The sequence below is a fragment of the Micromys minutus genome (assembly GCF_963924665.1).
Source record: "Micromys minutus genome assembly, chromosome: 1".
Taxonomy (NCBI): Eukaryota; Metazoa; Chordata; class Mammalia; order Rodentia; family Muridae; genus Micromys; species Micromys minutus.
Genome location: NC_137969.1, coordinates 248028082 through 248172260, shown reverse-complemented (window position 1 = coordinate 248172260; position 144179 = coordinate 248028082). Strand labels below are relative to the sequence as shown.

The 144179-nt window shown below is 45.4% G+C and overlaps 1 protein-coding gene across 4 annotated transcripts; it reads right to left on the bottom strand.

The window, feature by feature from the left end:
* Nucleotides 1–64767: 64767 nt before the first annotated feature.
* VRK1 (VRK serine/threonine kinase 1) lies at nt 64768–134665 on the bottom strand. Of its 4 annotated transcripts, none has more exons than XM_080941090.1 (15): nt 134581–134665; nt 122540–122677; nt 104604–104768; nt 95407–95462; nt 88320–88389; nt 87457–87544; nt 83565–83673; nt 83362–83454; nt 81540–81672; nt 80799–80919; nt 79937–79995; nt 77014–77192; nt 69356–69443; nt 66419–66478; nt 64768–65098 (listed from the first exon to the last, which is right to left on the bottom strand). In XM_080941090.1, exons 3-15 carry the CDS (start codon nt 104761–104763, stop codon nt 65067–65069), a joined length of 1248 nt encoding a protein of 415 aa, XP_080797216.1. In that variant the 5' UTR covers nt 104764–104768; nt 122540–122677; nt 134581–134665; the 3' UTR covers nt 64768–65066. The 4 variants fall into 4 exon arrangements, with proteins under 4 accessions (XP_080797216.1, XP_080797215.1, XP_080797214.1 ...); XM_080941089.1 differs by having other exon boundaries at nt 122548–122677; XM_080941088.1 differs by lacking the exon at nt 122540–122677 and having other exon boundaries at nt 134581–134651.
* Between the last annotated feature and the right edge of the window lie 9514 nt (nt 134666–144179).

Below are 144179 nucleotides of genomic sequence, written 5' to 3'. Positions count from 1 at the left end.
TGGAACCCTGTCAGCGGCCTCTACCTGAGAGACAGACTATTGCCACCCTCTGACTACCTCATGGAGCCATTTCCAAACTCCTCCAACGAAAGCAAAAACCAATCTAGTTCATGCTCTTCAGACAAAAGAAAAGCGAAGAAATCTCTTAACAGGAAGAAAGTGGGCACATTCATAGTCAGACCAAGAAAACGAACTTTCCATCTCAAAATTCATTTCTATAATTTTTTTTAATTTGGAGCCCACAAAGTAACAATTTTTAAAGACACTCCCTCACACAACTCATGACATCTGAAAAGACATCTACACCTGAGGTTTGAGGTTTGCCACACCTGATGGAGTTCGAACGTCCCCAACTCAAAGCCAGGGGTGACTTTGCTTTGACTCACTCTGTGTTTGCCACTGGATTTTATTTACCCCAATTTCTGGATGCCAGGGGCCACTCGGTTACACTGTAGTGTCCTTCAGTGACTTCAGCACTTCAAGAGGCACCTGAGGCCAGTTACTACACATAAAAGGATCACTGTTCCCAAAGAGCCACTCACTTTTTCCCGAGCTAAGGCCTTCAACCCTTCCACACCAGGGCCTTCATCTGCAGGTCCTGCTGTTTGGAAGAGTGAAACCGGAACAAGGTGACACCTACACACACACACACACACACACACACACACACACACATGTGACAACAGGAGGCTCGTGGCTTTCCCTCTGAGCTCCCTGCCCAGCGTTCAGGACATCCTCTGAAATCTTTCCACAGCCGTCCACACCCCTGACCCCTGTCACCTCCACAGCAGCCGATTAATGCTGAGACACAGTGCTATTCACAACCCAGTAAAGCAAACCTCAGAGTGGCCAGAGTCCAGTCCGCTGGGCCACTCAGGAGCGGCAACACACACAGCTGCCAGGACGCATGTTTTTGTGCAGAGCCTGCTAAGTGGACCGACATGGAGGGACTTGTAGCTTTCACTTACACACGGGCAGCCTGCAGACCACAGGTTGGGTATTCACCATACTCCACCTTTATCTGGTCCTCGGTTTACCCAGCTGTAAAATGTGCCTGCTGTCTGTACCTCCTAGGGTTGTTTGGACAAGAGGGATGAAATACGAGGTTGTTGAATGGCCCCAGTGGGGACGAGAAGTGACCATAGAGGACAAGGCTTAGTTAGCACTGGCATCGGAAGAGTTAACAGCAAAGGAGCCATCTGGGCTCTCTGTTCGAGCACTCCCTTCTCCTTGACACAGAGCATTTTCATCAGATAAGAAGTCCTGGGGCCTGAGTGTGGGTCACCAGGAACCACATAAACCTCAGAAGTGCTAGGCTAAGGACACACAGACAAATTCCCCAGAGTAGAAAGCGCCCATCGGAACCCCTAAACGTCCTAAACACATCATCACATGTGGAGAGCAATGTGGGTCATTAGCATCGACCCACCTTCCCCAGCCAGAGTGAGGTGCGCAGGAAGGGTGGGGCAGACTCAGTGCTAGTCACTGGAGATGGAGGAGGGTCCCCAAAAGCCAAGGTGTGTGTCAGCTTCGAAAGTCAGAAAAGCAAAAAAAAAAAAAAAAAAAAAAAAAAAAATTACTGTCACTTTAACCAAAGCACGTGGTTTCTATTGCCCCCTTCTACAACCTTTGGTTCAAAATATAATTATCTTGGTTTTTGAGGACAGGGCTTCATGTACCCCCGGCTGGTCTTGAACTCCCTAAGTGAGGTAGATGGCCTTGAATTCCTGATTCTTTTGCCTCAACCCCCACCTCCCAAGTGCAGGGTCGGGAGTTCGCACCAACATGTCCGGTTCAAAACTATGATCACTTATTTAGAGAAGGAAAGGAAAGGAAAGGAAAGGAAAGGAAAGGAAAGGAAAAAAAATAACTTCTCTTTTCACTTTCCACCACGCGCCAAGGCAGAAGGCATTATTGCTTCCTCTGTCTAAAGTCTGCTGAAATTGTAGTGAGTCTGACTTACTAAAAAAATAATAATAATAATAATAATAATAATAATAATACACAGTTCTGACACGGTGATCGCGGTCTCAGGGAGCCCCACGATGAATAAGCGCACAAGCGGGAAAAGCAAAGATCACAGTACAGTATGTTCTTTATAAAAAAGGACAAAACAGAGAACCTACGGAAACAGCCAGTGAGTGGCCTTTCTTATAACCGCGGGCACCTAAACCTTCCAGGTGGCGGAAAAAGCTGGAAAGCAGTTCTTTACAACAGGGCACGTGAAGTCGGGAGGTCAGGGGACCCTGTTTATTTATTTATTCATCCATATTTTTCATCTGCTCGGTGTGCACTGTGATGTGATATACATTCTACGACAGAGATTTCCTCTTTCCCCGAGAATTCTAGAATGAGTTTCCTTGCACTCCAAGTGAAAAGGACATCGGATCAGAACAGTGGGCAAGAGACAGAAGCAAGGTTCGAATGGCTACTTTGTTTCCTCCTCAGTCAAAAAATCTCTGCTTGCAGCTGGCCATTTGTCAGTTTTTAAAAGTTCCAATTTCCCATTGGTTGGTTTGGAGCAGAATACACAGTGAGGCACGTTGAGTAGAGTTTCTGGAAGGTTCTTTAAAGGAAACTGGCTTAGCTGGAGACTTTTCATGTGTGCTTTAAACCTTGCCTCTAATAGTAGAGATCTCAATGCTGGAGACACAGCAGCCACCTTGGCACCATGAGGAAGAATTACAAAACACATTTATCCCAGCATCCCTTAGCCCCTGAGCCAATGCTAGCAACCATGTCCTTCTACAATGCCTTATAATGGAAACAAGAAACCTTACTTGTTTAAACCACAGTGGTCTGGCCTCCGCTGCCTGGAACTCTCTCTCACCATTCTTACTTTTCTGGTTTGCCTCTCGGTGGAGAACAGCAGGCTTTCTAACCCTAATCCAGAATACCCACAAAGCAGAGATAGATGAGTCTCTACCAGGCTTCTGCACAGGCATGTTTCTTCTCAGCATGGGACTCGCCTCATTTCAGTCACGTGCCAGGAAAGAGGTTTCGTGTGTAAAGACCTGGATGGGAGGGTTGACTCCCACGTGTATAGTGTGAATGGGTTCCAAGGTCCCCAGCACATCCTCAAAACAACCGATGCATAGCGGGGTGGCCAGTGCAAGCTGAGCCCGTGGACATTCGCAGTGCCAGGCAGTCGGGTCACAAGTTCAAGGTCATCCTGATATCCTGCCTCAAACACAGCAGACTATGAACATCCTAACTTGGACCACACTCTCTCTGTGTCTGTTTTCCCACCATTCTTTCTACCTATATCCTAAAGTTCGTTTTTGTCTAAATTAAAGCGTTGGTCATTTCTTCTCATTTTGTTCCATCTTAGCAGATGCGATATAAGCATTTTTTTTTTAAAGCTCTGGCTACAACTTTCCAGGTTCAAACCCTGGCTCTGACACTTCGGACCTGAGTAAGCTTAAGAAGTTACTCAACCTCTCTGGGCTTGGTTTCCTCACTGTAACATGATGGTGACGATGCTACTTGGCTTACAACGCCATGGGTTAGCATTAGACGGCCTCACAAACCTAAGATCGGCCATACTATAAGGACAATGAGAACGGAGACAGCACAGTTAAGGTGACCCACAAGATACCGGGCCTCCAGTTCTGACCAAATGGCAGTAACAGCTGGGTCTATGGTAACAGCAAGAGGCTGCAAACATTCCCTCTACAAGGTGCTGACCCAGCTGTCACTTGAGATCAAGCCCCCAAGCCCCACACTCTACTCCTGTTGTGTGTGGTCTTGGGAGCACAAGGCATATAAGAGGCAGAAAGCTGGCTGGGGCGGGGCTCCTGGGAACAGCTTTCATGAGTCAGCACCCACACCAGCCTGAACACTTTGCTATCCCCTCTGGCATGAGTGTCATGAAAAGTCACACTGCTCAGGGATTTGCTGGCTTCGCTATCTGTGAGAACGCAAACAGCCTTCGGTGGTTTTTCTGCACAGGTTTTAGTTTCATATCATGAATGCACGGTACAGCTCAAAGGGTAAGAAAAACCTTATTCTGAAGCCAGAAACACGTAACCGAGGTCCAGGAACAGATTCAGGTTATGCTAAATACCGTGCTCCAATTAGAGATGGAGTTTTTATAGTGAAAGAACAAAGAACTCATCAATCAAAGTCCTCTTCAAATACGTGGGTAGTGGCGCCAGTCAGCCTGTCCCATCATAGCTGGGCAGTCCTTGCCTCAAATGCCATCTGATAACATTCTTGACTCTAGGGTTGGTGGAAGCTAAGGTCTGTTAATAGATTTCAAAGGTAAAAGCAAGTCCAAGGTAATCTGACTCTTGATCTGCAATATGTATATGTATATGTATGTGTATGTGTATGTGTATGTGTATATGTATATGTATACAATAATGAGTACACTGTCACTGTCTTCAGACACACCAGAAAAGAGCATCAGATCTCATTACAGATGGTTGTGAGCCACCATGTGGTTGCTGGGATTTGAACTCAGGACCTCTGGAAAAGCAGCCAGTGCTCTAAACCGCTGAGCCATCTCTCCAGCCCAATCTGGCACTTTCTCTCTGTGATCACACAGTCCTTATCGTCCATCCCACTTCTAGAACCTTTACCATGGATGAGGCTTTGTTTACCTCCAGGAGGCCTAGTTACCCATCAGCCCCCCTTCCCCCAAGTCATCTGCAGTTTTGCTTTCAAAGGTTTTGTTAACCTGGGCCAATGGTGTGTAAAGATACTAAATGGAAACTTTCAGAAACAAACAAGTTGTAAAGACTTTGGTTATTGTAGTTGTTCCGTTTTAATTGGGTGCTGAGGCTCCTGCTGTGACTGATTCTTAAGTTAAGCTGGATCACGGTCACGTGTTCATAGAAATGTGTACTAGGGTCCAGTATCCTCCTCCATCTCTGGCAGCCATGAGGATCATAGAGCAGACCCCATGGGAAGGGAATAATCACAACCCCAGGTCATCATCCGGCACAAAGCTGTCTGCATTTACAATGAACTGGGAAGCGCACGCTTAGACCTGACATCACGTCAGATAATACAGGTTTTCACAAGTACAGCTGCCCTTAACTGTTCCTGTCCCAAACCTCAATATGCAGTGCCTTGTCCACTAAGGTGCCCGAGCCATAAATCCATGATGTCATGCACCTGATTCCCCCTTCAGAATCTCCCAGCATGCCCTTCACTCCAAGGGCACTGACAGCATCATCCCGTGCCTGAGCCACAGCTGTAGCCTGGTCCCAGACAGAGTTCTCACTTGTTTCTAATGCAGTCTCTACCACTCAACTATAAAGCTTCAGTGGAAAACAAGCCATGGACGGTGCTCCCATTGGCTCCTTCCTGGCCTCCCGGCATCTTGATGGGGCTTCAGAGCTTCAGGCTACTACCACCCTCATCACCCCATATTAGATCAGGCTTCATGTATCCAAACTATTTCAGCCTCCCCGGCCAGCCTCAATCCGTCCCTGTGCCCCATCACCCTACCCCAGCTTGTCCTTCCTCATCTTCACCGTTACCCCCTCAGCTACACCCAGGAGGAGCCAGGATAAACACTCACAGCCCCTCACTGCTCAATCCAGACTGGCCACATGGTCCTGACTGCTTCTGTGACACCCCTGGGTCACATGTCTGAAAGTGGGATTTGGGGGACCCACAGGCAGAAGCCCAGGCTGCTGGGAAACTGAGTCTCAAAACAGGTCTTCCCTGGCAGTTCCATATATCTTCCAAACCATGAGCTGACAGACCTTCTCCCTCAGAGAGTGATAAGGAAGACATGGGAAGGTGAAAGCATTCTGCTCCGGGTGGGAGAGGCATGTGTTCTCGGAGAGTATTAGCTCAGCTCCTAACTACAGCTTTGGGGAAGACATTAAGTCACATCCCACCAAACTGCACAGCTGAAAACACCTTGACCTCCAGACTTGGCTCCCTTCTTAGTATTCGTGAGTCCTTTGGAACTGAGCCTGGCCACGTACAGACAGGAGCATCACATGGTCAGGCTAGCGGGAGCCATGGCTGCTGAAAGGTGGATCACAGTCGCTCACGAGTGGCCTCGGCTCACAGGGTCCTGGTACCGCTTGTGGGCTGTGTTATAGACAGCCCAAAGAGCGGAGGCCCCAGATCACTGGCATTCCAAGTCAGAAGCCCATTGTTCTAGGCTTATCAGGCAGAAGGGACCAGACTTGAGTGTTTTTCTTCATGTGAGGGCACTTCCCTCCAGAGGGACCAAGAGATGGTCTTATGTGTCCTATAAACACTACATTAAAGCCAGTTTAATCATACCTTCTCCTGTAACCTGGTTCTATCCAGCAGGAGGTCTCTGCTGCTTGCTAGTGTGACCCCCGATTCCCACACATTCACAAATCTATGAGCAGAGGTTTGCATTGTATTTCTGTGGGGCACTTCTATTTGGGGGCTGAGTTATGGGTGAGCAATTAAAAGCCCTGGTCACTCTTTCAGAGGACCCAGGTTCAGTTCCCAGAATGCACAGAGCAGCCTGTAACCCCAGTTCCAGGAGATCTGATGCCCTCTTCTGCCCTCTATGGTCACTGCGTGTGTGTTGGTACCCTTAGCATACATGCAAGCAAGCACTCATACACATAAAATAAAATTTAAAAATCTTCAGACCTCCTATTTGTGACATGGGATCCCAATTTGAAATTTATAATAGTGATATAATGATTTCTTTTTTAAAAAAGAGAAATTATATTTAAGTTACAGCCAACCCGTGAAGTCAGGAAGCTGCAAAACACAAACAGACACACTCAAATCAGCTGTGTTTTGTATACAAATGGTGGCTGCCTAAACAAGAAAACTATCAAACAATCTCATTTACAAAGGTATTAAAAAATATAAAGTGTGGGCCAAAGAAAGAGCTTTGTGAGCAAAGGGGCTTGCTGCAAAGCCTGACTACCTGAGTTCAATCCCCAGAACTCATAAAGTAGCAGAAAAAATAATTATTCCTGCAAGTTGTCTCTTGCCCTTTGACCTCCACAGTCACATCATGGCAGGTAAACCCGCAGGCATCACAAACACACGTGCACACATCCACACCATCATCACCACCACCACCGTCTTCAGCTATAGAATTTGAAATAATTAAAATGTAGATTGTGTGTTTTAATTCTATCTAATGATGTATGATAATCCTACATTAAAATACAAATTTTAAGTTAAAATCTTAATATTAAAAATAAGAAAGTAAAGTGAATCTAGCTAAAAGGAGATGAAGGATATACACGTTTAAAACAACAGTATCCTAACAAAAGCATCTGACACTTGCATAAATGAATCGAGAGCTCCCTGGGCTGTAGACTGGAAGGACTCCCATTGCTCAAATGTCCACACTGTCCACGGAAGATCCCAAGTTGCAAAGCTCCCGTCACAGAAATAGAAAAAAATCATTCTGAGATTCTAGAAGTCTAAGGGCCCCACCAACCACAGCCATTCCGAGAAAGAGAGCGAACTGAATGTCCTTCTCCTTCTCCCTTAACTAGTATTACAAGGTCAGGTGCATAGCTCAGTAGCAAAGTTCATGCCTGGCACACGTGGCCCTGGGGTGCCACCCTCAGTCCTGTAAAAAACCACATGGTACAGGCATGAAATCAGACCCCTTGCCCAGTGGAATGGACCACAAGACAAACCCAGGCGCATGCAGTCAACGGATTTTTGACAAGGGACCCCAAAACACCACGTCTTCGCAGAGAAGTTTCAAAACAGAGAAAAGACAATTTCTTGAAGAAATGTAGGGAACAGTTTCTTTCCTCTCCACTTGGGGCTGCCTGAGCCCCCCAAAAAGCAAAAAGCAAAAATAAATAAATAAATAAAGCTGCCCCAAACCCAGGCAGAGATTGCTTTATGCCAGAGTCAGAGCAAGTCTGCCCCGTGCTTTCATATCCTCTCCATTTTTTTTTTCTTTTTGCACCATTATAAGACGTTATCTGGGTGACAGCAGAACCATCTGGAAAGGCAGGAAGGCACACAGCCTGCTGCCTGGCTCCTCACGGCTCAGCAGGCCTGGCTTGCAGAAGGGACCATCAGTCCTCCCCAGCCACACTGGACCGTCCTCCTCAGTACCCTCTGGGGCTGGAGTCTGCCTTGACCTGGGCCTCTAGCCAAGTGCCTCATTCTCTTAGGCTTCTGGTATCTGTGTCTGGAGGAGACAGGCGTTTCAGACGGGGCTTTTATGATACTTGCAATGCCTTTTGAAATTAGAAGCAGGAAGAAATTGGATAATTAGTTGACCAGTAGGAGATACAGACTAAAACCATCTTCCCTTAGACATGTGAGTCTGCGTTTCCTTCTGCCACTATCAACACCACGTATCCCTGTTACCCACACTTCCGGTCACACTTCCGGTCTGAATCCTCTAGATGGCGGGGCAGACGGAGACGAGCCAGCCAAGGCCTGAATTCTAGGCCACCTTTGAAGTATGGAGACGGACCATCATTCTGCAAATGCAAATACAAGCATTTTTTTTCAAAGACAGCACACACGCACGCACACACACACACACACACCTTGTTTATAAACAACAAAGGAAAGAACATGAAATACCTGGAAATATATATATTTACATCCACCCCACCCCAACACACACACACCCAATCCAACCATCCTGGTGATTCTTTTTAATTGGGTTGGAAGGGGTTACTTCATTATGCAGCAAATTAGAAAATTCATAATTTATCATTGCACCCAGTCGAAATGCCACCCAACTGCGTCGCACCCCTGTGAAAACCCTCACATGGTAGCAAACTGTCAAGCCTGCTGCAGCCGACGGGCAAAATTAATATGCAAATGTATGCAAGAAATTAAAAAGCAGAATTACCCAGGCAAATGAGGTAGCTATACTTGAATTGTTAGAATTATGAATAATTACTGCGAATTTTCTGCTCCTAATATAACTTGTTTTTTGATAAACAAAGACTTAATTATCGAGATGCGCTGGAGAATTTCCGTGGCGCTCATTAATCTTGCAAAAAAAACAAGTCCCTGGTGCCCAAGCCGTAATGAAGAGCACGTGCCCTGAATCTTCAGAAAGATCACAGGCACCAGGGTGCCAGGGCTGGAGAAAAAAAATGACAGTGCCAATGTCCCCTCCTGTACCCTGGGGTGTCATAACGTCTTCCACTAACTATCAAAGGGACTTATTTATGCCAGCAGCTGAGCTATAAGCCCAATTTACGAGGCCTTGAGCAGTAGTGGGATGATATGTGGATGTGCCGTGGAAAATGCCATCTTGCAGTGGCGTTGGTCCCGAAGATACCAACGCCACGAGGACCCTGCGCTCCCTTGCTAATGGATGCCGCGTGACAGTCCAGAATCCGCAAGAGGGACCATCTTTTAGGACCGGTCTCCATTAATCTTGGTCGTGTGGTTTCACTCGTGCCCCTGCGAACGACATTAGCACAAATACCGTCTTAAAATTTTCCCAGTTAGACTGGCAACTCTGAGGCGCAAGACGGGCCCCACACAACCAGGGGCAGAAACCGGGCAGCCTTCGCTGGCTCCGATAATGTGTCCAGACCGATTGGCGGAGGGGAAAGTGGTCATGACTTCAGGTTGGGACCAGTAGACAGAGGGGAACCAGGCAGTGTCCTTGGGCAGCCGGAAGGAGCTGTTTGTACAGCCCCAGGAGCTGCAGCCTGGTTGGGAGCTGGACTCATTTACCAGCTCCATCGAGGGGCAGGCCCGCCAGGTCCTGCTGAGTGTGAGTTATTACTTAAAACCTGGCGTCTGAGCCGGAGTGACAGAGCGCCCATCGTCATTAGGCCGATTAGCGCCATGATAAACCCGCACAGATCATAAGGCAAAATTACAAACCATCACTTCTGGAGCCCTAGCGAACGAAGGCGCTCCGGGCTGCTGCTGTTTCCAGGCTCCTGACTTCTGAATTTAAGTCCCGGAGTCCCCTGACACCTTGACAGAGCCATTGCACAGTGTAGGCAAATTGTCACCTTTTTACACCCGGGCGCTTGTCATTTTAGTACTCAGAGCTGCCTTTCTCTCCCCCCACCCCTTTCTCTCTCTCCTCCTTTCCTCCCCCAGCACACACTGCTGAGGAGCCTAGCCTATCCAAAACCAGGCTCCTATATCACCCTTATCCTAATTACACAAAAGGAAAAAGGAAACCAGTCTGAGGAAGGACAGACCTCACCTCACTCATCCCCAGACTTTATATTTTATGCAGAACTCCAAGCTGGCTGTCACTCTCTCCCCTACTGCAAGGGTAGAGAGAAGAGGAAATACGCAGCCAGAGGCCTCTGCTTCTGCCTCTCAGGGGGTCGCAGAGCAGCCACACTCCTGTCCAGATGCATCAAAAAGACCCCAGGAGAGAGACCTACCTGCTCCCTGTTGATTCTTCCTTCGCAGGACATTCTCCCAACACAATGCCTAGCAGTGCCTGGCACAAAAGGGACACCAGGGAGGAAGGTCACCAGACAGACAGACCCACTTCCTTATCATATCTAACCCGTTCAGAGCTGTGTGGCTTTGAGCAACCGCTTAGCGTCTCTGGGTCCGTGGAGATTGGCGGTAGGGTCATATAGCAAGAAGGTCATCGCATGAGCTGGGATAGGACCAAACACTGGTGATCCGACCACTCAGAACACTGAGGGGGGAGGGGACTGAGGCCTGATGGGATCTGCTTTAGATGATCTGCCTATGATAGAGTGGGGAACAGGCTGGGAATCGGACTCGGCGACATACCACTCACGGGTACTCACTCCTAGGTAGGGGTTTTCCCCCAGCTGTTTATCTGGGCACCAGTGGGAGGCGGGGCACCAGTAGGGGCGGGGCACCAGTGGGGGCGGGGCCCCCAAGTAGCCAAGAGCAACCAAAAGAGTTGAGAGGAGCCAGAAAGTGGAAAGTTTTCCAGAAATGGTGACTTCGGGGAAACTGAGTCATGCTCCAATGGCCACGTGAGGATGCAAGGGTGGTGGTAATTGGGAGGGGAAAAAAAGCCCTGAGCCAGGAGAGTGTTTTCTGGGTTATTTTCTGTACATATTTAGTATTTATATGGGAATGTGCTCTCCTCTCGCCCCAGAACTCTTGCTGTGGCTTCGGAGAGGACAACAGACAGCATCATGGGGTGAACCAGAGGAAATGGGGGTGAACCTGACCTAGGACCAGCTCCTGGGAGCTGCAATGCCCAGAGGCTCCCATGGTGGCTCACAAGTCCGGCTCCTCCCTAGAGCTGAGGCTAACCATCATCTATCTGGCCAAGCTCCCTCCACATAGTCTGTCACCATCTACACAGCCACAGCTGCGGGTTCTATGCTGAACCGGCTCGGAATCTGAGAGAACTGAGGCACAGCGATTAGGCAACTCACCAGGACTCTCAAACGTAAGTGGCAAAGCTGGGATGTAAAGCGTGCTAGCTACCTTTCTTCGGCTGGGGTCAAGGAAGTTGGAACCTCCTAGATGCTCTCCCCGAGGAGAGGCCTTTGAGGAGCCGGGAACATGCGACAGGCTTAGTACTGGAGCCAGCCCTCCCCAAGTCCAGACGCTGGGAGCAACACCGCCTCAGCTTCTCCATCAAAGCTAAGGTGACACCTGTCTCAAGTCGCATGCCGGGCATTAGACTCGGGGACCAACAGTCTCGGGGGACTATGGAAGGTACTTGGGACAGTGCCCACTGAAGGATGAGCCCGAAGGTGAGCCATTACAGCAAGATGGAGTAATTCAGAAAAATCACTTGTAACTGGCATATATCCGCCACAGGAAGTAGCAAAGACAAGAAGGAGCTGAAAAAGAAAGGTTGCAGATCACCAGAACTCCCGCACCCACCAATCCCACTCACTGGCTAGTACCCAGCCAAATCTACAGGGTCACATGGTAACCACAGACAACCAAAGCCTGTCTGAATTAATGACCCCTCCCCCCACCTCTCTCTCACTCTTTCTCCCGCCCACCGCCCCCTCCCCCGTGTGTGTGTCTGTGTAAAGAAGCCAATTTTTCAAGTGTGAGTTCTTGCCTCTTGTCAAGCCAAGGTCCTCATCCTTTCTGAAGCCCTGCCGCCTGCCCAGCCTAGCTGGCGTCTGGTGACATTCCTGTTTCTGCTTCCCGTTTCTCTGATGGTATGCTGGGATTATAGCATGCCAACACATTAGGCTCTTTACATGGGTTTCAGAGCAAATGAATGGATTTAAATATTCACCAGGTTTGGGGCCTGAAGAGATGGCTCAGCAGTTAAGAGCACTGACTGCTCTTCCAGAGGACTCTGACCAGCATCCATGTATCAGCCATATAAATAATGCCGGCAGCTCCTGCTCCAGGGGATCCAGTGCCCTCTACTGGGCTCCATAGAGCACTGCAGTCACATGCATATACCCGCACCCAGACACACACACCACAACAAAAAATAAAATAAATCTTTAAATAAATAAATAGCCATTTAAAAAAACAAATTGTGTGAACAAAAGAATACAAAGTATCTATTTCATATGGATCACATGTCAAAAGAACCATGCTTTACATACATAACACCTGTGGCTAAAATCTACCTCTGATTCTGCGTTCTTTGATCTTACTGCTATACGGATGGTGGCACTCATGACTCCCTGTCCCGGGACACAGGGCTCTTCTACACTGCAAACCACTCATCACTACACTCGGCAGGGACCAGAGATATAGCTGGGCCACCAACTGGAAAAGTGACAGCCCAGCCTACGGTGGGACTTCTCCTATGGATCTCCTGAATCCAGTCAGAACACACGGCTAAAGAGGTCTTGAGTCCTCCAGATGGACTTAGACCATTGTCGGTCTGAACTCTTATGGCAAGACGACTCATTAACATTTATACGTAAGCCCACAGACAAACACTACGCTGTCCTTGATCAGAAGTGCATCTTTCGGCAATTAATATCAATGAATGACCCCAGAGCAGCTGTGACTACCTGCAAAGGACCTACAGGAAACCGGATCTACACGCACCCAAACGTGAACCCTTCCCTGCTGAACCGTTAACTCCTGCTGAATTTTTTTATACCCACTGAGGAGCCCACCAGGCTGTTCCAAACCCGGCTAAACTCTGTGGGTCTCAAAAACAGAAATGAAACAAAAAAGGTACAGTTGTGGGAAAGGGGCTTGTGGGGGGGAAGGTGGGGTTAGAGTAGTGGGTGGGGGTTGAGAGGAGTGGGGGTGGTTGGGAGGAGAGAGGGCTAGAGGGGTAGGAGGGGACTAAAGGGGAGGGTTTACAGAGGTGGGAGGGGCTGGGGAGAGGAGGAGGTTGCACGGGGAGTGGTTGAATGGGGAGACTGTAGTAGTCAAAATGTATTGTACACATGCATGTATGAAACCGTCAAACAGCAAACATGATTTTAAAAAATTCTAAAATACATATGTTTATTTCAACAAAATTCAAAAGATCTTAAAAATGTAAAAACAAAAACAAAACATCATAGATGTTGTCCTAAGGACTAACATATGACCTCCATGTTTGCACACCCACACTCACACTTGCCCCTGCACATGCACGCACGTGCACGCATGTGCATGCGCTCACACACACACACACACACACACACACATACACACACACAGAGAGACTTGCACGCGCGTGTGCAGAAACAGAACTCTCACACAGGTGTGTGCTCCAGTGTGCTGGGCATCAGTCTTCCTGTCTGCCTGTGTCCTCCCATCTTCCTCTGTACATAACAGAGTGACCCCTCACACCTTCCACAGCCATACTTCCTGCCCTGTCAGTCACCAGCTGCTCCCGTACAGCGCACACTCCTGCGTCTCTCTCCCCAGCCTCGGCCAGCTCTGTGCACCCGCTGGACGAGGTGTGCTCGGTGCGTTTAAGACCCACGTCCATAAAAGCGCCAGGCACAGAGAAGCGTCCATGTCAGGGAACGAGGTCCCTCAAGCCTAGCAGCTCGGGGTTCAGCAACGGATGAGCGCCCTGTCTTCGTGGTGCTGTATTTACAAAACTCCTTTAAAAGGATGCTGTGCCATTAATCATGAGTTCTTAAAAATCAGTCTTCTCTTATCTCCTCTAATCTAGCTAAATGGCCCTGGAAATACAACTCTCGGTTTGCTCGATAAATCCAAGCAGAAAATTACGATGTCCTCATTCAATTTTCAACTCATACATCGTGTTATGGATTTCCCCCCCCTCTCTGCTAGCGTTTCTCCAGTCCACTAAATATTCCAGACATACGAGAGTCTTCGTCTGATTCATTCTAATAACTTTTTCCATCAATATGACTTTTGAGATTGCGCGGCTATAGCAAATTAAATATTATTTATGACTTTAATTTGTGTCCTATTTGGGTTTTCCATTCTCGGGGCCAACTTGGCTATCATCATAATCATATTGTTTTGGACTACTCCTAAAATTAAAACCCACCACTCCCGGTTTCTCGACGCTTTATTGTGCTTGTCGCTCCTGCTTCGTGCCACACCGCCCGTGATTAATTCTGTTAGCCCAGTGCATATGGCCTCCCTGGCCACCGTCCATTACCCTCGTGGCGGCTGCCTGCAAATGAGCCCTTTATTGTCACTTTTTTCATTGATTCAATTACCAGATGTGCTTCTCCTTTCTCAGGACGTCTGCACTGGTCATATCAGACCCTGGCTGTGACCTTGGAGGTCGGTATGTCCTGGCCCCTGCCGCTTCCCTAGGTCACGTGTCTCTGTTCTCCAGGTTCCCGGTTCCTGAGGAATTCTGGATCACACTGAACGCTCTCCTAGACATTCCTATGTACCCTTCCTCCCATCGACAATGTTATTTCCTCACTGTTCCCCAGGACCACACCTGTTCATGCCTCAAATCTCCGCCTTCACTGGCGCATCTCATTTTCTGCATGGGCCTTGTGTTATCACCTTGGTTGCGGCAGAGCAAACCTGGTGTTTGATGCCGGGGGGCTCAAACAATCCTAACACTTCAGGTGGAGCGGGGAAGGGAGGAAGAGAAGGAAGGCAGGGGATTCCAGGGCCTCCTGTCAGCTGGATGCTCTTAGGGGACCCTCTCCATCCATCCTCTTCTGGAATGTCTAGGGTCCCACACAGCCGCTAGTTATAGAGAATGGCAAATCTCTACCCCACCACCCGGCAAGCTTTGACTATAGACGGCATCAAGAAGCTTAAGAGAACAGAAACTTCTTGCCCAAGGCCAGAGCGGGTTCAGTTTCATCAGAACTGGCAGCCTGCCCACACATTGCGGGGCACCCGGAGGAGCCGCAGAAGTGCTCCCACTCCTGAGCCCACGGGCGTGCCCATGCTCCGTCTCCATTGACTACCAGGAAGAGACCTCGTGAAATTCTCAGGTAGCAGGCACAGGTAGCAGACTGTTTGGGATAAAACCCAGAGACAGCCCACTACCATTGGAACTCACAGCCTACCCAGAGAGCTGAACACCCGGAAGCAATCTCCCTCCAGAGCCCACAGGCCCACAGACCCACAGGAGAGACAAGCTCCAGTCAGAGACTACAAGATCACCTAACATCGCTGATAACAAGATGGCAAGAGGCAAGCACAAGAACCTAAGAAACAGAAACCAAGACAACCTGGAAACATCAGAACACAGTTCTCCCACAACAGCAAATTGTGGATATCCCAACTCACCAAAAAAAAACAAGATTTAGACTTAAAATCATACTTCATGATGATGATGGAGATCCTTGAGAAGCACATAAATAACATCCTTAAAGAAGTAGAGGAAAGCCAAGAGAACACACGCAAAGAAGTTGAAGCCCTTAAAGAGGGAACACACACATAAACCCAAACAAACAAAAAACAAAACAAAAAAAACTACAAAAATCACTTACAGGGGTACAGGAAAGCACAATCAAACAGGTAAAGGAATTGAAAACAGAAATAGAAACAATAAGAAAATCACAAAAGGAGACAAACCTGAAGTTGAAACCTAAGAAAGACATCAAGAGTCATACACCCAAGCATCACCAACAGAATACAAGAGATGGAAGAGAGAATCTCAGGGGCAGAAGACACAATAGAAAACATTGACACAACAGTCAGAGAAAAATGCAAAAATGAAAAAAGCTTCTAACCCAAAACATTCAGAAAATCCAGGACACAATGAGAAGACCAAGCCTAAGGATAATAGGTGTAGATGAGAGCAAAGACTCCCAACTAAAAGGCCCAGTAAATACCTTCAACAAAATCATAGAAAAAAACTTTCCTAACCTAAAAAAAGAGATGACCACGAACATACAAGAAGCCTACAGAACCCCAAACAGATTGGACCAGAAAAGAAACTCCTCCAACACATAATAGTCAAAACACCAAATGTTCAAAACAAAGAAAGAATACTAAAAGCAGAAAGGGAAAATGGACAGGTAACATATAAAGGCAGATCAGAATTACACCAAACTTCTCAACAGAGATTATGAAAGCTAGAAAATCCTGGACTGACCATACAAACCCTAAGAGAACACAAATGCCAGCCCAGGTTACTATATCCAGCAAAACTCTCAAATACTGTAGATGGAGAAACCAAGATGTTCCAAGACAAAAGCAAATTTACACAATATCTGTCCACAAATTTAACTCTACAGAGAATAATAGATGGAAAACAACAGTACCAAGAGGAAAACTTCACCCTAGAAAAAGCAAGAAATTAATCTTCTTGCAGCAAACCCCAAATAAGAAAAGCACACAAGTATAATTCTACCTCTAACAACAAAAATAGCAGGAAACAGCAACCACTATTCCTATCAGACTAGATACATAAACAGGATCCAGCATTTTGTTACATATAGGAAACTCATCTCAGCAACAAAAATAGGCATTACCTCAGAGTAAAAGGTTGGGAAAAACTTTCCAAGCAAATGGTTCCAAGAAACAAGCTGGAGTAGCCATCCTAATATCAAATAAAATAGATTTTTCAACCAAAAGTCATCAAAGAAGATAAGGAAGGGCACTTTTTACTCATCAAAGGAAAAATCGATGAAGATGAACTCTCAATCCTGAACATCTATGCTCTAAATACAAGAGCACCCACATTCATAAAAGGAACTACTGAAGCTCAAAGCACATATATTGCACCCCACACAATAATAGTGGGACACTTCAACACCCCACTCTCATCAATGGACAGATCATGGAAGCAGAAACTGAACAGAGACACAGGGAAACTAATAGAAGTTATGAAGCAAATGAATGTAATAGACATCTATAGAATATTTCATCCTAAAACAAAAAGTATCTACCTTCTTCTCAGTACCTCATGGCACCTTCTCCAAAACTGACCATATACTCAGTCACAAAACAGAGCTCAACAGATATAAGAACATAGAAATAATCCCATGTATCCTATCAGATCACCATGACCTAAGGATGGTCTTTAGTAACAACAAAGATAAAACAAAACCAAACAAAGAAAGCCCACATGAACATGGAAGTCAAACAATGATCTGCTCAACGATAGCTTGGTCAAGGAAGAAATAAAGAAATCAAAGACTTTTTAGGTTTTAACAAAAATGAAGGCACAACATACCCAAACTTATGGGATGCAATGAAAGCAGTGCAAAGGAGAAAACTCATAACTCTGAACACCTCCAAAAAGAAACTGGGGAGAGCATACACTAACAGCTTAACAGCACAGCTAAAAGCTCTAGAACAAAAAGAAGCAGATACAACCAAGAGGAGTAAACAGCAGGAAATAATCAAACTCAGAGCTAAAATCAACCAAATAGAAACAAAAAGAACTATACAAAGAATCAACAAAATGAGAAGCTGGTTCTTTGAGAAAATCAACAAGATTGATAAACTTTTAGCCAGACTTACTAGAGGGCACAGAGACAGTATCCAAATTAACAAAATCAGAAGTGAAAGGGGAGACCTAACAACAGAAACTGAAAAAATTCAAGAAATCATCAGATCCTACTACAAAAGCCTATACTCAACAAAACTGGAAAATCTAGAGGAAATGGACAATTTTCTAGACAGATACCAGGGACCAAAGTTAAATCAGGATCAGATAGACCATCTAAACAGTCCCAAAACCCCTAAAGAAATAGAAGCAGTAATCAAAACCCTCCCAATCGAAAAATGCCCAGAATCACATGGGTTTAGTCAAGAATTCTATCACATCTTCATAGAAGACCGAGTACTAATACTTCCCAAATTATCCCACAAAATAGAAACAGAGGGAACACTACCCAACTCATTCTTCAAAGTCACAATTATGTTCATTCCTAAACTACACAAAGATCCTACAAAGAAAGAGAACTTTAGACCATATTCCCTCATGAACATTGATGCAAAAATACTTAATAAAATTCTTGCAAGCCGAATCCAAGAACACATCAAAACAATCATTCACCATAATCAAGTAGGCTTCATTCCAGGGATACAGGGAAGGTTCAATATATGAAAATCAATCAATATAATCTACTACATAAACAAACTCAAAGAAAAAAAACGCATGATCATTTCTTTAGATACTGAGAAAGTATATGACAAAATTCAACATCCCTTTATGTTAAAAGTCTTGGAAAGATCAGGAATTCAAGACCCATGCTTAAACATAGTAAAATCAACAAACCAGTAGCCAACATCAAGTTAATGGTGAGAAACTTGAAGCAATCTCATTAAAATCAGGGACTAAACAAGGCTGCCACTCTCTCCTTACCTATTTAATATAGTACTGGAACTACTAGCCAGAGCAATCAAACAGCAAAATAGTCAAAGGGATAAAAATTGGAAAGGAAGAAGTCAAAATATCACTACTTGCAGATGATATGATAGTATACTTAAGTGACCCCAAAAATTCCACCAGAGAACTCCTACAGTTGATAAACAACTTCAGCAAAGTGGCTGGATATAAAATTAACTCTAACAAATCAGTAGCCTTCCTGTACTCAAAGAATAAACAGGCTGAGAAAGAAATTAGAGAATCGACACCCTTCACAATAGTCGCAAAGAATATAAAATACCTTGGGGGTGACCCTAACCAAGGAAGTGAAGAATCTGTATGACAAAAATTCAAGTCCTTGAAGAAGAAAATTGAATATCTCAGAAGGTGGAAAGATCTCCCATGCTCATGGGTCAGAAGGATCAACATAGTAAAAATGGCCATCTTGCCTAAGGCAATCTACAGATTCAATGCAATCCCCATCAAAATTTTAACTCAATTCTTCATGGAGTTAGAAAGAGCAATTTGCATATTCATTTGGAATAATAAAAAAACCCAAGATAGCAAAAACCAATTCTCAATAATAAAAAAAACTTCTGGAGGAATCATCATTCCTGAGCTCAAATTGTATTACAGATCAATTGTAATAAAAACTGCATGGTATTGGTACAGAGACAGGCAGGTAGATCAATGGAATAGAATTGAAGACCCAAAAATGAACACACACACCTATAGTCACTTGATCTTTGACAAGGGGGCTAAAAACATTCAATGGAAAAAGGACAGCCTCTTCAACAAATGGTGCTAGTTCAATTGGCAGTCAGTATGCAGAAGAAGGCAAATAGATCCTTTCTTATCTCCTTGTACAAAGCTCAAGTCCAAGTGGATCAAAGATCTCCACATAAAACCAGGTACACTGAAACTAATAGAACAGAAAGTGAGAAAGAGCTTAGAACACATAGGCACAGGGGAGCTTTTCCTGAACAGAACACCAATGGCTTATGCTCCAAGATTAAGAATCAACAAATGTGGCCTCATAAAATTGAAAAGCTTCTGTAAGGCTAAGAACACTGACAAAAGGATAAAACAGCAGCCAACTGATTGGGAAAAGATCCTTACCAATTTTTCATCAGATAGAGGGCTAGTATTCAATATATACAAAGAATTCAAGAAGTTGGACTTTTGAAAAATCAAATAATCTTATTAAAAGTGGGGTACAGAGCTAAACAAAAAATTCTCAACTAAAAAATATCAAATGGCTAAGAAGCACCCAAAGAAATGCTCAACATCCTTAGTCATAAGGGAAATGTTAATCAAAACAGCTCTAAGATTCCACCTCACACCAGTCAGAATGGCTAAGATCAAAAACTCAGGTGACAGCAGATGCTGGTAAAGATGTGGAGAAAAAGGAACACTCCTCCACTGTTGGTGGGGTTGTAGGCTGGTACAACCACTCTGGAAATCAATCTGGCAGTTCCTCAGAAAACTGAACATAGTACTACCTGAGGAACCAGCTATGCCACTCCTAGGCATATACTCCAAAGATGCTCCAACATATAACAAGGACACATGCTCTCCCATGTTCATAGCAGCCAGAAGCTGGAAAGATCCCAGATGTCCTTCAACAGAGGAATGGATACAGTAATTGTGGTACATATACACAATGGAGTACTACTCAGCTATTAAAAATAATGACTTAGATAAAATTTCTAGGCAAATGGATGGAACTTGAAGCTATCATCCTGAGTGAGGTAACCCAGTCACAAAAGAACACTCATGGTATGTACTCACTGATAAGCAGATAGTAGCCCAAAAAGCTTGGAAAACCCAAGAAACAATTCACAGAACTTATGAAGCTCAAAGGGAAGGAAGGCCAGAAGGTGGATGCCTCAGTCCTTCTTAGAAGGGAGAACAAAGCACTCATGGGAGGAAATAAAGGGACAAATAGAAGAGCAGGGATTGGAGAAAAGATTATCCAGAGACTGCTTCACCTGGGGATCCACCCCATATGCAGCCACTAAACCCATGCACTATTGCTGATGCCAAGAAGTGCTTACTGGCAGGAACCCAATATGGATGCCTCCTCAGAGACTCTGCCAGAGCCATAGAGATACAGAGGAGGACCCCAATGAAGTAGCTATAGAAAGGACTGAAAGAGCTGAAAGGATCTGCAACCCCATGGGAAGAATAAAATTATCAACTAATGAAACCCACCACAGTCCCAGAGACTAAAATACCAACCAATGATTTCTCATGGAGAGACCCATGACTCCAGGTGCATATGCAGCAGAGGATAGCATTCCCTGGCATCAATGGGAGGAGAGGCCTTTGGTCCAGCGAAGGCTCATTTTCCCAGTGTAGAGGAATACCAGTGTGCTGAGGTAGGAGAGGGTGGTGGGGAGAGGGAGCACCTTCATGGAGGCAATGGGAGGGTGAGGGATTGGGGGAGGGGATAACACCTGAAATGTAAATACAGAGAATATCCAATAAAGAAACAGAAGTGCAAAAAATTAAATTAAAAAAGAAGGTTAAGAGAGAGATTTCCCCACCATGGAAAAGTTAAAGAAATTTCACACAGACAGGCATCAGGACCAGTAAGGTTACTTACAGTCTCTTCTTCCCACATTTGGTAGAAATGGCCAGAAACCCTGAGCATCTGGCTTGTTTGCCCCAGGGTTCAGCTTCTCTACATCTCTCTACATTAAGGAGCACCCATACTGGTGCTAGCTGGGGGCAGCAGAAAGAGCAAGGGCAGCAGGGCAGTGGGGACCAATCAGGGGGATGTGGGCAGACAGGCAGGTCCACGGCTAAAAACTACAGTGTTGGCTTAGAAAGATATGTGTCAGTCAGGGCAGGAATGGTAAGTAGCTATACACTGTGTACACAGACAATATTTACAGAAAAGGGACTCCATCTTGCCATCTGCAAAATGGAATGGCAATGTGACTGGTCTCTGTGGCTCCCCTATTTATCCCCCTACCCTCTCTCTCATGTATGTGTGTGTATGTGTGTGTATATGTGTATGTGTGTATGTCTGTGTATGTTTGTATGTATGTATGTGTCTGTATGTATGTATGTGTGTATGTGTGTGTATGTGTATGTATGTGTGTATGTGTGTATGTGTGTATGTGTGTATGTATCTGTGTGTATGTGGGTGTATGTGTGTGTGTGTTTATGTGTATGTATGTGTGTATGTATGTATGTGTGTATGTGTGTATATGTGTGTATGTGTATATCTATGTGTATGTGTGTATGTGTGTGTATGTGTGTGTATGTATATGTATGTATATATGTGTGTTTATGTGTATGTGTGTGTTTATGTGTGTGTATATGTGTGTGTCCATGCATACACACATACATGGGTGCTATAAAAGTCAGAGGTCAGCTGAAGGTGACTCCCTCAATCATTCTCCATCTATTTTTTTTTGAGGCAGGATTTCTCTCTGGTCCTTGACCTTTCTGGTTCAGTCAGACTGGCTGGCCTCTCTCTCCCTGGCACTGGGAAGACGGGCACACACTTTAGCACCCGACTTTTTCAGATGAGTGCTAGGGACTGAGATCAGATCCTAGTCTGGCACAGCAAGCACTTTACCAGCTGTGCCATCTGCCCAGCCCACTTTGATGGTTTGATCCCTCAATGTAACCGCGGTGCCACGGCCCAGGCCCTCCGACAGATGCTGATCCCCAAGGCCACATTCAAGTGTGCTGAGCACAGCTATTGGAATTCCGGCTTCGAAGTCTCAGCACCCGGATGCCAGCCTGCTGCTTCCTGAACTGGGAGAAGAGGGGAAATGAGGTGTGGACAGAACAGAAAAGAGTGGCCAGCTTCCTCTGATGCTGGCAGTGGGAGGATGGCACACTCGGAACTTGGTAACAGCCACAAGGCATCATGGGAATGCCACTCGAATAAGGTCAGCAGAGGAGACATTTGTTTATTTGTTTCTTTGCTCTATTTCTAATATAGCCCAGGCTAGGTTTGAAATGCACTATGTAGCACAGGCTGGCCTAAAACCCACTAATATGGACAAGTTTGTCTTAGAATTTGCAATGATCCTTCTGCCTCTGCCTCTGCCTCTGCCTCTGCCTCTGCCTCTGCCTCTGCCTCTGCCTCTGCCTCTGCCTCTGCCTCTGCCTCTGCCTCTGCCTCTGCCTCTGCCTCTGCCTCTGTCTCTGCCTCTGTCTCTGCCTCCTGAGTACTAGAGTTACAGGCATGTGCCAACCACCCCCAGCAAAGGAAAGTTACTTAGAAAGAAACAAATATCTTTTCTTTTCTAAGGATATTTTCTTTTTTTAAGCCCCTGTATATTTGTGAAACATATTCTGAGCAGGCAAGCAGACCCCAGACCTCCATACTTTGAACAAAAAACATGGGGGAGCAAGCTGTGGGTGCAGATGTGTGAGTGAGTCAGAACCATGACAAGTTCTCCAGGGGAAAGGAGAACCCTTGGGCCTCCCCACCTGCCTCAGAGCTCCCAAGGCTAAGGGACAGTAAAATGGGGGAAACCACAGCTCATGTGGCCCTCCTGGAGACCTAGATCATGCTGCAAACAAGCAAAACCAGAAAAGCAGACCACGGTCACAGAACCTCCTCAGAGTCCCCAGAGCAAGCATGGCCTGGCACACCTGGCTATCAAACATGAAAGTAGGGGACCCTCAAAGCCACACATGTCTGTCCTAGGCCCCTCTAAAGCACTTACACAATTCAAGATTCTATTTGTGTGCACTTTACAGATAGGTAAAAGAGACAGAAAGAAATGTCTTTCCTTGGGGCCTCGTCGGAGGCCAGGAAGACATGGTGTGAGCTTGAGTTTCCCTCAGGCTGACCCAAAGCCCCAAGATCCAGGGACAGTTTATTTGTGGGGTTTTTTTTTTCCATGTGCCAGAGATTTTCTGAAGCTGAGTCCTGGGAAGAGAGCCAACCTTAGGAGCTGATGATCTTTGCACTTAGCAGATAATTAGCTCACGTCATGCTCATGTTCTTTCCAACACTGTGTCCAGTGGTCTGTCTTCAGCTTCCTCGTGATGGTCTCATTTTCTACTAAAAGTATAACCCAGGTTGGGGGGACTTCTCACCCTAGCAAATCAGTTTTCTGGATCGTCTACAAGCCAGACCCTGCAGTCACGCAAGAGGTGACTCAAGGTACAAGAGCAAGATCCAAGGGTGTCCTGAAGGCCAGTGGAAATCTTTCACCCTGTGGCGTGCACCTTGGGCCTTGTTGCATCTTGGACATTGATCCAAGAGTCAGGGAGACATGAAAGCCTATCCCACATGCCACAGCCCTCTTTTGACACTAGTCCCTGTGTGGTTTTACAATGGCCATGTATGTAACTTGTCAGCAAAAACTGTGCGAGACAGTCAAATGCCCCAGTGCCCTCTTCCCTCATATGCCAGCATGACCACACCCCCGTGCATCAAATGCCTCCTTCTGCTAAGTCCCATCACAAGTTGGGAGATCAGAGCCTTGGCCTCCTAGAAAAGAAGGTGCTCTTTGGTGGGACAGAACAAGGCAGGGAGCCAAAGACTGGCCACACCCTCTTCCCATGCCTTCATCCACCAAGAATGTCAACCTGATTGTCCCATTGCGCAATACTGAGAGAACAATGTGATCAGTAAAAACTGGACCTCATAGACTTGTGACCTGTGGGTAATCCTCTCTGTGGGTACCAGGCGCTGCACAGTCCACAGGGAAATACCTGGCCCTGCTGTGTGGTCAGTGTGTCAGTTGACCCTAGAGGTCAACTCAAGGAAGGAAGGAAAACTTCATCATGGCAGGAAAGTCACGGAGGCAGGAGATAGAGGAGCTAGCAGTCAAGAAGTAGACATAAATGCTGAGGCTCTGCTTGAGGCCTCAGTCAATTGCATGGTGCTGCTCACAGGTAGGGTGGGTCTTCCCTTCCCAAGGCTTGTCTCCTAGGTGATTCTAGATCCCAGCAAGGTGACAGTCAAGATCAATCTTCACAGAGAGTAGCTGTATTACATGCATTCCCAACTTAAGCCATTTTCAGCTCACAACGGGCCTCCTTGAGCCCCGTGGCGAGTGTGGGAGCCTCTGAGTTGGTTCTGTGAGCTTTGTCCCGCCCCAGCCTCTTCTGACTAAAGACTAGCCCTTTTATGATTTATCCTGTACAAAGCCCTCAGATACCCTTGGGACCATGCACAGCCTGCTAGGGCACTGTCCGCTCACTTACCCCTGGATCATACAGATGACAGGTGGTTAGTGCTGTCCGCTGGCCAGACTCTGAGCAGCGGAGGGGAGGATGTCGAGAATGGCCCCTGTGCATTTGTCTAATAGTCGTGAGCCTGAGCTGAGAGATAGCCCAGCAGGTTGGCAGAAACTTGCCTTCGGAGTGTCCTGAACTCACTCACTAGGTATCTGGTCTTGAGATAAGACTGAGGGAACCCTCTTAGCTCTGCTATTTAATGGCTATCTAGAATCTTGAACACGGAGCTTAAACTCTCTGCCTCAGCTTCTTCATCCATAAAAACGACTTCTGCAAACATTTCACAATTTCACACAGAAAAACAAACATGGACAGGCAGTGAAGCTGGTCCCTTCGTGTGAACAGCATGTGATTTTACTCTGCAAACAAGCCTGCTCCTGTAGAATAAAGGGCTTAAGTAAAACAATCCCCCACTCTACGTCTCCCATCCGCTCAGTTCATTTCAGAGTGCCACTCAAAATCCTTTTTCGGCACAGCACTGTCCAAAGTCACTTTGTTCCCACAATTATTTTTTCCAAGTTGAAACATTTCCACCTAGAGGGAGAAAGGAGACACCTAAGGACAGGAAGTAAACATAAGAGGCTCAGGAAGTAAACGAAACTCACAAGGCCCTAAAAGCTCCTAAAAGTTACAAGATTCACAAGGTCTGCCACCCTACCGGGAGGGTTATGTAAACTGTAACAATTGCTCTGATCTACTGAGCTGTCTGCAAGGCCAGTTCCCAGATGCACCTTCATGAGTGTGACCCATGCTGGGGTGGATTTTTTAGCCATGCAGCAGCCTGGAGTCATCCATGCTCCTCTGCAAGCAACCCAGTTCTACGCAGATATGATTTCTGTGGACTGTCACAAGTGTCCTATCTGGAAGGAATAGTCTTGGATTGTGACTTGGTAGGGAAAGTCCCAGATCCCATTTCCAGTGCCTAATGAGAAATGCTGCAGCATGCAGAAGCCAGGAAGGCCATACGACAAGGACACCCCTCCAGGTGGACAAACAGAGTGATTTGTGCCAAGATTTGCTGCTCTTCCTAGAAGGCTCTGGCTCATCTGTTTTTACCACACCCAGGTAAATATTTGTTATTTTTTGCCCAGAAAGCTGAGGGTGACAATTAGGATACATAAGGATGTCCTCTCCGGCTGGCTGTGTCCCACACTCCCTGCTTGTTAAGGTGAGCCCCTTGGCTTTGCTAGCTGTGTCAGAGAACAATAAAGAGAAGGTGCGTGCAAGTGTCTGTGGCTCACTTCTTCCCCAGACAGCCAGTTCCTCCCCTCCACCTCACAGCAGGATTACTCCCTTCCCTGGGCAGGTGAGGTAAACGCTTATCCACTGCCTAATTGTTGAAAGGGATAATATGCTGGATTTCAAAATAATTAGGCTGCTGGTAATGAGGGTTTGATGGCTTCTGTGCAATTAGACGGATGGACACAAACACTTTGTTTTTAACCTCTGCCGGGGCTAATGACCTCAGGAGGGAATATGGCAACACTGCGTTATGAAAAGAGGGAAAAAAATATCCTGGGAACTGCAAAGAAAATAAATCACAGGGTGGGCTCCTTCCCGCGCTCTGCTGCTCTGGATACCCGGCCAGATGTTCTCTAGACATCAATAATGAAGAATCTCAGGCGCCAGAGGAGCCAGCTCACTCTGGGCTTGCATCGTCTCTGATGTATCTCATGGATGACAAGATGGAGTGTGGCGCTGGCCTCATTGGACCTCAGATGTCTAGCTGTAAAATGGGGGTGATGGTTTTACTTCATGGGGCTGCTGGGATTTTCCAGCACAAAGAACATGTAAAGTAACAGTGTGGTAGGGGCTAAGAAGGCAGTATGAATGAACCAATGCATATATATCATATAATATACATATTAACAGATATCAATATACATATTAATATATACATGAAAGAATGGGGAAGGGTACAGTAGCATATGCCTTTAATCCCAGCACTCAGAAGGCAGAGGCAGGGTCTCTGTGAGTTCAAGGCCAGCCTCGACTCCGTAGTGAGTTTCAGGTCAGCCAGGGCTACTCTGTGAGACCTCTTCTCAAAACCAATGTAGAAAGTCATTTTCAGTTAACAAAGGAGAACGTCAAGGCCCAGCAATGGTGGCTGTCCAGAAAGTCCCTCAGAATGGAAGAGAAAGTTACCACTACAGGGCCATAATCTGTTTTTTTTTTTTTTTTTTAATGGCCTCTCTTCCATAAGCCTCAGTTTCTCTGTGGTGTCTGGCAAAACACAGCTTCTTCTCCTCACCTGGTGGCATTTAGGAAACAAGGAGCGCAAGGTCAGACAGGAACCAGGAAGCAGAGGAGTGGACAAAGGGCAGGTGGTGTGGTGGCTGCCGGGAGTCCTCAAAACAGGTGCCAGAGCAGGCTGGCAAATGATGCGCTCAGGGTCTGCACAGGGGACAGCACGAGGGAGGAGTTTATCAGGCATTTGTCTTCTGAGTCATTGCTCTCTCAGAGCCCAGGGCTTGGGGCCAAAAGAGAAAGAATTGGCACCCAGCCCTTGCCATGAGTTGTCACAGTACTGACAGGCATTGTACGTGACATCTGAAACAGACAGGGGGCAGAGCGATCAACTCGGGGTGACTCAGGGCTGGCCCTTGAAGAGTGAATCTGTGTGGTTGGGGGGGGGGTGGAGACAAAGAGAGAAGAAGAAGGGGAAGTGGAAGGGGAGGAAGTAACTAACTCCCCTGGCAACCGTGATACCAATGAAGCTGGTTTTCTTTCTTCCAGTCCGTCATGGCTCTAACAGTTGTCTCTTAGTCTCACACACTTCTAATCACCTTGCCACCAACAGGGGGCTAAAACCTCCCAGGAAATGTGAGCCTGGACTCACCAGCCTAAGGAGGAGGCCATAAGAGGATGAGGGATGAAACCCATGGTGGGTTTAAGAGGTAGTGATAGGACTGGACAGCATGAAATCTGGGATCAAGGATCGCCTCACGTCATCAAGGACAACCAGGAAGGCCCAGTGCAGTGGTTCTCAACCTGTGGGCCATGACCCCTTGGGGAGGGATGTCTAATGACCCTCACAGAGCTCACCTAAAATCATCAAGAAACATGGATGTTTACCTTATGGGTCACTAGTAGCAACAAAAATAATTTTATGGTGTGGGGTCACCACAGCATTAGGGATTGAACTAAAAGGTCACAGTACTGGGAAGGTTGTAAACCTGTGGTTTGGTGTATTAGAAATCCTCCCAGGATTCTCTTGCTGCCTGAGCTGAAGCACAGACCGCAGGCAGTGGGCGGTCAGCACCACGGACAGAGGCTGGAGCGCTCCGCCCCTGGTCATTTGTGCGCTGGCTTCCTTCCCCGGGTTCGATTCATTTCCCTCTTAGGGCATTCCTCTTCGGTTAGCAAACCTGTTTTGCTGGGACCCATTCACATTTACAGGAGCACACTGGGAAAACCTTTCCGGGTACTATTTTGATCTTAATTGCAGAATCTCTAATTAGATGGAGGGGTAGCCCAACACCCTCTGTGAGTGCCGGGGGTAGAAGACAGAGCCCACCAAGATTGTGAGTGTGGGGCCAAGGGGAGAAGCGGGGCAGACGTTTAATTGATGATAAGGATCCAATGGCTCTCCCGGGGCCTGCTGACTCCCAGGCTGGCACACCCTGTAATCCCCCCATTATAAGATAAAAACCCACGGGGTCTTGCAATGGTAGGCTCTGGCTCTTTTCTGGCCTTGGGGAGCTGTATCCCCACAGGAAAGCTGGGGAGGCTTCGGAGAAACTCCGGAGTAAAGACTGTGCCTCAGGCAACTCCATAGAAGCACAGAAGCTTGAAAACCTAAGGTTGCTCTAAAGCATTGGGGGTTGAGGGGGCAAATGAAATAACCGATCCACGTGTGGCTCAAATGTTTTCCTCCACTGCAGCAAAGGCTGTGTGGGTTATCCTGAACTCCTGCCGTGAATACAGCTTTGTTCAAGGCATCAGAGTAGCAGCCAGCCAGGAGTTCCCACAAAGTCCGTCGTTAACAGGGCGGAGTTGGGAGAGGAACTTAGAAAGACTCGGCCAGTCTCCTGGTTGTGGTCCCATGGAGCCCGTTCCTACAGAGTGGATACTGCTCTCCTCTGACCCTCTGCCACTCTGCCAGCCACCTTGATGATGCTCAAGGCAGATGCTTGGATCACACTACCCATTTCTCCCCATCCCCCATATCTCCCTGGGCCAGGCAGCTAGGTCAGTAGCATCCCTCAGTGGGAGCCCATGATGCCCTTGTTGTATGTTTGTTTTAACTAGGGGTATACAGCTGCTTAGGTATCTTCCCCGCTACCATATTAGTCAGAGCACTGTCATGTGCTAGGCACAGCAATCATACACGGTCAACTGTGCTGTGTAACTGGAGACCTTTCCAAGCCACCCAGAGTCAGTGTTCTGACTGTATGGCGCAGCCAGGAGGCTAACACGTAAGGCCCAGGAGCTTCATTGGGGGAAATGAATTCGAAGATTGAAACTGTTTCAGAACTAGAAAGTTACTTCACAGACACAGACTGCTGTTTCCAAACTCAGCACCTCTGAACTCCCTCCCAGTGCTGCCTCTCCAAGGTGCAAGAACCAGAAGAGATGAACGCTTTGCTCCAGCTTCAGTGAGGGAAAACAGAATCCCACCCTCCAAAACTGTGGAGGGCTGAGGGCTAGAGGAGAAAGGGGTGTTTCAGATTCACAGACCAGGGGACACTTCACAGCCTGGAGGGGGTGAGAGAGGCAGAGGTCTGTCACCTAAGAAAGAATATGCAGGAAAGAGTGTTTGGGTTTGGCCCGACCGCCACACCAGGTCTCACTGGCCTCAGCCCAGTCTTTCTGGATCACCCAGGACTGATGTCTGTGACAGATCTCGGGATCCCAATTTGAATGCAGAAGCAGACCTCTAATGGACCCGCAAGTCCATAAAAGGGCGTGTGTAGGTGATGGGACATGGAACGAACGGTCTTTATGGCCTCTGCAAGATGAGATTTTTCTCAGAGGGAGCCACAGAACATTTGAGCGGTGCTGCTGTGGGTGTAGGGAAATAGGAAATTGGAGAGGGGAAAAGTGGGAGGTCAGAAGCTGGTAGCTACTGCAATAGTCCCGGCATAAAGTAGCAACCACAGGACCTTATGGCACAGAATTGGCAGAACTCAGCAATGATTGGATCAAGGGGGTAACTAGGGCAGCCAGAAACATCTTACTTAAGATGCCTTTGACTGTTTTTAATTTAAAAGATAAATATAAACGCACAGGATTATATTCCTTAGGACTTATCTGATTTGAAGAACCAGGCTCCTATCTCTCAGTGCCTAAAGACTCACAAAGACTCACAATGACTCCAGACGTTAATAATGTTAATAATGTTCTTTACAGAATCTGAACTTGGCCTTCAGCAGTGCGAGCATCAAAAAGTCAATATGAGTAAATTGGCAAGCTTGTCGATGAATGAAATTAATTTCCCTTTCTGCCGCATCACTAAACAACATTTCAGGACGCCATATTCACTGGTCAGTATCATGGCCACGTGACAGAGTTGAGATACAGAGAACTATGTTCTTCCAGTAAACACTCTCCTGGATGAACATTTGTTCCAGTGGCCATGCGGCCCCCAGGATCTTGTCTCTGAATTTGTCACAGTTGCAGCCGAGAGACCTTTGTCCTTTGAACGTGAGGAAAGAGATTTTAACACATCTCCCAGTTTTAACCTAGACCTGAGTTCTATCTAATAGAACAGATGGTCTGGCCCACAGCGAGACCTTAGGGGTCAGAGAGCCCTGCCTCCTTGCTTGAAAATCAGAAAGAGACTGAGGGAGAATGCCACATGGTGGGGGCCAGATTGGAACCTGAGGCTTTCTGAGGTAAATCCAGACAGGATCAGTGTGTCCTGCCAGGGATGGGATGAGAGAGAGAGGTAGCCATTGGACAGTGGGAATAAACAGTATACTCTTGGCATGTTGGTGTGGGTACACACACACATACACACTCACACATACACTCTTTCACACACTCATACATACTCTCTTACAACACTCTCATACACATTCTTACACAGTCATATACACACTCACTCCCCTTCACATATACTCTCTCTCACACACACAGTCATACACACTCACATACATGCATACACACTGTTATACACTCACACAGTCTCTCACAAAACACACACTCACATCTACTCCTGCCCACACATACTTTCACACACACACATACTCTCACACACACACATACTCTCACACATAGTCACACACACACACACACACACACACACACACACACACGTGTGCAAGCTCAGAGCACCCGTGACATGCAAGTGCTTAGCGGTCTTCATGTCTTCTTCTGAAGATGAACACAGATCTTCTCAGAACAGGCAGCTGACTTAGCCAACCATGCACATGAGAGTCAAAGTCAGAAATCAACCTGTAGCTCAGGAAGAGGTGCTTCTAACCTCACCAGGCACCCCAAACCCTCTGCTAGGTCTGCTCTAGCCACTCCCAGAGGACAGGAGCTAGAGGTGCACAGGGGGCTCCTGAGGTTGTAGGAGAATGAAGGTCAAGGGCATGAAGAACTCCTTCATCCCAAAAACCAGCTCCATACTCAGCCCCAGCTCCAACACCTACCTGACTATATCCAACCTCTCTTTTTCTTTTTCTTTCCTTGTCTACTGAAAAAAAAAAAAAAAAAAACTGCCTTCTGTTTTTTTCTTCAATGGCTAGAACTTTTTATTTTTTGCCCTCTGGTTGACAATGTAGAGGACAAAGTCTAATTTGCAAGGAAGTGTTTATGTGCCTGTGTGCGGGACCATGCAGGGGGAAGCAGGCAGCTGGATAACGGGGCCCCTGTGGGAGACAAGCCAGGCCCTTGTTTTTCTGCACCTTGGTCCTTTTGGGCCATGCCACTAATTGGAACTTGCAGTCCCATTAATGAGCATTCTCTCCAGAGATCCCTATGACCATTTTGCCTCTAAGTCCCTGCCTAATGGACTATTGAATGACAGAGAACCTCGTGGCTTTTGTCCCCATTGGACATTCGACAGTCCCCAATTAACCCAGGGCTTAAAATCAGGGCAGCACAGCAACCCCCAGACCAGCCCTGGGGAGAGGGCTGATGTCATTTCTCTCCATCCCAGGAAAAGGACAACATGGCTACCATCTGAGCAGTGGACACCAGGCTCCTTGGTGACCAAGAATCAATTTCCACCCTCAGGAAGCTGCAGCTCCATCTGAAGTCATTAGGAGTCTGACCCTGACCTCAGTGGGTTAGGCCCTTGGGACACACTCTTCCCTTTGGCTGCCTGAAAAAATGTTTGTTATAAAAGTCCAGTCCACAAAAAAAAATCAGCCCCTGAGGATCACCCAAAGGGATAGGCATCTCTTCCACCTAGATTACAACTACCAAAATTCAAAGCATGTGACACTCTAATTAAAGGCATATTAAAATCACAATCAGTGCCTGCTCACCACCCTTCAATGTCCCCCTGTTGCCTCTGGAGGAAAATACAAGCTTCTGAGGTGGAATTCGAGGACTTAGTCTGCATCTTGAGTCTTTCCTCATGTGTCTTCTCAAACGGCATCTCTGGAAATCCCATCACACCTTTATCTTTTCATACCTGAGCCTTGGTTCCCACTGAGTCCATCCCCTGATGTCTTCACTGGTCCTGTCTTTCCTCCAGGTCTCACTGCAGGCTCATCCCCTTGAGAAAAATGCCAGTTGAGCCCTTCCTCCCCTTGACTCACCTCTGCTCAGGATTGTCTCTCCGTTGCTGTCCCCACAAGAGCTCTACTGAACACATTCACTGATTGCTCACTCAAACCAAAGGCTCCAGTGTCTCTGACTAGATCTACACTCCCCAATTCAATTGGAGTGACATCTGAGGGTCTGTGAACCATTGTGAAAAAGGAGGGGGTTTTCAGGTATCGCCAGGCATCCTGCAAAGTGAGAAGAGGCCCCGTTGTTGACCAGTGGGACAGACCAGTGCTGGGGACACAGAGAGATGGCGCAGGAGAGAAGTGTGCCTTCTCCCTGGGTCTCAGGCTCCTTGCCGGTGAGACAGTGAGGCATGGTTTGCTGGCTGCTGAGACTGATCTGTCAATGGAGGAAGTAGCACACATTCCTTTGCTTCTCCTGCTGGCTTGTTCCCACCTTGACTACTGCCCACTTTGGGCCCGAGGCCTACCCAAGATCTGAGTCTATACCTTCGTGGTACACCACTAGAGGGTCACTCTCTGCCTCTAGGTCAACTGGTGTTTCTTTCTGGAAACCAGCAGGTCCCCCCTCCCCAACCCCCAACCCACCACCCCTGCTGCAACCCATTCTCAATTCCCAGCTCTTACCAGTTCCTCAGCATCTTTGTTTCCCATTATGGCTCCATCCCACAAACCCAATGAACTAGAACAGAAAGATCACCTCTTTCTCCAGTACCTGGCTTAGGGTCAACATTCACTCTATGGTGAGATGGACAGACTGATGGATGGACACATGGATGGATGGACAGATGAACATATGGATAGATGAATGACAGACAGATGTGAGGAGTTCAGTAAGTGCAAGAGGAGGAAAGAGGAAAGAAAGTCCTTTGCAGTGATGTGGCGGGCTGCTCCGGTACTGAACTTGAGAACTGGTTACCGAGTTTCTCCAAGTCCCCTCTTGTGGCTCCAGCCTCTGTAGATAGCTCTGCATCTCTCCCTGAGCTCCCCAGGGACAGAAGCACACACACACACACACACACACACACACACACACACACAAGTTCTGAGCAACTCACCCAATAGCAATCTGATCTTTCAAAATAGATTCTGGCCCCACAATCAGACCCCAAACCAGCAGGGTGACCCTGGCAGAATGATCTACAAATGTTTGCCCCAAACCATCCCTTCTCCCAAAACAAACGTAGAATCAGTGACCGCCCTATTCCCTCCATCCCTGGAAGAGCAGGTCTTGTAGGAGCTTTGTGTCCTGCACCTCAGGCTCATCTTTATGAAAGAAGCCGTGCTTGCTGGGAAGCACTGTACAAAGGGCCCCTTCCCACAGGCAGAAAAATGTAATCACGTCTTTAGTGAGGGAAAAAATGCAGTTCCTTAAAAACACAACCATCGCCTACATATGGTCTGTTTAAATGCATTTTATTAAGATTTATACCACTTAATGGTGGCTCAAAGAATGGCTACATAAACAATATAATTTTGATGTGGGAGGCCTGGAAATAAGTCCTCACTGGAGCCAGTAAAAACTCAGAACTTGAGCATGCTGGTGTGGTAGCATTCAATTAATGCCAGGCCTTATGGGTTTCAATCTGGCTGGAAATATATTTAAACAAATGAATAGATACAAATGTTGGCTCTTCGGCCAGCCAGAGCTTTAAAAAAAAAATCCATTTTCCATTCCATTTATAATAAGAACTAATTTGAATGTAATTTATCTAAAGCACGACATTCCCTAATTTTTACACGCAACCATTACTTACAGCTTAAGTAATAGTTATATCCGTGGATCTCAGTGCACTTAATTGAAAATAGATGCTATTAAAATGCAAGACTTAATCCGTCAAAAATAAAAAGCATTATCCTAAAGAATAATTGAATACTCAGGCTCAGACCAAGAGGGAAGACTAGAAAAGGGGATTTTTTTTTAAAAGAGGAAAAAAAAAATACCTCCCCTTTAAATACAGCACTTCTCTCTCTTTACGGGGTATTAGAATTATGTCAGAGTGAAATTAGCCACTCTCAACCCACTATTTCAATTCCGATTACCGTCGCCTCTCATCCGAATGTCAGACTTGGCACAGGAGTCAAATCCGTCTGCCGAGCAGTGACATGTCAAGGGTGACAGTGACAAATTGTCACTAAGTGGGGAATAACACATGACAGGGCGTGTGTCCGTAATGAGGCACATGCATGCCAGCCAGCCTCGGGACGCGCAAGGCTGAGGGGGGATGCTGGAAGCACTCCGGGTGCCGCGGGTTCTCATTAGGGCTCTGCGCCTCTCTGGATGGGGGGCTCCCGTCATTAAGATAAATAAATAAATAAATAATGTGTGCCTAAACGGACAGCGCAGAGACAAAGCCTGACTCTGCATTATTGTTCTGAGACAGAAATCCACACCTTCATGAACTTTGTTGGGGGGGGGGGTCTTATGAAGTAGGTGAAGCCCTTCTTGGAGACTTTCCCTCCAGCCACAGGATCGGTTTCTTCATGTCCCTCTTTTACACCACCAAGGTCAAGAGAATGGGAACGGTGGTGAGGAGAAGCGACCCCTGGTGCATTCACAGTATCCCTGAGAGCACTTTGAGAAATGTCTGTCTTATCTCGAGGATCTGCTTCACAGAGGCAAGGAAGGGGGGTTTCTAACTGTCCTCTGGTCTAAATAATTTTGTTTTCACCCCCAAGAAAAATGGAAATGGGGATGGGGTGGCAGGGAGCAAAGGTAGGTATGAGATGTCCATCACAAAAAACTAACTCAAGAGACCACGAGAATGGGAAAAATTAGGAACAGCTGCTGGGCCAGTCTCATTCCATTCTGTTATCTTTCATTCTCCACAGGAGCTTGCTGGGGTGTGGGACCTTCCCATAAAAAGCTTTTTATACCTCAGCTGTGCACATGTAGAAAGTTCTACTGGGTTTTATTGGATGGATGGAAGAATGAATGGATGGATAGATGGATGGATGGATGGATGGATGGATGGATGGTTGGATGCATGGGTGGGTGGGTAGATGGATGGATGGGTAGGTGGCTGGGTGGGTGGGTGGTTTGATGGGTGGATGAATGGAAGGGGGTAGAAACCAGATGGGTAGTTGAGTGGAGAAAGAAGAGTGGATGAATACAAAATGGATAGCTGGATTGTGGACAGTAGATAGGTAGATGAACAAAGGATAGAGAAGGAATAGGTGGATAAATAAATGAGGGTCGGGCAGGGGGTTGGGTGAGGGATGGGTGAGGGATGGGTGAGGGATGGGTGAGGGATGGGTGAGGGATGGATGAGAGATGGATGGGGGACAGGTGAGGAATGGATGGGGGATGGGTGAGAGATGGATGGGGGACAGGTGAGGGATGGATGGGAGATGGGTGAGGGATGGGTGAGGGATGGATGGGGGATGGGTGAGGGATGGATGGGAGATGGGTGAGGGATGGGTGAGGGATGGATGGGGGATGGGTGAGGGATGGATGGGGGATGAGTGAGGGATGGGTGAGGGATGGATGGGGAACAGGTGAGGGATGGATGGGGGATGGGTGAGAGATGGATGGGGGATGGATGGAGGATATCTAGATTAGGAATAGATAGGTGTGTGAATGGGAGGTAGGTAAGCACATAGGCATGGATGAACCGGTGGATGAGTGAGAAATAGAGAGGGGTAGATGAAGGATGGAGAGTTGGGTAGAAAGGACATGGGTTTGTGGGTTTGTGGGTGGGTAGATGGGTGAGGAATGGATTAGTTGATGAGTAATTGTGGGAAGATGGATGGATGGATGAATGGTAGACAGATGTATGTTTGGATGAATGGGCAAACTCAAGGATATGTCAGGAACGGACTCACAGTTATATCTAGGACAGATCCTTGGGAGAATCGACTATCATATCTAGAGCTATGTCAAGGTTAGGGGGTTGAAGTCAGACGTGTGTAGAAAGATGAGCTGGTTTCAGCATGGGTCATGAGTGGACAGATGAGGTAGAAGCTGGGTGACCAGAGGGAAGTCTATGACTTCCAGCATCTCTGCATAATGTCACCAGGTATGGACTAAAGAACAGAGGTGAAAAGGGGCGTGTAGTCATACAGGCAACAGAGCAAGCGGCGCCATTGGACAGCTGGCTGAGTCACCAAGGGAGAAACGACACTTTGTCTTAAGGCTACTTAGGTCAAGGCGGTGAAGCAGAAAGAATAAAGTAAAGGGGGCACCATGCTGACCGCGCAATGACGTTGAAGTCCTAGGAGGAATCTGCATTTGGGAGCACTAGGGAAGAATTAAAACCCGAAGGGTGGAAGTGGACTCTGGTCAGAGCAGAGCTGGAAGATCCAAGGGCCACACTTGCTCACCACACAGCCGTATTTCTCCAGTGCAAAGGGGACTCGTGGTTTGGGCATCAGATACCAGATCTGATGTATCTACATCTACATCTTCCCAGAATACTGTGCCCACCAGTAGAACACAGTTTTAGTCAAAAAACAAAACAAAAACAAACAAAACAAAACAAAACCAAAAAAAAAAAAAAAAAAACGAAGTCTCCGGTACATACCCCAGTGTGCTTATCTTAGCATAAAGCTTTGGGCTGTTGAGATTGCACCATGGGTGTGTTGGCTGGATTTGTGTGTCAACTTGACACAAGCTTGAGTTATCACAGAGAAAGGAGCCTCCCTTGAGGAAATGCTTCCATGAGATCCAGCTGCAAGGCGTTTTCTCAATTAGTGATCAAGGGTGGGAGGCCCATTGTAGGTGGTGCCATCCCTGGGCTGGTAGACCTTGTCTCTATAAGAAAGCAGGCTGAGCAAGCCAGGGGAAGCAAGCCAGTAAGCAGCATCCCTCCATGATCTCTGCATCTGTCCTGACTCCAGGTTTTTACCCTGTGTGAGTCCTGTCTTCACTTCCTTTGGTGATGAACATCATATGGAAGTGTAAGTTGAATAAACTCTTTCCTCCCCAACTTGCTTCTTGCTCATGATGTTTGTGCAGGAATAGAAACTCTGACTGAGACAATGGGTACCTGGCACCAAGCCTGATTCTATACGATAGAGGAAGAAAAAGTCTCTCTCTCTCTCTCTCTCTCTCATTCTCTATCTCACACACACACACACATACACACTCTCACACACACATACATACACACACACCCTCTTACACACACACACTCTCTCTCTCACACACACACACACTCTCTCACACAATTTCTCATACACTCTCTCTCACACACACACTCAGACATACACATACTCTCTCACACACATACACGTACTCTCACACTCTTTCACACACACACATATACATACACACTCAAACATACACACATACAAACTCTCACACAAACACACCCTCTCACACTCTCTCTCACACACAATCTCTCTCTCTCTCTCTCTCTTTCACACACACACAGACACACACACACACACACACACACACACGCTCACACTGAAAGCACACTCAAGCATTTCTCTTGGGTGTTAAAACATTGTCACCCCTGTGCCACCAGGAGCCTGAGAAGGTGGCAGTCCTGCAAGGAGCCTTTCTGAAGGTGCTCCTGCTCACACGACTGGTCATGGCCTTGGGTTCCAGCGAGATAAACAGGAAGTGGCTTTGGGAAATTGTGCAACTCCTCGGGGAAGTTTCCAGTATAACACGGGGCTTGAACAACTGCTGCCATCCTCAGAACGTTATCTTACAGAATGCTACCCCGGACCTCCCAGCCTGGGACCACACAGACCCAGCTGGAAAAGCACATCCATGTTCCAGCCCACTGTCCTGGGAACCCAGAGAGCAGTGACTGTTAATGGGAAGAAGCCACTTCCCTGCCGGCTGGCACTTCTGGCTCCCTGTAGGATGGCTTGGCAGAAGCAACTGCCCACCCCCTGTCCCCAAAGGCTTGCCCTCTGGTCCCAGGAAGTCAGGAGCTCCAGAATGGCTGGTCCAGCTTTGGCACAATGGTAGGTGTTCAAGGACATAAAAATCTCTATAAGTGTGCCAGCAAACTCCCTGAAATGGCTATGATGGGAGAGTGATCCCATGCCAAGCTCCATGCTGGCAAGGGTGAGTCTCCAGCAGAGAGGGAGGCACAGGAAGGCTCCGGTCCACCTAATTAATTTCAAGTGTTTGGGGAAATCAGAGAAAATTTGCTGAAGACAAATCCCAGGTCTCCAATTGGACCATGGCTCCCCTTGTTCATTCCCCCCTCAAGTCTAGTTCTCATGCAAATGTGTCCCCAGCCAACCCCTCTCCTCCTGTCATGGCCCTTTCCTGCCACCAGACTTCCGCAGAGGCAGTGGCTGCATCTCCCTGTCTGGGGGGAGGGCAGGGGGCACCTCAGATTTTACAATTCTGGCAACCTAGGCTTCCAGTCCATGCCCAGGCAACAAGTAAGACCTTCCTGCTTACAAATTTGAGTCTGTGACTTGTCTTTGGCTAATAGGGGTTTCCCACCTAGGGATCCCATATCAGGAACACAGGCAAACACTCACTACACTCTGCTCGAACTGTTCTTGACAGACTTCATGTCTTGGAACTAAAGGAGACACACCTCATGAAGCAGGCAAACTCTTAACGCCCCCACTCAACACCAGAGAGAGGCTTCCAGAACTGGATTAGGACAGAGAAAAAACACCCTGGAGGGGTGGGGGGTGGGGTTAACATCCGGGCCAAGACAGCAGCTTGGTTTACACGAGCCACACAGGAAAGAATCTAGCTGTATCCCAGAAACTGGAAAAAGTCAGACTGCTAACAAGAGAAGAATCTATAAAGAAGGGGCTTGCCCGTAGTCCAGGGACAAGCAATGTGTGATTCCCTTCAACACCGCAGGGGTCTCCGAGGATAGAGTGAAGGGGCACTCAGGCCTTTACATCTGCTCATCCTCAAACAGGGAAAGGGCAAACTGCCAGGTTCAGTGGGCCTCTGCACCCACCGGTTCCATGGAGTGAATTCACCTTACTGAGGATGGACAATACTGCTCAAAACCTGGTTTTCTTTCATCATCATCCCTTGTTGCACAAAACATCACAACCAAGAAGCAAGTTGGGGAGGAAAGGGTTTATTCAGCTTACACTTCCACATTGCTGTTCATCACCAGAGGAAGTCAGAACTGGAACCCAAGCAGGTCAGGAAGCAGGAGCTGATGCAGAGGCCATGGAGGGATGTCACTTACTGGCTTGCTTCCCCTGACTTGCTCAGTCTGCTTTCTTATAGAATCTAGGTCTACCAGCCCAGGGATGGCACCACCCACAGTGGGCTGGGCCCTTCCCCCTTGATCACTAGTTGAGAAAATGCCTTACAGCTAGATCTCATGGAGGCATTTCCTCAACCGAGGCTCCTTTCTCTGTGGTAACTCCAGCTTGTGTCAAGTTGACACAAAACCAGCCAGTACATCCCTTAGATGACACCACAGATATTTATTCAGCATTTACCTTGTAGTTCTAGAGGTCATTCTAGAGGTGACTTAGAAGGCAGACTAGGTGACGTGCAAGCGCCACATGCCCACCCTTTTACAAAGAGACTCAACATCTGTGGACTCAAATTCACCGACGTCCTGGGTCCAGTCCTCACTCACTGAACAGTGTGTGGCGGCTGTATGCCTCTTTTTTAAAAAAGATTAGTTATTTACTTAATGTGTGTGTTTTACCTGGGTATGTTTATGTGTACTGTGTGCATGCGGTTCCCATGGAGGCCAGAAGAGGGCACTGTATTCCCTGGAACTGGAGTTATGGAGTCACCATGTGGATGTTGGGAACAAACTCTGGGTCCTCTGAACAAGCAGTAAGCACTTACTTACCCACAAGCAATCACTCTAACCCATAGCTTTTCTTAAAAATATTTGTTATTGTGTATGTGGTGTGTGGGTGTATGCGAGCAGGTGTCCGTGGCGGGCAGAGACAAGGAATCCCTCCAGAGATAAAGTTCAAGGCAGTTGTGGGCCTTTATAATTAGTGCTGAAAACTAAACTCAGGTCCTCTGTAAGAGCAGTCAGTGCTCTTAACCACTGAGCCATCTCTCCACCCCCATCTTAGCCTCTTATATAGCAGCTGAGAGGGAAAACCAGTACACGTGGAAACATCGATGATCCACAAGGTGGAGATGGGAACTAGTCAGTGGGGGCAGACAGGAAAGAAGTCAATCAGGCTTTCTGAGGAAAGAACACCGATAAACCCACGAATACAAAAAGACATCATGAGAATAGTTGTGCCTGTGGTTTTGAGACACTGTAGAGGGCTCGGCAGGGCCTCTCACTGCACCAGGAACTGACTGTAGCTACTGAGAAATAGAGCGAAAATATAGTGCAATACATGAGGGGAAAAGTTGCCTTTCGAATGTCTACAAAGTCACCGGAATATAACTACAGACCATATTTGGGGTCCTGGTATTTACTTAGCGCAGCTGTTGGTCACTCTGTTTGGTTGCAAGTGCATGAACAGACTTAGGTACATTAGGAAGTCCAACATTTAGGGAGCTACAGGTTACAGAAGGTAGGGCTATCCTGGGGTGAAGCCACAGAGCTCTGGAGAGCTCAGAACAAGCCAGGGTCAGCATTCTGCCGGGATGCTAACAGATCGTGTGTCCCCCTGGGGTTCCGAAAGCTGTCTCCCTCACTGGGTTCTGTCCAGAGACACTCAACATGGCTGATAGCTGGTTCAGAGGAAGTGCCCTAGACCTTGTGTAGTGACTTGAATTGGGTCCAAGAAGAGGTATGCCCAAGATGGATCCCTGACAACTTGCTATAGAAACTCCTGGAAAGTGAGGAATCTGTAGGCACTGTTCTAGAGAAAATTGCTGCCTAAGGTCCTCCCAGATTACAACCGTGAGCCTCTGGGAAAATAGGCAGTGGAGGATTTGAGACAAGGAACCATGGAGAAGGCTGTGAAGTGAAGACAGAGCTAGAAACAGTTGCTACTGTAAGCAGAGGCTGGGTCCTGTCAGAATTCAGCATGCGGCTGCCCCAGCTGAAAGAACTTAAAATGAGTTCTGCCACCAGCATTGACCTTGAGCTAGCAGCCTCCTGGCGAGGGGTCAGGATCTTCCCCAGGACCAGAGGCTTATGTGAGGAACATAACACACACATGACCTTTAGTCAGGAAGAGCAAAGAGAGGCAGGAGAGAGACCTGCACTGGTGTCTGGTTCAGTTGCCCCTGCTTTGAGCTGTGTTGTGTGGGTTAAGGTCTGTTGTTCCCTCTTTCGGCAGCCAGAGCCCAGACCTTAGGGGCCATCGGTGCAGAGCTCTAGAGTTTGTCTGGTAGCCTGAGATGGGTACCACCAGTTACCCAGGTGGTGTCATTTCTTCCTTGTTGAGGGCCTGGGATGCAGTGGCTTCCAAGATTTGGAAGGATTGCCGATGCCATAGCTGGTTCCCAGGAGCAAATCCTCCACAGGGGAAAGGTGGGTTCACGGCTGTTCCCACTGCCGACTGGCAAACGTTTTATACTTATTTACAAGGCAGCACAATTATGTGTAATTATTCCATAATGCAAACACATTACGAATACTTACAGTGCCATTTTCCCCTCCTCCTAAGGAATCTGGCTGAACTCGGGGTTAAAGATGTTTTGTGTAATTGAAATTTGGAGCAGGTGTGAGAAGGAAGAGAGAGCCTTCCTAACGGAGGTTAAGGAAATTGCAATAAGCGTTCTTTTTTAAAACAGGGAAGGTGGTCCAAAAGAAATTTCTTCATGAACACAGCACAGATAAACCAGGAACTCCACAGGAGATACACCATAGCCCAACCCTATAGCAACACTACTTCCCAATTTAATAATTGTGTGTGTTTGTATGAGTGTGTGTGTGTGTGTGTGTGTGTGTGTGTGTGTGTGTGAGAGAGAGAGAGAGAGAGAGAGAGAGAGAGAGAGAGAGAGAGAGAAAGAGCAAGCACAGGTGTGTACCACAGCATATATGGAGGTCAGAGGACAAGTTAAGGACGTAGATTTTTCTGTTTCCACCATGTGTGTTCCACTGAGTTCCAGGCATGGGGCTTGGGTCTCCAACCCTGGAGACATCACCTTTGCCTGCTGAGTGAGTTTTCTTATTTGCATTACTCCCCTCCCCCACGCCATCCCTGGTGCCTTCCACTCCTGACATTTTTATTGTCCTGCTTCCTTGACTCAGAGACTCGGCTCATTTCATCAGCCTGGTCTCACACCCACAGCACACAGTACAGCGTTGGGCACACAGTAGGCGCTCGACAGTGTGCGCCAGCAGGATGGCTCAGTGGGTGGAAGCATTTACTATGCTCCGGGATCTGAGTTCAATCCCCCAAACCCACATTTAAAGAGTCAGATGTGATGGCTTGCCTCTGTGCTCCTGCTGGGAGATAGGAGGTGGGACACCAGAGAACCAGCATCAAGAAGCTGCAAGAGAGACCCTGCCTCAAAAAAAGAGACAGAAAACATGTGGAGAGCTATCCTCTGACCTAACAATGCCTGCTGAGTCATAGGTGCACCGTGTCACACATACATATTCCTGCTCAAATAAATAAATAATAAGACTTAAAAATAAGCTAGTATATAAACATTCAAGTTGTTCCCTGAGGGGAAGTGGGGAGACAAAAAAAAAAAATTCAGCATAAAGTGAGTGTTCACTGTGTTCATACAAGTCACATGATTTTGTGTAATCCTCAAATACACTCTCCGGATATGGAGTTTTATCCCCAATACACAGATGAAGAAAATGAGGCTCAGAACTGTATGTGGGCTGCCCAAGGTCACATGGGTTCCAGGACTAGACGTAAGTGCTTCACCCAGCCAGGACTCTGCCCAGTCACTCAGCAAACCATCTTCTGTATCTAACCGTAAGTACCCTCAAAGCATGACCGTGTTTCTGCATTCTGTCCCTGAAGTCATTAATCACACAGCTGATCAGTCCTGCTGTCACCGAGAAGCCATCAGACACATGTGGTGTGTGGAAGGAGGATCAAGTGGTCGAGGGAAGCTACTGTCAGGACCTCATTGTCCTGACATCTGGACAGAAACTCCAACCAAGTCTCCCAGCCTGAACTTGCCCTTGGCCCAATTCCATATCTAGTCACTGCAGATAGCCATCTGCCCTGAGCCCAGCCCTCCGAGGGCATCAGAGATCCAATCTCCCAGGTTTGACTTCTGCATCTGTCTTAGCCTGTTTTTACTTGAGAGACAATAACTCCCTGTCTTCTGCTGCCCTCACAGACAGATAGACAGTCACCAAGACCCCTGCTGCCACTCAGCGTGAAGACGGCAAGGACTGGATGCTGCCCTGACAGTCAAGGTGAAGCAGTCAGACCTTCATGGGCAGAATACCTCCTAGGGGGTTGGGACAGCTGACACCTAGCTTAGTAATCACCTGCAGGGGCAAAGAGAGAGGAAGAGGCCCCAGACTGTGGTCAGATCCTGGCTACATATTTCTTCCTTGAACCAGCTTCGGAGAATGCATCCAGAAGGTTCCACACAGAAGCTGAGAGGCCTTAGAAATGAAAGAGTAGGACCAAGACAATTCAGGGAGACAGTGGGGGAGGGGCAAATCCCTAGGCTTTCCTCCTGAGTTTCCTGCTGTTAAACACTTCTCAGTTACTACCGTTGTAAAACAAATATCTCTGAAATGCAACAGCATGGGGCCTAGGGAGGAACCTTAGTTGATGAAGTGTTTGCCTTACAAGCATGAGACCTGACTTTACTACCCAGAACACACATACAAAAGCTAGGCGTGTTAACTCATGTTCCCAATCCCAGTGCTGAGGAGGCAGACCCCAGGAGATTCCTGGGGCTGTCTGGCCAGCCAGTGTCAAAAGCAAGGTGGCTAGATCCTGAGAAAGGAATCTGGAGGCTAACTTCTGACTTCTACATACACCCACATACGCCGTGTGCCTCATAGGCTCATTTCACAAGCATTGTTTGCTAGGTCAGCCATCGCATGCTAGCATAGACTAAGGCTTGAATAATGAGCCAACTGGAGTTCTGATCCTGAAGACCAAAGCCTGCAGGGCTCTTTCTCCCAAGGCCAAGTTCCTTAGCTCACTGTCTCCCCGCCACCTTCTCAGGTGTTGTTTCTCCATTCCTGTGCTTCTTGGATGTCCTGTCTCCCAGGGACAGTCTCCAGACCCAGCCCACTCAATCCAGCCCCAGTGAGTCATCCTGCAGAAGACAGGAAAGTTCTGGAACTTTCCTGGGGGGAGGGCAGTGTTGGGAGGGAGGACACTTGCTTCACAGGCTTTGGTGATTTCTATAGAGAGAAAAGAAAGGACACAGATTCAGACACTTAGCAGTGGGCAGCCACCCAGATTGATAAAATTGCCCATCTGCAGGGACTCTGGTGCCCTGGAGTCAGCTACACAGGGACGGGGCAGCAAGCTGAGAGGCTGTCTCACGAGGTCCACCTGAAGTTGTTTCCTTTTCCTTTAACACCCCTTCCCATGCCCTCACCACCCCCCCCCACACACACAAACACAAACACACTTTGCCATGTGATAAAATGTAGCGCATTACTGTCCCCAGGAAGCAAGCTATGACATCAGTTTTTCACGTGGTTCCAGTTTGAACTCAACTTGTGGCCACAGCCGAGGACCATTCGGCTCGGAGTCCCTATTCTGAGGAATGTAGAAAGTGGAAGGTGATTCGATACCTGCTGCTTTTTGTTCCCAGTTCCATGTCTTACACCAACACGTGTCTTCTGTGACTCGTTCATATGACTTGAGCATACTGACCCCTTGACTTGGGAATAGAAAAACAAAACGAAGTTGAGTTGACTCTTTTTCCTTGGCCTGACCATGAAACTTGGGGGCGGGAGAGGGCTGTTCTTTCCCTCCCTTCATCTCTCGAGGAGACTACAAAGGCCTGAAGGCAGGGGAAGGTCTGTGAATGCCTCCCAGCTTCTGCAGATTTGGGCCTGAGAAAACTAACTCGGGACTCAGCCCCAGCAGCCCCGTGCTCTGGGCTCACGGGTGGCAGCTTGGTTCTCCATGCAGAGGCACCAGGAGGTGGGGGAACCTTTAAGGGCAGAGCCCAGTAGGAGGTGACTGGCCCTGGGGGCTGCTGTATCTAGAAGGGACTAAGGAAGGTCTCTTAAGGACCTGAGTTGGTTCTCGCAGACCCAGTGAGTAGTTGAAGATATTTTGTCTGCACCACCGCCCAGGTCTCTCTCTCTCTCTCTCTCTCTCTCTCTCTCTCTCTCTCTCTCACACACACACACACACACACACACACACACACACGATCACCTTTCCAGTGACTCCGCTGTGACATCATCCACAGTAGGTCCTTACACAAGTCCTTCGATGGGACCGCCCATTTTACTCTGTCAGCTTCCAAATGACAAAGAACGGACTGAATAAGTCTCGTTTCTTTGTAGGGAAGTTATCAGCCTTGTGTACGTCACTGTAGTAACAGAAAATGGATATATGCTCAGCTCTTAGCCCACTTTGTCAAGAGCGCAGCTGCCAGGCGTAAAGGGGGAGGCTCCAGGTGCCTTCATCACCCTCCATGCCCTGTGCCTCGAGGGCTCCCTCTTGCTTACCTACAATGAGCATGGCTTTGTCACCAGTGTGGGAGTCTGTAAGCTTCTGCCTTGCTGGGCTCCCCCATTTACTCAGAGTTTCATATCTCAAGGTTAGAGACTCGGAGATCAGCAGGGGCCGGACCAACCAGGACTCTAAGTGAAATAGCACTGACTTTGAGTTGAAAGCTGGTCCCCACATGGTGGGAGCCTTCTGTAAGCGCTTCTCTGTGATGAATGGCTTTGGAGGAATGAAGAATGCTGAGAGGCCAGAGAGAAGGCCTGGCAGTGCTGAGCTCTGTCATGTCTCTGTCACCCCAAGAACCTGGATTCACAAGCTGAGAAGCAGGTGGCAAACGGTGAGCTCTAGGGGACAGGACGCCGGAGGACAGGAACTGCAGAGTTGAAATGTCTACGGCCAGGTAATGGGTTAGTCGCTAAGTGCTTGTTGTGAAATTATGAGGAGCTGAGCTTAGTGCCAATAAAAGGGACTGTGTGTGACACTGTGTGTGACAGTGCATGCGTGTAACCCCAGAACTGGGAGGCAGAGACGGGGGATCCCTGGAGCTTGCTGGTCAACCTGACTGGTCAGTTCTAGGAGTGTGAGAAGCTCTATCTTAAGGAAAGAAATTGGAAGGTTCCTAATGACTGATATGCAAGTTCATTCTCCAGCTCTGACTCTGTGTCTCTCTGTCTCTACGTCTCTCTGTGTCTCTGTGTCTCTGTGTCTGTCTCTATCTGTCTCTGTCTGTCTCTGTCTCTCTCTCTGTCTCTCTCTCTGTCTCTGTCTCTCTCTCTCTGTCTCTCTCTCTCTCTCTTTCTCTCTCTCTCTCTTTCTCTGTTTATGCCAGCAAGAAACTCCCACTAATGGAAAAGAAAAAGAGGCCATACCTAATAGAAAAAGACAGACAGAAGAAAAGGACAACAGTACAAACCAACCAGAGCTCCCAGGGACTAAACAACCATCCGAAGAGTACACATGAATGGACCCATGGCTCCTGCCCCACATGTAGCAGAGGATGGTGGCCTTGTCAGGCATCAGTGGGAGGGGAGGCCCTTGGTCCTGCCAAGGCTTGGTGCCCCAGTGTAGGGGGATGTCAGGGCAGGGAGGTGAGTGGGTGGGAGAGCACCCTCATAGGAGCAGGGGGTGCGATAGGGGGGTTATGGAGGGGAAACCAGGAAAGGGGATAACATTTGAAATGTAAATAAAATATGTCCAATAAAGAAAACTTTTAAAAACATACAGTTATAGAAATGAAGATAGAAGAACCAGGAGCCATACAAAGATGCTCATATATGGTGTTAATCAGGAAAAAAAAATTATAAGAAGCAATGACAAGTGATAATGAGAAACCAAAGGGTCACTGTCACCTTTAACTGTCAATGTGATGCAACCCAGAACCACCTGAGAAGAGTGTCGTTGAGAGACTGTCCATGTTGGTTTGACTGTAGGCATGTCTGTAGGGGTTTGTCCTAATTAAGTTAATTGATGTAAGAAGATTCAGCCCACGGTGGGTGGCACCATTCTCTAGGCAGGGGCCCTGAGCTGTACGAGCAGAGACTGAACTGAAGACAAGTAAGTTAAGCCTGCTATATTCATTTCTCTCTAATCTTGACTGTGGATGTGTGTCATCATCCTTTGACATTCCTGCCTCAGCTTACCCACAATGATGCAATGCAACCTGGGATTGTAAGCCAAATAACTCCTTTCTCTCCTGAGCTGCTTTTTGTCAGTGTTTGATCACTGGGAGTGTTAATGAAATTAAAACAGAGAACTACTTGGTCAATGTAAACACTTTCAGCGGTGAGCCAAGCTCAAGTGGACTCATAAAGGAGTTCTCACACTGTCCCAGAAGGGACTATGTATACACCACCCCTAGACGCTATCCACACCACAGCTCATTCCTCCTGGATCTTATAATTTGCTAAGAGAAGAAAAGATACCTCCAATTAAGGGTCAAAAGCATCACGTCACCTTGAATTTCCATCTTCATCAAAAGGACTCTCTGTTCTTGGTTTAATCTTTAGATTTACTCTTCAACAGTAAAGGCAGATGCCATCACTAAACTGGACTCTGTCGCGGCTTTGCGGAGCCACCTCCGGACTCAGAGTCATGTCTTGGCCACTCAGTGTCACAGAGAGGCAGATGGTGTGGTGTTCCTTTGGAATGCACGGTTTATTGTTCACACAGCACATTTCAGGGAAAGGGAGGCAGCACATGAGCCTAAGACTAACAATCCATCTCTCATGGATGCCTCCGATAACTGGAGGCAGACTCCACTCACAGACAGTGGGCAGGGTTGGCACAAGCAGGTCCAACTGTCCAGTGCAGAGCAAACCACACATCCATGTCAGCACCGTGGGTATGGATGGTGAAGGGATAGATGTTGAGTCTACAGCAGTTTTCAGCCAAGCCACCAGAGTCAGAGCCAGGCCAGAGACAGGAGGTCCTGGTTGGGGATGCGTTCACCAGAAGGGTCCCTTGTTGCTAGCCTACATGGCTCCGGTGTGTTGAGGTATGTTAGAGACCAGTATCTGCTGAGCTGTCTGGAACCTGGGATTGGATGACCTCCAGAGTCCTTCCAAGGTTACCCACAATGTTTCTGTCAGGGATTTGGTCTCTGTTCCTCGTTGGTGGGCAGCTGACACCTAAGGGCTTTCTTGGTTATACCCAGGTACATGATGTCAGCACATTCTGATGTAAGGACATTGAGCAGGAGGGCCTCCATCTTTGTTTTTGTTTTTAATTCTGTGTTCTAAGTGTTCTCCTCCCAAGACCTCATGTCATCCCGGAACGCCACCTTGTCCCACACAGCAGCTGCAGCAACATCGTAAGGATGAATTGTGAAGAGTGTGGTGGAACCATCTCGCAATCCCAGCTCTGCCAGTACACACACACACACGCACACACACACACACACACACACATTGTACAGTCAACTCTGAAGAAAATGACAAAGCACTTTCCATTAAAAAATACTCATTTTCAATGGAGAAGAAGCACAAATTTGAAAACCAGACAAGTGACAGGGATGGAGAGCTCATTTATAAGCCAGCTTCTCCTCCCACGCATGCCCCCCCCCCCCGTCTTCGTGCATAAGGGAACCCCACACACCACCACTGCCACCCACCCACAGGCATCACCCAAGGAGGAAACTAGTTCTCAGAATTACATGCTGGGACCTATGGAGAGGAAATCCGCCGAGCCACCCGGGGCATCCGAGAGGAGCCCTGGCATTTCTGGGCTGGGAATCACAGATTGGGTTGCCTTGGTGAGGTCCTGGGTCCCTGCTCCCAAGGGCAACTGGGGCAGCAGGAGCAGGCGAACAGTCTGACACCGTCACTCACCAAGAAAAGTCACTTCCCCAAATACCACACGCTGCAGGTAAATGGGGAAAAGGTCAGAGTAGTGTAGGTGTGCCCGCTGTCAGCCACCTCGTACATAAGAATTGCCTAATTACCGGGAAGATACCGAAAGAAAACTCAGAGACTATTCCTCCGAGTGGCTCGCCCTCAAGGCTGCAGGTGGCAGAGCAATCTCAGAGCAAGCTAAACTCATCAGAACACAGGCTGCCCCCAGCCTTGCCCATGCTTACATACAAAGCAGGTGTAAGAACCAGTGGGAACATGTCATAAATATCTAACTCTTTTCGGTTATTTTGTACTTACTTGATGTGTCTAATCATGGTTAGTTTTTTCCCCCTTGTCCTTTTTTTTTTTTTTTTTTTTGATGAAGGCCTAAAAGTTATAAATTCTACCCATTAGGTTCAGAGGCATGTATCACATCCTCTTTGAATAAATTAAATTGTGTTGTCTTCTTGCTATTCAGCCAGATTTTTTAAAAAAAGATTTATTTATTTTATATATAGCTGTCAGTGTCTTCATACATACCAGAAAAGGGCATCAGATCCCATTACAGATGGTTGTGAGCCTCTATGTGGTTACTGGGAATTGAACTCAGGACCTCTGGAAGAGCAGTCAGTGCTCTTAACCACTGAGCCATCTCTCCAGCCCCCTTCAGACAGATTTTGAAATATGCTGGAATACTACTGTCTCCTCCATCCATAATTCAAAGATCAAATACATTTTTGAAACCATACAATTCTTTTTTAAATTGCTTCAGAATTCCTTTATCTAGTTTTGCTGTGTGCTAGGCATTGGGACGAAGTTGAGGGAAAAAAAATGCTTCCCAGTGTGTCCACAGACTTACTGAAAATTTGAACACATAGTTGCAAAAGGAGCTGTTTGCCTGAGTGAAGCAGGATAAGTCAAGAAGCTAGATTGATGGGATCAGGTAAGGCTTCCCCGAGGAAACAATGCTAGATTGATGGGATCAGGTAAGGCTTCCCAGAGGAAACAATGCTAGATTGATGGGATCAGGTAAGGCTTCCTAGAGGAAACAATGCTAGACTCTTGGGATCAGGTAAGGCTTCCCAGAGGAAACAATGCTAGATTGATGGGATCAGGTGAGGCTTCCCAGAAGAAACGACAATGGAATCAATGGAAGGTTTTGGGGTCATGGGAAGGGCCCCTGCAAAGCCAGTGGGGGGGGGGCAGGCAGGGCAGGACAGGGTAAGCAACTCTAGGAAAGAGCAGTTTGTTGGGGCACCTGGGAGCAGCAAACCCTCAAATTCTTGCTGGGTGTTCATGCCCTAAGGAAAGAGCTCTTTCAGTCAGCCTTCTTTCCTAGAACCTTCAGGAGATGATTGTGAGTGAGGTCACAAGTGTCCCCATCCTCTCTAGAAAACAGGCAATGGTTGGGGAACCGCAGCCAAGGTAAGAAATCTCTAAAGTGCTTGGGGAACTTAAACTCCTGAGGTAGTGGGGAAGCTCCTGGACAAAGGGAAGAGGGTCAGAGATCACAGGGAGATTTGACCATCTCACACACACACACACACACACACACACACACACACACACACACATACACACACACACACACACACACACACACACACAGGTTGTGCTGGTTTCTAGTTCAAGCAGCATCTTCAATTTGTCACCATAGAGCTTTGTCTCCGGGGTCCCAGACACAAACCTCACAGTCCCACAGGGGATGGAGAGTGCACAGAAAGAACAAATACCAAGTGGTGAAGTGGTGAAAATACCAAGCCGTAAGCTCTGGCTGGAAGCCTGTTTGTCCTTTACTCAGGCTTCTTGCCCTCATTGGTAACCCAGTGACCGCCAAGCATCGTTCAGGCGCCTGGAACCTAAGCCTGCCAGGGAGAGATGGAAGCAAGGTTTACATAAAGAACGGGTACTAGGGTGTGACTGTGAGGGGCCAGAGCTTCTGAGAACTACACAGAGGATGGAGACTGAGAAAGATGGCCTCCAGGTAGGAAGGACACAGAGGAACAGCACATTCCCCCTACTCTCAGGGACAAATCCAGGAATCTCGTCTGGCTCCAGTGTAGACACTGGAGACCTTCCTAACAGACCAGGGAAATCTGGGAGCCTATGTTTGTTGCCCATGGTAAGAACAGCCCAGGGCTTGTTGGAGTGGAGAGAAGATGTCTTGTCAGGACTCAGATGCTGTGAACCTCGCAGAAGCTCCGGCTGTCGGGTGGCCAGGCACCCACTGTAGAGTTGCTCTCTGAGATCTGTCCTCAGGGAAGAAAGCTGAATCAGTGTGGGAGTGCCTGAGCTGACTGGTATGGAGGTCATGGTGAAACACTCTGTCAGAGCAAGAGACAAACTCTCCAAACTAAAGCCCCATGTCCATCCTGAGGAATCGCTAAGCAGTGAAAGACCCTCCTCGGCAGTGACCTGACTGAAGATGCCTTCCCGAGTCAAAGACAGGGAGAATTCCCAGGGACCTAAGTTAAAAGCACAAGGTGATTGTTATGTGGGTACAGCTGCAAGCCAGCCAGTAACACCCACTGTGACCCTGGTCATCCCATCAGCTACTCATCCCATGTCACATGTCAGAGTGAGGGGCCTGGTCCAGATCTAGTAGGGATGAGCAGAAACATGGGTGACAGAGGGCCTAGGTTGCCCTTAATATCATGAGGAGAATGCCAAATTCCAAGTGCCCTAAAGATCTAGGAACTTTACAAGACAGGCCTGATTTGTAAGGGGAGGAGGGTCTCTTGGGCAGTAAAATCATAACCTCAGCACAAAAGGAGCTTCTACATTAGTGCTCAGCCTCAGAAAACCTCTGCAGATCTATGCCGGCCAGACAACAGCAGGCTCCTGATGAGCTAGCTGCTCTGGAAAAGGTGGGATCCACTGCTTACCTGGTGCCTCAGACTCAAACCAAATAACAGCCAGGACCATATTTTAAAAAAACACACACAAAAAAAAAAAAAAAAGCAAGCAAGCAAACAAACAAACAAAAACAAAACACAAACACAAACCCTCATCTCAAACCAGGAGGGAGATGAGCAAAAGTGACCTTCTGACCTTTGCAGAGCTTCCGAGGCACGTGCCCATGCCCCACCCCTTCACACAGATAAGGTAAAAACCAAACGGTCATACCTCTATCTTCTTCACTGACACCACAGACAAGAACTAGAGACACCCATGGCAGGGTGTCAGCCACCACGAGGCTATCAGGGTCGATGTTGGGTTTGGGCATCCCTCTTGCTCCTCAGAGTAGCCCTGGCCCCGTCTCTGTGTGACAGCCACAGCTGGGCTAACGGCTACCATGGAGTATGTGTTGCTCACTGGCAGGCAGGAAAGTGGATCTGAGACCAAGACCCATCTTCCCTGGAAACGGATGGAAACAGGCATGTAGCATTCTTCCATGTGCCTCACTGGCTCCCCGTCAGGGGTCTGGGCATATAAAGCTGCTTGCCACTGTGCTTTCCCAAGCTTGGTCTTACGGGATGTACAACCTTACACGCCATCCCCCTGTGCCAACCCCAGCCCCCTCCGTGCAGTAGCTAGCGGAGGCTCAGATACCACTAGACAGTTCACTCGCCGTGTGAGTGGCACTTCAGAGCCCTGGGAATTCGTAGCACTCTTGTTCAGGGCGCTATGAAGATTAAGTGAGATCTTGCTACATGGAGTGCTAGACAGAAGATGGAAGGGCGGTCACTTAAAAAGTTGAAGGGAAATCATTTGCATCCTAGAGTCTACACCAGCTAGAGCTCCCATAGGTAAAGACAGACCAAAGATTTTCAAACAACATATAAATAGATTGCTACGAACCTTTTAAAAGAGCCCTTTTAAGTACATGCTAGAGAAAAGCTGGAGATACAGTGGAGAGGATGACAGACTGACTGACTGGTTGGTGGATTGACTAAGATGGGAACAGAAGACTTGGCGTGTACAATGGGAGACAGGTCCAGAATTACTCCAAGAAAGAACAGCAGGTAGAGAGCTGGAGGAGCCCAGGGACTCCCCGACTTTAGATAGACCCAACATAAAGAACAAACGGCCGTAGGAGGGAGGTCTCCAGTTCAGGGGTGGGGGGAGTGCTGAAAGATGCTGGTGCTGTGACAGTGTGGAAGACAGACAGACAGCCAAACACACAGAGAGCTTATTCTACGGCACATTACTAGGGCAGCTTTTAGTTCCAGGAGAAAGGGGGAGGGGGATTATGGCAGGCATGGCAGACAAGTTTTAATTTTATGTTTAAAATGGGAAACAATGTCACAGTCCAGCAGGCAGTGGAAGCACCTAGTGGAAACAAGGTTGCCACAAAGAATCCACTCATCTGAAGACATGTAACTGCAGCGAGACCAGAGAGCTAAGAGCTCAGCTCTGACAAGAAAGTTCAACACCTAAGTTTACAGAACATCAGAAATAGGATCAGTAATGTGATCATCACAGGGACACATACATATACACACATACATATAGACATACATATAGACACACACACACACACACACACACACACACACACACACACACCTCCGTTTTTATTGTTTCATATTGAGATACTATCTCACCAGGTTGGCCTTGAACTCAGTCTTCCTGCCTCAGCCCCTAGAATTCTAGGACTGTGGCCATGAGCCGCCCCACTCAGCCTCAGTTATGCACATACACTATTTATACTTTATACTAACTGCGACCTGTGGAAGTTCGAGGTTTTAAATCCTATCTACAGCAATTAAGAAAGTGAAGTGGTTAAGTTTTTGTACTTAACAAAGTTAAGTACAATGTTGACTACTTATGCTTAGAAAATACAAATGAAAGAAACCAAAGAAATTGTAAATAAACAGAGAGACACATTATGGGGTCAGTGGTCATATATGGGCAGAGTCAGCCCCTCCTCAATGAGTCTGTAACTTTTGTGCCATGCCTACCACAATCCCCAGGGCTTTGTGGACATAATCAAGCTCATCCTGGAGCATGAAACGCAGGGGTTCTCAAGCAGCTATCACTAGCTTTAAAAAGGCAGAATGGGAGGAATGGTAAGGCATCCTGCTTAGGAAATATGTGTTGTACATGTGTGTGAGTGTGTGTGTACACATCAGCATCAAGGGTTATTCCTCAGGAGTCATCTATTTGTGTGTGCGTGTGTGTGTGTGTGTGTGTGTGTGTGTGTGTGTGTGTGTGTATGTTATAGGGGGTGGGGGACACCTCACGAGATCTGGAGCTCACCCATCAGGCTGGACTGGCTGTCCACCTGTCTACGAGCTACCTGTCCAGGGAGCCACCTGTCCACCTCCCCAGTGCTGGGATCACAATTGTACACCACCAGTCTGGCCTCGTACAGTTCTTGGGGATCAAATACAGGTCCTCACTGGGCTGCACCCCAGCCCTACATAGAATGATTGTTAGGAGATAGTCACAGAGGGAAAGATAGCATTCAAGGAACCAGAGAGATCCCAGAATGGGCTCACTGGGTCTAAATGATTTTTGACAAAGGTGCAGAGTCGGTGGCAGAAGGTTTTTTTGAAAACATTGCCCTGCAGTGACCTCCCATCTATAGGCAAAGAGTTGAACCCCTGCTAGGACACTGGGAAGTCTTCTCTGAGGAAATGCCTGGCCCCACTGTCCCAGAGAAAGGGAGGAGGGGCCATACTACAAATCTTCCCATCCTAACCAGGCACAAGACCCAAAACCAGAGTTTCCCTGACATCCTAGGATTGGCTGCCAGCACTCTCTTGTCCTTCTCTAGGGGTGGCTCATACACCTGCCAGGAACTATGCACCCCCCCTCAGTGCAGCTCAGAAGCAGAGGGATGCTGGTCCCCAAGGCTAGCTGGTGAGATGCACTTCTGAGAAATATCGAGCACCAGGTGCTATCAGCTGAGGTCTTTAGAATGACTGGCCTTTACCCCGTCTCACAGTAGCCCATCTCTTCCCACGGAGACCACACGCAGAAGCCATCTGCACTGCACAAGCCCTTCATGTCAAGCTCAGCTTCCTGGAGACTCCAGCCTGGATGAAATTCTTAAAACCACTAGTCAGACTAAAAAAAAAATAAAATAAAAAATGGCAGTTTCAAAAAACAACTCCTCACAGAAACTCCAAATGCCAGTCACCTGGCTGAGGGCTCATTCCTGCAATGCCACAGAGCACCCTCCCATAGAAAACCTCCTTTGGAGCACATTCAGGATTGGAGGGATGGCTCAATGGGTAAAGGCACTTGCCACCAAGGTCTAAGGACTCAAGGGACATCCCTACAGTCTTTATGTAGAAGGGAAAGGACTGACACTTTAGAGCACATACACACACACACACACACACACACACACACACACACACGCCATTTAAAACAAATAAAGTAACTACACAAAGACAAAAAACATTGATGTACTATAATTAAAATCTTCGGGGACGCCTGCAGATCATATTTCTTTAGTTAAATAAGAAAATAAAGAATTTCTGGAAATCGGGGATACAATAGATTTTTTTATTATTATTTATTTATTCTGAAGATCTGGAAGAGAACATTCAGAAAAATCTCCCTGGAAATGCAGCGGCTGAGAGGAAACAGTGAATGTTCTGGAACTTATTAAGAGAACAGAGGAAACGGAAAGGGGGAAACTGTCAAAAGATATCTCAACAAAACTTCCAGGGCACACCCAGGAAACAGGCCCACACCACCTCATTTTATGAAAATGAGGACAATTAGGGGAAGAAAGAGAGAAATGTCCCACGTGGGGCAGAGAGCGGAGCAAGCTCGAGTTTGCTAAACAACAGTAATGGAGCCAGCAAAGTTCTTAAGAAAAATTAATTCCTATCTATAATCCAAGATGAGTCAAACTATCAGTCAAAAGAAAGATGGAACAAAAGCGTCTTACATCAGGAAGACTTCAAAATAGTTTACCTCCCACACACCCATTCCTCAGCAACTGCTGATGAGCCATGTGCGTGACAGGTAAACCAAGGAAGAACACCGGCTCAGGAAACGTGATCCAACACTGGAGGCGTGGGGTATGGCCCAGGGTGGGACCTGTAGCAGGGACACTGTGACAACTGGAGCAGATAACCGGGGACTTGAGACTCCAGGAAGCCACTGCCCCAAAGCTACTCTGGTGAGGGGACTCACAGGTGAGGGCAGGCAACTTGGCAGTGGCCGCCACTGGGCTACTTAGCACGCGGTGGATCCCCAAACTTTCTCTCATGCACCTCAGGTATACTCAAGAGGAAGCATCTGATGGTGAGGGCTGTGATCTGCAGGGCCCACTGGGGGGCAGTGAACAGCTGGGGGGGGCCTCCAAGAACCCAGTCTTGTTTAAATAGGAGCCATCCCACCTGACCTGTCAGGAGAGTGTGGCTCACAGTTAGGTTTTCTCAAGACATGGTCTCACTAAGTACTACATACTAGAGCTCACTATGTAAAGCAGGCAAGCCTGGAACTCACAAAGATCCGACTGCCTATGCCTCCCACATACTGGGATTAAATGTGTGCATCGCCTGGACCAGCTGGGAAAAAAAAACAAAAAACAAAAAACTTACAATGTTGTTTTGATCCAGGGTACTTTTGAAATAAAAAGACTTTGCTTTGTGGCCGTGGCTCTACAGGGGCTTGAACCCAGGACCTTCTGTGTGTAAAGCCGACCAAAGGCGCTGCACGCACAACCTTCGGTGGCCTGACTTTCAAAGCCAGGTTCACTTTATTCAAGGCCGGTTCGTGTTTCCCACACATTCTCACTGCACTGGGTTCACACCATTGATCTGTGGGAACGAAACAGCCCCTTTTGCCTTTTCTGTCAGCATCTGGTTACAGGGGAAAGGTCGGCAGAGAGCCCGGCAGCGCAGGCAGTCCTGACAGGGAGACACCTCCTACCCTCAGGCAGCAGGGAGAGTGAGTTAGGTGGAAACAGAGAGAGAGAGAGAGAGAGAGAGAGAGAGAGAGAGAGAGAGAGAGAGAGAGAATGCACTGCTGTCTGCTAAGAGACTCATCGTCACAGAAGGTGGACTGGGTACCTGGACAACTTGGCTAACTTCAGGAGCAAATGCGGAGCTGTGAGTGCTCTGAGCAGACTTTCCTCTTTCGAAAGCGGTGCGACACAATCCGAGAAGAAACACCATGGCTTGCAATTGAGTTTTTCACTTGTCTGTTTCCGAGACAGAAAGCATGCCGATGGTGATATGGTGCCACTTGACGGGGGGATGAGTGCTGTGGACATTCAGCCTCGTCAAGGAGCAGAATGGATCTGCCTCCAGCTTCTCCTGAATCTGCGTTCCCTGGGTCACGGTGATTAAGAAATGTAAACGCGGCACCCCCAGTACATTTAATTTCTTGTGACAGTCGGTAGCACAGATTATGAAGATCTGTGAAACTGGGTGACTTTGAGAACAGAGAGCTGAAACAAGGTTACAGTTTGAAGGAAGGACTTGACACAGAAGCTACAATCTGGTAGAGCCAGCACTGGGGTGGGACTGCCTGGGCCAGCCTTCTGAATCTAACCAGGGCAACAATGGGTCTGTCAATTAGGCAGCGAGTGCTCTACGCCTATGTGCTGGCCCCACTACAGATTTGTTTTTCAGTGCCTGCCAGAATGTTTCACAAAGCGAACCCAGCAAGACTACAATCCTACCAGAAGGTGCCTCAGATGGTTTTGCTAATAATTCTGATCGGCCGAAAGGAGGGGGAAAAAAAGACATCATTTCAATTATTCAATTTTCAAAAACTGTCGATTTTAATTTGGAGGATTCCGTGTGTCTTTCTTCCTCCCTCCATCACCACCAACCAAACTAAATCCAAACCTGAAAAGAAGCCTCCTATAAGACAAAAAGGACAAGGCAGGGCCAATGCGGAGTATGTCCACACCCTAAACATTTTGTTGACCATCTTCTCCTGTGGGGAGGCTGAGGTCAGTGCGTGCAGAACTTTGTTGAAAAGGAACACATTCCTTTAGGCTGTGACGGATAGAAACTGTGAAGACACAAACACAAGCCACCATACATTGGCTTCGGTTTTAATAGCCTTTTAACCAACTTTGTTAATGGACTGAATGCAATTTAGATATGGGACTTGGCTAAAACACAGCTTCAATTGGCTATTAAAATTTAAGAGCCAACTAAGATAGCTAATTACAAAAAAAGGAGGGGGAGGGGAAAGCCCCCTCGATGATGCTAAGCAGAATTAGGAAGAGCAAATGACAGTCTGTCTAGTCTTATTCCCATAGGGAAAGAGACTCTTAACTGAGAAGCCAGCACGACAACTGTACAGCAAACCTAATTGCATTCCTGGTGCTGTGGCACACAAATCTGGCAGCTCACTGCATGCACAGGGAAGGCAGCCGCGGAGCTCTAGTCTGAAAGCAGCTGACCTCTTCCCATACAGGTTACAGCCCATTCCCCCCCCCCAAAAAAAGTTCCCTTGACTGGGGCACAATCCCGCAAAGCTCAGGTTGGATGAAACAGCGAATAGAAAACGAAACTCCCTCCAAAAGGCAGGATGCAAAAGGAAGGGTCCCCTCACCTCCACGGAAGCCATGTCCCTCTCATAGTCAGGTCTAAAGGAAAGCCGCAATAAACACCCCTAACTGAGGGGATGCTATTCTCCTCTGCTTCCTTACAGATCCCCTCGATCCGGCACCAGCTGAGCCCACCCAGCTCTCCGGTGAAGATTTACCGTGTGTGGTGGCCACTTTGAAAGGAGGTACTAGAGTCTTTAACATTCCCTAGTCAAGTGTCTCCCTGCTGGGACTGTAAATGTCAGTCCAGTTTTTTCACGGCTGTGCGCACAGATTAGAAACAGCGGGAGAGCCGGGTAGTCTGACTACAGTGCCAGGAAGGACACTTGTCTTGTGCCACAGCTCAAGTGATTCTTGGGATGCAGGACCCTGCTGTTTTCTAATATTTACACACAACTGGAGTCATCAAGAGCAGTAAGTGCAGCCCAAAGACTTCTTTTGTGTTCAGAACTTTACATTCAAATAGGGCTATCAACAATAACGCCAAAGAAAAGACACCCATCTTAAAGTTTCCCATTTCCCCTCAATTTTGCTACACGAATAGCCAACCGGGTATCACTGCGGCTGCTCACTTAGCCTGACCCCTCCCCCCACTCTGAGTACATCACACAGTCCACTGGGAACAGCGGGTGTTAGGATTCTTGACCTCAAATTGTGTTTCTGCAGACTGTAGCTTCTCTGACCTCCATAGGGACAGGGCCCTGGACGCCATTTTGATGTAATTTCAGCCATCCGATTTAAAACCAAACAAACAAAAAAATCATGTTGCATGGTATATTGAAGGCACATTGGGGGACTGCAGTGCCTGGATTACAAAGTCCTGGTTTGGGAGCTTTAGAGAAAGGAAGAGCCAGGGGTAGAAACCAAAACTATTCACATCTTAAATGACTCTTCAAATGATGTTGTATAAAGATTTAATTTTTATAAGCTTTTAACTATCTGCTAGGAATTGCTGTGTTTAATGCGTGTATGTGTGTGTGTTGGCAGGCACACAGGAGCCAGACCGGACATGTTACAACTACAATACCAACCACAGTAGGATATGCCCCTCTCCAGTTCAACGGAATCCATATTCTGTAAGTCACTGAATGAAGACGAAATGTCAGGATGTTTTGTGTTACATCCTTGGTAGGGAAGGAAGCTGTAAAATGCTCACAACACATGCAATTTTCTTTTTTAAGCTTTATTCTTGTTGGTATGCATGTGTGTATGAGTATACACGTGTGAGCGTGTGTGCCATGCTCACACATGCATAGGGGATCCCTATGTGTGTGTGTATGTGTGTGTGTGTACATGTACATGTGTATAAGTCAAAGTTCAGCTCTCCTGCCACGATGATCCGTCAGGCAGCCATGGACGGGTGCCTTTAACCTGCCAAACAATCTTGCTTGCCCAGCCTTGGGGATACTAAAGGTACAACTCGTTACACGTTAACTCAGTGTCTCCCGGCAGCTCTGCTACCTGACACACAGTCCTCAGGGGAGCACCGAGAAGGCAGCAGGCAGACAGAGCTCTCTGGAGCTGCTGCACGGCAGAGCTGGAGCACCGCCCTTCATAGGCTTCCCGGCAGCCTAAGAGAACCACTGTGATCTCCCAGGTGAGCTCTTCCTGCCAACAGACACCCCAGGCCTTTTCAGCCCTCACATTAGCAGCATCCAGGTGCTCTGACCCTTTAAGGACTACAAGTACACTGGTCCCGATGGGGAGGCCGTAAGGACACATGCAGGGCCTCTCAGACATGAAAACTGTGATGAGCCACCCTGGATTCTAAACGTCCACCAAGGTCAGAAAGTTGAAATGAGAAATTTTTCTCCTAAGTTCTTATTTTTTGTGTATGAATGTTTTACTGGCGCGTATGTCTTACAGTGTATCTTGAGTGTCAGGTACCAAAGGAGATCAGAAAAGGGCATCGGGTCCCTTGGAGTTGAAGCACAAAGACACTACAAAGCTAATGCTGCCAAAGGGCTTTCCTGTAAGCATCTGGTAGCTGTGCGGAGTAACGTGCATCTGTGACCACTGTGGGCTTCCCACAGATGAAGTGCTGGCCGGCCCCACTATACCAAGGCTGTACTTCCAGACACAGTCACAGCTCTTCTGTGCTCGCAGCAGTTTGCAGCTCCTGAGCATTCCTAAACTTAGTGTAGCTTGGGAAGCAATCATGTTTCTGTACTGGGCACATTCAGCTTTGTGATCAATCACTGGAATGAACTATCAAAGTCTTCCCTCACATGATGTATGTGTGGTGTGTGTGCACGCACATGTGTTACGGAATGACCTGTTACTATGTCAGGGATTTACTGCTGTGAACAGACACCATGACCAAGGCAAGTCTTGTAAAAACAACATTTAATCTGGGCTGGCTTACAGGTTCAGAGGTTCAGTCCATTATCATCAAGGCGGGAGCATGGCAGCATCCAGGCAGGCATGGTGCAGGAGGAGCTGAGAGTTCTACATCTTCATCTGAAGGCTGCTAGTGGAAGACTGACTTCCAGGCAGCTAGGGTGAGGGTCTTAAAGCCACAGTGACACACCTGCTCCATCAGGGTCGCACCTTCTAATCGTGCCTCTCCCTGGGTAGAGCATATGCAAGCCATCACATTTGTCATCCTTTAAAAACCATTATCCACACAGCCGCTGTCGTCACGTGCATGGTATAGACTAAGAATGACATAATCAAAGGTAGGAGCTGGATGTTTAAAACTATCATTTGGGGAAGGGATGTGCCAGGTAGGTGTGTGTAGGAGTCAGAGGACAACTCTGGGGAGTAAGTTCTCTGCGTGGGCTCTGGGGAATCAAAGACAGATCACCAGGCTAGAAGTACTTTTTACCCACTGAGCCACCTCACTAGTCCCAGAGTTTGACTTTTGCTGTGGCGACAGAATCACTTCTTTTCCCACTTTCATTTCTGTTCATGTAAGTTGGGCCATGAGTAAGAATCAGCACGATGGTGGCATTTACGTGGTTGTGACGATGGCATAAGTGTCTATCAGCGAAAGCAAACCAGTGACACACCTAGGATGAGAGCCAGATGTAAATGAAGCAGAGGGGGAAGCTACTGATTGGGTGTCCAGGAGTACCAGTCAGCCTTCCCTAATGCGCACACACACACACACACACACACACACACACACACACACACACACACCACAGCAAACTGCACTTCACCTGCAAATCCAGAAACTTTACAACAAAAAGTCACATTAAATATTCCTGTCTGGCTAGCAAATATTTTTTAAAAACCCTGGCAGAAATTATAATAGAAAGCAACAGACTAAAACCACTAAAATAAATCCTTTAAAAGAATTTTAAAGTAATTAGAGACAAATGGGAAACTATGGCAAATGTCTCTGGCCATTAATCTACAAGCAATACACCCAAACACATGGAATAGAAGACATGATGGGCAGTTGACAAATGCAGAATTGTTCAGCTAGCAGCAACAGCAAACTCACATGACCAAGAAAAACAATCTTGTCCTGGCTGAACATTGTTTATAATGTGAAACACTTGTAGCAATTTAAAAGTCCAATGTTAGGCAAACTTTTAAAAGGATCACAAATCTAGAAGATACACTACTTCTACACTGTACTTCATACAGATACACTGTTATTCCCAAATAGAACTGTGATATTAAAAACATTGTGGGCTTTAAAGAAGAGATCATGGAGTGGTATATGAAGTATTTAAAATAAAGTATTTTTCTGTATATTTTAAATCTTCGATGAGGGCTGTCTATTATTAAAAGACCCCAGTCACTGTAATACATGTTAAAAATAAAATACAATACTCTACAGTTTATGTGGCCAGGCACATGGAGACAAAGGGCCCACTGAGGCCTTGCTATGCAACTTGGGTCTGTATGGGCACAGCTAACTCAGCATTTCAAGGAAATGAGGCCGTGTTTACAGCTCTGGTTAATAGTGTTGTCTTAAGAAATCGCCATCGGAGAGCATGCGAGGCTGAGTTCCTGGTTACCGCTGCTGGATCCTGTGTTTGACAGAAGTGTGCATCCCCAAGGACCAGAACATATCAGGTCAGTAAGGACATGCGTGATGAGGTGTGACAGAAAGTGTGTTTTAAGAGTGCAGATCCCACACTGGCCTGTGGAGGGGAGAGACTGCCTTCCCGCCTACTCGGGAGCTGGCAAGATAAACTCATGGGACCGAAATGGACAGAAGACAGCAACAACTGTGGGTGCTGCTGTGGCTTGACGGGGAAGAGCCACACTCTGTAGGGACTGAAAGCACAGCAGAACGGGGGACCCAGCTGATGATCCATCGGCTACTTCTGGCTAGTAGTTTTTAATTTATGTAGCCCTGCCAATATAGTAACATTTGAGAAAATGTCAGCACTTGTTTAAAACAATATGTGAGGAAATATTTGTTTTCTTCATATTTAACCAACAGGTTGTGCTGTTTTGTGTTTTAAAAAAAAATTTTAAAGGCTACAGCATACAGACAGAAACATATCACACACATTTTATCCTATTTTAAGCATGAATGTGTTCAAAACAGAACTTGGGAGTTGATTTTAGGAGTTACTGACTTGGACCAACCGACACACACTCTGTACTAAAATCCGATATTCTGAAGGAACAGGAGTCTCTAAGCCCCCTCGCCTTAGGACCCACGGTGACTCTGAGAAACTAGCCTCTGGGGCTGTAGCTCAGCTTTGCATGTCAGGTGACAACTCAACAGTCCACAGAGCCAGTCACAGTTCAGTGCTTCTGTTTGTCCACACAACGGGTTCCTTAGTACTGTCAAGGTGACGACTTTAGGCCTGTCCTAGGCTGTGTGAGTTATATTCTGAACACACCATGGCTGCCCATGCGACCGGACACAATACACATTGTAAAAGCAGGCAAGTTGCTCACCCATGACAACATGTGTCCAACCCTGATGGCTCTAAGTGCAATTTTTGAAGAAGGTCTCTTGAAAGTGTTTATAAACATGCTACATTTTCTGAGCTTTATTCCCAATTTGGAAAATACTCTGTGTTTATGGTTTTCTAATCATAAAAATCTTGCATCTAGTATAGGGGGTTCACCCTGTAATCCTTGCAGCTAGTGTGGAGTGCACCCTGTAATCCCTGCAGCTGGTGTGGGGTGTGCCCTGTAATCCCTGCAGCTGGTGTGGGGTGTGCCCTGTAATCCCTGCAGCTGGTGTGGGGTGTGCCCTGTAATCCCTGCAGCTGGTGTGGGGTGTGCCCTGTAATCCCTGCAGCTGGTGTGGGGTGTGCCCTATAATCTCTGCAGCTGGTGTGGGGTGTGCCCTGTAATCCCTGCAGCTGGTGTGGGGTGTGCCCTGTAATCCCTGCAGCTGGTGTGGGGTGTGCCCTGTAATCCCTGCAGCTGGTGTGGGGTGTGCCCTGTAATCCCTGCAGCTGGTGTGGGGTGTGCCCTGTAATCCCTGCAGCTGGTGTGGGGTGTGCCCTGTAATCACTGCAGCTGGTGTGGGGTGTGCCCTGTAATCCCTGCAGCTGGTGTGGGGTGTGCCCTGTAATCCCTGCAGCTGGTGTGGGGTGTGCCCTGTAATCCCTGCAGCTGGTGTGGGGTGTGCCCTGTAATCCCTGCAGCTGGTGTGGGGTGTGTCCTATAATCAATCCCTGCAGCTGGTGTGGGGTGTGCCCTGTAATCCCTGCAGCTGGTGTGAGGTACACCCTGTAATCCCTGCAGCTGGTGTGGGGTGTAATCCCTGCAGCTGGTGTGAGGTACACCCTGTAATCCCTGCACCTGGTGTGGGGTGTAATCCCTGCAGCTGGTGTGGCAGGACCACTGGGTGGCTGGTGAATGCCCTCACGCCATTTACCCTCCACACTTACTCTTAGCTAATCTGACTTTAGAACACTGAGTTTGTCTCAGACAGGCTATACCTACTGTGCTCTTTCTTTGTGCACACAGTGGGTATTCAAATAAATGCTTGTATAAAAGAACAGAATCCATGTAGACCAAACTTTATTATCACTATAAATTGTATACTACATCAAGCAAAAGAGAGAAACCTTTATTTTAAGTTCTTCATTCCTTAAAAGCAAGGAGCCTGTTGAGTGCTCTGTCCAATCTGGGAAGCACACAGCAGCCAAAGCCAGCACACGCTCCCAAGCCCCAAACCATATGGGTTATGACAACTAAAGATTCGAGATTTCATAAATTATCTTTCAATAAAGTACACAAAATATTCATTTTAATAAAGTTTGTTTTCCCAAAAAAAAAAACTCCACTCAATTATTACTAACATCCCATAAGACTCACATGAAAATAAAACATAAAATGGAAAAGGAGAAAAAAGGCAAATGAATAGGCAGAGAAGATGGTTTCTGGCATCTCATTTACTTCTGGGCTTTCTTTCTGGTTCGTGAACCTTGAAGAGCAATCAGAGAAAGTCACGTAAGTCACCATTAACTTACAGTAGGACGGGATCAGAACTATACATCTCTTCGTGTCTGACCGACAGCTGTGGAGATGAACGTCTCCCAAGGGCCAAACTGAGCTGCACAGCCTAGGGACTGTCAGGTTACTTTCTAGTTTAATCCACCAGTAAAAACCCACCCCAGTATTTCTCCCCATACTTTGTATTACAAATTTGAAACACTAACTTCCATCATAACTTCCGAGCTTACACTTCCTGGGGAGCCTGCGGCTACACATGGCACAGAGCAAGAGGCCCTCCCTGCAGGCCCTCCCACTCCTAACTTAAGGTCCGGGGAACTGCTCCTATCCACCTCACAAGGGCTTCCTCTCCAAGCCAGACCACACTGCCCAGCCTGCCATCCTGTTTTTCCAAGCCTCAAGCTCTCTGGGCCAGAAACGACCAGAAGAAACGTTAAAACAAGGGCATCCTGGTAGTCAATAGTTAATCAACTTCTTTTTGGAAAAGAACAAAATTTTCTTTGAATCTGTGAAAAATATCTAATCCCACACAAGTAATTATGGTTTCTAAAGGTATTCTGATTATGGGCGTTTTCAGCTACTTAGCTGGGAAAATCTGTTTTAAAATTAAAAATTTTTCAGATGGTTTCTGTTCAATTGTTGCTCAGTTCAATCACAGCAAACCTTAGACTTGTATGAGCACCATGCCACCACTCACACAGGCTGTCACTGTGGCAGAGTAACAGTCTCCAATGGAACAGTAAAGCACCCCCCACCCACATGAGCATCTCAGGGGTTCAGCAGCTGCTTGGGTAGTGGGAAGGGGCCCTGGCCCAGGACACTGTGAGAGCCTAATGACACTACCTGGGCAGGAGTGGGCTGACTGGGTGAGGGAACAGATGAAGACAGGAAAGCAGAAGAGGGATGGAGTTGGGGGTCTGACAGGGTGTGAGGGGAAACTGAGAGGATGAGGGGTCAGTAAGATCAAAATACATTCTAAGTCAGAATGAGCACAACAAAACCACTGCTGTGTGTAAGTAGCCCATGCTAACAGAAATAAGCTAAGAGCTACTGAACCATGAGGAAATAAAAAGCTTTTGTGTTGAAAAACAACATGGTATATTTTGTGAGTTTCACATATAAAATGTTGGTTACATCTACAAGGAAAATCAGAAATGCCGCTGTTCTACGAGTGTTCTAACAGTCAGCTCAAGACCAACCACCAGAGAAGACAGCAGGCACTCTACTCAGTACGGTTGCTCTTACACTGTCCTGATGACACTTCACTCTTAGGCTAAAGATTGCTGCTTACCCCGGTGCTCTAGACTTAGCATTTCTTGCTGCAATTCCAAATGCTGCTGCCTCCTGGAACCTAAGGAAAATCAGAACCAACCGTTATCAGGAAGCTGATGGATTCTGCTATTCAAGTCTGTAATAATACAACAATGTTCATAACACAATACAGTTAGTAACAGAGCTAACTGTAAAACTACCATGTAAAAGCTGATACTTGAAAAATAACATAGGTGAGTGCGCGCAAGGTGAAAGTGGGAAGTATCTCAGCAGCTGTCCTAGAGACATGCGGTTCCTGACTCTAGCACTCCCCCAGAGGACATCCTCAGGACCCCAGCCTCAGTGCATCACAGCTTAGCTTACCTCCAGAAGAACAGTGGCACCATCCACCAGGGGACAGGAACAAAGCCACAAGTATTATGGCCACATCAATTAATCTTTAGTACAATGCTGGAATATTGGCACAGTTTTAAAATGCCAGAATACACATGGTTTTTAAGGCTTATCATTTTGTGAGGGGGAAAAATTACTTGCAGCAAATAACCAAATTTCCTCAATTGGTAAAAATTACGCCTTACATAAAGATAAAAGGCTTAGAGGCCTGCTCTCCCGGCACCGCCCCTCACCCCCTCTCACAGCCTGCACGTCACACACAGAAAGCTTTCAGAGTGCGCTCCCACACAACAGACCTCCAACTATTCAAAATGACTTTAGGTGTATCAAGAAAATTACACACGGCTTTAAAACGGCCTAAATAGATATTAAAGGAAAGTTGCTCCCATTTGCAAGGCACAGCGTTCTAAAAGATCACTCAGTGAGAACAGTCTCTTACCACACTGTAAACCATAAATTGTGTTTGAAAATAAAATTGTTAATGAAGAAACTGACATTTGTAAAGCTGCCATTAAGACAGCCATTCTTGAAACACATTTAAGACATAAAACCCTAAAGCCCCAAAGAACAAAATTTAAGGAATTTATTCCATTCCTCAAAATATTAAGAGAGTCAAGCCCAGCAATGTGCCTTCTCCATCCAGAGCCCTGACTGATAAATATAACGTTTGCATGACCCTTGGCCCGGTGAGTTGTTTACTTTGTTTGTTTTTTTCTCTACAAGCAATAACGTTTACCATCCACCTCAGATGATACTTCTCCCCATGAATACTCTGATGGTAAAATAACTACTCTAGTACTTCAGAGGGAAATGGCCTACAACAAGAAAACACAAAAATCATTAAGCAAATGCTAGGCATACTGGTGGGCCCCTTTAACCCCAGCTCTTGGGAGGCAGAGGCAAGTAGATCACTGTGAGTTTGAGGCCAGCCAGTTCTACATAGAGTTACAGAAAACAAAAAATTAAAGTAATTCTGAGTTTACATGAATGTAGAATCTAATTATTCTTCATTAACTTAAAAAGTTATAGTAGTCCAATGGTGGTGGCACATGCCTTTAATTTCAGCACTTGAGAGGCAGAGGCAGGTGGTCTCTATGAGTCTGGGGCTAGGCTGGTCTACAGAGCAAGTTCCAGGACAGATAAAAACACTGTATCTCGAAAAACTAAAAAAACAGGTTATGCAGCAAAGCAGTCTGAGAGGTCCTTATGGCAGGAGTCACAGCTCAGTGACATTTTCTTAGCAGCCTGCCAGCTAAAGTGACTACAATCCTACCCCAGATTGCCAGGACTAAGATGAGTTTTCATGATTAGAAGTAGTTTTAAGTCACACACTCTCAAAACAAAGACATTTGTGTTCATCAAGCAACATACAGGCTGCCGACACCCCACGGGCAGCTAAGAAAGCCTGCTGGTCTCCAGCACATCTGGGGCCTGCCTGGACCGACTCCTGGCTTAGCCTAACTAACACAACTTGAGACTTGCATGAGCTATGACACAGGATGCTTTAACGCTTAAGGGTGTGTTCAAAGTAAGAACAGAGCTGTCTTCATCAGTCTACTTAGTCCTTCCCCACTCACTGTCAGAGCTGCTGCAGCCCGCCTCTGGCTGAGACGTGCTTCCATGTATTGCTCCTTGGGACTCCTCACTTCCTAATAACAAAATGAACAAGACAGGGAAGGAGGCAGTAAAAAACAAACAGTAGCAGACGGGAGACAGCAGCGTTAGAATGAAAGGAACGACTGTAAAGCGTTGGCCTCTGGAATGAATGACATGCCCCTGGCATCCCAGGGTAAATGCAGATGAACCTAACCATGTTAGATCCATAATATAAGGGCAAAATGCTAATAAATCTGGATAAAGGTGGCTGTCTTCCAAAACTTGCTTTCCAACATGTACTAGGGCCAGTGTCAACACAAAGGCAAACTACAGTGCTGGCCTCTGTCACTAGGGCATTTATGCTACTGTGACCTTTTTGCCCAAAACGAGGCTATTCATCAGAAATTAAGAAATGCTCAAGGACCAAACAAATAATAAAACTAAGAAAGAGGGGGGGAAAAGTCTGTTGAAAAAGCACTCAGTCCAAGAGAGCACTGCTTGGGAATACCCAATACAGCAGACATGTCAGGCTCAGCTTGCACATGCCTTTGCTGACACCATCTGACTTTACAGGCGAGACCTTCAGCACCAGCCCCTAAGTAGAAGTGACTTCAGATCTTTGCTTCTGCATCCCTTGCTTTAAACTGTGAAGTTTCAAAGCTCAGCTGGGACAAGCTGCAGAAGCAGCTGTGGCATGAGTGCACAACCCCATCCACCCCTGCAGAGGTGGAAAGCTTCCAGCCTGAAAGGCAGTTCTGGTCTCTGCCCTCCAAATCCCTGTCCTGATGGCTGTGGAAGTGACAGAAAGCATGTGAGTAAGACACTCCTATATAGTAGTACGCAGTACGGTACCATCTCCAAGGTTATAATCACATTGAAATCCTATGACTCACGTGGCCAAGCCATCAGCCAGTGGGAGGAAGTACAACCTGGGGTATTCATGGACACAGCAAGGGTCTTCACTTACGAGTCTGTGCAGCCTCCTGCACCTGTGTATCTGAGCACTCCATGTCTTCCACAGTACACACTGTGCTTTCTGCTTCTGTCTTCCGCTTCTTACATAGGAAACAAGGTTCAAAAGACAAGAGAGAAAGAGAGGAATGTAATCTGATGCCCACAAAAGCAAATACACATAATTATACAAAATAATACACATAGACAAAACTATCTGAGTGTGGGAGTCTCAAAGTATCCAAAAGGACCCAAGGGAAGGAGCAGAAGCCTCTAGCTACAGTCAGCCTGAATGAGGTCTTTCTTCTGACAACTGAGTCTCACTGATCAACAGAACATGAAATGTTTACCAACCTGCTGTCACCTCCTCAGGCCAGTGACACTCACTCTTCTGCTTAACATGAGTAGAGGTAAAGTCAGAGGCTGTAAGCCTGAGAGACATACAACCTCATCTCACACGTGGAATCTAAATTCTGTTCATGAACCAGTGTTTCTTTAGAATGCTTCTTATCAAATATTTGAGTTCCATAAAGTCGCTGTGTGAGCGATCTCACGAGGACAAAGCTCTCCGGCTTGCTTGAAGCCGTTCGCATTTTCCACAGTCCTTCCACCTTCCGTGTTCTCGGCTGTGGTATCTGAAGGATGTGCTTGCACTGTCTGCCCCTCCTCACAAACACACAAGGCTACACTAATCCCATCTGTGCTGAGCCATTCGGTTAAATAACAGCTCTCTATAGGTGTATTTATAGAGGGATGCTGGCAATGAACATAAAACTTTGTATTTTCCATGTACCTTATCATATGGAGGTACAAATCTGACTGTGTAGTGCTCTGAATTCTAACTCAAAGCCTAAGTTCCCTGGCGGAACCCGGACCACTTAGGAAGATATTTGACACATCCAGACTCCACAGCATGACACAACAGGATGTCCTCACTTACACTGTCTAGCGATTAATATTACGTTCCACTTCATCTCAAAGTGTTCCTTGCTTCAGGCCATTTTGTGTACAGCTGCAGAAGATAATATTTGCTGACAGCACAGCTTTCTTTCCCTAATGGCAACCATGGGTTCCGCCCCTTATAACGAAGCCAACCTGTGCAAGCTACCATGTTTCAGTCTCGGTACTGAGAACCACTGTCGGTGCACGACACTCAATCCCACTGTTTGGAGGCATGGATAAGGTGGCAGCAGAAAGACTGGGATCAGAGAACCTACCACATACCTGTGGAAGGACTCCCACACACAGAGACATCCTGATTAAACCTTAAGGAACTTTCGATGGCATTCACTTAGGAGATTTGTGTAAGAAGGTACTGCTTCTCAAACACAGCCATGAGAATGGCTCTAACTTCACACTGCTGATGAGGGAAGGGGAGAATGCTTTACATCTTTCTTTCCAAAGTGTTGCTTCATGATTACCATCTAAACCCTGCTGGGCTGAACAGATTGGCTCGATAATTACATACAATAACTGCAGTGGGCAGGTAACCCTCAGCTGGCACGGGCAGCTCCCCTGTGAGAGCTTCCATATGCAAGTGCACTGACGGAGCACGTTAGGTACGTCTCTCCTGCCGGTTCACAGGCCTGATTAACAGCGGCCAAGACTCCAAGGTTAGCATGTCAGCAGACTTGTGATGCATTAGGCAGGGATAAACACAGACACTTTTTGTTCCTTCAGACCAAAATTAAGGAGGCATATTTCAGCACTCTGCTCTGTGTTCCAAACAGAACAGAAAGCAGGTTTTCCAGATTTTATAGGGTAGTTTTTAAATGCTTATTATAAAGGAAGCTAGCCAGTATTTCCTATCAAAGAGCCTAGCACATTCATTTTGTTTTGAAGCGTACTTAATAAAAATAAGCTTTCTTAATCTCCATACAGGTGAATTACAAGGAATGAAAATCAGACAGCATTCAGCCAAGGAAAGGAACACCTGTGTACTGGAGAAAGTGGTGGGTCACATTCATCCACCCACAGGCTCCTACCCAACTCTCCTAATGACACATGCAGTTTGGGTAGAAAGAGTCTGTGGTCTAAGCCTGTCTAGTTTCGCAGTGCATAAGTATATGGCACTTGGGTTCTACAGCAATACACAAATCCCAAACAGCAAGATGCATCTATCAAAATCCTTACGACTTTGGGTGCAGGTGTGGGTTCCCTTCGAAATAAAATACCTCTGAAATGGTTGTGCCAATCCCTGAATCTGTGACAGTCTATGCCAAGTCTCACGGGTACCTTTATTTGCATTTATAAATGAAACCAAGATACTGTACGACACACAAGGGCGACTTACAAAATATACATTCGACAGAGTTTGCTTTTAATTCAACACAGAAAAGGCCTTGGAAAATAGGCTTATTTCAAAGAACATTAGTAATATACTACACATTATATTTTTAAAGTGTTCAGATATGCTAGGTTAGAATTTAGTTAATTAGCTGCTTCTCACTTCCAATTTAGAAACAGGAAGAAAAATCAGCTGGATACATTTGGACTGATAATTTACTAATAGTCTAAACACTGACTGGAGACCAATAAAACTGCTTCAACAAAAAAGACAACAAAAATCTTCAGAGGCAAAACTAGAGACCAACTCCTTGCTCAAGTCAAACCTGAGATCATCGCAAGGAGCCCGAGTCTAAGAAACAGCAGCCAGACTACGGCCATCACCAACAAAGCAAGTGAGCTCTGTGTGCCCTGCCCCACTGCAGCCATCACACGTGTCATTTCAAAAACAAAACGCCTAAAATTCCTAGGCTTGGTGCTAAAGAAGCCAAACATCTCCAGGCACAAACACACATGTCAACTCGTCATAGCTGTCAGAGCCCAGTAAAGTCACCATGCAAATGCGCAGTTTACAGACAACTAAAAGTGGTGGTGGTTGGGGGGATAACACAGGGACAGCAGACATGGGGTGCCACAGAACCTGGAGACTGGCAGACACAGTTAAAATGCACTACATAAGAAAAGTGGAGAGAGACACAAGATAGCCAAGGAGCCTGTGCTTTGTTTGCTCCCTCTGACCTATGCTCATCCAGGGCTGGGACTTAGTCTTGCCCTTCCCTAACTGTACCAGAAAGCACTCTGATTCATTTGTGCACATCACAGAGCGGGCTTCATCTGCGCCATCCAGCGCTTATTCTGGAGCATGGCTGTCTCCCTTTGGCTCGGCCTCTCAAGGGCCCAGAGAAGGAGCTGTTAGAGGCCACCTGCTAGTTGTAAAAATCAACAGGTGAGCAAAAGCCCCTAGCCAGACCCTGTAGGCACACTAGGTACAGAAGTTTCCTAGTAAAGCAGCGATTTAAACCTGGAAGACTCCACTTGCATGTCTGAGGGCAACACGTGAAACTCTGCAGAGATGGCTTCAAGACTCTAGTCAGCAGGAGCAAACCTGACAGTTAAACTAAGATGCGTCTACAATCAGGGAACTCGGCTCTCGAAACTAATGTCTGCATTCTCTGCCTCGCTGGAGTGCACGAAATGCTTTCCTCTAGGACACTATCACTTAAACCACTAACATCTAAAACTTAATTGTTTTATGGACAGTTCAAGGGAAAAGGCAAAATCAGGCAGCTACTTACACCTTAATTATCTTTACTTTATGACTAAAATCACTAGGAGGTTTTTCTTTAAGTGCCAGGAGCTTCTCTGAGGAAAACTACATTACAGTTATAGAACAGTAGTGCAAGACCTGAGGCAACTCAGCTGGGCAACTCAGCTGGCCTTTTTTTGAGACTCCCTATCTACCTACCTACCTACACACACACACACACACACACACACACACACACAGACACATTCAGTATGGTTGGACGGATTTATGTGTGGGTACGTGTCTGGCCAACAAACATGAGGCGGACAGAGAATAAGCCCATGGAGCTGGTACTCTAGCTCCTCAGTTCCATGGATACTGGACTTGCAAGGCCAGGAGAAGGGACCCTTACTTTAGAGCTGTCAGCGTCGTTAAGTTGTAATGAAGTGTCTCACATGGCTACCACAATGTCCAAAGAAAGACAGATGGAAGGAGGCTCTGTAAGGTGCTCTGAATCAGCCACAGCCTGGAGCTGGAAGGGCTCCTTGCCAGCAGCAGCAAGTCCTCTGAACCCACAAGGAAGAAGAAAACCCTGAGGCGCCCACTGCAGATGTGATAACATCACACTTTAGATGTCCATCTCCCTGAAGATCAGTAAAACCACATCTTTCCCCTCCAGTCGGTAGTAGGATGGTTCCTTACAAAACACAAAAGCCACTTCAAAATTACTACTAAAACAAATTCCCTTGGCCCACTAAACCCTGACTCACTAAACACACAAACAGCAGACATGGAAGCCAGGAGTCCTCTGCTTTACCCACACCAATCAACAATTCAAAGGAAAATAAATAGAGCACAAGCTCATTGCTGTGATGTATATGCTTTAATATGATCATGGGGCCACATGTATATATTTCCTTCATGCCAATTATCATCTTGTCTTGTGCTGCAAATGAACGCTGAGCAAGCCAGGACCACTCAAGCCTATCCCACATGCATTCATCTGTGAGGTCTAACCCAGACTCCACTCTTATCTACCCAATACACTAAAACTGAACTCAGCTTCACGGCTGTGCCTCAGTTCTTAGGACGGTGGCGAGAGAATAAAATGAGAATGCCATTATTTTTCTAGAGGAAGAAAGCAGGAGAGTTCAGCAGTGACACAGCCCTCGCTCTCTGATGCCTGCAGTGTTAGCAACAGCGCTGAACATCCAGGTTTCCTTTTCATCCCTTGTGACAAGCTTCTAAACAAGAAAGAATGCATTATTATTTCCACAGACAGTTTGTTTTTAAATTCATCCTGTATTAAAGATGCAGAGACGTGCACGCTTAGCCTCCTAAAATTTGGCCATGATTAAAGACAACTTCATCACCTGACTCTGAGGACATCTGAGAAGACACCCTTGTGTGGCTTCCACAGATCAATTCTCTAAGAGCTAGGCACTGATACTGTACCAAATGGTCTCCTGTATCTTACAGCTGATGCACACATTCACAGAGATCAAAACAGGGTGTGTATGCTGTTTAGCTGAAGCTAAATTAGTGGTGATTAAGAAGAGACCAGCATCACTGAGGTGAAATCTTCTGGGAAGTGTTTTCTGAGAGCACAAAAAAGCTGTTTTCTGGAGATAGCCAAGATTGTACCTCTTGCTGAAGCAATATTTGGTAATGTGTAAGAGTCAGCCAGGTGGTACTGGTTCTGAAGACATGAAGGGGTCATGATGGACAGCTGAGGCTCGGCCCTGTGAGGAGCCAGGAAAGGCCATTGTGGTCTCAGTTGCAGTTGACGACCCAGGACTGAGGGGGTCATGCAAAGGAGTTGAAGCCTGGCACCATGAAGAGAGGCTACTGGTGAAGCCTGGTTGCAGTGGAAGACTCCGAGATATTGGAGATGCCAGTACCATGGCATGATCACCAAGAACAGCAATGGCAGTGGAGCAGATCGACCTGAGCCTAGAGTGCTACAGAGGACAGAGCTGGAGAAGTGAAGCCAGCCCTTTGGAGGAGCCCAGAAGATCATGTGTGGATCCCAGACACTGGAACAAGAAGCTGTAACACTGAAGCTGCCTTAGAGACCCCAAGATGTTTGAAACTCTAGAGCCGTGAGCCATCTGCTGAGGAAAGCTTCTAACAGGGAGTGGAACCAGCCCAGGAGAAAGAAGTTTGTTGCAGTCAACAAAGATAAAAAAGGAATTGAAGATCTGAAGACTGCTTTGACATCAGACATGGAGATGCAGAGTTTGGGGTTTTCTCAGCTGGTTTCCTGTCTTGTTTTGAGTATTACAGTTAAGTGATTAAATGAATCTCAGAAGACACCTTGAACTTTGGACTTTTAACACTGTTGAGACTGCTATAGACTATCAAAACTTTGGAAGTTGGACTAAATGTATTTTTTATTATGCTATGTGTAGGTATGGCCCCCAGGGAATAGAATGTGATGGTTTGTATGTGCTTGGCCCAGGAAGTCGCACTATTAGGTGTGGCCTTGTGTGTCACTGTGGGCATGGGCTTAAGACCCTCATCCTAGTATTCTGCTAGCAGCCTTCAGGTGAAGATGTGAACTCTCAGCTCCTCCTGCACCATGCCTGCCTGGACTCTGCCATGTTCCCACCTTGATGATAATGGACTGAACCTCTGAACCTGTAATCCAGTCCTTAAATGTTGTCCTTTATAAGACTTGCCTTGGTCATGGTGTCTGCTCACAGCAGTAAAACCCTAAATAAGGCAGACATGCAAAAAGAAAAGCTATGGTGTGTCAAAGAGAAGGAAAGGGAAGCTGGATTCCAGCTCTCCTGAGTCTCAGTGAAGATCCTAAGGGGAGATGAAGCGGAAGCTCCTGCAAGTTCCAGAGTGAGTGTCATGTCTTCAGACAGGGTCCACCAAGCACCAAGCATCTATGAAGTTTAAACTAACAAAACAACACACACCCTCTCATTCTGTGCTGAAAAGCAGAATGCAGGGGTAGAATGAAAAGCAAGTGGCCTCAAATGTAGGGGGGAGCCAGAAACTGGGTAACAAATAAAATTACCCAAACTGCAAGCTGAGGGACAGCTAAGCAGTGACTTTGGCCAAATTACTCTTTCAGTGAAACAACTAACACCATTTGTAGATTCAGAAAGTTTACCATTTATAGCTCTACTCAAAAAAAAAAAAAAAAAAAAAAAAAAGGAACTGAGCACATACTCTAAAAGATGAATCCGAGAGAAAGGACACAGAAACCATAAAACCAGGAAGAGAAATACAAGACTCAGGAACTCTAAGCCCTAAGAACACAGTACACACAAACAAGAGGACACCTGCACTCTTAACAACTTGAGAGGTGAGCTATGGGATGAAGACATTCCTCTTGTGGGAGGATGGATACAGACTAGTTAACTCTAAGTGTTCACATACAAACGAGTCAGAATCAGGCTGGGCACTTTGAAGAGATGGAAACTCACAGCTTCCTTTCATCTAAAACCTGAAGAAATAGGCTCAAAACAAGCACTTAGAAGCGTGTGCAACAATCACAAGTGGCCCCGTGGCCCCATGGCCCTGTCACAGCAGCTGCTGGAGCAGGACCCGGGAAGAATGGAGCCACACTCAGGAGGAAGGTATGATCCTGTTCACCCCTGGGCCTCACTACACTAGGAATACCTTTCTGAAAACCTTCCCCAGTAATCCCCAATCAGAAAGAGGGCTAACAGGCAGTGGTGGCACATACCTTTACTCCTAGCACTCAGGAAGCAGGGGCAGGTGGGTTTCTGAGTTTGAGGCCAGCCTGGTCTAGAGTTCCAGGATAGCCAGGGCTACAGAGAAACCCTGTCTCCACAAACCAAAAAGACAAAAAGAAAAAGAAAGTACTAGCCAGGTAGCAAGTGTGGGTAGAGTGGCGGGCTATAAATTTAACACACCTGTGAAAAAGAGACCCCCCTCTACAGTGGCGTCACTGTCCTGTCGACACCTGACCTGAGGTCACATTGCAGACACTAGCCTGCTCCTGGAAATACTGGCTGTCCCTAGTCCCCTACACTCTCTGCTCTGCCAGCAGTCTGCCCTTCCGCTAAATACACCTTAGCCACCAACCCGACACTCCCTTGCTGAGCTACTGTAAGGTGAAATCGGAGGAACCCAAAGCTGCGTCATTCAATACCCAGACCCACCTTTGAGGCTGGTTTTGTCTTCACACTTCCGTTCTCCACAGCACTAAAATCCAGTTTGCCATCGTCTTTACTTCCTATAGCTTTTAGTCCTTGCAGAAGGATGTCACGTAGGTTTTGATAGACAGGCTTTTCCGTGTAGTCCAGTAGTTTCACAGTCTCCATGTACTTAGCAATCTCACCTAAAACCAACACGATCATTTTACTACATTTAGTAAGGAACCGGCTACGTCCACCTCACTCCTAAGAAAACAAAGCCAAGGCAAAACCACAAGTGTGGAGCGAGTTAAAATAGAAACTGTGCCCTCACTCGGAGCTCAATGCAAAGTATGTCTGCAAGTCCAGGAATTTTCAGGTACGTAAAGTCAAACGACATATTTTGCGTTACAATGTAAAAGACATTTCTGCAACCCTAACAGATAATAAGAGAACATAAATTACACCTCCAATGCACAAAATGTATATATAAAAGGAATTCAGAACGTAGTATGCCTGTGCTGTAGTGACCCCAGAAGTTGGCAGTCTTGAAAGAGAACATGCTGTGAAGTGAGAAACAACCCAGAGAGCAGATTCAAGAACAGAGAGGTGGGGTGCCTCAGGGCATGGGGAGAAATGTCACTGACAGGACCAGCCCCACTCCCGAGCATCTCCCTTGACAGTGTCCACAGTCCTTCATCATCAGTTCCTAGACATGCAACCACCCACTCACCCCCCAACTCCTGCCACTGGGAGCCTCCCTGGTCTGTTACTAAAATGGCGGCCGTCCTCCCAGCCTGGGCCAGCATCTCATCAGTCGTCCTCCTATTCCACGTCCAACACAGCATGCTCTCGTCAGAGCAGGATCCACCAGACACACATGTAACCACTAGCTTAACTACTGAAGTGCCACCGTGCACCAGGCACTATTCTGAACAGTGGGGAGGGCAGGGGGCGGGAGTTGCCAAACATCCACTCTTTTAACCAGGTAAAATGGAATCTAAAACACACAAGACAATATGATCAAAACACACTACATTAAGTTATGAAGCATCCGAGAAGAAAAATTATTTTTTAAAAACACCTGGAACAAATATCAGTGTGCCTGACAAAGATAACAGAAAGTCCCCGTTTTAGAAGAGAGAGCAGGATCTACCTTTACCACCATCTACACAGAACAGAACAGCCAAGTGACCAGTACGGGATGGCAAGAAAGGTATCAAAGCGTCTTCAGGGGCAAACAGCACAACTGTACTTGCCTCAAGGTCTGTAACAAAATGGCCTTGGTAGGCAGACATGTAATCCTAGCTTTCGGGAAGCGGAGGCAGGAGGAACACAAGTTCAAGGCCAGCTAGGGCTACACAGAGAAACCAAGTATTGGCAGGGAAGGAGGGAGGGAAGAAGGAAGAGAGAGAAGAAGAGAAAGGAAAGAACAAAGCAAAATTCCTATAGAGTCTACAAAGCTGCCAAAGCTAATGTAATGGCTACAGCACAGTACAGAATACAAGGTAAAACACATAAAAACCTGCCCTGTTTATATACTGTTACAATCTAGAAATGTTCAAACCAGAACAGTTAACATAAAAAAGCATCAATTACCCAATGTGACTGTGCAAGATTTCTGTAGAGACCAAAATATAACCAGAATTTAAGGAGAGATGCAATGGAGGAATTGCCACAGTGGGCTGGAAGACTCAGTACCAAAGGCAGTGGCTCTCAAAAATCAAACACAAACCACTCCACGCTCAAAGCCCAGCACACTCAAGAGGGAGTGCGAGTGTGGAACTGACGTGATGACACTAAAGCGTCAACAGAAACGCAGTTAGGAACCAAGTCAGAGCTGGAGCAGGCGTGGCAGTAAGAGCACTGGCTGCTCCCCCAAGGATGTGGGTTCTCTAACACCCACACAGTGACTCACAACCATCTGAAACTCCTGTTCCAGGAGACTGCACGCCCTCTACTGGCTTCTGTAGGAACTAGGCACACATGTGGTGTACAGACATACATACAGGAGAAACACCCCTAGCCCTTTTACAAAGGAGACATGAGAAGATAAAGGACGTCTTGAGGAGAGGGCACTAGGTCAGCTGACTCTGAGCCTGTCTCACACGGTCCACTGGGAGTGTGTGGGAAGCTGTGCGGAGGACAAGGTCTAGACAAGCAGCAGAGTATGTGAGTAATGGCGAGCAGGAAAGCTAGCGGGCGCCACACAGACGCCAGCAGGATTCTGGGGTACTGGGTCCAGGATCGGGGCCAGGATGGATGGTGACAGAAAAGCACACTGCCATGAGCTTCCCACTCCGGCCCTCAGCAGTCCTGCCTCAACCAGAAACCACACACACTCATGTCTCTAGAGGGTGAGACCACAGGCATCTTTCTCCTATTTAAAGCTGTTGACTCTCCATCAAAGTAAAAGTCAATGGCCTCATGATGACCAAAAGGAGTGCAGTCCTCACTCCCTCTCGGACAGTCTTCCCAGTCTCCACACAGCCTTTATTACCTCCTTCCTTCAGCTGCTGTGGAGTCCCCTCAGCAAGGCTGTCCTTGGCCTTTCTGATCAACATTTACTGTCTCCTCTACTCCCTGTGCTTTCTCCACATTCCCAACTCCATTTCCTGTTTTCTTATTCTCCACAGGACTAACAGTATAATGTAGTAACAGAATCCCTGCTACATCCTTCCCCAACCTGAGGGAGGGGTCTGGCGCAGCCTGTACTGATGGCTCATAGTACAACCTCCATAAACACTGCCTAAATGAAGAGAGCAGGCTTCCCTCCTGAAAGCAAAGGGCAGCCGTATGAGGCTCTGAGCTTACTGTGCAGAGCTGCTTTTGTGAAGATGTACCTCTAACAACAGCCATGTCCTGAAGTGCCCAAACTCACACACAGGCTGAGCGATCTTTCCTCCTAGAAAATGAAGGCTGTACGAAGGTCTACAGAAGCCTCCCCTACCTGGCTTGTTCTTCTCAGGAAAGCATTTCTCCATCAAAGCTGAGACATTATCTCTATATCTGTAGAGGAAGAAAGGAATCCTTAGTTACAAGAGTGGTCCCCAAGAGCCTTCGATAACAGAACACATCTCAGCAGGTAGTGCGTCAAAGGGAAACAGTAGAGGTCAAATAGACCTGCTATCTAACCTGCACCTTCCAACTTAAATCATTGCCAGGTGTGCTGACTGGGCAGGAGGACTGCTCAACAACACACTGCCAATAAAATAAAATAAAGATAATCTAGATAATAAAACTCTAGAGACACTGTTTAGATATTCTGACAAAAGCCTGTGCCTCCCTCACTGTATGGCAGGCAGGAGCTGGCCCCGGGTCAAGGGAGCGGGAGAACTGGCCATGTCCCTCACTGGCTGCAACACTCAGGAGAGTGGGCCCTGCACCTCACCTGGGCAGCAGGGTAGAGGTGGCTCTGGCAGCATTTCAGATCCAGGGCTTTGAGTTGGCCCACCCCAAATCTATCCCACTGATGAACTGCTGGAGTCCATGAAAGAGCCAGTCCTACAGAGCAGCGGGATGCCCAAGAGGAGTCCCAGTGAGGATCCGGAATTGAGCAGCCAGGGGCCTCGTCAACATTTGCAGGCAAATGCATGTAGACAAAGGGGTGTACTGTGGCACACACTATGACACTCTACAACTTCCACAAGATTCTTTTCTCTATGGAGGGAGTCACAAGGGGGTCCCCAGGGGAAGGAAAGATAAGTAGGATTGGGGTACATAATTAAAATTCACAAAGAACCAAAATACTGCTTAAAAAAATATTTTGCCCCATCACCTCCCAATCAAAAGCAATGTAAGCTGTCCCTCACCTAATTTTGGAATCTCTAACGTAGTTAGGATCTTTCAAGTTATCCTCCCAAGGAAGACAGCCACTGAGCCACTGGATCATGCAATAACCAAGTATTTCCAAATCACCACGTCGTGATGGGGCTACAAACAGAACAGGAGATTAAGCTCAGTGAAACAACTTTCCAGAAAATTGTCAAGACAGAACAGTCCACTCAGGTCTAACTTGTGGCAGAAACATCTGCCTGCATATAATAAAAGCACTGAACAATGGGCTGTGTAAAACAAATCTGTATCTCTAACTAATAACTTACTTAAAATCCAAACTGATAACGATGAGCCTTAGGGTTTGAAAACGCTCCTACCGGTCTAGGAAGTAAAGTCTGAGACATCTCATGACCTGGGGCCACTCTTTGGGAGACGTGAAGACACTGACTAACACATTAGACACTGTCAGTATGTCCTCCACAGCAAAGGGCACGGAGACGGAGCTAAGACAACTTATAAGAACAAAAGCCACACAGAAACTGGACACTAGAAAACACAGCAGCACAGAGCTGAGCTGTGTGAATCCTAAGTGCAGTCCAGTACCCCTGAAGACCAGAGGCATTCACAAGGGTCCTCACTCAAGTACGAGAGCCAAACCTCGGCTCCTCAATAACGCTCTTCTGGTACTATCAGTCTGTGTTTACTTAGCATAAGTCTACAGAAATTCAGACAGAAACAACAGCACTGTGGAGGCACACAGGCCAATGTGCACGTACCCACGCCTTTGTGTGCGTCGATGCTGGTGAACTCCAGTGTGCCATCATGGCACCTTTTGGGATCTTCCTTGTACTCTTTATGAACTCCATCTGGGCAGTACCGATAAGCAAGTCCATAGTCAACCAAATACACCTATAAATTTCCAAGCACCAAATTAAAGATGAAAATTGATGCACATGAATTACTAGAAAGTACTGAAATAAAATACACTCCCTTGGAGGTAGATTCACCTACAAGGGCAAACAACAGCTCTCCAAAGAAGTCAAATCTAAGTTGAGCACTAAGCGAGTCCTGAGCCTCTCCCGTCTCTGCTTGCTGGGGATTACACCTGAAGCTTCACACACGCTAAGCAAGAGCTCTGCTGCTGAGCTGTACCTCAGTAGTTCTTACTGTCAAAATCTTATTTTGTCTGCAGTATTAGGGGTCTAACTCAGGACCTTCCTCTACCACTAAGCTATCCCCACCCTTTCGCCCAAGAATTTTTTACTTTTAATAAATGTTAAATGACCATAAAGCTACAGTGCTTGAATATTAGTTCACTGTGTATGCATTCTTAGGAAAGTATGTGCTAAAGTAATCAATCTTGTCTCCATGGGCAAGGCTTACAGGTGTGTAGTCTCTCTTACAGGGTCCAGAAGAAAACTATCATAAGATGTACATTTTTAAGACTCTTTCCACAAAGAACAGGGAATTAAATACTGTTAGCAAACACTACAACAGCTGTCTTGATTTTTGTAGAATAGTCAAATGCCAATTTACTTCATAAAATGATTCAAGGGCTGTAATAACGTTCAAAACTCTTAGATAAGGTCTTTACCTACATCTTGAACACTATCTATTAAAGTCTTCCAGATTAAAGCTAACTTAAGCAGAGTAATCCTGTGGGTATCACCTGTTTCTCTGACTAGCATACAACATTGGAACATGTGACTTCCATCTGACTGCCACACATCACACCCGATTCTGTCACAATGCATGCACACACGTGTTCAACAGGTCGGAGAGCTGCACTGGGCTGCTGTGTGGACAGAGCTGCTCACTTCAGTCAAGTGCAGACAACAGGAGCCAAGTTTTTAATAGTACTCTGCAAGCCCTTCCTACTCCAGCTAAACGGAGCTTTCCTGCTCAGCTTCTTGGCTGTGTTCAAGGAAACAGCTCAAATGAGATGGCTGGCACCTCCCCGGTGCTCCAGCACAGCCCCTTTCTCTTGGTGCGCTCCACAGATAGATCCCTTACACTCTCCATAGCTGGTAGAGCAAAAGCAAACACATTGAGGTAGAAAAGGAGGTGACCAAAAGAAGAAGGAAACGTTAGCAGAAGGTGGTTACAGAGCCAAGGGCAGAGAATATTGACAGATCACTACCCTGAGTCAAGCACTCAAAACTTCCTTCTTACACAAGATCAAGAGGCGACAGTAAGCAGCCTTTCTTGTCACTGCCAAAGACCAAATTCTCCAAGTAACAGACATTTATATTGGATGGATTTTCTGAACACAGGAAATAGTGAAGGTGACAAGGCAGACCGGCGGATCTAACTCACTGGCGCACTTTAGAGTTTAGGCTCCCACCCCAAACAGCTATTGGAAATGCACGCTTTATCAAGCACTTCTGAAGATTTCATAGCGCAAAACAGCCAACTTGATAAAGTGCCAGAAAACTGCAACAAAAATACAGAATGGCAACTGGATACAAGTGTCTGGAGAAACCTGTATTGTTAGTGTATCTACTTCAAAGCAGCAGAGCTTGTGGGGTTCAGCCCAGAGTACCCCACTTGCTCTCAAGCAGCACAATTTACGACAGTAAAGACTGAAGTTCTGAGGACCTGGTCAGGGTTCTTGTAACTCAGGAGAAGGTTGGAGGCTTTGATGTCCCCATGCACATACTCATGCTCATGGATGTACTCCAGGATATCCAGCTGCGGAGAACACACAGGGAGTTAGTGCAGTACCTAACACGGCCAGCAGAGGGCTGAGCTCCGGCGGAAACTAGCCCTTACAGTATTCACAAGGAACATAGCTCACATACAATTCTTAAGCTTAGCTGCAAGACAGTTTTCCGAGAAAACCTTTTGGCATTTGCTTCATATATTTTCTGAAGGTCACTCCCAAAGCGGTCCATTATCATAAACCTGTAACTGAAGACAAACAAGAAAAGTCAGTGAGGGAAATAACTAGGAGCATGTACTTGCAATGAATATTCCCTCTTCAGATTAAGTCAAGATAATGCTTAATAATGCAGTATTATAGATTATAAAACAAGGAAGAAAGGGGCGCAAACACACACCATGAGGAATCTCTCTCAACTACATAGAAATCTCAAGAATCCAGAATGTTGCGTCATCCTGCCCTGGACTCAGATAGTTTTACAGGAGACAACATTCACTTAAGACAGTGCCCACCCAGAACCCAACACTCATCTACGTTGGAACACATCCAGCTGGCTTCTCACAGTTAACTGCTGGTTTTAGACAAGAGCATCTTCTTGTGACTGTGCCTCCATTATTAAGACACATTTCAACAATTAATGTTCTGTTAAATCTAGGCTGTCAAAAGATAGCTTAAAAACTACATTCAGTAAAACTGTCCAAATGGTATTAAGCAATTACATATTAAACACTCAATGGTCAATTCTGCAAAAGGAATACCCTACAAAAATAAAATTTTTTTAATCTGCCATCACCCTACCATGTCACCTGGACCAGGTGACATTATTTTCTGAGGCCATACTTTTTGGAGAAGTGAACTGAGGAGGCCGGTTCTCATCCTAGGAATTCGAAGTCTAGGAGTGCACAGAGACTACCAGATACCTGTGAGGACACTGCTCAGCTCCTCTGGGCATCACCTATACCGCCAATAGTTGTCCAAATCCTAACCAGTCTGTGTAAATCATTGAAACACACAACAAGACAAAGCCTCCCATGGGATGCTCCTGCCACAGCAGAAAGACTCGTGACGACAGACTAGAGTGAGCTTCCAAGGAAGCGGCAGCCAGCTAAAATGAAAAGATAGTGTGGTAATAGAAAACATGGGGTCCTATTAATTTCTGAATCAGAAGAGAACTAGAAATTCTGTCTATGTATCTTTTAACAAATAAGTTGGAAATGTTTTAGCAGGTGAAGTTTATGTCAAAGTCATACTACCAAGTAAAAGCTAATTATACTCATTTGTGTTGAGATTCATGCTGCCCTGACTTGTATAGCCAGGTGTCTTCCCAACACTGGTTAAAGCAAGTTGTGCAAGGCTGAGAGAGAAGAGCAGGATGCACACATTTGCCTTTACGGACAAGTTGACCTGTGCCAATAGTCTGTGTCTCAGGGTTACTACTGCTGCAATGAAGCACCATGACCAAAACTCAAGCTGTGGAAGTAAGGGTTTATTCGACTTACACTTCTATATACTGTTCATCACTGAGGAAGTCAGGACAGCAACTCACACAGGACAGGAACCTGGGGGCAGGAGCTGAGACAGGCCATGGAGGGATGCTGCTTACTGGCTTGCTCTCATGGCTTCTTACTCAGACTGCTGCCTTACAGAACTCAGAACCAGTAACCCCGAGGTGGCATCACCCACAGTGGACTGGGCTCTCCCACATTATTCACTAAGAAAGTGCCTTATGGCCAGATCTTTTAGAGGTGTTCTCTCAGCCGAGGTCCCCTCATTTCAGATAACTCTGGCGTGTGTCACGCTGACAAAAAAACTAGCGAGCACAGTCTGGAAGAGGATAAACACACTGTTTGCTTCAACACAGGAGCTACTACTAACACAGATTACACAGATTTTTGTTTTTATGCACAGATCACCCTGACACTAACTCTAAATGGCCCCTAAAATTTCCTCACCATTTCTAAATAATAAACAATTTACATGCACAAACTGTTAGCACATGTTCCTGAGAAAGCTCGGGGCTAAGTAGTGAGTGAAAGCTACTTCTGAAAGTGTCTATCAGGCAAGAACTTCGATGCTTGCTTTCTAGGCACTTAGTTAAAAGCTTCAAGTAATAGGAAAATATCAATCAGTTCAAACAATTCCAAATGGAAACAGTGAGTAGTTTCATGGTTCTTATACTGCTCTAAACGTCCTATCCCTCCCGCCACTCAAACACAAGTTAAGGAAACTAAGGGCATTAGCAGAAGAAGCTCGGAGAAGGATCCTCTTTCTATGACTGTTTTTAGTGCTTCATCCTAACAGTCAACACTTCATCCACGACCAGTCTGAGTCCCGAGCTCCACTGAGGAAGGACTGGCCATCACTGGCCATCACCGAGACACAGCTGCACACTTGCTCAGCTCAGCTGCCCACTCTTACTATGCTAAAGCTCTGCCAGCAGCCCCTCTGAAGACAGCTATCCTTCTGCCCACTGCCTCTCTGGTCTCCTCACCTCACAGCACACTGCTCCAGGAAAACCACCTGTAACAAATGGCGTAGAATTCCAGGGAACCCCAGTCCCTGAAAGATGATTGGTTGTCCAATTAATAAAACTGGCAGACCTACACAATGGCTACCTGTCATGGTTTGTATATGCTTGGCCCAGAGAGTGGCACTATTAGACAGTGTGGCCTTGTTCAAGGAAGTGTGTCACTGTAGGGTTTCCAGCTTTGAGACCCTGCCCCTAGCTGCCTGAGAGTCTTCAATCTTCTGTTTGTCTTTGGTACAAGATGTGAACTCTCATCTCCTTCTGCACTGTACCTGCCTGGATGCTGCCATGCTCCCACCATGATGATCATGGACTGAACCTCGGAACCTGTGAGCCAGTCCCAATTAAATGTTGTCCTTATAAGAGTTGTCTTGGTCATGGTGTCTCTTAAACCCTAAGACACTGCCCCATTCTCAAGTCTTTGCTAACCCAGCACCAATCTGGCTTGAGCATTCCAATGGTATGGTCTTCCATTACCATTCAGTGTCTTTCACCAAGACTCTAGTGTGACCACTTGGATCTTGCCTGTAGCAAGTTTAAACGTAAGACCATAAAACTGTGACCATAAAAATGTATGAGGAAGTCACATAGGTTCCTTGGTGTAAAAGGAAACCTCACAAGACAATGGCACCAATTTCTGACGTTGTACAAGACAGGCAGAGATACACCCAGTCATACTCGTGAGGAGCAGGCGGAGGACTGAAAGGTCTGTGCCAGTCCAGGCTCTACAGTACCTTGATGCTAGGTTTGGAAAGCAAGACCCTAGATCAAAAATATAACAAAAAACAAACAAACAAACAAACAAACAAACAACAAAAACCAACAACAAAAGCCATAGTATCCAGCCTTTGATGACTGCTTAAGACAGGGAAATGACAGCCTTCTGTGACCCACTACAAACGCTATTCTAACTAGCAGACTAGCCTCCAGTTTCTAACGCAGCCTGGCCTTCAGTCTCCTACAAGCTTTGCTCCATGAAGTTTGCATCCACTCAGATACTTCACAGAGCAGGTTGCACAGAAGTATTCAGGGTTTTCCTAACTCTAACCCTAAGACATCAAAGAGGAAAAGTTACTAAGTAAGCATCTAGCTCTTCTCTCATGGTTCAAATTCTATCGCTACATGATTCCCACCTCTAACTACCAGACGAAAGCCCTCATAAAGAACAAGACCCTAGTTTCTTTCTATGGAAGATTAGGCATTCAATAGGAGACATAAATCGGAATCCAGAGGGCTCTTGCATAGAGAACAGGAGAGGCAGAGGGTACTCTGCTCCTGTCCATGGAGTTCTAGTCACCTGGTGCTGCTCCACAGAAGTCCACAGGTTAGACTGGCACCCCCATTTGACAGGCCCCCCACACTGTGGTGTACAGAGAAAAGCAGAGTTACAGTCTTACCCTTCCCCTCTGCTGCCCTGCAGTCCAGAAGCACACCTACAGATATTGTGGGTGTTCCTCCTTACTAAACCAACTCAACAGGAAATGCTCAAAATGGAGATTTTTACCTTTTTCCATTTTTATCATGTAGACCAGATCCCCAATACTTAGGAACACCAAGGTACTTCAATTTATGTGTACGGATCCATTTCTGAACTAGAAGTTAAGAGAGAGGCCTGTGATTTCAACTGCTGTATGTAGGTCATTTCAGAACAAGTTACTAAGAGCAGAACTTAACGCATATGTGCAACACAACCACCTCTACTCATAAAATAGGATAAAGGATACAGGATATCCCACACAAAGTATAATTTACAAGTTTACCAATCTGCAAAAATATACCCTGCTGTTACCTATCTTGAAACTGTCCGTCTACGAAACCATTTTTAAAAGCGCAAAGCAATAGCATTGCCTCTCAGTCAGCTCCTAATCATGGAGCATGCTTGCTTCCACAAGAATGACTTTTACCCAAAACTCTAGAAGTGTGAGGCTGTCTCCTTCAGTGTTTACATCTCTCTCCCCTTGCAAGGCTAGGAGCCGAGGCGGAGGTTCGGCTCCCGCTCCTTACTATGAGGAGTTGGGTCTCAGATGAACATAGGTGAGAGCAGCAGCCTAGGGCCAGCCCCAGAATCTATGCCTCAGAATCTATCAAAATGCTCAAAAGTCAGAGGCCTCACACTCACACTTGTGAACTAGGCCAAAGAGCATTGATTATTTCACATGCCAACAGGCCACAGAGCAAATACATCAATATATCAGAATGACACGTGCAAATACCATTGGAATGGTGTTTTGTATAAAGCAAATGAAAACAGACATAGGATGTGACACTTTAACCTCAGCTCTGTGAAATAAAGCCAGGAAAACCCGCTTATTTTAAAACACTCAAACCTTTAACAAAACAATTTTAAATGTGTTTATTGTTTCTTACTTTGCTCTGGTTTAGCAGCCCTCTGGTAGAACTTTAATTCAGTGAAAAGAGGTCCATTGTCACTGGGTTCCTTAGAATACAAGAGTTAATTAAAATTATTGAATTATTTACTCTAAGCTTTCAAAATGGCATAAATCTAATTTATTACATACACAATATAACTTTGTTACTTAAATTTATAAACTATTAAAAGATTAAGTTCAACTCCTTAGAAATACTTTACATGTTCTCACAATAATTTTTCTTTCTCTTAAGTTCAACTATCATAATTGATACCCTATAGAAAATCAGAAATACAGTTCAGTCTTTGCAGAAGTTTAAGGCAAATGTTTAAACTACTTTTCATCTTTATTTAGCAAGGCCAGTGACCATGCTAAGTGTATCACCACCAAGAGGCTACAAGGCACTTCAGAAATTCCATAAAATTCCAGCACCTGACTTAGCCATTTAATGGTAGAAACCCATCCCTCTCCCTTGCCCTACCATGGCTCTACCTAGTTCTTGGAAGCAGATGGCCATCTGCATTGCAGAACAAGACTGACCACAGTATGCCTTCTCCTTCTGACACTGAGTCCTCTTTCTCAGGCCAACAACCTTATGGCTTTTTTTTTTTTAAGTCAAAAAGAAACTGGAGCTAAATAACTGTTTTCCCCAACTTGACTAGACAATCCCTATTTCCCATTTCAAGGGATATTAACCATTTGAATTATTTGTAAAGAAGCAAACATTTACAAAAAAGATATTTTACACAAGAGATAACAGCCCTTAATGACTTTTGTGTTGTTTAACAAATATGGGGAAAAAACTCATATATCATCATTTTGTTGTCTTTTTAAATAGTGAATTTTGTGTGACTGATTGATATAAAAATAGTATTTACTTAATGTTTGATATTTTATACTGGTTTAAAAGCAGTGATAACCTCAAACACGAAAGCAAACATTTCAAAACTAATCTGAGCAAAATATTTGGGACAGAAGACCTGCATTGGCTGTAGTTAAGGTTCCAATTTCATCAGAACTGGCAAAGACCTGAACTATGGCGTGACAGTGTGTGTTCTCCACTTGAGAGACGTCTGCTCCAAATGCTGAAAATAACTTCTATCCACTTCTTCATTGAGGAAATCTCAACTGCTACACAAGTTCATTTTGGCCCTGAAGTGTCAATTAAAACCTTATCACAAAGACAGTTCCGTCAGCTTAGGTGTCTAGGAATTCAAATAGCATGCATCTCCAGATAACAAGCTTACAGGACTCTGCTCATCTGCAATCAAGCCGTACCTAGCCACAAGAAAACACTTAAGCCACAAATGGCCAACACTCAGATCAGAAAGAACCTGATCAGTTTGCCATACGTGTACAGCTCGGTCTCAAAAGAGTGGTGCTCAAGGGCTCAGCATGTCACCGAGCCCCACAGAATCACATCCGTACACACAGATGGGAATGCTGAGCCCCAGATCAATGTGCCACGCAAGAAACGCTGTCCCATCTGGGGCTCCTTTCCTAGCAGCAACAGATGCTAGAATGTAAGCAAATGCTTCAAGCCCATGACCAACCAAGTCACAGAATTAGTGTAAAAAAGAAGAAAGTGAAATTAAAAGGAACCTTGCACCTTGGTTAGCTTTCAGAATGACTCATTAATAAAACTCCAGCTCAAAAGCTGCTCTCCCAAGACTACTCCTGGCTTAGTACCAACAGTATAAGATTTTTGATTTATTCAGTTTCAGCCTACATCATATCAACTTTAATTTTCAAGTTCCCTTCAAGCAATAATTTATTAAACTTAAAATGTGAATCAACCATATAAATCAGGACACTCTAATGAAGGCTACTGAGCACTTTCAGACATTTTTCTGTCCAATAGGCTTCCATTATGACAGAGTAAAGGAGCTACTTCTTGGCGCTGTGCTCCAGCTGAAGCAAGCTATCTATGGAGAAAATACCTTAACTCGGAACTAAAATTGTATTAACATATTTCAAATCTAAAATACTTTGCCAACTCTATAATAGCCAAGATTTAGAAAAGAAATTGGGACTGACATTTTAACTAGAATATCACTAAACGTTTCCTTAAGACTTCTAAGTGTCAAAATGACGATGACAACAGGAAAAAAAATTAAAATGTGATATATTTCAATGGCACCATCCAAAAGCAACTGGCTGCCATTTAAAAATGAAGCTGTATAAAGTTTTTCCTTCTTACAAAAAAAAAAAAAGAAAGAAAGAAAAAGAAAATTAAGATAATCTGAATTGAAAATTAGAAACACTCATCACAACATCAGGCAAAGTCCTTCCCAGGAGGCTGTGAAATACAGACCCCATCAGCTGTTCCCCAGGAAAAGGGCCATCAAACACCAGCCCTTAGGTGCCATCAACTGGAAAACTATCTTCAGGCTTCCAATGCTACTCCCAGGAAGGTGAGAAGGACTCAGAGAACTAATTTCTCACTGACTCTTAGGTTTGATGGGGAGTCAGAAAAGTCTCTACTTGTATTGACCAAATTATTTATTTACTATTTCTTCCTGGCCTGTGTGTCTGTGCATGTGTGTGTGTGTGTGTGTGTGTGTGTGTGTGCGCGCGCATGCATATGTGTCTCTCTGTGAGTGTCTGTATGCGTGTGCTCCCATGCACGGCGTCTGAAAGCAGACGTAAGCTAGGGTCCTAGTGACACAGCAGTGCTGTCCCACAACTACGTTCATCAGTCAAGGATGAAGGCCTGGGCAGAACGGAGATCACTCCTGGGTGGGAAGGAGTGTGTAGGAGATGCTGAGACATTTAATTTGTATGTGTATGTTATGTTCATGCCACTTCCAAATGCACGAGCCATGTGTTTGCACGCTATGTAGAGCATGTCAGAAGTAACTGAGCTTTTCAGGTAGAGTCCGAGTGCAACCATTGGAAAGGACCTGAGAATGAAGCTACAGGTCTGCAGAGACGTGACTCACCTGCTTCTCAATCTGGATACACAGGAGTACCTGGCAGACTCATGAAAGCCACCCATGGCCAGGCCCTATGCAGTCTCAGGACAACAAACAAGGACCGGAAGCGCTGCCTGAGGTGTGATTATGGAACTTTACAGCAGCAACCAACTTAGCTGTGCTCCTCAAGTTCATTCTCACAACGCGTGAATGGCATGTGTATTTCTTCACAGCGCCACCTTAGAAAGGACTTTCAAATACTAAGTAAGCTTCGCATCTCGCTTCACGGTCTCTGGAGACACGAACCTTGGCTAGAGCTGCAGCAGCCACAGACCTGTCTAGCAGCCGGGAGTCTTTGCATTCATCTCCAGCATCACACGCATGCACACATATGCTCCTGCACACGCATGCGCACACACACACACATACACAGGCACATTTAACAATCTTCATGTGTATGTCTTAATGCAACGGTTCTGTTTTGAATTTGGAAAAGGTACAATAACCATTCTACGTGTTTGTGTTTGATGCCTCCTTCACCTTGAAAGAGCACGAAGAGGTCAGAAGGGAAATGACAACGTGGCCTATTTCTAATAGAGAAAAGTAAACGGCATCAAAAGAATAAAAGTGAATGAACAGAAAAGCAGAAAGAGGGAGAAGAAAATCATTATCTAAAAAGTATAACAAACAAAGTAAGCATGAAAGAATAACATAAGGACAAAAGGACCCAAAGACTTCAGTCACCAAGGGAGCAGCAGCAGCTCTGGCTGGGGTCCCTTTGAGGCCTGGGCACCTATTCTTCCAGGACCACAAACACAGAGAGTGACTGAAATATGAATCACGGGAGAGCAAGCACTCACCACCCTCCACAAAGAGAAGGACAAAGTCAATGGCAGACAGAGAGTACTAGACTAAGTCTGAACACAGACATCCTTCAAACCCAGGAATTCAATGTGCTCTGATAAAGTAACTGCAAACACCTACCCGACTCATTTCCCTAAGCTCGGTACGTGAAAGGGCGAAAGTGAATGCTTACAATGAGGCTCACAATTCTGAGACAAAGCATCAGTGACACGGAACAGAACAGACATGGTTTAGTGATTTCCCTCCAAGGCAGGGAAACAAGTACACCAGTTATGCCGGGCAGGGCACAGGGGTCCGAGGGCCTAGACTGGTTTGACCCACATGGTCATGAGTCAGGGGAGGCTTGCTTCTCACTGGAGTCCTTTGAGGATACTAAGGAACTGATGTCCACCCCCAGGTATCCTGTTTTCAAGTGCATAGAAAAAGGCATAGGAATCTCCCCACAATCTCTAGTTCCCAGCTAGAAAGATGGCTCAGTGGTTAAGAGCTAACTGCGCTTCCAGAGGTCCTAAGTTCAATTTCTAAGAACCACATGGTGGCTCACAACCATCTGTAATATGATCCAATGCCCTCTTCTGGTGTGTCTGACAGCAAGAGTGTACTCACATATGTAAAATAAATAAATCCTTTAAAAAAGAACAAAAAGAACTGTAGTTTCTCTGAACTGGTAGCAACCCCATCCCTGTGGTTTAGAAGGAATGTCAGAACACATGAGAAAGCTCCACACCAGAAGAACAAGAAACAAGGGAGCACAGGCACCGAGAAGGAAAGGCAGACGCTGACTAAGGTTTCCCACTGCAGACAGAAGCCCTAGTCTCACAAACTCCGCTGCAGCTCGAACCCTGCCTGCTGCACTCTGGAAGCTAAGATGGGAAGTGTTCACCCAGAGTTCTTCAGGTCCAGGGGAACCAAAGGGCTAGTGCGGCTGACAGCAAATCAAGTCAGACTGGAAGAGTCTAACACAGAAATACCTCTCGAAAAATTAAAGACTATGATGCTTTATGAATAAAAATACAAAAGTCACTGCAAAATATGAGCAAAGCAGCTCCAGAATGGCGTAAGAAGCCTACCTCAGCTTGCCTAAGTACAGTGTGCACTACAGGCTCAGTTCAGGACCAGAAGCCATATTAACTGAATAAACGGCAAAAAAAAAAGAAAAAAAGCTTATGAGTCAGCCCAAAAGATATATTAAACCAGTTAAAGATGAGCAGGTAAACTATAAGCTAGGAGGAAATAGTTACAACACGTATCTGAAAATAAGAGCTATCTAGAATAACTCTTCCTACTCAATTATAAAAAGCTACACAATCTAGTTATTAAAAATAACCTTCTTAAGTAGAAAAGAATCAAGAGACAGAAGAAGCGCTTATCACACAAAACCACACAAATGGCAGACACGCAAAAGGAAAAAGGGCTCAAGAGTGTTCATGCGGTAAATACAAACCAACAGCAGCCAGACACCACCACCTGCCTCTGTAGGGCCGGGAAGTGTGCACGCCCACTTCAAGCAAGCTCTGCATCAGGCAGAGCTGTCAGCCAACCACTGGCAGCACAAAGACCAGCATAGCCACTGTGAAAATATGTCTAGAACTTTTTTTAAAAGTTGAATGTGTATTCTTTCTATTGATAAGTAACTCAGCTTCCAAGAGATACAGAAACCCATCCCATAAGAACATCACTACAAGAGGCTATGTGGAAGGTTTGCTCCAAGTTGCCCAAACTGGCAGCAGCCCAGATTCCTATCAACACATCAGTTAAAGGCAATCAAAGAGCCAGGCAGATGGAACACACCTTTAATCCCAGCACTCAGGAGGCAGAGGCAGGAGGATCCCTGTGAGTTTGAGGCTGGCCTAGTCTACATAATGAGTTCCAGGACAGCCAGGGAGAAACAGAGATCCTGTCTAGAAAAACACAAGGGGAAAAAAAAAAAAAAAAAACAGAGTAAATGACTGATATCCTAAGGACACAGGTGACTCCTGTAAAATACCATACTAAACACACAGCATGTATCTGATAGTACCATAGATAATGCTCTAGACAGAGGAAATACCTAAGAAGGGTTGGGGCAGGGCTCAAACACAGGACACAAGAGCTCACTAGAGACTGCAGAATGTTCCACAGAGGGCATGAGTAAAGCACAAACACATGCCTGTGGCAAGTGCTCAAATACTAATTTATTAGCTATATAGTTTGCTGAGAAATTATACCTCTTAGTAAATATCTTTAAAATGTTCACTAAAGCAAAGGCTAGCAAGGGCTCAGTGGTTAGAGCACTGGCTGCTCTTCCAGAGGACCTGGATGGCTTCCCAGCACCACATGGCAGCTCACAACCATCTAACTCCGGCTTCAGGGGACCCAATGCCCTCTTCAGCCTCACTGGCACCATGCATGCACATGATGCACAGACACAGATGCAGGCAAAACACACAGAATGAACAACTTAGGAAAAAACTTATAAAAAATCTGGTCTAAGATACCTGGTTCCTAGGGATGGGGTATACTTCTATTTGAATACAATAAAGTGGACAAGGAGTTCTGAGGCACTCCTGACGCCCAGCTTGTATAACCTTTAAGCAGAAGAAAGGGCATAGGGCGCTCAACTCTCCAATGATGGCTCTGCTGGCTCTTCTGTTTAACAAGGTCCTCCTGGATCAGAAACGGGGCGGGCAGAGCTATAAACAATGTTCATCAAAACGATGAGTGATTGATGAGAAACACAATCAGTGACCAACAGGAAAACACCTCTTCGTTCTCCGGTTTGTAAGTGGCCTAACTACTAAGTGTCCGACGGGCTGCTTGCTGCCAAACTGAGTATCCAAAACCACAGCGTGAGTACTGCAAAAGAAAACTCCACCACTGCAGGGGGATCACAGCATCTTAAAATCAACAGGGAAGGGGGTAAAACTGACAGCAGACAAAGAAAACAAACAAACAAATGTCCTGTCCAGAACAAAATAAAGTCAGCTTAGCATGATGTTACAGGATGTAAATACAAAATACAGCCTCCTGAGGCAAACAACTCGGATAGCCCCACCCCTACAGACCCCTGTGGTCTCTCAGACACCCTCAAAACACACTGGGCCCCTCTAGTTCAGGGGAGCTGAAGACTCTGAATTCAAGTTACTTAAAACTGTAAAGCTACTATGTGTCTCATTAAATATTTATGAAAGATTACTAACAATGCAATACCTTATGTCAACTAAGTTAACTAGTATCATTAACTAAGTCTAGTCATCAAAAAAGATGCATAACAAAATAAATATCAATTACATTGAGAAAGAAAAAAAAAGAGCAATATTTTCTTACCACTTTCACAACACAGGGCGCATCACTGCCGACCGGTTTGGAAGAATTTGTGTCCGCTGTTTAAAGAGTGAGACATTTACATCAGAAGACGGAGTGCTGTCAGACAGGACAGGACAGACACCTAGGTCTACAGCCCTGAGACCTCTGAGGTATGAATCCCAGATTCCAAATGCCATCGCAGAGCATCATTATAACACTGCACCTAGTCTAAGACTTTTTTCAAATGTAGAGTGTATCTAGCAATTTTAGGTTCCTTCAGTTGAGTCAGACGTTACAGGAAGCTGTTACACAAAGTTAAGACTATCTCTTTCAGAAGCCCTCTGGTGTTTGGGATGCTGATACACTGTGACTCCTGGAAGATGGCACTGGTGGAATCCCCACTTCTAACCAGCTGTAAACCCCTGTTGGGAAGACCATCTGGAAGCAGAGGGGCGGACTCGTCACTCGTTAATACACAGCTACACTTGAGCCACTGCCATGCAGAACAGGAAGCTCATCAATAAGTGTCTTCATGTCATTTTTCTAAGAAATGAGAATTTGCAAGTAGACAGGAATAAAAAAAAAAATCTTTCCACTTCTGGCTATCATTTGAGCAGTAGATGCAGACATCTAGTAAAATATATAAGCATGGCTTTCGGCAGCAGCCATCTTCCAGTTAACTCGCCAACATGACAAACACAGAGGGAGAGAGGAGAGGCACTCGCTATATGTTCTCTAGGCCTTTTAGGAAACGTGGAGTTGTTCCTTTGGCTACATACATGCGAATCTACAAGAATGTGATATTGTAGACATCAAGGGAACGGGCACTGTTCAGAAAGGAATGCCCCAGAAGTGTTACCACGGAAAAACCGGAAGAGTCTACAATGTCACCCAGCATGCTGTGGGCATCACTGCAAACATGCAAAAGGGCAAGATTCTGGCCAAGAGAATTCAGTGTGCGATTGAGCACATCAAGCACTCGAAGAGCAGAGACAGTTTCCTGAGGCAGGTGAAGGAGAACGATCAGAAGAAAAGGAAGCCGAAGAAAAGGGCACCTGGTTCAGCTGAAGCGCCAGCCTGTGCCACCCAGAGAAGCACACATTGTGAGGACTAAGGGAAAAGAGCCTGAGCTGCTGGAGCCCGTTCCCTGTGAATTCATGGCCTGATGTACAAAGAGAAAAAAAGAACCCGGACTGAAAATAATATATACATAGTATAGCGTACTAGATAAAAGCCTCACTATGGTGTGATAGAAAACAGGGGGATTTAAACAGTGAGGGAGGTAGGCAGTGCTGCAATGATCTAAAGGAGCCTGGGGTGTCAAAACTATGGAGCAGTTTAGGCCATGGGAGTTCACAGGAACAGCATTCCACATAGACCAGCCCCCAATATGGGAGTGTTATATGAACTGCAAAGCCCGGAGACCAAGGCACACAGAGCAAATGGGATGCAGACAGTGCAGAGACCCGTTAGAAAAGGAGCAGAGAATGAACAAGACGGGCTTAACAGACAGGAAGGCTGGGGCTGCTGCTGCGACTGAGACATGGGGAGAGCCTCCAAGGTTTTGCCAGAAGAACTAGCATGGTCCAACTTTGATTGGTCTGCTTAGGAGGGTTGTGAACCAGCCAAGAGCAGAAGCAGGCAGCGCAGTAGGCAGAGTGTGGCCTGACAGCTGCATAGGCCCAAGGTAGTGGTAGCAGACTGTGGTCATAGACTCTAAGGGCAGCTAACAGGACCTTGATGGGCTAGCTGCAGACACTAAGGTGCTTCTAGGGTTTGGGCAGAAAACTGCACAAAAGCTACAAAGGAGAGATGCTTTGGGGTATTTTGCTAAACATCCAAGTTCAGATGTTATTACGGTTTTAATCTAAAATGTTCCCCAGATTTGTGATTTGAACACCTACTCTCATCTGGTGGTACTGTTTTGGGAGGCTGTGGACCTTGAACAAGTGGAGTCTAACTCAAGAAATTATTGGCTGAGGGTCTCTGACAGCTAGTCACAGCCCACCCTAGTTCTGACCTACACTCTGCATCCTGGTCTTACACTACGGACGGCCACACTGCATCCCTGTCACCACCTTGCTCCCCCATGTATGAGTGCAACTGTAGACTCAATGTCTAACTGTGAGCCAAAGTAAGTCCTCCCCTTAGGGTGGTTCTGCCATCGCAACACAAGGTGCTGATGCAGATCTAAGCCCATATCAGATACAAGTCTCAAGTTTGTGATTAGCAGAGAAATGCCAGCTATCAGGGTGAGGCTCCAGTTTAAAGGGATAGCACATGCGTGCTCCATGAAGGAGAGATCTAGGTTCAGTCCCCAGCACAGTTTAAATGGAAAAACCATTTATTTAGAGCCTCCCACTGAAAGAAATCTCCTTGGGAATGAACAAAGAGAAAAGTGCTAGGACTGATGCCAAAGGCACTGTCACCTTACAACAGAGGACAGGCCACAGGAGCCAAGGAAGAAAACCATACAAGAGCTGCAGCCAACGCACCTCAGACACAGGAGAAGCACCAGCTTCTAGAAACACTTACCAGCTCCCTGGGAACCCCTAGTGAGCAGCATTTAGGTACTGAATTAGTAATAAGGCAGTCTCGGAATCTTTAACAAATCATGAAAATGAAGATAGCGTCCCATTAATACTGCACCTCAAATGAGAAGAGGATAAAGAAACACAATGATTTATGCACAACACATGCACACACTACACCTTGTCAACAAGTACCTGCTTCTCCTAGAACTGAGAAAAGTACTGGAGTGTGGAAAGCATCATGAAATGTCAGGGATGACGGGGAATAAGCATGTGCATGCCCTGCCCTAACCTCAGTTTTAGCAAAGCAGCACTGTGCAAAATCAAATGAAGAGAGATCATCCATGTTCAGACAAGCACATTGGATCTCACACAGGGCAGCAGCAGTTACCAGTGCACACAGCAATGAAGGCACAATCTTCAAGCAAATCCTCCTCTCCAGACAGAAGACAAAGTCCTAACTCACAGGTTGTTCACTAGGTACTAAAAATTCTTATTAATCAACAGCACCTGCTAATGACAGAAATTAAATATCCAACACACACGCAAAGAAAGTTCCAGGTTTGCAAAGGGACACAAAAGCAAGGATACTGACAAAAGGAGCACATGGGAACACAGTGACCCTGAAAAGAATACCACCTGGGGGCATGGGAGCCCTGAAAAGAAGACCACATGGGAGCACGTGGCTGAAGCACATTTTGAGGACATTAAAAGGGTTAACAATAAGTTCCTGTTAATGAACTCCTATTTCCTGCAGCAAACACAGCACCTCCCTAAATCACAAGCTTAAAATATGTACCTGGCTGATGTAACTAACAAAATGGTATGGATGGAGACAAAGTGCCCCCATATAAGGCTGCAGCATACGCAGCCAATGGCACTATTAGAGATAGTTCTAGAAACTTGAGGAGGTAGGACATAGCTGGAGAAGATCACTGGGTGGTGAAAGCTATCACAGGCATCTTGCCCTGGGGCCTCCCTCTGCTTCCTGTGCACCAGAGGTGAAACTCTCCCGTCTCATGCCCTCTGCCTAAACACATGGGAGCCAAACAGCAGGGACTGACCCTCTGAAATCAGGAACCACAATGACCATGTGGTTCAATCTCAACACCCCACCTGGGGTATTTATCGTAACCATGTGAACATTTCGTGAACAGCTACTTTTCCGTAGTTTATGAAGACTTTCACCTTACATAAATACAGCCTATGTCACTAGAATGGCTCTATGTCCAAACAAAACCAGACAAGTAGCATGTCCGTCTCCAAAGGCCAGTACAGTCTCCATCAGGAGGCTTGTGCCCAGGACATGGTGAGACGCACTGTGTGTCAGCTGTGTTTCACAGACACAAGTGCAGAGCCTTCTATCATGGCTCTCAAATCCCAGAATGCCCCCCCCCCCCCACCGTTTGGAGAGCTTGTTCAAACCACTGGAGGCCTTCCCCATGGTCTCTGGATCACAGGTAGGGTGGAACACAAGAATAGCAATTCTGACAAGTTTCTAGATGCTGTGAACCTTCACTGTAATATTAGCATTCCACGTCAGATGCTGCTTAAAAGTTGTTATTTTATAGCAATTACTTGAAAGAAAAAAAGTTAAGTAGTTTCATATTATAAATGTTTGCAACTGTGGAGTTTTTTTTTTAATGTCTACACATTTCATTCTATGTAAACTACTATTAAATATAACATTTGAAACTTTCAGGGTTAGAGCAATGGCTAAATGGTTAGGGCATTGGCTGCTTTTCCAGGACCGGGACTGGATCCCTACGATCCACGCGGTGGTTCACAACCATAACTCCAGTCTCAGGGGATCCAACTCATTCTTCTGACCGGTACCAAAAATATAACTTCTTAAAGCTGTGCCAGGCAGAGTGGCATATTCAGCACTTGGGCTAATCAGTGTCTCACATGTACAGAGTGAGACCAGGTCTCAAAAAAGAGAAATGTAGTCATTCATTAAGAAATAACAAGTTAACTAACTTGTCAAGATTATTGATAAAAGTGTAGTCAAGACCTACCTCAGCTCTATGATGCCCTAAAAATCAAAATCTACAATAACAAAAATGAGAATAAGATAAAAACCACAGAATGCAGGCAGGGGCGCATGCTCAAGGCAAGCAGGTCCTGCAGTAAATGCACTCCCACTAGGATTCTTAGGGAAGTGGACAGTTGTACCTGCAACCAAGATATTTGCTTTTAATTTTGTTCTCTTTTGGCACAGGGTGTCACTATGTAGCCCTAATGGCCTGGAAATCATACACTGGCCTGGCTCAGCCAGTGCTTGAATGAAAAGCTTGAACCACCCCCTCCCCACCCAGCTTGGTAAACCTGCTATTGCCGTTCTTGTTCCTTTGTTCTTGGTCTTGCTGTTTGACTAGGGTTTCTTAGTGTAGCACTGGCTCTATAGACCTGGTTAGAGGTGTGGTCTTTTGCTATGTGTTATAATACTAAATACTGGCCCCCGAGGCCCAGTTGCCCCCAGGGACAAGAAAATCTGCACCCATACAAGTGACACTATGTAACCTTGCCCCTCTCTCAAGTTATCCCTGCCTGATTGGTGATAATAATGCCTACAGTCTATAGCAAAGCAGAAGAGAAATAGGCAGAGTTTGGGTGCCTGGGCTTGGGGTCTGAGGAAAGACCACAAGGTAGGGAGAAGACAGAAGATGGAGGAAGGAGAAGATGCCATGGGTAGGTGAGTCACAAAAACATGGTCATGAGGGCTGGCCAATTGGATTTAAAAGCAGCCCAGATGGAACATGGCAAGTTTTAAGTTGGAATTATTGATGGAAAATAGGTTCTAATAGCTATGAGTGTAGGTATCTGCCCAACTCTGGTGCATTAAAGGTTTATTATAAATATATAAAAGTTCTATATCTTTTATCTGAGAACTCAATGGTCTAAGGCAGGATAGAAACCCCCCGAAATGAGATTAAATACCTACTACAACATACACTCCTGCCTCTGCCTCCCAAATGCTGGGATTAGAAGTATGTATCACTGGTGGAATTTTTGGAGTCACTTAAGTACACTATCATGTCATCTGCAAACAATGATATTTGTACTTCTTCCTTTCTAAGTTGTATTTCTTTGGTTGCCTTTTTCTGTCTAATTGCTCCAGCCAGGACTTCCAGTACTATGTTGAATAGGTAGGGGGAGAGTGGGCAGCCTTGTCGAGTCCCTGATTTTAGTGGGATTGCTTCAAGCTTCTCACCGTTAAGTTTCATGTTGGCTGTTGGTTTGTTGTATATTGCTTTTATTATGTTTAGGTATGGGCCTTGAATTCCTGCTCTTTCCCAGACTTTTAACATGAAGGGGTGTTGAATTTTGTCAAATGCTTTCTTAGCATCTAGTGAAATAACCATGTGTTTTTTTTTCTTTGACTTTGTTTATATGGTGGATCACATTGATGGATTTCCATATATTAAACCATCCCTGCATCCCAGGGATAAAGCCTACTTGATCATGGTAAATGATCGTTTTAATGTGTTCTTGGATTCGGTTTGCAAGAATTTTGTTGAGTATTTTTGCATCAATGTTCATAAGGGAGATTGATCTGAAGTCCTCTTTCCTTGTAGGGTCTTTGTGTGGTTTAGGAATGAGGGTTATTGTGGCTTCGAAGAATGAGTTGGGTAGTATTCCATCTGACTGTGTTTTGTGGAATAGTTTGGAGAGTATTGGTATTAGGTCGTCAATAAATGTCTGGTAGAATTCTGCACTGAACCCATCTAGTCCTGGGCTTTTTTGGTTGGGAGGCTTTTGATGACTGCTTCTATTTCTTTAGGTATTATGGATTATTTAGATGGTTTACCTGGTCCTGGATTAACTTTAGTATCTGGTATCTGTCTAGGAATTCATCCATTTCCTCCAGATTTTCCATTTTTGTTGAGTATAGGCTTTTATAGTAGGATCTGATGACTTCTTGAATTTCCTCAGTTTCTGTTGTTATGTCTCCACTCTCATTTCTGATTTTGTTAATTTAGATACTCTCTCTTTGCCCTCTAGTTAGTCTGGCTAAGGGTTTATCAATCTTGTTAATTTTCTCAAAGAACTTTTACAGCTGATAAACAACTTCAGCAAAGGGGCTGGATATAAAATTTACTCAAGCAAATCAGTAGCCTTTCTCTACTCAAAGGACAAACATACTGAGAAAGAAATTAGAGGAAAGATACCCTTCACAATAGCCACAAACAATATGAAATACCTTTGTGTGACTCTAACTAAGCAAGTGAAGGACCTGTATGTCAAAAACTTCAAATCTCTGAAGAAGAAAATTGAAGAAGATCTCAGAAGATGGAAAGATCTCCCATGCTCATTGATTGGAAGGATCAACATTGTAAAAATGACCATCTTACCAAAAACAATCTACAGATTCAATGCAATCCCCATCAAAATTCCAACTGAATTCTTCAGAGTTGGAAAGAGCAATTTGCAAATTCATCTGGAATAACAAAAAACCTAGATTATCGAAATCCATCCTCAACAACAAGAAAACATCTGCAGGAATCACTATCCCTGACCTCAAGCTATATTATGAGGCAATTGTGTTGAAAACTGCATGGTACTGGTACAGAGATAGGCAGGTTGATCAATGGAACAGAATAGAAGATCCAGAAATGAATCCTCACATGTATGGTCACTTGATTTTTGACAAAGGAGCTAAAAACATTCAATGAAAAAAGGACAGCCTCTTCAACAAATGGTGTTGGCTCAACTGGAACTCAGCATGCAGAAGAATGAAAATAGATCCTTTGTTATCTCCTTGTACAAAGCTAAAGTGCAAGTGAATCAAAGATCTTCACATTAAACCAGATACACTGAAGCTATTAGAAGAGAAAGTGGGGAAAACCTTAGAATACATAGGCACAGGGGAAAATTTCCTGAACAGAATACCACTGGCTTGTGCTCTAAGACCAAGGATCAAGAAATGGACCTTAATGAGATTGCAAAGTTTCTGTAAGGCTAAAGACACTGTCAAGAAAACAAAATGGCAACCAACAGATTGGGAAAAGATCTTTACCAACCCCACATCTGACAGAGGTCTAATATCCGATATATACAAAGAACTCAAGAAGTTAGAAGCCAGAGTATCAAACATTCCTATTTAAAAATGGGGTACAGAGCTAAACAAAAAATTCTCAACTGAGGAATACTGAATGGCTGAGAAGCATCTAAGGAAGTGCTTGACATTCCTGGTCATCAGGGAAATACAAATCAAAACAACCCTGAGATTCCACCTCACACCAGTCAGAATGGCTAAGATCAAAAACTCAGAGGACAGCAGATGCTGATGAGGATGCGGAGAAAGAGGAACACTTCTCTACTGTTGGTGGGGTTGTAAGCTGGTACAACCACTCCCGAAATCAGTCTGGCGCTTCCTCAAAAAATTGGACATAGTACTACCTGAAGACCCAGTTATTCCACTTCTGGGCATTTACCCCAGAGATGCTCCAACATACAATAAGGACACATGCACCACAATGTTCATAGCAGCCCTATCTATAATAGCTAGAAGCTGGAAAGAACCCAGATGTCCTTCAGTAGATGAACGGATACAAAAACTGCGGTACATTTACACAATGGAGTACTACTCAGCTATCAGAAACAATGACTTTATGAAATTCCTAGGAAAATGGATGCATCTAGAGAATATCATCCCGAGTAAGGTAACCCAGTCACAAAAGAACAGACATAATATGCAGTCACTGAAAATTGGATAGTAGCCCCAAAGAGCTCTGAATACCCCAGAAACAAAAAGAAAAACAGAGGCCAAAAAGTGAAAGCCTCAGTCCTTCTTAGGAAAAAAAATAAGTGTATAGCACCCTCTCAGAGTGTGGTACACCTAGACTTTAAATCATTAATAATCCAAGAGCTAGGAATATAGCCTTGTGGCAATTTTTGGTATTCAAAGATCATTATGTTTAATCTATACACCCCAAGAAAACTCTGACTGTTTCCATGTTATATTCTGTTCTACATGTACTTTATGCTTATGGTAACTAGTGGGATTTCAATGCATGCTATCAAACCTCTAAAAGAATTAAGTACTGACAAAAAGATATTCTTATAGTGTTATGCCAAAAATGCTTTTAAAAATCTGTATATGTATCTCTCTTTTTTAAACAAAGTTGTAAGAAAAAAAAAAGATGTATGTCACTACTACCACCCAGCAGATAAACCAGTTTTAATGTTGATAATTAAATAAACTCATAGGAGATCAGGATTCTAACTTGGTTTCCAACTATCCCAAAATAAGCATGCTAACTAATGCAACTAACATAGGTCAAGCCCAACACGAAAAACAGACATTTTTAAAAACCCATAGCTGTAAAGATCTGTAAGATGAGCTAAACACAGAGTTGGAGTCAATTGTACCTGGCTGAGGTGGAGGAAAAAGGATGGATACAGATCTCTTTCAGTCTCAAAAGAGCTTGACTAGTCTGTGGAGCAATCTGAAGATTCTGAGGATACTGTGTTTATGAGTGACAGTATTTCGGCATTTTGTTCCTTTTGTATCTTAAGATGAGCCATCTTCTACTAATATGTCAAAGGTGACCTTATTTATGATCAACCACAAACATCTAAATTAAGATGGCTATCAACATATTGCAGTAGCTCAAATGAGAAACTATCTCACCAGAAGCATTTGAATCTTCCCATTGATGACTAGAACTCACAAGCACTCACCCAGATAGATGCAGCCAAAGCCACCTTGGCCAATAGGCAATCCTAGTTTCCATTCCTTTCTAGACATGTCGGTTACGATCTCTCCAGCGGCAAACTGCTCTGCAAGGCGCCTCTTTGCAGGCCCCTGTCTTCCAGCCTGAGCTGCTTTTACACGAGGCATTTTCACTGTAACATAAAACAAAGCAAGTTTCCTCACAATTATAACCTTAGAAGTGTTCAAAATATTCCCCTACAGAAGGCTTCTACCCCAGGTCTGTTCAAGACTAGAGAAGGATGTCTCCTAATTCTGACCTATAACAGCTAGCATCCTGTTTGGTTGTCACTAAGCTTGAAGAGGAGACCATAAATAAAATGATCTATGCAATTATGGAAATCACCTTAAGTACCACTGGCATATCATCTGTGACTAAAATACTATTTAGTAACAACAAGACAAGAACTCTTAGGTACAACTGAGGGAAGGAATGCAATTAGAACACACACCATTTAGCAATGCAGCAAAGAGACCCTTAGTACAGATGTGCTAAGGGAAGGCATGCAGTTAGAATGCACACCATCTATGCAACGGTAAATATTAAAAATGTAATAAGGCACCGTACCAGGCTAACGCTGGCTACTCTCTGAGCCAGCAGGGATCTCCCCACCGTGGTTAGCCACACAGCGACCACCCTCTAGCTCCCATGGTAGGTCTCTGCCACATCAGCACCTCACACCTGCGACTACTCAACTAGAATGAGGCTGAACACAGCAGTCCTGGCACTAACGTGATCCTTCTAAACTTCATCTGGCTCTGTCAGATCACAGCAATTCCTATTTGATTATTTCCTGATAGTTGTCAAATCAGTTTTAAATGACTTTTAAAATCGTCTTTCTGTAACTGAAGTGTCTGACAATTTTTTTCTAGAATTCTTTTCCCATGCAATAAAAATACCATATTGTAAGTGAAAACTCTGCCTCAGCATTTACTTCATATAGATTTCTTGTAAATAAAGTGGGGTTTTTTTTCATTCCAAATAAAACCATTGGCTTTTATTTTTAGTTCTACTCTTGAAGCCAGCTATTTGAAGCTTACTGGGATAATTAAGATCAGGAATGCCAGTCCTAAAACTACTTCTACAGAAGAGCATCACATGCCTGGTGAACTCTGAAGAGACACTGGATGTGATAAGGCCTCCATGAATCCAAAATCACTCAGAAGATGACTAGAGTGAAGCTCAGAACCTTAGAAAAGGTCCACAGGAATACTGGGAAGTGCTTCCTGTGTCCACAGCACCATGGAAGCAGATAGACAATGCTGGTCCATAGCATCCCCAAAACTTCAGATCAGTGTACACAGAGAAACTCCTCCAGCTCAAGAGAAAATGCTGGGCTGCAAAAGAGTGAGCTTCAAAAGGACATCACAGTACGTTAACTCCCGGGTTTCAAACACAACACAAACCTGAAAACAGAAGAGCAGCAAGCAACAACATACGGTTGTGAAGCCACGCCCACCACATCATCCCTTCAGAAAGATACCCCTCCAAAATTAAAAACAAAATTAAAGTGTCAGCTAGGTTTGGTTGTTGCTGATCAAGAACAACTGTGTCAAAGTGGAACAGCACACAGGAGAACAGTGATTGCTCACTAAGTCTTCCAACTAGCCAGTCAAGCAAGGTCAAAATTGCAAATGCAAAATTCCAGAAATAAACAATTCATTAAATGTAATAGTGTATGCCATTCTGGGTATGGATGTTTCTGGAGCCAAGTCCTGCCCAGCCATAGATGGCACTCACCCCTTTCTGATTCACTCACACTAAGCTGCCCTCCCATCAACCATAGAAACCATCTCAGCTTCCAAAGTGATGGTGATTCCTACAACAGTGCTTGCGTGGCAAGCATCAGTCCACCACCTCAGAGTGACACAGATGTCTGCGCTGTGGAAGCCACAGGCACCTCACATATAGTGATGGTTGTGTCCTTGGTCACTCCCATACTCTCACCTTACAAATTAAAGTAGGATCCTTACTGTACACACTGGCCGCAATGGATCAGGGCTCCAGCACCAGCCATGGTTTCTGGGATCCATAGTGATTTTGGAGCGGCTTGCCTGGGATAACGGAGGACTGCTGTAATTAGGTGACATCCTTAATCTGTGATTCCTTTGTTCCTTAAAAGTCATAAATGTGAAGTAAGAAATGAGAGGTCCCTTACGTATACTATCATAACATCTGCAAATAGTCATATTTTGACTTCTTCTTTTCCAACTGTATCCCTTTGACCTCTATTTGCTGTCTAATTGTTCTGGCTAGTATTTCCAGCACTATATTAAATAGGTAAGGAGAGAATGGGCAGTCTTGTCTAGTCCTTGATTTTAGTGGGATTCCTTCAAGTTTCTCACTATTTAGTTTGATGTTAGCTATTGGTTTGCTGTATATTGCTTTTACTATGTTTAAGAATGGACATTGAATTCCTGACTTTTCCAAGACTTTTAACATGAAGAGGTGTTAAATTTTGTCAAATGATTTCTCAGCATCTACAGGGATGATCCTGTGGTTTTTTTCCTTTGAATTTGTTTATATAGTGGATGACACTGATGGACTTTTTTATATTGAACCATCCTTGCATTCCTAGGATGAAGCCTACTTGATCATGGTGAATAATCATTTTGATGTGTTCTTGGATTCAGTTTGCAAGAATTTTACTGAGTATTTTTGCATCAATGTTCATGAAGAAAATTGGTCTAAAGTTCTCTTTCTTTGTGTGGTTTAGGAATGAGCATAATTGTGGCTTCAAAGAACAAGTTGGGTAGTATTCCCTCTGTTTCTATTTTGTGGGATAGTTTGGAGAGTATTGGTATTAGGTTTTCTATGAAGATCTGATAGACTTCTGCACGAAACCCATCAGGTCCTGGGCTTTTTTTTTTTTTTGGTTGAGAGGCTTTTGATGACTGCTTCTATTTCTTTAGGGGTTATATAACTGTTTAGATTGTTTATCTGATCCTGATTTAACTTTGGTACCTGTTATCTGTCTAGAAAATTGTTTATTTCCTCTAGGTTTTCCAGTTTTGTTGAGTATAGGCTTTTATAGTAGGATCTGATGACTTCTTGAATTTCCTCAGTTTCTGTTGTTAGGTATCCCCTTTCATTTTTAACTTTGTTAATTTGGATACTCTCTCTGTGCCCTCTAGTTAGACTGGTGATCTTGTTGATCTTACCAATCTTATTGATTTTCTCAAAGAACCAGGGCTTGGTTTTGTTGATTATCTGTATAGTTCTTTTTGTTTCTATTTGGTTGACTTCTACTCTGAGTTGAACTTTTACAGTTGATAAACAACTTCAGCAAAGTAGCTGGATATAAAATTAACTCAAACAAATCAGTAGAAAAAGAAATGAAAGAATTGACATCCTTCACAATAGTCACAAAGAATATAAAATACCTTGGGGTGACCCTAACCAAGCAAGTGAATAATCTGTATGACAAGAACTTCAAGTCTCTGAAGAAGGAAATTGAAGATCACAGAAGGTGGAAAGATCTCCCACACTCATGGATTGGAAGGATCAACATTGTAAAAATGGCCATCTTGCCTAAGGCAATCTACAGATTCAATGCAATCCCCATCAAAATTCTAACTCAATTCTTCATGGAGTTAGAAAGAGCAATTTGCAAATTAATTTGGAATAATAAAAAACACAGGATAGCAAAAACCATTCTCAACAATAAAAAAATCTTCCAGTGGAATCACCACCCCTGACCTCAAGCTGTATTACAGATAAACTGTGATTTAAAAAAAAAAAAAAAAAAAAAAAAAATGCATGGTATTGGTACAGAGACAGGCAGGTAGATCAATGGAATAGAATCGAAGACCCAGAAATGAACACACAAACCTATGGTCATTTGATCTTTGACAAAGGGGCTAAAAACATTCAATGGAAAAAGGACAGCCTCTTCAACAAATGATGCTGGTTAAACTGGCAGTCAGTATGCAAAAGAATGCAAATCGATCATTTCTTATCTCCTTGTACAAAGCTCCAGTCCAAGTGGATCAAAGATCTCCACATAAAACCAGGTACACTGAAACTAATAGAACAGAAAGTGGGGAAGAGCTTAGAACACATAGGCACAGGGGAAATTTTCCTGAACAGAACACCAATGGCTTATGCTCTAAGATCAAGAATCGACACATGGGACCTCATGAAATTGCAAAGCTTCTGTAAGGCAAAGAACACTGTCAAAAGAACAAACGGCAAGCAACAGATTGAGAAAAGATCTTTACCAATCCTACATCTGATAGAGGGCTAGTATCCAATATATACAAAGAACTCAAGAAGGTAGACTCTAGAGAATCAAATAATCCTATTAAAAATGGGGTACCGAGCTAAACAAAGACTTCTCAACTGAGGAATATCGAATGGCTGAGAAGCACCTAAAGAAATGCTCAACATCCCTAGTCATCAGGGAAATGCAAATCAAAACAACCCTAAGATTCCACCTCATACCAGTAAGAATGGCTAAGATAAAAACTCAGGTGACAGCAGATGCTGGTAAAGATGTGGAGAAAGAGGAACACTCCTCCACTGTTGGTGGGGTTGTAGGCTGGTACAACCACTCTGGAAATCAGTCTGGCAGTTCCTCAGAAAACTGAACATAGTACTACCTGAGGAACCAGCTATGCCACTCCTAGGCATATACTCCAAAGATGTTCCAACATATAACAAGGACACATGCTCTCCCATGTTCATAGCAGCCAGAAGCTGGAAAGATCCCAGATGTCCTTCAACAGAGGAATGGATACAGTAATTGTGGTACATATACACAATGGAGTACTACTCAGCTATTAAAAATAATGACTTAGATAAAATTCCTAGGCAAATGGATGGAACTTGAAGCTATCATCCTAAGTGAGGTAACTCAGTCACAAAAGAACACACATGGTATGTTCTCACTGATAAGCAGATAGTAGCCCAAAAAGCTCAGAATACCCAAGAAACAATTCACAGAACTTATGAAGGGAAGGAAGGCCAGAATGTGGATGCCTCAGTCCTCTTAGAAGGGAGAACAAAGCACTCATGGAAAAAGATAAAGGGACAAATAGAGGTGCAGGGATTGGAGAAAAGATCATCCAGAGGCTGCCTCACCTGGGGATCCACCCCATATGCAACCACTAAACCCACGTACTATTGCTGATGCCAAGTAGTGCTTATTGGCAGGAACCTGATCTGGATGCCTCCTCAGAGGCTCTGCCAGAACGATACTGATACAGAGGATGTGCAGCTAACCATCAGATTGAATACAAGGACCCCAATGAAGGAGCTAGAGAAAGGACTAAAGGAGCTGAAAGGGCTTGTAACCCAACGGGAAGAACAAAATGATCAACTAACCAAACCCACCACAGCTCCCAGAGACTAAAGCACTAACCAATGAGTTCGCATGGAGAGACCCATGGCTCCAGGTGCATATGCAGCAGAGGATGGCATTGTCTGGCATCAATGGGAGAAGAGGCCTTGATCCAGGGAAGGCTCATTTTCCCAGTGCAGGGGAACACTAAGGTGCTGAGGTGGGAGAGAGTGGTTGAGAGAAAGAACACCTTCATGAAGGCAATGGGAGGGAAGAGGGTGATGGAATTGTGGGAAAGGGATGACATCTGAAATGTACATGCAGAGAATTTCCAATAAAAAAATTAGGGAAAAAAATAAATGATAGCTTTTTGCTAAATATAGAGAGAAAATAAAGAAACATTTTTAAAAAAGAAAAAGAAAAAAATGAGAGATACAGTTTATTTTTTATTTTTTTAGATCACAGCGAGGAAACTGCTCTGCAAAGTATGAAACCCTGACCCAGGAGCTGGTTGCCTACCAATTGTTTGGCGCCAGGTTCCACTTTAAGAGTGACGAGTAAGAGGGCGGTCCCCTTCCCGGCCGCACCCAGTTTCCCTGAGAGAGGTCATTTAAAATGCTGTACCTGAAATAGAGACAGACGCATGACAAGCCGAGCACGAGGAAGTCAAACACAAAAGGATCCAGAGTTCAAAGCCTCCCTAAGCTACATACAGACCGTCTAAAAAACTATGCTTGAAATTATGTCTTATGAAAAGCATACACATACATACATATTTAGTCACCCCACTCACAAAAATGCTTAGAAACAATAACCAGCCTAGTAACTTCATACATGCATCCCCTAGCATATGAACTATATTACTGAAATAGTATTTCCATCAAAAGAAACCTCTCTGTGTGGCGTTCTCAGGGCAGTTGTGCCTCCTGAAGCACACATCAGGAAAAGCCTGCTTAGGGCAGGGTGGAACCAACAGAAGAGCTTTAGGGATGCTCATGATGGCAGGAAGAGGCTCTGGGTTCATATTTGTGAGGGCAGAGGCCCTGAGAACGCCACCGTGACAGCTTTATCTGAGACCTAGACGAGTCCCCGTCCACTGCCCTGGAAACCCCTCTCATTTTCTGGGTAAGAGCAACAGGAAGTCTCCCAGTTCCTGAGAACAGGAAAGCGAAAGCTGGCTGTCTCAATCTACTGTTGCTTTGCAGGCAATTTCTGAAAATGACAATTTCTTAAACCCTGGAACCGAAGCTCACAAAAATAAGACAAGCACAGGTGCTTGCCTTATTAAGTTAGTGAGTGCTCAAAAGAACTGCAGGCACGGATTTCAATTAAACAACTACTTAGGTACATTAGAGGTCTCTTCTAATAATGAAACCTATTCCATCCCTGAGGCTCCTATTAAGGAATACACAGAAAAGCCAACCTGTAGGAAAGTTCAATCTCTGTGTAATTTCAGAACACTCCGCTCAAGCCTGCTGTAATAACAGCCTAGCAACAGAGAAGGAGGTTGGTTCATCAACACAAGATGGTTACATAATCTGACCATTTCTCTCCCTTTGATTCTAAATGAAATGCAGATGTAACTGAAAAGCACATCAAGATGCAAATCCACACTGCCCTTTGCTGAAATCATACTGTTACATTCTATATTAGCATATTCACCAAAATTTAATTGTAAACAGAGTGATTATAGTACTAAAGTTATTAAATACACAAAGCAAGCATGGAACCATACATATTCAAATAGAGTTTTAGCAGCAGATCAACTTTTATTTCTGAAACAATACCCTAATTAATAGTCAGTTCTGATGATAAAATGGTCTTCAGTTTTTCAGATAACAGTCCAAAAAAGTTCCCCATAAATATTAAAATAAAGTTTTGTGAATAGATCTAAAATCTCGATGGCTATATTTATCACAATACGATACTGTATTTAGATAACTGGCGCTTCTTCAAGTCCTGGATTCAAATTTGGTGAGGATTTAAAAAAAGCTGGAGAGAGGGTAGAAAAAGCTTGAATGGATCCAACAATGACACACTCACTAAGCTCTACAAATTCACAGCCACACTGGTACCACAGTGCAGTGTGATGCTCACTATGACCACTCGTGAACTTTCCCTAAAGGACACATGCATAAACTTCCTGAGAGGGTTATATATTTTCATGGAATTTTCTCTAAAGCCATAAACTTCTCTGATGTTTCATACTGTACCCAAACACATTGATCCAGGAGAACTTAAAAACCTCTCCATCACCATGGTACCAACACCTCTACATTCGCCTTTCTCCTACATACTTCCTGTACACACTCCCTGAGACTGTTCCCTCCCATTCCTGAAGGCCACCTCAGGTAGATGGGACTCCTTAAGTAGAAACTGTCTCTCACAGGCACATGGTAAATCCTCCCTATGTTTATAGGCTCCTTGGATGCAGGCTTGTGTTCTCTGCAATACACTGTATACTGCAGGAACTAAACAAACTTCTCCAGACAGCATAATCCAAGTACCTGGTGTCCAGTTTTACACTTTCTGCACACAGAAGACTGCAGTGAATCCTGGCAATCCTTTCAAAGGCTCAGCAACTGCTTTCTAAAATGACAATGTCAAACCCTTCTGGCTTTCCTCAGAATGCCCAGTTCCCCTTTCTGATCTGTAATCCTCAGCAAATGATGCAATGACCTCGTTTACGAAGAGAACACAGATTTCAGAAAGAAATGCCCATACCTTTCTAAGACACAGTGTACAAACCACTTAAACTCACTTCACAATCAACTCAGTGTGCAGACCTGGCCTCCTCTCCTGTCATAATAGATGAAGCCCTTCTGTTTCCTTCAGCTCACCTTCCGCCCTATGAGATGAGCAGCGCCAGGGAGGGTAGTGGGGAGCATGCTGGCTGTGTTCAGAGGGCACTGCAGGCAGCAGTGCTGTGACATGTTGGAAAGGCACAGTTGCATCTTGGGATGTGACGTGACTGACACCTTAGCAGGAATGGAGCAGCTCTCTGAGCACCTGAGTCAGCGCCTTCTCACCAGCATAGTTCTTACCACAGGTTTCAGTGTTTTGTTGTCTTTTTGCTAGTATGTATAAATTCATTTTCAACATACATTCCATGTATAAAATGAATATTAACAATCTTGAACCCAAAGTTATAAGTACTTTGCAGTTACGCTGAGATGGGAATGAGTTTAGAATCCAATTCCACTCCTAAAAAGCAGAGGGCAGGACTAAGCCCCATCTCTCGAATAAGTCTCTGGTTGTAATTGGGCAGCATCAGTACCATGATGAACTTTTGACCATGCATACCCATCTAAAGCTTAAATGGAGACCGTGTTTGTGTGGTCTTAGGTCACCACTGTCCTTGCTGCAGCGCTGACAGCACTGTGCCAGGAAGCAAACCATAAGTTTAAAAAGTTAAGTGCTGGGCTTGCTCATCTATGTTCATTGCTGCTCTATTCATAGAAGCCAGAAACTGGAAACAGCTTAGATGTGTCAGCAGATGAATGGATAAAGAATAGCTGGTACATTTACACAATAGAATCTTACTCAGCTGTTTAAAAAAAAAAAATCCAGGTAAATGAACAGAGCTAGAAAAAAAGAATCACCCTGTGAGATAACCCAGCCCCCAAAACAAATATGGTATGTACTAGCTATGTGAATGTCAGCTTTTTACATCTTTGATAAGCAGATAACCACAGAAGTTAGATATGGGAGATGTAGCAGTATGTGTGAGGATCACCCAAGCAAGAAGAAACAGAATTTTTAGTTGTGGGTAGATGGATGGATGGATGGATGGATGGATGGATGGATGGATGGATGGATGGATGGGGAAGGAGAGACTAGCACAGGAAGGGGGAGAGAAGACGGAAGGTAAGGGAGGAACAACTAAAACAAAAGGCCACTTGAGGGGTCATGCTGCAGTAAAAGCTTCTTAAAGTACATACATATATGAAAGACATCTAAATGGAATCAAACGGGAGACAAGGCCCCACTAGACGTTTCTCACCACCAAGTGAAACTCTCAGTGCCAGGAATCAGTTACATCTAATCGAGCTGCTGGCCAAAGTGACCCCATGAAAATCCCAAATACCACAAGCTATTGCCAAGGCAAACAGTGCTCTCCACAAACTGACAATAAGACCCTACAGTTAAAGGCAATACCTAAGTAACTTCATCAAGCATGGAGAAGTCAAGCTGGTGCCTACCCAGAGCCTCCACGCCTACAGGAAGGTTCTCTGCAAGCTAGCAGAGGAGAGAGGTAAACACAAGCCAGCTACAAACCCTTTAACCTACAATGGTGACCCACATAATATGCTGCTGAGATAGTGAGTTGTGGGAGTGACCACTCGTTGTCTAACTGGTTGTGGGTTCACAGCCCACTCCATAAGAAGGAACCCATTTTTGACACTGCTCCCTCAGGTGGCCAAGAACCTGAGACTAGATAAGCCATAGACCTTGGAGAAAACCAAATGCTACTGCTGCGCTAAAGGAACATAGTTCTTCTATACTCACAAATCAATCAATGCCTTGCTCAGCCCACAGAGAAGCTTCCTCCTAGAGCAGAAAGAAACAAATACAGAGGACAACTGGACAGTGTGCAGAGGATGAGAGATTAGACACTCAGTCCCAAAAGTCTCCATTAAACCCTCCCTCAGGGTCATACTGCTTTGTGGAAGAGGAAGAAAATGGATTGTAAGAACAGGGATGGAGGACACCAAGGAAACAAAGACTTCCAGATACAACAGGACTGACACAGATGAACACAGAGACTGGGACAACACAGATCTACATCAAACAGGATCCCAGTGCTAATAGGAGGGCTAGATGCAAGCCCCTATCCCTAACCCAGAAGCTATTTCCAACTGACTACCATTCCCAAAGGAAAAGTTAATTTTCTTCAATAGTCTCACTGAGTATACAAACCACACTCAAGGGCAGGCCTCACACCAGGCAGTAGATGGCCAGCCAACACAAAACAAAACTCATGGTATTTTTTAAGGGTTTCTGTCTCAAAGTGCTTAGTCTGGCCATTTATTTACCTCACAGGTCTTTTGCTTATATACTATGGGTATTGGTTTTATATTTTTATGGGACTTCTGTGTGCTAAAGTAAATGCACGTATCTGCATCTGTGTGTGTGTCTGTGCTTTCATAGACTTTTTTCTGTTTTGTTTTGTCCTATTCTTTTTCTAATATATTTCTTTTAGGTTAGGGGCATGAGATTTAATGAATCTGGTATGTGAAAAGATGGGGAGGATCTGGGAGAAATTTAGGGAAGGAAACCATGATCAGAATGTATTACAAAGGATGAAGCTTAGTGAGTGAAGTACCAGCCCAGGCTAAATGAGATGTGGAGATGCACAGCCTGTAATGTCATCCAAGACACCTCAGATGTGAGAGACAGAGAGAGGGTCAGGACTTCAAGTTCATGCTTGGCCTTAGCCAACTCCAGGCCAGAACATTATGTTAAACTCTGCCTCAAAACCACAAGAGAAACCTTAGATGCATTCTCCTGGGCTGGAGAGATGGTTCAGTGGGCAAAGGCACTTGCCACACAAGTCCAGCAGCTGGACTTCAATCTCTGGTGTGCACAAAAAGGTAGAGAGAACTGACTCCACAAAGCTGTCCTCTAACTTCAGTATGCATGTTATAGCATGTACACCACATATTACACCATTCACACACAGAGAGGAACGCGCGCACCCAGGCCCGCACACATGCATGCATGAATGCATACACACCAGTAAATTTAAAATAAAATTTGATTAAAATGTTATCTATCCAACTGTAGTAAGAGCAAAGGTGGGAACCAATGACACCGAGTTAGGAGGGTGGGGAGAAAATGGAATTTTAAATGTGGTCTGCTTAACTACACAAAAAAATAAAATTAAGGCCAAACAGTGGGGCCATAGCTGGAAAAGAACTGGCCTGGAGAAAGGCTGAGGGCAAGCACGAAGGGGTGTGGTAAAGAACAGGACTCCAGCTGTGAGTGACATGCAATTGGAAGGTCCAGAACAGACATGACTTGCTTGCACCTCTACAGGATCTCTCAGCTGCAGCATCAAGAGCAGCTTGTGAGGGGCACGGCAGCAACGGCTACCGCCGCTGTGATGGAGTGATCGATGAATACGCTCATCTTACTGAATAATGAGAACAGCAACTTAGAAAAACTGCTGGACCAATTTTTAGTAGCTAATCAGGAGTACAGAATAACTTGGTTTTGTTTTGTTTTAACTTTATAGAAGCTACTCTACCCTTAAAATTGAGTCTGCAGCACGGAGCAGGAGTGGATGTGAGTGACAGCAGTCTTGGGATGCCCATCACCCCTCACTCCGGGTGTCTAATCTATGAGAAAGCCAATCCGTCCACCAAGAAACAGCCAGTGAGCTCATGGACTCCAAAGCATGGGCCACTGATAGGCCAGAAAGCCAAAACTAAATAGAATATATAATATTTCGTCTCAACAAGCTACAGCTGGCTTCATTCCAACATCAGTTAGGATTCAGTACTATACCACCAGCTTCAAAGAGTCAAGAGTCTTCCAGGTAAGGAAGTTCCTAAATCTTTGGCAAGACTGTTTATTAAAAACAAATGGCAGCTGTGAGATTAAATTTTGTCCAGGAAAGGGAAAGATGCATCTTCTAAACATCCAAGACTCGGCTGCACCTCGCTTTGCTCACAAAAGCCATTCATTTCTGGTGCATTCCCCTCTGGTACCAACAGTGACTGTACCAGAAGGCTTTAGTAAAAGCCCAGTGGGGGCTGGAGAGATGGTTCAATGGCTAAGAGTACTCTTGCTCTTACAGAGTAACAGGGTTCAATTCCTAACACCCACATGGCAGCTCACCATTGTCTGTAACTCCAGCTCCCAAGGAACTGACACTTTCACACAGACACACACGGAGGCAAAACACCAATGCACAGAAAAGAAAAATGAACAAATTGTTTTTTAATAATGTTTTAAAATAAAACAATAAAAGCACTCTTAGAGACTGGGTTTAAAACACATAAATGACTAATCGAATGACTCAGGTAATGCCCACCCCAGGTCATCCCAGTGCACACATCTGTCTGCCCCTGGTCATATTCACAGGCCCAACTGGCTTGTATGTACTCTAAACTTGCAAGGGATTAAGTAATCGCATGATTCAGCAGAAACGACCATCTGCCAAACTACAGTTAAGTCAGAAAGAAAAATCTAACAACAGATAACTGGTCAACAAAGAACGCCATCACTTCTTTAGCTTAAACTTCATCTAGAACAAACTGGAAGCAATATATCCAGGGACAATTCTCTCACAATAAACAAGCTAGTCAGAAGTTAATGGTGCATCTGAGCAGTGCTCAAAAATCGTGTAAAAAGTCACATGCAGAAAGCAAGTTCACAGAGCCACATGCCACCAACAGGGCTTCTGCTCACTTCCCTCGTCTCAGCCTACAAATGTACAACTGAGACAAACCTGTAAGAGTATCAGTAGAGCTGGGCAGAGGTGCACACCTTTAAGCCAGCACTTGAGAGGCAGATACATATGTGAGTTTGAGCAAGTTCCAAGACAGCAAGAGGTACCATAGAAAAATCCTGTCTAAAGAAATTGTAAGTAAACGCACACGTGCACACCAGCATAAAAACCCACCACACAGGAAACCCTGGGCTCTCGCTAGGGCACAAGACAGTGTTCTAGTCCACTCGTCTCAACCAAAGCACATCCATGGCTAGATGGCACTTCTGTCACATAAACTGAGTGAGTATCAAACTGAGAATACAGAAGCAAACTCTGGAGCTGACAACCCCAGAACGTCATAGGTTCTTCCTGAAAGCATTAAGCTGAGCAAACTGTGATGGGTGTTCAACGTCTCTCACACCTTCTATGCTTCACACCTAAGCTGGAAAGAGCTGGGTGATGACTCACACTGCAAATTCTGGGAATGAAAGTGGGTATTGCAGAACAGATATGTTTTCTGGTCCCATTCTTCACTTGGATAGAAAATTAGCACTCCAGGCAGTGCTGTGCATGCCTTTAATCTCAGCACTCAGGAGGCAGAGCAGGACCTGGTCTACATAGTGTGTTACAGGATAGCCAAAACTACCTGTCTTGAAAAAACAAACAAAAGAAAATTAACAGTAGACTATAAAAATTTTGCGGGGTAAAACACTTTAAACACACATACTCTTCATGTCTTATCTCCTTAATTTGTTTCTAAAGGGGATGCATTAGCAGCAGAACTAATGTTTAACTGAAAACTGAGTACAATCACTTCCAAATACAAATTCAAGCCACCTCTGCTACCACTTTCCCATCAGAGGAATGGGAGGCCACATGGCACTTCTTCTAACCTTATGTGTACAGAAGATAATCTACCCCATGATTCCTACAGGTTTCCCAGAACCAGAGCCCAGTGAGAAAACTAGTGCAGAAGCACGGGTATCTAACACGCTGTTCTTCACAGCATCAGAGCTGCGGCTGAAGTGCTGCCTCCGGGGAGGGGCTGCCCCCGACACTAACCCAAGGAAAAGCACTAGTAAATGCCAAAACCTTCTTGCCAGTTAGCAACTCAGTATATTCCCAATGCTTTACATAGTATTTAGTTTTTAATAAAAGAAGTTAGACATGCTGCACCCTTCTTGAACCCTCCAGTAAACTGTCCACAGCTTTCCTTCTAGGGATCCTGATTAAACCTATCAATATCTTCCCAGGACAGCTGCGGAGAAGTCACCCGGATATATTCTTGATGCACAGCTCTAAGGAGGACGGTCCCAAATATGCAGGGAAGATGATAATGACTAAATCATGAAAACTCATCAGTGGTGAGCGATAGTCATTTTAAAAATTCATGAAAACATGAAAGAACTTTTCAAAGTCTGAAAAAAGCTTTTTATACTAAACACACAAAAACACTTAAGCCATAAAGAAAAGTGGTAAATTGACAAAATAAAAATGGAAATTCAACCACAGGTTATAAAAAAAAAACAAAAAGAAAGCACCATGAACTCAAAAGACAAATGAAAACTATCTTCAAAACATGACAAAAGGCTTGTTTCACATTATTGAAAGAACCCTTTAAATTATAAGGAAAACTAGACAAAAGCCAGCTAAAAAACAAAGTGACAAGGACGGGAGGCTTGCAGAAGCACACACCTGGCTTAACAGCAGCTTCCTACGGGGATCTCAGAGCTGAGGAGCTAGCGGCGATGGGACACAGTGCACCTCAACAGCTATATCCGCCAGCCGCTCCTAAAACCATCTTACAGCAAACCCCAGACCTCACAGCACTTCCTATGGAAACTGCCTACCAACCACTCAATTCCATTCATCTCCCCACTGTCTCCAGGGCATCTTTCCATGTGGTGACTCTGCTATTTGCAACCCAAAGTTCATCTTGAGCACAGTGCCAGCCTCCTCCTGTGTCTCCCTCACTCTCTGCTATCTGTCCTATAGAAAGTCAGGAATTTCAATACACTGAATGGCCCTATAATCCTGTAGGGTTTTTTGGTTTTGGATCTGTGCTTAAATTTTACTTCCTCTGGTGCTGCCCCTCACTGCCAATGGCTGCCATGAACAACACACCGTCGTTCTAGTGCGGTTATTGCTCCTTGCAGGGAAGGGGAACACACCACGGAGCATGACAGAAGTTACTGGACTCTCGGGACTTGGCACTGTTTTGGTAACCTAGGAACAGAAGATTCTCAGGAGTGCTGCTGTCACGTGGATTGGCTCTACCCCTGTGTATCCGCAATGTGCAAATCAGCATCCAGGTCCTTGGCTGCAGACTCAGTAGACAGCAGCAACCTTGGTATTGTTTCTGCTTCAACTCACTTCCAATGGCCTCCCTGTGAGCGCAGACTAGCTCCAAAGTTCAGGAATGCTCTTTCCTCTGGACCAAATCAACCTGTGGTCTGCGACTCACATGTACCATGAATATGGTTCAAAACAAAATCACAGACTTCCTGAAAACACAAGATTCTTAGCAACTTCTTTTGAACTCAGTTCTCCAACCTGAACTCTGCGAACAGTGACACTGTGTCTCAATACAAACTGTGACATTGCTGCTACACTGTTCAACAACTACTGAACTATTGAACAACCTCCAAGATGACCACCATACTCTTTTAGACAAGGCCAGAGGCCTTGGAGAAAGACGTTCCAGGTCCCCTTACACATTGCCATTCCAAACCTCAGCCTCACTCCTACAGGGAACCTTGTTTCCTTTTAGCTGAAAAATAACTATTTAGAGCCCAAACCAGAGCCAAGACTGCCCCTGGCCTAGATGTTGGGTGTGTCACCGCGGTAACGTCATGCTGCTGCCATAGCGCTGTGAGCGCCATCACCTCAGGTCTTTTGAACAGAGCTACAAATAGGTTTTAAGACAAAACCACACTCCACATTCACACTGGCATTTCTTGTTCCCAACTCCTCAGACTACATATACAACTCACTTCTCTTTGCCATTAAAATCTTGGTTTCTAACTATTTTAACCTAACTATAATGTGTATGTTTTTCCCTTTGAATTTTCAAACTTCTACACAACATCTATGAGGCCAGGAACACAGGCCAAGCAAGATACAGTGGATTCAGGGGACATCGTCATCTCGCTTTCTCCTCACAACATAAGCGCTTTCCCTGAATTCTGAATTAATCTCTGCTTTCTTCTTAAGTAACAGACACTTCTCAGGATCGCTTCCCATGACCTCCTTCATTACCAACACATCCTCAACACCAGCAGCAAACAGACGCAATTCAGATTGAAATTAAAATTCCTGTCAAGTTGGTGGTTTCAGCTATGGCTTACTCAAATTCAAAGTCAGAAAATACACCAAATTGCTAAGAGTATGAGAAAAAAGGTGCATCAATTTAGCATTATCTACCAAATCTGTAAATAACATCTTTGGTACCTCAAGTACACTTCTAACAACTGCAACATCCCATAATATAATCACATAGAATAACAAAAGACCAGAAGCACCCTCAGTTTACATCGCAAGAAAATTAGCTTTTGTTTGTCTGTTTTGTTTGTTTGAGACAGGGCCTTCACGTAGCCTTAAACTCACAGAGGCTCACCTGCCTCTGCTCACACGGTGCTGGGATTAATGGCAAGCACTAGAACACGTAGGCAGAAAACAGTTTTGGAAATGATAGATGTAGAGAGGCCTAAACACAGGCTGCAGGTGAAAAGTACCAGTGTGTCTGTGAGCATCCCTGTCACATGATGCAGATAGCCAACCTCTGAGGGCTACGGATACTGGGGTGCATGTGAAACCCTGTATCAATGTGTGCACACATAATGAATTAATAACAGAATACCTTAGAGGTAGAAAACTTAGTCTTCATTCTTGAATCATTTATAACTGACTTTATTGTGTGTATTAATTTTTAAAGTAAGCTAATTTTAAAGAATTTTTGTTAATATTACTTTATTAATGTCAACTGCAGTTTTTCAATGCTCTCAATCTGAACTTGCTGATGCTTCTGTACACTAGGACCGCATGAATCAGCCCTGCACACAGCCTCAAGTCACACCACAAGCAATGTATAAACTGTAAAAATCAATTCTCAGCCCCACCCCCAAAAGAAAGCCGTTCATGCTTTGCTGACACAGCCTAAGTCAGTCTTTACAGAACAGTGCTTCTCTAGCTTGAAAACAGGAACATGTCCTAAAGACGCGTGCTGAAATTGAACACTGACATAATGTATAATGTCCCTACATTAGTATCATCAGTTATTTTTGCCCAATTAATCCTAAATGAGTGAAAATATGAATGAATGAATCTACACTGGAAAGAATCAATTAACCATTCATTAATTACAACACACAGCTCTTACACACAAATGAACATATCTAAAACCATCCCTGTTAAGTGACTACATAGCAGGCTCTGTCGGGTGACTTAAACACATCATCTCTGATTTTCACAACAGTTACAAAATATAAGTACTATCCACGGAATGTACACACAGGGAAATTGCTTAAGTGAAATTAAATAATTTGCCCATGGCCTCACTACTAAGAAGCAAAGCAATCCACCTATACAGTGTTCGTTTTTATAAAAACTACCTTTCTGCTCCTTAAAGAGTGCAAAACAAGTCACTTGCAAACATTTAGCCCAAAGTTGATAAAATATGGCATCTACATAAATGCCATAAAACGACATGAGCAAAACAAGAGGATGCACCATGTTACTGCAAATCCACTTCCATGACCTGGCTGCACAGTGAATTGTGGCGACCCAGAAAAAAAGACTGGACAGAAGAACTGCTCAGAGCTTCAGAAAGATGCTGCTTTAAACCACACTGCTGACCAGGCTCAGGGCCTGTGCCCATGGTTCCAGCCACTTGGAAAGCTAAAACAGTGGGATCACATGGGACAGAAAATGTCAGGTCAGCCTGGGCAACACAGTGAAATTCCCGTTTCACATGTCAGTGTGTATGGCCACATGTCCATGTGCGCCCATGTCCTGTGTGTGTAAATGTACCAACAGTTTTGTTAGTGCCATAAAACTACAAGATGTAAAGAAAACAAAGAATCGCTAAACGTGTTCTCTGACTGCACCCCAGTCAGTGTTCAGCAGCCCACCACAGAAAGGACATTTGTTTAACACCTAAAAATCCCTTCAAAACCCTGAGTCTTACCATCTTACCTACTGAAGAAAGCTGTGTTGTCAGGTATGACTCACACTTGGCACTCAGCACTCCAGAGGCAGAAGAGAGTCTCTGTGGGTTCAAGGCCACCCCAGTCTACATGGCAAGTTCTAGGCCACCCAGGAGACACTGTCTCAAAAAGAGAGAAAGACAAGAACACTCAGGAACGCAAGAGGACATACAGTCAGTCTCTGTTAACACAAGCCAGAATCTGGGAACCCATATTACTCAGGAATCCCAGAGTTTGACGAATGAATGTCTTGACAAGAAACCACCAGATACTTCCTAAGAATGTGCATCCAGGTCCTCTACTCCACCCCACCCTACCCCACCCTACCCCGCCCCACCCCACCCCACAAGCTCAGTTATCAGCCTACTTTCCAGTTAGTTCTTCTCTCCTATAAAATGACAAACTTGAAATAAGCGCTAAGCTAGGAGCTCTGTCTACATCCTGTCTGAAAGGGAAGGAACAACAGTTTTTCTAGAAGCAGCGTGAACCACCAAAGTGCTATCAAAATGACTAGCAGATGTGCATTTCTAATCTGAGATACTCAGGGATGGTCCCAGAGGACTGTTGATCTAATCTGAGGGACCCCGGGGTGCTGTATGCACATAGCCTAAGAACCTTCTTAACTGCCTGATACTACAAAATGAATACTCCCTGAACAGAATGAAGAAAAACAAAGAGAAAAAAATGTTTTGGATTAAAAGCAAATCAATGTAAACACTGCAACATTAATGAGGTCAACAAAAATTGAAGGTGGGCAAATGATTTGGATAGACATTTCTTGGTCACAGACATACAGATGACCTAACAATTATAAAAAGGATTGTAATAGTCATCACCAGACTACAGCCCACCAGAGATACTATGAGCCACTGCCCGGACCTTGACAAACTGACCTCTGCTCAGCAGAGAAGCTCTAATGGTTTTGCATCAGCACAGGCAAGATTTACTCCTACTGCACAACACACAAAAATACTTATGAGGCACCCAGTCTAAGTGTGAAAGCAATCAGAGAAGCTTCCAATGTAGACTACAGAGCAACTGCTTCCAGAGTATCTTCAGGACCACAAAGTAACATAAAACCATTAAAAAAAGACACACCAGAGAGCTGACTGGAAGACAGGAAATAATCAGAGTTCCAGTTCATCCAAAACTGCTCCAAGACTGAAGTGGCAAGTCACACTCAGAACATGCAAAACATGTCAGTGAGGCACAGGAGACGCAACTCTATTTGTTTACTCATTTGTTTAGTGTTTAGCTGCTTGGATACAGTGGCTGAGGCAGGAGGGTTGCTGCAACTACAAGGTGAGAAGCCTTGTCTCAAGCAATTGCCGAAGTATTTAGCCAACTGTAATACATGGACGCTGGAATGGCTGTCAGTGGAACTCTCGTATGTAAATAGGAATGTGAATTAATACTACCACTTTGGAAAACTGACAGCGTGCTGGAATCTACTAAAGGTATCACACATTATCGTCAGCTAGTCTAGATATGTAACATAAATGTGTCCCCAACGTACGTATTTGTTGTTATAGTGTAAGAGACAATCGTTGAGCTAAGAACTATGTATAGATTTACTGGCTTTGCCTCTGTTTTTGGGAAGCTCAGCTATACTGAATTGTGGGTTTAATTAAGACTTGTTTTGTGAGACAAGAAGATTATCATTATGTGAGAACTACTCTGTAAAGTATAGCTGTACATAGCTGATGCTTCTTGCTCACACTTGTTTTCCAAGTGTGGGAAATCTTAGAACTAATGGGTTTTGTTGTTTGTTTGTTTTGTTTTTTTAAAGATTCATCCTTTGGTTCTGAAGAGATCCTTCTGATCCAAAGTACATGTAAGATTAACATAGCGGGGCTAGGACTGTAGATTAGTGGCAGATTTGCCCACTATGCACAAGGTCCTATGCTAGATCCCCAGCACCACCACAGAAGGAAAAGACCAATACTGTAGCAGACTGCCATTTTACAACAAATGCAATCTCACTGAACCACTGTCTGTTAACAACTGGTTCCAGGTCAGAGGTCTGAGAAAGCCAGGTACCATTTGCTCTCCTCCAACTGCAGCTACTATCTCTCACCACCTGACACAGCAGGACTCTCCCCTTCAACTGATACCTTCGTCTATCTCCAGAACAATCTGGAGCTGTCTGCACTTCTTGCTCATTAGACCTTCATGGTTTGTCTGTATTGGTAATGAAATGATCACAAAACCACTTTACAACAATCATGCAGTCTATATTCCAATGTTTCCAGTTAAAGCAGAAAGACAGACAAAACAGGAGCAGAACACAGCACCCATGCCCTGTCCCACATACAAGGACCCACCACAGTACTGAGCAGTCTGGCAGCTTACAAGGTATTCACATCTGATCCTCCTCCCATCACTTTCCTCCTGGTCTCCTGGGCCACCTTTCTGCCAAGATGCCTCTGAATGATTCTTAGGCCTCTCACCTCAGTTCTGCCAACTGTAGACATGTGTGTGCACATGCTTGTTCCTTGTATTTCCAGACTCGGCTGACAGCATTATCACACACTTAATCATGAAACTTCCAATCGGACCAAGAACTGGGATTCTAAAATATCTAAAACTGTTGAAGTTAGATAGTTCAATAAAAGTAAATTTAACAGGATAAAACATAAGCTCCCAACACTTAACAGCCCAAAACTAATTCAGCAAAAAGCTAGGTGGGTACAAAGGAGACTTACTGTGCTCTAGGCTGTGTGCACTGTGTTTAAGAAGCCAGAAAGTATTAACACAATGTGGTGTTCAGGGAAAGCCAACAAGCACTGCTAACACAAGTAAGGGACTGCATTACAACACATAAGCTCCAGGTCCTCTGCATCAAGTCATATCTGGAGCACTGACTCCATTTTACATACTCCAGCTCAAATACAGAATTTAGAAAAGGAAAAGGAAAGCCACTGGTGAAGAGACTTAGAACCAGATCAGATAACGAAGAGCTTAGAGCCTGGAGGTGTTTCCATTCAGACTGACTGAGAATGCCTGGCCCTGCCTGAAAGGAGCTATGTAAAGAGGGATTCTGCTGGTTCCACAAGGCTCCAAACAGAACAGGGTAGGTTTCCACAGATAAGAGTTTTCTTACAGTTAAATCTTAAAGTACTGTAGGCTGTCTCTAGAGTGGGGGTCCTCAAATGAGGATGACTTTGCCCTTCTGGCCACACATCTTACAATGCAGAGAGCCCCCAAGCAAAGAACAAACAGCCAACAACCCAGAAGTGAGAAGCACTACACTGGATGCAGTAAGTTTGCTGTCACTCAAGTTCCCCATCATATACAACACAAAATGTCTAGGTAAAGTCCAAGGATGGAAAGAACTGAGTTGAAAAAAAGATACCGCTTTTGATAACTTTGAAAAAATAAAAAAATAAAAAGCTACCTCTGGTTTCTAGCACACTGAAATGACTGAAATGATGTCAGATTCTGCTCCTTCCACAGAACCCTCATCCAATTGTAAGCTAGGGGCATTTACCTCAACTAGGATGTCCTAACGTACTTGATGTATACTTGATCTCAGATCTGACTCTAGCTACACAGATGTTGTTATGCACTCTAATATATCGCTGCATAATTACTCTGAAACCTTTTGTGGTCTGAAAAACAAAGACACATTTATTCTAGAAGTACCAGAGCAATTTCCTTTGCTAAAGTTTACCTTTGTTACAAACCTCTCTGGCTAGGTGAAAGAGGAAAGGATTATTTGAAGTATTCCTGTGAAGGAAACAACAGCTATCCTGATTGTCCCTAACCACCTACTTCTGTAAGAAGCCAAGGAGCCCTTACAGACCTATGCAATCGCAGTCAGAGCTGAGATTAATGATGACAACCCTTTATCCACAGGCGTGAAAGCTCAGGATGGACAGACGTTTGAACATCCCAACTGGGAATCCTGCCCTTAACAAATACACTAGCTGCAGATACATGGTTTCTTGGCTGCCTGTGCTCACACCCATCTGTCAAGATGGCAGTGTGCCTGCTCACATGTTGGTCAAACTGTCACTAGGGCATAGGTGCCAAGCAATGATAGTTTTAAATGGACAGCTTGTAAGAGCCTGCTCTTCTGCAAGGGAAAACTCTGAGATAGTCCGACTGAAGATCGGAAACCAGGAGTTAACACTGAGCAGTGTCGGGATGAAAGTAGACAGGATCTGGACTACAGAAGGGAATCTTCTAAGTCAGCAGGAAGGGGCGAGAGTACAGGTGAGCGGCTGCAGAGCTCTGCCAGCCCACCCTGCATCCGGTCTCTTAGGAAGAGAAAGCCTTTAGTCAACAAGTCATCACTTTTAAAACAATGGAATGCTATGTTTTCCATTCTAAATAAAGCAAAAGCCACACTTCTTCCAAGTAGTCTGTCTAACATTATGTAAGTTCTATCTGTTAGCTGGATACTTTTAAAGTGACAGAGTTTAAAGTATTTATTCAACATGACCTTTTAAATGTGGGAAACAAATGAGATTCCCACTGATGAGCAGGAGGGGACCAGGTATAATTCATTCGTATGAGAAAAGAAATCAAGAACGTTAGTGGGTGATAAACAGAAACCAAGTATTATGAGTCAGGATTTAGAAGTTTGGGACATGAGTATAGCCACAGGACTGGTCCCTATCACACAAATGCCCCAACTCACAGTTACCAACCCACTGCTAAAGAGAGACCTTTCAGATGCCAGCAGGAGCTTCATACACCTTCCTAAGACTAAACCACGTTATGATATGAAAATGCAGTATTCCTCATTTGATCCTCATGATGTAGAAAAGCAGCTGAGCATCACCACCCTCTGTACAGGTCAGAGCAGCTGGGCGTTGCCACCCTCTGCATGGGTAAGAACACAGGGACAGAACACCAGAGCCCAGCTCTTTAATCACAAATAAATCTGATTCCATGACTTCCTCAGTGCATCAGTTTATCGGTTCTTTTTTATCACCTCAGAGTCCCAACTCTTGGACCCCTTTCAGACTTAGTCCAAAAGCCGCAATGGTATCTACTCTGCTTTCCGAGTGCACACCATTAGCTCTGTTATGTTCTCCCCTCAAATGTCTTTGTGGGACTAGCTTGAGCATCAGCCCATGGCAGTGCTAAGAGCTGATGAGACCATTAGGAGGTGGTGGGATCTAAAGACAGTAGTGCCCTTAAAATGGATACTGGGAGCAAGCAAGTCTCTTCCTTTTTTCCACATTCTCCACACAACTGTCTTCCCTGCCACTACCACAGAAAACAGGCTAGCCAATGACGAACTAGAACCTCCTTAAGCTAAAGTAACCTTTCTTCCCTGTAAGTTAATTATTGAAAGCATTTTGTCCCAGTGAAGAGCTAGCATCCTTCTAGGAGGTACTAGAGATAACAACATTATGATAAATGACTCTCTTAGCTTTCTAGTGGACCTTTGTCACACAAAGCGGTAGGTCAAGAGTCATGGTTGTCCCTGTTCCTCCTTCCATGGCCCTAAAATCTTTTAATGTCATTTTTCTGCTCAAACTTCCACAGAGTCAGCTGTTTCTACTCACAAACTAACCATCCTTCCTTTAACTGCAGCTCCAAAATACCCAGTTCCAAAATACCCAGTTCCTACCTGTGATATGACTTTGTTTTAAATGTATTTCTATTTTTGTCAGGACTCGGGCCATTTTACACCTTCCTACACCTGTTTTCACACTTCCTAAACCAGTATTCACACTTTCTACATCTGTGTTTACACTTCCTACATCTGTGTTCACATTCACACATGTGTGTTCACACATAACTGCCCATTTGTTTCCTGCCATCTTTGTTTTGATAGTCAGTCTGTGTCCTATGAAGAAAGAGTAATCTTTTCAACTGACGGTTTAAGAATGAGTGGACATCCATGGAGGAACAAAAGAGAACAAAGATGTAAACATCACATAATGTCCAAAGTATTAATCCAAAAGAGATGACAGAGAGACAGAAACATGAAATATAAAGTTGTGAAACATCTAAAAAAATATATAAAAATGTTCTCCTGACCAAGAGCTAAGTACAGAATTCTAACGACATGGGCACAACCCATAAATAATGAACTATACTTCTCCAAAGGTACGGAGCTTGGAAAAACACTGCAGGAGAACGCAAAGATAAGCCCAGGGACTGAAAGAATATACTCACAAGCCCTGCACTTGGCAAAGATGGATTTAGAACATATTTTAAAAGCTCTGAGAAAACAAACAATCCAATTATAAAATGGGCAAAAGACTTGAAGAGTCAAGTCATCAAAGAAGGTGTGAGAGGTAAACAGGCAGAGATTCCCCTCAAGGAAGGGAGAGAGAAACTGAGAGCTGGATCTCAGTGTGGCGGGACGGCACTGGTGCAGCTACGCTGGAAAAGTTTGGCAATTCTTAAGCTGAGCACACATAGCACACAACCTAACAGTTACTCCTGGGCATTTATCCTAGAAGAAAAATGAAAGCTTTACAGTCACACAGAAACCTGAAAATATACACTCAGAGCGCCTTTATTCAGAATCACCACACCCTTCACAGGCTACAGAAAATGACAGCCACACAATGCATAAGCAATTACCAAAGCAACAAAGTGACAATTCAGCACTAGCAACTAACCCTTATTCAAATTCCAGCTTTCAGACTTTCTACACTTTCCACAGCTCCTTTGAAAGGACTATGAGAGTGGAGGCAGGAGACTTGCTGGTGGGTAAGTTCAGTCTGAGGACTTACCAGGCTCCCACTGGCTGCCCTGACCTCCACCTGTAGACCCACACTCACACAATAAATAAATCAGTATAAAACCTCACGGTTGTTTTCCTTTTGTTTCACCTAAAGATCTTAAGAAAAACTTCCAAGGAACCAAGATTGCATTCTCTTTTTTAGATGAACGAGGATAAATTTAAATTGTCTTCATTATCGCCCGAAAATGTCTGCTGAGAGCTGTTCATGGCTGCACTGTAAATGTGATTATGACCTCAAACTGAGCGTGTTCATGAACGTACCTCCTCCATGCGTGATGCCACACTTTCCCATGGGATGATGTATAAGCTTACCTTCACATAAAAGCCCCTCGCTAACCAGGTGGCGGTGGTGGCACAAAGCTTTAATACCAGCGCTTGGGAGGCAGAGGCAGGCAGATCTGAGTTTAAAGCCAGCCTGGTTTATAAAGCAAGTTCCAGGACAGCCAGGACTACACATAGAAACCCTGTTCTTAAAAAGTAAGAAACAAACAAAAGCCCCTTGCTTTCTTTAGAAAGAATCGGGCTTTGTAAACTAACTGTGACAACTCCTATCTGCAAAGTTCACTGTTTACACTTCCCACAAGTCCGTGGGTTCCATTCAAACTGCTCTGTGCACCATCACCTCCCAGTGAAGGTGTCTGGTGCTGTACAGCCATGTCACATTTTTCCTGTCATCCTGAGGCTGGGGAGTTCTTTCTGGTCTGGGGCTACTAAAAAGTGTCTATGGGTATTAATGAACAACTTTTTGTAAAAATGCAAGTTTTTATTTATCTAGAATAAAAGTACAACTGTGGGATCATATGTTAAGTCTGTGTTTAAATTTTTGAGAAACTGCCAAATTAACTTCATAGTGTCTGTATCTATACAGTTTACAGAGCAGCCAGAGGTTCTAAGATGAATTTTCAAATCATGACTTCTTAAATATATTAGCTAAGCCTGAAAAAGCAAGGCTAAATCTCTTAAGCATTAAAAATCAAATACAGTTCTTACAAAAAAAAAAAACTTACAACTTTTTCGATGTCTAAAAAGACTTTCTCATTACCTCTAGCAGAGAATGACAAAGAATCTACACATTGATGGTGAAGACCATGTGCAACAATAAATTGGGGGCAAGGGGGAGTACTGATTGTCTACAGCCCACGAGGACTAGACAGTCAGCAGCACTCCAAGTGCTCAGGACTTGAGAAAGCCCACAATGCCGAGAGGCAGAGTATCACCAAAAGATGGTACTTGCTCAGCACAAATGTGGTAAAATGCAACCTCAAATAAAGCGGTCATTTATTATACATATGTGCGCACACACACACACAGAGAGAGAGAGAGACAGAGAGAGAGAGAGAGAGAGAGAGAGAGAGAGAGAGAGAGAGAGAGCGTGTACAAGTGAGCTTATCCTGGGTAAAAGATTTCAAGCTTCATATTTGTTTAATCTTATATAAAATCCCCAGTTATATAATGTGTTTTCTCTGAGGTTCTTACAGAAAGAAGCTAAGTCTAGAGATGCCTCTGCTCACCCACCAACAGCCAGCCAGCCAGCCAATTCACAGAGAAATCTGATGCAGAGACAGCAATTATAAGGCCTCGGTGTTTTAGTTCCCATGCAACCATTCTGTTCCTGATACTGAGCTCTGTAAAGTGTTCTTCCTTCCAAAGTCAGTGTGATACCTGGCAGAACTTTCAAATATTCCAAACTGATTACTCTGCCATTTAACTATATGGCTTCCATTTGGTATATATCCTACTTAATCCACATGCTTACTGATACATTGATTTTCATGTATGTGTTTAGTATTCCTCGAAAATATATGTCCACCTTAATTTATAAATCCTATAGCACAGGTCCCCATCCTTTGGAACAGACACCATAGAAACAGGAGCTGATGCAAACTCACCAAGATGCAGTCACCAGCTGCTAACAACTGTCAGTTGATGACTCAGTACAGACAGAGGAGTCCAATAAAATGATGTCCCCTCATGACACTAGTGGCACCAACCTGCATAAGTGTCCTGTGAGGTCTGCAGTCAGCTTTTATAAGCACACCTTTCTGTATGGTGGTGGTGGTTGTTCTTTATTTGTTTGTTTTCAAGACAGAGTCTCTACTATACAGCTCTGGCTTGTCTGAAACTATGTAGACCAGGCTGGCTGGAACTCACAGAGATCTGCCTGCCTCTGCCTCTCCAGTGCTGAAATTAAGGACTTATAAGCATACTGTTACAACTGCATAGCCACATGGTCTGACATCTGAGATGTCCAAACATCTTCTATTTAGTGACACAAGACGACCTTACTTGAAGAGTAAATGTGACTTGCCTCAGTTTCCCCAAGCTCACAAGCACACTGCACCTGAAGAAAGTCTTAAGTTTATTAAATAATGGCAGTAAAATGCTCTGTTATTAGTTAGTACTTGCTGATCGGTGCATTACCTACTCTGAGGTCAGGACACACCTCACACCTCCCCAGGCTCTGAAGAGCTTCTTTTAAAGCGTAAGCCGGAGAGGCAGGCATAGCACTGCCAGCACCTCACACACATCACTGGGCATGTGGCAACCAGACTGCAGTGAGCTCCAGCCAACCTAGGAGACAGAGTGAGTTCTAGGGCAGCAAAATCCTGTCTCAAAACACTAAAATTAATAAAGATCACACACTACATGTATGCCACCCAAAGGACTGACCTGCTTGGGTTTGTCACAGGCAACATTTAGATACACAGTAAGTTACTTCAGTGTAGCAACCTCTGGACACAGGGCTTGGAATCCATTCTCAAAGGGAATATTAAATGACACTGGCCAGCCTTATGGCTTTACAATGACAGCCACAAACACAGTCAAAGAAATATGGGCCAAAAGTTTCCCCACTGAGCTAACAGCTTGGCTGCTGTAGTTACTACCCTTCTGAACTCCTCTCTCTCACCCAGACTGCTTCAACCAAACAGTAGGATAGCAAGGGTTGGTTTGCACTTAGCAGCTGCTACGTGGTCTCCAGTCTCAGGTGGCTCTCACTATCAGTCTGCGTCCTCCCATATTAAAAAACAAAAAAACAAAAAAACAGGGCTAGAGAGATGGCTCAGTGATCTGCTCTTCCAGATCTTCGTCCGGAGTTCAGTTCCCAGCAACCACATGGTGGCTCACAACCATCTGTAATGAGGTCTGATGCCCTCTTCTGGTGTGTCTGAAGAGAGCTATAGTGTATTCATATAAATAAAAAATAAATCTTAAAAAAAAAAAAAAAAAAGATGATCAGCATCTGTTCTGGTTCATAAAAAAAAAAAAAAAAAAACCCAGACAGCTGGGCAGTGGTGGCATGCACCTTTAATCCCAGCACTTGGGAGGCAGAGGCAGGCAGATCCCCTGTGAATTCCAAGCCAGCCTGGTCTACAGAGTAAGATTCAGGACAGCTAGGGCTAATGATGAAACACTGTCTCAAAAAAAAAACAAAACAAAACAACAAACCCCCCTTGACAAGCATTCGAAACGCCCTGTGTAAACCGTGCTCCAATGCTATCCCCATTACCCATCCAGATCATCTTCCCCCACAGCCTCTGGGAGAAACCAACAGCACTCTAATTCCCTGCAGGCTCCCTGCCTGATGCCTTAAGAGGTGAGCCTTTGCTCATTTGCATAAGCTTAGGAGACACACTTCTGCATTTGATTTCAAGGTAAACCCCACTTCCAAATGTGTTTGTTTTTTAAATTAAAAAAATATATTTTAAGGCTTTATTTTTCGAACCAAATCCTATTCATAGCTTGTCTGTTATGGATGTCTTTAAGGGGAAAACAGTCAAAATTTCTATCTTTGTCTTTTCTAGACATCTGGGACATTGACTCATTATTATTTTACGTTGGTTCTCAAAGTTAAGGAAAGCTGGCCTATTTCCTGTAAGAAATTTAATTTTAGGGTCTGTCAACATTTTAAATGCACTGCTGTTATTTTTAAAATCTATGCATGCATACTTGAATAAGACTCAGTCTAAGCCTTCCATACAACCATTCCCTGGGCACTCGATATCTTATTAGATGCCAGGCTCCCTGCTTAACACATCAACTCTTCCACCATCTCATCTGTTTAATAAATAAACTCTCTTCATTTCTGCAACGCCAGGCACCATCACAGTTATCAAAATGTCCCCTGTACTGGATACTAGTGCTGGAACGAATCCCTCATGCCTAACACACACTTGTTATCCAGCTCAACCCATGTTAGCATGGTCTCCATCAGCAGCGCTGAGCTGCAGTGGACACAACAGGGAAAGCTATTATTATTAATTATTATTATTATTATTATTATTATTCCTTTCTACACGTAGATGAACATTATCTTAACCACCCAGATACTTAATTCCAATCAGAATTGTAAATTAAATGTTTCTACAAACATTATGATCAGCATGTCACAAAAAAAAAAAAAAAAGTCAGATGCCTTTCTCCTGAACACTTAAGCCTGACGGTGGTGGCCCAAGCCTTTAGTCCCAGAACTCAGTAGGCAGAGGCAGGCGGATCTCTTATGAGTTCAAGGCCAGCCTGGTCTACAGCAAAAGTTCCAGGACAGCCAAGGCTACACAGAAAAAATTAAAAACTGTCTTGAAAATCCAAAATAATAATGATGAGAATGATGACAAAGTGCTGATCTACATTTTTCCACTGTTTTGAATCCCACATTCAACAGATGGGCAATTCTAGGTTTGTTTGTTTAAAAAGGAAGGCAACGAAGCTCTTCAAGAGCCCCCAAGTTTAACCACCACCTTCCCAATGGCAAAATCCTGTATCCAAACTGCTCCAAGAGAAAGAAAGGATACAGGCAGGCAGACATAAAGAATAATTAACGTCAACGATAAGACAACAGAAAAAACCGGGTAACCTGATCAGGACTAGAGTGTGTCCCCATCTCTCAAAGATTCTGGCACACTTTTACCCCTAAGGCTATGTGAACCAGAAACGGTCTAAAACAATCTTTAGCACTGGAGCAAACCTGTTTGCCTCTGAAGACACTGCACCAGGAGACAGGGCACCGGCGGTAGAGACCTGAGGAGCGATGCCAGGAAGAAAACGAGAAGCTGGCGGCCGCGGCCCCAACGCCTCACCTCACCGCTGCTAAGGAAGAGGCAGGCTCGGCCGGTCCAGGTCCCTGTCCCCGTGTCCGACACCCTGACCCTGGCCAGGCTTCAGGCGGCCTTCTAGAACCGGGCTTCCGGCAGCTCCGCGAGCAGGCAGAGAAGCGAGGGTTCCCGGACCGCGCTTGACACCCGGACAAGCAGCCGCCGCTTTGAAGCGACGCTGTCCCCACCGTCCCGCCGCCACCCCACGGCTCCCTACCCAGAGCGGCCAACTCGCCGTCCACAGCGCAGTACGAACTTCCCGCCGCTTTCCTAGACTCGCGACTTGCCCACCGCGCTGTCCCCTCCACACCCTGTAGTACAGAGCCTTCCCATTGGCCGCGAGCGGCGGGAGAGGCGGGGCTAAAAAAGGCCGCGCTTCTCTGTCACCTCTGCGGGCTTGCCGGGAGTTGTGGTCCTTGTGTTTGCTCTGTGCTGGGAATTGTAGTCTTTGAGCCTCTAAAAAGCAAGATGGGGGCGTGTTCCTCTGAGGCCGAGGGCTTCTGGGAAGTGTGGTTTGCAGCCCGCTTGCTGTTGTTTACTAGCAACTGTGGCTCTCAAAGCCTTAAGAACCGAAATAAATATAACCAGTACTCACTATTGCTTGACTTATTAAAAGAGTAAACAAAGAGCCTCATTTCAAATATCCAAAGCACATCTCGGTGTTTACTTAACCCACCGCAGTGTTTAGGCTGCTACTATCTAACGTGTTTGCTTTGTATCACCATCTCCTTAATAGAGAGACTGGAAGCCTGAGCTTCAAGCTGCACTTTGGATCTGCGGCTTCTGAAACGCTGGAAAAAGGCCTTGGGTTTGGTGCTGTTCTTCTTATTGCTATTGTTTTACCAATTTAATTTTTTGTTTGTTTGTGGGATTTTGGCTTTTTGTTGTTGTTTTGGTTTGGTTTTTGTTTCTTTATTTTAGTTTTTAAGACACACGATCTCACTGTGTAACTCTAGCTGTCCTGGAACTCACTATGTAGACCAGGCTGGCCTGAAATTCACAGAGATCCACCTGCCTCAGACTCCCAACAGCTGAGTTAAAAGTGGGAGCCACCACTCATATAAACACTATATGAGCCTCAGTCCCCACAAAATCTGAGGAGATGAGCAATGTGCAGCTTCACGTTGATCTTTGTATCTTGAATTTACCATCCCAGGTACCCACACCTCTCCAGTTTTGTTCCTATGCAACTAAAGAAAGTGGTGTTTCCTCCGATTGCTTCCCAGCAAACACACACACACACACACACACACACACACACACACACACACGCACACAAGCAGGTGAGTCCCTTAGCTGAAGATCACTTCAGCTGGGCTTCCTGCAAATATGCAAAGAGAGCATGCCACGATGATTTTGCTAGGGCTGGAGCTGGTAACATAGTGGCTGCCCCTGAGCTGCAAGTTACTGTTCCATCCTGTGTGGCTCCGACCCCACACCTTTCTCAACAGCCTCCAGGAACAGAAACCCTCCTCAACAAATCCTCCCAGGGCATCTGCTTTCTGTACACACTCCAGTGGAACGCAGGCACAAGGTGAGCTCTTGATGAATATTTGTCAGCAGAAAGGCCTCAGAATTCACACATATCGTGAGTGTGAAGTCCCACAGCAAGACTCTGGTCAGAACACTTTGAGTGAAAGCCATTCTGCACACACAAGCAAGTGCAGGCATACGTGCTCGGAATAGAGCTAACTTGTTACATTGTATCCAAGTTCCCCTAGTGCAGAAGAAAGGTCCCTGCTTCCACACTAGCTTGACAATTGGCTGACCTTAAAGCACGGTTAAGTCAGCAACTCTGCCTGGACTGTTTCAAGGTGGGAATAGAAAGTATTCCAGAACTCATGGCTCCGGCATTATCCCTTGGATGGCTCTCAGTCAAGTGCTACTTTGCTGAGGCTATGTTCCAAGGCTGTTGCCAACACCTCCAACACCACCCACAAGTGCCGAGAAGTCCTAGCAGTGTAGAGAGTGGCAGGAGACCAGTCCAAGCTGCCGTCATGGTGACAACATGTCTGAAATACCACCAGCTACGATGCAACTCCTGGGACATGGGAGACCTTCAGCAAAGTCTGTGAGTTAATAGGCTGTTCTGGAACAGGAATAGACAGGCCAGTGATCAGTGCTGCTGAGCTTTTTGAACATAAGCTTGAGAGTATAACACACCTCTACAGCCAGGCCTAGTAACATTCACCTTTAATCCCAGCCTTCCTGAGGCAGAGACAGATAGATCTCTGGTCTATATGGTGAGTTCTGAGACAGCTGGAGCCACATAGACCCTGTCTCAAAAAAATCAAAAAAAAAAAAAAAAAAAAAAAAAAAAAAAAACAACAACAACAACAAACAAAAACAAACCTCTGTAGTCCTAACAAATATTTTTGAACATTTCCTGTGAACCAGGAGTTAAGAGTGTTCACCAAAGATTCCCATTTAGTTAATATTTAAGAAAGCCCTACTGTTAGACAGGAATTATGTTTTTCCATACATTTTGATTTAGGGGATTCATGGTCCTGGAGTCTGCTTTTGGATGCTGTTCTGGAGGCTACTTTATACACAACCTCAAAACACAGAGGCAGGGGCTGGAGAGATGGCTCAGTGGTTAAGACCACTGACTGCTCTTCCAGAGGTCCTGAGTTCAAATCCCAGCAACCACATGGTGGCTTACAACCATCTGTATTGGGATCTGATGTGGGATCCTACTCTTGGGATCATACTCTTCTGCTGTGTATGAAGACAACTACAGTGTAGTCATATATAGTAAATAAATCCTAAAAAAAGAAAACAGAGGCAGTTCCCTTCATGGAACCCTCAGCTGGTGACAGATGTGTGGACAGAGCAGGGTCATAGGTCACAAGAATCCTACTTCAGGGGCAACTAAGGATCAAGCAGGTGACTCATAGGAAGGTTAGGCGGTGGGAACCACAAGTCTTCAGCAAAGAAGACTAACCACAATTTGGTGTGTAGAATCTGCATTGGCTGCCACACAGCCAGGCCCCCAGGCTGCCCTTTTTCAGCTCTAAGAACCCCAGTAGTTCTAGCTCTTGGCATTTCACCTAGGATCCACCTCACAGCCACCTGACCGATGCCAGGTATGGCTGACTCACTATAAAAGGGGCTGCTTGCCCCTCCTCACTTTCTTCTTTTCTCCTCTTGCCCTTGCTCCCTTATCCTTTTCCCCCTGTACTCATTCCCCCTCCCCCCCCTCCTTACATGCTTAAGGCCAACCTCTCTCTATTTCTATTTCTCTCTCCCCCCCCCACCCGCTTCCCTGTCTCTACTCCTTCCACTCCCCTCCCCATTCCCTGAATAAATTCTATTCTATACTATACTGTCCTGTGGCTGGTACCTCAGGGGGAAGGGATGCCTCAGCATGGGCCCACAGAGGCACCCCTCCCCCACACCATACTGCGCCTCCACCAAACATATCCCTGGCGTCTTTTCTTTTTATAAAACACAGAGACGTAAAGATGTCAACAGTGGGAATCACTTTGGGGGGAAGAGTGGAGGTTGGTATCATCTACACTCATGGTGGAAACCTGTCTGGGAAATCCAAGCAACCAGCACAGTCATTAGGGAGCCACACTTCTCTGGCAGGCTGCCACCAGGTGCTCCCTCCACCCACGAGTCAGTTCTCATCTGTGGAGTGAAAAGAGTCATCCTAGGCTAACTAGCAATTTGCCTCTCCCAGACCAAGGGGAGAAAATGAGGTAAAGTTTAAGAAGAGCTTTGATCTATCTGGAACAAAGCCACTGGGCATCCTTATTAATTACAGTATGAAGGAAAATACTACTCCTGGTAAGGAGGGAAATGAGAGGGGAGTAGGGAGCAGAAGTGTGTCTCTAGTCCTGGTTGGGACCCACCCAGCCCCTTGACTTTTAAAAGTCTATTTGTCAGGCTTGGTGCCCCGGTACATTTAAGATCTGGTGGGAAAACTAGCACACTTTCCAATAAACAGGATTTTATGAAAATCTATTACTCTCTGAGAAACTGATTTTATATACTCATTCAAAGCAGATACAGGGCCCCAGTGTCTAGGTAAATAGACCAAGCTTCAAAGCCAACTGATAATTAACCTCAATTGTCTACTAGAGGAGCCTCAGGGCATGGCTTTAGAGGACTGCCTTACTTCTCTAAACTGGTTTGGAAAGACCCACCCGCTGTGGGCAGCACCATTCCCTAGCTAGGATCCTGAACTGTGTTTGGAAAGGGGCTGAGCAGCAGCAGGCGTGCATAGCTCTTTGCTTCCTGATTATATATCTGATGAGCAGCTTCTTCAAGCTTCAGAATGTCCCCCCCCCCACCACGAGGGACTTTCCAGTGAACCATGAGCTAGAACAGACGTAATTAAGGTACTTGTGAACTGACCTTGATCCATTCATAGCCACTGTGAGGGCTAATGTTTTCAGTTTTTTTTTTTTGGGGGGGGGATGGGATCTATAGAACTAAACTATTCCTAACCTTGTATCCCCACTTGCTCATGTCCAGATAATTTTTTGAAATGCTGGGGGCTGTTGTTCATATATGATAACAAAACACATTTTCGCTTCTGTAAACAAGCTGGGCTGCTTCAACTGACCAAAATTTGTTTGATCACATGTAGGCTGGAGGTACACAGACAGGAAATACCTCAGGATGTATGCCTACCCCCCATCAGACAAAGGCAGGAAGTAATGGCCTTTATAAGCCTCTGTTCTTTTGTGCCCTACTGAGGGAATCCAGAGTAAGGACTTAGCCAGTGCCCATCATTCTGACCAGCATTTAATAAAACTGGCTTCAAATCTGGCTCAGAAATTATAGTTGTGGTCTTTTCCTTGCCCAGTGGGATTGACACCACCCTGCAGAAATGACTATTCCCTACAGATGTGGGTTACAGCTTCTAAGGCTCAAAAGTATGATGAGGTCAGAGCTGCTGTAGCTCCTGTGGATATCCGAAGTGCTAGCCAGTGCCTACCAGCCCAGCTCTCCAGTGATGTTAAGTTCCTCTGTCCTTACAGTTGTCTAAGGTGGTTTCTACCTCCCATGGTCAACCTTGCTATAGGAGAGAAGCTGAACCCACAAATGCAATCTCTCGTCAATTGTTGTTTTAATTTACTTATATCACTTAATTAGTTTGACTACAAGCATGAGTTCATTGATTGATTGATGTTTGATTGATTGATTGGTTGGTTGACTGATTGATGATTGATTGATTAATTGATTGATTGATTGCTTCATTGTGAGCACATGCCACAGGGCAGATGGAAAGGTCACAGGGCAGCTTGCAGGAGTCACTTCTCCCTTTCCACTGTGTGGGTCTCTGGGATCAAACTGGAATTTTTCAGTCTAGGCAACAGATGCCTTAAGCACTGACTCACCTCACCTGCCCCCCTCATCCAGTCTAAGATGCATGCTCTGCACATCTTTTAGTCTCTGGATTTGGAAACATCTTGCAGTCTGTGCCTATTGCAATCAGTGGTGATCTTATTACTTCCCTATTAATTGTACATAAAAGAATGTAAGATCTTAGACATGATGAAGGCTTTGATCCAGTGAAATTCTAAGGTGCTGCTACTTTTGGTCTCCTCCTTGGAAATCCTCTCCAGGACATTTCTACTCTTCCTTCTACTCCCCACAAGATGCCTTTCCCAGAGTCTTAGGGAAGTGGACTGGTCTTCCTGTTTCACATCTTTTGAAATCCAGAGCAAACCTCTTTAGAGGAAGTGAGAAGCAGACTGTTGATGGGGGCCGGTGTGGGTTTGTGAATAAGGAAACACCCAGGGTGGGTGGCTTCTCTGCTGCTTGTATAAACGATTGACTTTACCAAACCTGCCACCTTCCCCCACCCCACCCCTGCCCCCCATTCTCATCTGTCACATCTGCTCGTGAGAGATAGGGAAGGCAGCCTTCCCTATGCACAGACCTCTTAATTCCTCCTTCTGAGCTCTGGAGGGCCCCTCATCGTCCCATCTCCAGAACAGGGCTAGAAGCAACTGTCATTTAGATGTCCTCTGTGGCTAGGGTCAGATCCGCATGCGTGCTGACACCCGGCTGCCAAGTCGCAAACTGGGAAGGGAAGGCGAGCTTGTTCAAAAACGAAAGCAAATTGTCGCTTTCCCTTTCGCAACCATCCAGCTCTTATCATATTTTGATTTCAGAGCTGCTCCAAGATTCTGGGACAAAGGGCGCTATCTGTGAAGCATGATTGTGAGACTCAAGGGGGCTCTGAGAAAAACAAAGTCCTTTCATTACCAGAGAATTGGAGAGACTCGCTGCTAAATATAGTTACTCCGTGGAATTGTATTTTCTCTCCTTTTTTCTACCAGTCATCACCTACACCCTATCAGTAACCTGTTCAGAATGTTTCTACCACTCCAGCTCTATGTGATCTTATCACCAGCACACACAGAGTGTTCCTGTTGCGCGCCCCATGTCCCGCTGGCAGGAACGACGTGCGACAACAGGATTCTTCTGCGAACAACCTTTATTGTACAATACTCTGAGCAGGGGACCACGTGGAAGAAAAATGCACTGCTTATATATGCCCAGGAAACTCGTGTCGCTACCTGATTGGTGCGCCCTCCAGTAGCTCATTAGCATGCCCCCAGAGAGCAGGCTGTGATGTCTGTGGTACATGCGCACTACGTCTCTCCGGCTGGGCAACAGCTCTGTTTGCTGAGTCATCGGCGGGAAGCCTGCGCCATCTTTGGGTGTGGCACAAACGGCTCTCAACATGTTCCCATAAGTATCTCATTCAGCCCCCCCCCCCGAAGATCTTTGGGGTCAGGCACTGTTGCTAGCTCATCTCACCATTAAGGAAATGGAGTCTTGGAGATCTCTGGCAACTTAGTCAAAGTCTAAGCATCAGAGCCAGGATCTCAACTCATCTCTAGAGTAGCAATGAGGACTGTCTTCCTTTGTGTCAAGGGGAACACTTCAAGGTACAAAGGAGGAGCATGCCACTTGACCTTTAGCTAGCGGTCATCGGGTCACCAAGGCAAGTGCCAAGAAAGTAGTCGGACAGCGGTTCTTTCCATGGTTCAGGGCGTGGGGGGGGGATTTTGTCTGGCCAGGGTTCTCTGAGAGCTCAGGGCTCTATCTGGCTCACAGGAAGTGCTGAGTGTCCCTCCTCATTTCCCTAAGGTATGCTCAGATTCTGTGGCTTTCTTGAAGTTCCAGAAGAAGGGCCTTTATTCTCCAATCTTCAGGAGAAGGATGGCACAGGAGAAGGGACAAGGATCACCATCCTCGGCTTTGGAATTGGGAAATACACTATTTTTTTTTTTAATTACTCTAATAATTTCGTACTTTTGAAACTCTCAGCAAAAGCAGTAGAGCTTAGAGACTTTATTGACCTGTGTGTTAAAGGGCTTTCCCGTTTTACTCTCTATTGCTGTGTTAACCAAAAAGAACCTGGGGAAGAAAGGGTTTATTTAGCTTCCACTTCCAGGGGACATTCCAGCCTTGCAGGAACTCAGGACAGGAACTCAAAACAGGAATCTAGGGACAGGAACTGAAGCACAGACTATGGAGGAATGCTGTTTGCTGGCTTGTTCAGCCTGCTTTCTTATATGTCTCAGAACCACCTGCCCAGGGATGGCATCCTCCCACATCAATTGTCTATCGAGAACGTGTCTCACAGTCTTGCCTACAGGGCCAGTTTGATGGAGGCATTTTCCCATCTGATATTCCCTCTTCCAAAATGACTCTCCCTTGTGTCAAGAGTTGACAAAAACTAACCAGGACAAGAGCTGAAGGTCACAGCCCTGGAAGAAAGTTCAGGATGTAGCAGACACCTAGGAGTCTACTGTTCAGTCCAACACTATGAGGACAAGCTGGAAAAGAAGGACAGGAAGTGTGACAGTTCGGAGAGTCCCCGGAAAGGGCTGGATGTGTGCCCGCCCCTCCCACCTCAAGAGCAAGTCCCAGTGGTTGAAACAGAACCAACAAAGGAAGTGTATCTGTGTGCCTCAGGGAATGAGGTCTCAACTTGTCTTCTGGACTCTTGAGTCACTTGCTGTTCCTCCAATGCCAATTCTGTAGTTTCTCAGACTGAGTTCTGCCCTTTTTCTCCAGACTCCAGGACCTCAGAGAGGCCCTGTGTTTAGAGGCAAAGCCTTTGAAGAGGCGACTCAGTTAAGATTAGGCTACATGTGTGGGTCTAATATGACTGATGCTTTTATGTAAAAAGGAGAGCAGAGCCGAGTCCCACAGAGAGGAAAGACCATGCAGAAGACACCATTGGTAAGACAAAGAGAAAGCAACCCTGCCATCACCTTGATCTTGGCCTTCAGCTTCCAGCCCTGTGAGGAACTAGGTCCCTATTGCGTAAGTCACATGGTCTGGAATATTTTATAATGACTGTCCTGATAAACTGAGCATGGGACCCATCCTCAGCGTCACAGAGCTGCTTTAGTCCCCCGGGAAGCTGTGTCTGTGGTCCCTAGAGCTGTTCCCCCTCTGCTCTCAGCTCAGCAGTCCATCTTCCCCTCACACCAATCTCCTAGCAACCTGTCTGTGATCCAGGTCAGGAACCCTGTCTTCTTCACTTGGGAGGGAGAGAGCCGTCTATGAAACCAGAAATGTGAACTGAAGGTGGTGTGTGAGCACCGCTCTACATCACACACTTAAACACATTGACAGGTTTCCTAGAAAAAACGTCAACACGGGGCAGGGAAAAATAGTGATGAATTTATGGTGCACATGAGGCCCACGGAGGACAGTGAGTTATTCAATCTTCATGATCATCCCAGAAAGACGGTGTGATTGTTGTAGCCTCCCATGGGAGAAATGGAAGCTGGACCTGAGGTTCTGGTAAGGGCTGGTGTGTTTCACCTGTCCAAGGTTCGGTAATGCTCCCCAGTGCAGCGGTGTTAAAAGTTGATGAAGGCCAGACACTGAAACAGGGGGCTGTGATTTGAACATTTGGGGATCTGAGGCAGTAAGATCCCAAGTCCAAGGATGGACTGGGAAACAGAGTGAGGCACTGGAGAAAGGAGACAGACAGACAGACAGACAGAGACACACAGAGAGACAGAGACAGACGGGGTCAGAGATGGGGGCAGGGGTACACTATAAGGGGAGACTCTTAAGTCAATGAGCATTGTCCTTGGAACCACTGGTGAATTTTCTCTTCTTCCCACAGGTTTCTACCATCATGATATTGTCTGTCACATGCTAACATAGAGTTGGCACTCTGGACTGCCTCCACAGCACTGCCGCCCTCCTAGATTGACTGCTAACTAAGTTTCATTGCTACTCAAGGTACCCGGCTGTAGGTATGCCATTGAAGGAGCAGAAAATGGACAGACCCAGGCAGTGAGTGACAGAGCCGGGCTTTGGAGCCTGTGTGCCTCTGACATGGGGACAAGTCCACACTGCCTCCTCAGACTGGATAAGTGGCCACTTCCCTCTCTTTCTGCACAAATGTCTCTTGCCTAACACCTTGGGAAGAATGAATAATCAGCAAGTTGATAAATTATACTCACTTCACACAAACAGGCCGATTGTTATTTTGCCTCTCACAGGTGTGGCTTGATTGCAGACCATTAGTGACCATTAATAAAAGGAACCTGGGCTGCAATTGACAAGTACGTTTGAATTTCCCGAGGCTTGCATTTCACACCGGGGAGCTGAGCTCAGCCAATATTTTCACACTCTAACACCTGCAACAGAGGCATAAAGCATGATTTAACCAAGGTAACATTTTTTCACTGGGAATTTAAATATAAACCCAAGGATAATTTGCGAACTTGATCATTGCTTCCCATGATCACCGTAGGCCCTCAGCTCACCACAGAGATAAGCCCAAAAGGTCTTGAAAATCTGTTAAACTGCCTAGGG

What these genes read in the sequence shown, in the direction of transcription:
- VRK1 (XM_080941090.1), bottom strand. Translation starts at nt 104,763, where the DNA reads ATGCCTCGTGTAAAAGCAGCTCAGGCTGGAAGACAGGGGCCTGCAAAG. An exon ending in GTTAGAGATTCCAAAATTAG is followed by an intron (nt 79,996 to 80,798) that starts GTGAGGGACAGC and finishes CTTCCTCTACAG; the next exon opens with ATATAGAGATAATGTCTCAG. An exon ending in AGACAAAACCAGCCTCAAAG is followed by an intron (nt 69,444 to 77,013) that starts GTGGGTCTGGGT and finishes TTCCTATGTAAG; the next exon opens with AAGCGGAAGACAGAAGCAGA.